At 43.4% G+C, this 121,896-nt stretch overlaps 1 protein-coding gene across 5 annotated transcripts; it reads right to left on the bottom strand.

The window, feature by feature from the left end:
- Nucleotides 1-905: 905 nt before the first annotated feature.
- On the bottom strand, nucleotides 906-42,343 carry LOC147422806 (uncharacterized). Of its 5 annotated transcripts, XR_015186736.1 has the most exons (5): nucleotides 41,931-42,337; nucleotides 7,328-7,632; nucleotides 5,814-5,995; nucleotides 5,361-5,431; nucleotides 4,656-4,958 (listed from the first exon to the last, which is right to left on the bottom strand). XR_015186736.1 is itself a non-coding variant. In XM_086502581.1 (4 exons), the coding sequence occupies exons 1-4, from the start codon at nucleotides 42,129-42,131 to the stop codon at nucleotides 921-923; spliced, it is 735 nt and encodes a 244-aa protein (XP_086358707.1). In that variant the 5' UTR covers nucleotides 42,132-42,343; the 3' UTR covers nucleotides 906-920. The 5 variants fall into 5 exon arrangements, 3 of the variants coding, with proteins under 3 accessions (XP_086358707.1, XP_086358708.1, XP_086358709.1); XM_086502581.1 differs by lacking the exons at nucleotides 4,656-4,958; nucleotides 5,814-5,995 and adding an exon at nucleotides 906-1,078 and having other exon boundaries at nucleotides 41,931-42,343; XR_015186737.1 differs by lacking the exon at nucleotides 4,656-4,958 and having other exon boundaries at nucleotides 5,172-5,431; nucleotides 5,814-5,952; nucleotides 41,931-42,339.
- Nucleotides 42,344-121,896: the final 79,553 nt, after the last annotated feature.

Genomic DNA, 121,896 nt, shown 5'->3' with positions numbered 1-121,896 from the left:
TACTAGATCTCAATTAAGAATCAACGGTACCAATGGACAACAATGGATGCACATTACAATCAATATCGACTACAATTGAGCAATTCTAATCAAAATGGCTTTGAAAAAAAGAAGTTAAATTAACGGTTCAAGTAATGCTTTTAAACCTTCATATTTTCCTTTTTAGAAGTCACAGAACAAGGTTCCACATAGTCAAAACAATAACAACAATAGCAACAAAAATAATGAAAAAGTGGATGTAAAGATTGTTCTTTGCTACGCTTGTCACAACATAGGACATACAGCTAACGAGATTCTTTAAAGCAAGTCAACACCTTACTCACACTTTAATGAATGGATTGAAGAAGAGAGTGACCATAAGTACACAACATGGAGATGAATGTCACATTACCAACTCTTTTGAAGATAACAATCAAGAACCTCAAGGTAACTCAGATTACCAAGATCACATAAGTACTACTTCTCAACTACATAGTCCTTTACGATGTAAGTTAAAATTGGTAATGATGCTTTTAAGTTATTACATGATAATGGAAGCACACATGATTTCGTTTCTATACGTGTTGCACAAAAGTTAAGATAACATATAACTCCCACGAATTATAAAGTAAAAGCAGCTTTCCAAGGAAACAAAAAAAGAATTGTGTAAATGATAAAAGATTTGCAATACCCATTGGGGGACTTCGTCAAATCACAAGATTTCTTAGTAGCACCATTGCAAAACACAAATTTAATTTTGGGTATGCCTTGGAGACATCATTTTAATCCAAAGATTCATTATGATAAGAATACACTCATTGTCACACATAATGAAAAATCTTTTACATTACAAGCTAACCACAAGGTAGAACTAGAACCTCTTCTTAGTCACACTCAAGCTAAAAAGATTAGCTCAAAAAGATAACAAACAACTTTTTGTTCTAATCAAGAAAATTGAAACACGCAAAGACTACTTTTCTCCTTCTCAACAAAATATTTTGATGAAATATAAAGAATTTTTTGTTGATGATGTGCCTTCGATTACCTCTTTTTAGAGTAGAAGACCACACAATAGAGTTGATTCTACGAAGTGCACCACCTTGTTGAGCACCATATCATCAAAATCAAATTGAAAAAAAAAAATCAATGTCAAATTGAGGAATTATTAAATCACGATTCAATTAAGCCAAGTAGTTCACCTTTTGATACACCACTTCTCTTAGTCAGAAAGGAAAATGGTACTTATCGTTTGTGCATTTATATAGAGCACTTAATAAAATCATGATAAAGAATCGTTTCTCTATGTCTCGTATTAATGACTTACTTGATAAATTAAGAGGTGCATCCATTTGTAGTACGATATCTTAAATCTAGATATCATCAAGTACGTATGATGAAAAGCGATATTCATAAAACTACATTTCAAACACAATTTGATCATTATGAATTTCTTGTAATGCCTTTTGGTTTACCAAATGAAGTTGCTATATTTTCATGCATAATGAAGCGTATCTTTTTAAAGGATCAAGATTGTGTTGTGATTTTCTTTGATGTTATTTTAGTTTTTAGTAAGAATGAAAAAGACCATTATGCACATTTTGATTTTCTTTTTAAATTGTTGCATAAAAACCAACTGTATTTGAATCCTAAGAAAAGTTTATTTTTCAAAATTAAGATTGAATATTTAGGTCACATTTTCTCCAGTGAAGGAATCCATGTGGATCCTAAGAGGACTTGATGTATCAAAGAATGACCTAGATAATCTATTTGTGAGATTTGTTCTTTTCTCAGTTTGTGGAATTATTATAGAGAAATCATTCGAAATTTTTCATACTGTACCACTCATAAATCTTTTGAAAATGACACACCTTTCACTTGGAATGACCGACATCAAAATCTTTTGAGACACTCAAATATGCACTCACACATGTCTCTATCTTACAAATTTGTAATTTCAAAAGACTCTTCTTTTGATTATGAGTGATGCTAATGAATATGGTATTGGTGATATATTAATGCAAAATAACCATCCATCGTATATGAAAGTAGAAAGTTGAAACCCAATGAGCTCAATTATAGTACTTATGATAAAGATTGTTAGTTGTTGTGCATGCTTTGAAATTGTGAAAGCATTACTTGATGGGATCCGAATTCTTGATTAAAACTGACTATCAAAGCATTCCTTGTTTGCTTTCACGACTAACTATATCTGATCGTCACATTAAGTGGGTATCATTCATTCAAAGTTTTCATCCACTCATTCAATATCGACCAAGACATGAAAATAAGCTTGCACATGCACTAAGTCGTATGCCAGTGATTAATAACATTTCTGTTTTGTCTGCTGAAACTTTTTTTGACATGGTTGATAGATATGTTCATGACTTTGATTCTATGTTTACTTTTGTAACCATACATCTTCTGTTCACACACAATACTCTTTTTATTATGGGTATTTGTTCTTTGAAAAGCAATTGTATATAACCCTTGCATTTCATCAACTTGTCATGAAAGAGTGCCATGAACCACCATATATAGGCCGTTGTGGGATTGTCACAACCATTCACATAGTGGAATCTCAAATTTATTGGTCTTCCCTTCAAAAAAATGTTGTTTTATATGTTGCACAATGTTTTGTGTGTCAAAGAATCAAGCGTCGTTATGGTAAGCAATATGATTTGTTGACAACTTTACCTATTATTGACTCTCCTTGGCAACACATTTCTATGGATTTTATTACTAGATTGTCACTCGTGTACAAAACGATATGATTTTAAGCATCATAGATAGATTTAGCAAGCAGGCTTAGTTTCTCCCTTGTAAGAAGACCCTCTCAACTAAGAAAGCTTCTCTATTGTTTCTTTTCATTTTTGTTTTGCATGGAATGCCTAAATCTATCATATATGATCGAGATAGACTTTTTTGCAATGATTTTTGGGTGACACTTTTCACAAATTTAAGCACTCAAATACACTTCACTTCTGCATTTCATCCAAAATCTAATGGACAAACAGAAGCAACCAATAGTACCATTCTAGATCTTTTATGAGCATACACTCTGAGAGGCCTGGAACTTGGGACACATACATTTACTTGCTTCAATTTTCATACAACAACACTCCTCATTCATCTATAGGAAAATCACCATTTCAACTTGTATATGGATACTCCTTGCCTACTCCTTTGTCTCACACTTCTCATAAAGTACAACATACTCATGAGATCGCACTACAACACACCCAAATCTTAGAGCAAGCAAAACAAGAAATTCTCAAAGTACAACATGTATACACGAAACAAGCAAATAAAAAGAGAACCCATGGAATTCAAAGAAGGATATTTTGTGATGCTTCGCATTGAAAAGAGATGTCTTTAGAGCATAGAGACCAATCTTATTGTTAAGCTAACACCATGGTATTATGGTCCTTACAAAATCACTAATCGTATTAATTCGAATTCTTTTCAATTGGCTCTCCCTAACTCTTGAAAAATTTACAATACATTTCACATAATTCTTTTTAATCCTTTCAAAGGTTCTCTACCACCACTTTCTATCATTGATGATCCACCTTTTTAGAAGAAGATTATGAAATACTTGTACATGAGACCATCATGACACTTTGACACGTAGTGAATTTAGAGCAATACTTGATTGAAGTTTTGCCCTTTGAACAATGTAAAAGGTGATTGTTTTTCACTGTTGTCATGCTCTTTTTTTCTTTGTTAGAGGGCCCGCTAATAAAGATCTCTTTCAGTTTCGTAGACATTTGGATATGTGGATTACACTTACCTTATTGGTTTCCTAGTGGAAAGTTTTCTCTAAGTATTTTACTTGATTAAACACATATCATGTGAAGATTCTTTTTTTTTCTATTTCTCACAACTACGAGTAGTTATTTCCCTATTGGGGAGGACTGTTATCACTCTTACTACTTTTGGACATTTTATCAATTTTGCTTATGCACTTTTTCAACATTAACTTTTTGACTCTTCACGAGGAAGACGAGTGCTCCGAAAGCATCCCCAACAGGTGACCTACTATTTTAACCCCCTTTTGAAACCAACAAAGTCATCAGAATCTCCATTAGAACAAAATTGCAAAAGGTACACTTTTACCCTCTTTTATACAAATTTTCTCTTAAACAAGACATACACTCCCACGATTGTGTATCTCTTTCTCTCTTATCTTATTTCATACATATTTATCTTATTTTAATTGATGCTCCATGACATGTATAAAGAGACAAGATAAATACTCAATCATATTGATTGAGAGGGATGGTTGGTACCAAACATTGTATCTAGTATTTTGGTTCATGTTTATGTTGTTCTCTTTGTGTGTTGTGATTATTCAATCAATTGTTTTTCTCCATTTATTATTATTTAATCAATCAAAGTTGTGTTGAAAGTGTTGGAAAGATTTCAAGAAGCCAACATTAAATCTGGTTGGAGCATATGGAAACTTTCTTTACAATTGTGGAATGGTCGAGGAGTACACTAGAATTTCACAATTTCAATACTATTTTTTTGAAATTCATGACTCCAATTCAAGTATTACAAATACCTTTTTTCTCTTGCTGAGAGAAAAATTCATGTTTGAAGCTTCAAAAAAAAACACTCTTAAACAGCAATAGTATTTGAATTCAAATTTCAATACTCTAAAGTTTTCAGAGCTATTAGATCACATATTCTTGTCCTTAAATCATAGTTATCCTTAAGTACAATAATTTTGAAGAGAGGAGTAGACATGCATTTTGGGATCCACTTTTAAGAACATCTTTTTGGAATATCAAGAGAGTCCAATAGTACTTGGGGGACACAATTTCCACTTTTAGCCCCACGCGCGCGCGAGAGAGAGAGAGAGAGAGAGAGAGAGAGAGAGAGAGAGAGAGAGAGAGCAATTAGTGCTTGGGGGACACAATTTCCATTTTTAGCCCCATGATAGATGGCTAGACTACTCCAAGCTTGAGAGGTAGACTCTACAATAAGCATGAACCATGGCACCAACTAGTGAGAACCCTCCCTACATTGAAAGCCTACACATTTGACATCATTGCTTATGCCATTAAATGACCACTCCTAACTCTATAAAAGAAGTGAACTTACGTGCTACATTTACATTTTTGAAGTGAACCCCTCGAAACTCATAGGTACTCAAGAACGCACACACTTTTCGAAGGGTATACCTTTGGTTAGTGAATCACTAGGAATATCATTTGCATGAATATTGACAAGCATTGGATTATTTAAGGATGGATAAACAGTTTACAAACACCTCTTTATAAACAAGAGTTATTTAATGTTCAGGTGGACAATTATAATCATTTTTTGAGTATTCAATATTATTTACAAATAAATATGTATAAGAGAAAAATGCTCACCTTTGCACGTGGGCAGATTATACCTAGTGCTCCATGTTGATCTTCTCTCCCCTCTGCTCTTCTCTTCTCTCCTGGGATATGCATAACACTCCAATTAGGAGATACACATGCTCTCTCTCTCTCTCTCTCTCTCTCTCTCTCTCTCTCTCCCCGTGTGCTATGGCAACTACCATGTATACATGGATGATCACAACTACAGGCTCTTGTATGCTTGCTATTTTGTGCATTTTTCCGACAACTTCAAGTTTGAACCGAAAATCGTGAGAGTTTCAAGTATGCCCTAGTGTCAACGACAAAGTGACAAGTTAATTGACGCACACACCCCCTTGGGCAAAACTACATATTTTCAATAATCTTTATGTACAAAATTCAAACACATTATAAATGCTTACTTCATGTGTTTCATTGTAAGTGTAAACAATAGAGAGTCAAGTAAAATAACATGTTTCTTACATAGAAGAAAAAGAATCTAATCTATCCTTTTCTCTTTCAGATAAATATGAATGTAGGACTCAACAATCATAACACCGGCTAGCCATGAGATGAGGATGGAGAGATCGGCAACGCTCAAAACAGGAAAACCGAGACCCTTCTGCAGAACCAACAGGACAATTCTAGAATTTAGAACTCCATACCTGCATTCACACACATCCTACAATCAATACAAAATCTTTATATGCAATTGGGTCCAACAACCCTACGAAAACAACGAGGTAAATTACCACATAGGAGCTTTAATTTTAGAAACCAACTACAAGATCCTTTCAGAGGTAATATTCAAAAGAAGAAGAAAAATGTGATATAAAGCACGTATTGAATCACAAAACAAATTCCTGGATGTTTTGTTGGTCTCATTGCGGCACCTAGATCCTCGGCCACTTTCCACAAGGAATGGATGAAAGCTCAATGGTAGGCCCACAGGGGAAAATGGAGTCCTACCAAGCACTACCTAAGAACCATTTTGTGTTCATATTGAAAACGGCTGAAATGGCCTTTAATATACTTTACATTGGTCAATGATAGAAAAGGCATATTGAATTACAACACAAATTGCCAAAAATTTTATTTTCATTTTGATCTTTCAATCAATATTTGGGTGTTCACTCTTCCATTACAACTTAAGAATGTGTACCTTAGTCATAAGAGATCAAACTCCATGAGGAGCGGATGATGACCTTTCGTCTAGTACCACGGTAAGCGACCCCCTCTTATCAATGCTGACATTGGCTACAAATTTTACTCTATATATTCTCCTCTCCATTTCTTTTTGAAAATATGTAAGACCTACTCCCAATTGTCTCCAGCTAGTCATCGTGAGGCCCATAGTTGAAAAGAGAATAAAACTCTCCTAAAATTTCTCATTATATATAAAAAATAATAAGGTTGGAGCTTTAGCCAAATAAGAGGGGTATCTCTGAAATGTTTGAAATTTCAGTGGTATTTTGGGAATTTACACATGTTTCAAGGGCATTTTGGCATTTTCCCAACAAACCAAAACAAGGCCGACACTTACGCGCGCAGACGGCGGCACTGCCTACTATGTGTGTGTGTGTGTGTGTGTGTGTGTGTGAGAGAGAGAGAGAGAGAGAGAGAGAGAGAGAGAGGGAGAGGGGGAGGGCAAGCTGGTTGGGCACGGCTTCAAAGAGCACGCAGTGCATAGGCTGAGAGGGAGCTCAAAGAGGAGTTGGTGGCCTATGCTTTGCAGAGGGAGGTTGAGCGGACGTCGAGGATTGGGAAAGTTTTCAGAACGCTGCTTTTGACTGTTTTGAGCGAGAGAGTAAGAGAGAGAGAGAGATATATGCTATTTTAACTAGTAAGCCTAAAAATAGACTAAAAAGCCTAAAAGAGTGCCTAAAAAATATGTACACAATTTTGATAGGCACCACGCCTATATCACTACCTGCAAGCATGCAAGCAGGCAGTGCCAACAAATAAGAAAATGCATCAAAGAACGTTACCAAACTCACCCCATGATGGTGGTGCGAATCATCCAGCGCCTATGAGCCTCAAATTGTTTGTTTCTAGCAGAGCCCACGGCGCGAACCAGGCAGATGAGCAGAGCCATTGCTGCAATGCCCATGAAAGTGCGCCCCAAAAGCCCAAACTCGGAGTGCATGAGCATGGTGGTCGACCCCGTCACTGCCAAAAACAGGGATACACCCACAAATGCGTACCCCATCCGTCTATGTAGCTTCAAGTGGCGACCCCTAAAAGACCCACTGAATTGATACGGCGCCACAAACAAGAACACAAGACCTGCAAGAGAATGCAGCTGCACCAACACAAAACAATATGGTTAAATCAAAAGTATATGTGTGTGTGTGTGTGTGTGTGTGTGTGTGTGTGTGTGTGAGAGAGAGAGAGAGAGAGAGAGAGAGAGATTTTATTATCGTCCTCGGTGGTCAAATATGACCTATGGGACCAAAGATACATGTCATGCGCTATGCATGGGGTTGATAAGTGATTCTCCATGCTCCAAGATTGTGGTGATGAGAGTCCCAATGGAGAGCCCACACTCTTGCTGGGAGACAAAAGTGTGTAGGTCTAAGACATGTCTGAAAATGTGAGGGAAGCAAGTTTGACTATGAGCAAAAATTGAGCACTCTAGTAGTGTGTGGTACTCAAGACTCTCCAACTTGCAGTGAGCATGATGTGCCTCGGACGATTTGACTCTTCTCCATTGCTCTAGCGGCCTGTCTTGCATCGAAGGGAGTGGGAGCTAAGCCAAATGGCTACGATAGTGCATATTGGAGATAGGCTCAAGCATTTAAGGGTAAGTATGGTTTCCTCTTTCGACGAAGAACATGGTTTTGTAGTTGGAGACAATATGGATGGTCTAATGTATGAAGCGTGACCCACCGGATTCATTCCAAGCCGTAATACATTGGCGTTGTAGAAAAGCTTCATGCACTTGAAAGTCTATTGAGGCATCATGTAGCAAGTGTAATGCACATCTCCCAAACCACTTCTTTATGTCTTGCATTCATCCCGTGCTCAAGATCTTTCTTTTATGTGGCTTTTGAGCTTTTTGCTTGCTTCACATGCAATTGTGGGAAGTTTATGTGAGAGATTGTGACGTATTGAGTCTAGAAGATCGATATCAATGTACTCTGATAATCTCTTCAAGAATAAACTGCACGCGCGCACACACACAGAGAAGAAGAAGAAGAGTATTTTAATGTCGTAGGAAATTATCCCAAGAGACCTTAAAGATCTATCCAACGAGGAGAGTTGAACTCAAGGCCTGTTATTCAAGAGGGAAATGGCATAACCAATCTACCACACCTGAGTGATAAAAAGGTTATACCATTTTGCTCTTTTTATTAGCGCACACCCCGAAAAGAATATTTTAACGAGAGAGAGAGAGAGAGAGAGAGAGAGAGAGAGAGAGAGAGAGAGAGGGGATCGATACTGTAGTGAGTCTAGAAATGTATGTGTGTGTGTGTATGTGTGTATAGGATGTGTTTTTTTTTTTTGGATGTTAGTCTTTCTTTCAGCACACAGACTTTATATAACATTCACCAGCTTGTAACTTGTTGGTCTCATAGGTCATTTTGGCCTTTTGTAGTCCATTTCATTTCTCTCTCTCTCTCTCTCTCCAATTTCTCTTTAAAGAGTACATTGATAATATTGTCCACATGCACATAGGATTGGATGTGCACATGCAGCGGAAGTGATTGATAGTGAATGCTCAAGATGAGTGCTTAGTGCGTGCTCAAAGCTCCTTTTACTTCATGAGAGAGATGTGCAATAGACTAGAGAGAGATGATGGAATGATATTAAGTGCAGGTTCTGTGAGTGATAGAGAAAAGAAGACTAACAGCGGATGGGATCCCCTACAATGACCTCTCTAGCGATAGAGAGGTTGGCCCTTGGAGGGGGGTTACTAGAACACTTCCAAGGCTGTCCTAAACCCTGGAAGTAGAAGTTACAGCTTGTCCACATGCACATAGGGTTAGATGTGCACGTGACAACTATTGTGACTCACATTTGTGACAGTGGTATCAAAGCAAGGTCTTCACTCTTTCTCTGCAAAGCACGACGATTCTGAGAAGCCACAGAATGAGCTATGGCATACCAGGGAAGAACAGTTGATGAAGAGCTTCAACAAGTTTGGAATCAGCTTGTAGGATGCGATGTTCAAGTCTTAAAGAACCCCAAGAGAAGGATGCTGCTGAGTATTAAGGATCTGCTAATCGAGATGCCACTAGGCAAAAAGGAAATAATGATTGAGATGCTTCTGATCAAAGAGAATCCCCAGAGAGGAACGCTCAAGAAGACTAAATGATATGAAAGTTCTTCCTCTCTCCTAAATGATATGAAAGTTCTTCTCCACCGTACTCTCCTAGCTACACTCCCTCTACTACTCGTAGTGCTTCTAATACTCTAAATGAATCTAAGAGGTAAACACCATAGCAAGACAAAAGTCTTCGAATCTAAAGACCAGATGTAAAACTCGACAATGACAATGGAAGATGTGACGCTCTTCAGGTTGCCTTTGCCAACGACAACTTCACTGAGAATTCGAAACTGAGGCATGTGGGTATGTACCTAAAGGTTACCGCAAGCATAGGTTGCTTGCCAAAATACTGAGAGAAACACAAGCAAAGACTTGGACACAACTCATGATCGATCAAGGACATTCAAAAAGAGTGGGATTGGCTCTCATCAAACAACCATGAGCAACTTATAGCTTATGTGATAAGTTCTCGTGGATTCTTCTAAAGGTCAAACCCTTGAAAAGATCAGACGAGGAGGAGATGAGAAAAATCTACACTTCACAAGGACTCGGAGAAAGATAGAGCAGAGCACTTATCATGCATTAAGAAAGGGGTATCCCAGCAAACTAGCGGAAATAGCAAAGAAAAGCTCTTCTCAAGAGTCGGACCAGTCTAAGAAGCAAGAGGGCAGTAGCAAGAGAGTAAAATCTCTTTCTCCAGATAGCGTATTGTTTTGACGATAAGCTTCTTTGACCACAAACATTGATGATAAGCTTCTTTACCGTAAACATTGGCTGTATCAAATATCGTGCATATGGGTTGACGGTTATAGGGTGCTCGTATCCTCAACCGCATAGATCTCAAGAGTGGATATCATTAGACATGCATGGCTCTTGACGATGTACATAAGACAGCTTTTACCACAACCTTCAGACTATATGCATTTTTGGTAATGACCTTTGGCTTCATCTATAGACCAGTCATATTTAATTGAATCATAGGTCGAATATTTATGTCAGGTGGTGCAACGGAAGGGTTGCAGGACACATGTTCAGGTAGGTCATAACCGTAGTTGCATACCCTCTCTTGCACAGTACAGTCATTTAAGCATTCAAGGCCTTTCAAGCATGTGAACAGTCCCTTGAGTCAATTTATTAATAAACTTTTTTGTCATGATCGTGGGTTGCAAAGCATGCTGCTCAACCCAGCACATAGGCAGCCCATTGGGGCGCTTGAAAAGCAAGGAGCAGAAGAAGCAATACCAGCACCAGTAGTACCTGCAGTACCAACACCAATAGTACTCACAGTATCTATACCATCAATATCAGCGTTTTCGGCCCATCAATACTAGCATTTTCAGCACCAGTACCACCAGCGTTTTCAGTGCCAGCATTCAGCGTTTTAGGCCTCAGCATCAGCATTTTTTGAGCCCTCAGCATCAGCGTTTTTCATTTGCGACATCAACACTTTCAGCCATCAGTTTTCAGCCTTAGCCTCGCCATACCAAGCATTTTCTCGCAGTACCAAGCATCTCTAACAAGTACTTATCAATATCTCGGCATCTAGGACCATTGTAACAACATTTGTGCAAGTAGATAAAGCAAGTACTTGCTCTGGCAACAGAGCAAAAGGGCCCTTAAGGGTGGTTGGGATCCGAAATGCTCTCTCTCTCTCTCTCTCTCTCTCTCTCTCTCTCTCTCTCTCTCTCTCTCTCTCTCTCTTTGTTGTGTTCAGTTCAATTTCTCTTTTCAAGTGAAGTAAAGAAACCTTGTGTTTGTGCGGTGTCACGTGCACATCTAACCCTATGTTTACGTGGACAAGCTACTTCATGACATGGGTTCAGTTCAACTAGATTAGGAAGTATTCTAGCACTTTTATGAGTCTGTTCGCAGACCATGCATGTCCAGACACTTAGAGTAGATGCATATCCTCTGGTTGCACACAGCATGATCATCGGATTTCCATCAAAACCCATTAGGAGCATTTTTACAGTGCATAGACCTATTTTCCCTATTTTAGCCAATTTTCACTTATTATTTTCAAGTGACTTTTGTTGGAAACTAGGGCAAGCAAGTATATAAGTAAACCTAGGGCTAGCACTTTTGGGCAGAAGAGGCAACAGGGACCTGACACCCAGCGGTGCACCTTCTCAAGCAAGACCCCCCCCCCCCCCCCCCCCCCCCCCCCGGGCAAGAAGACTCAGCGTTTTCAACCAAGAACAGTACCGCAACCCCCAAACCTCGCAGATCTCACCTTCCTGCACAGCAAATCCTCGCCGCACGGTCAAATCCATCAAAGTTTGCAGTTTCAGCCTGGAAAACGCAGATTTCAACATCTGCATTTTCAACACGTCGTCATCGCCATCGACATCGTCACACCGACATAGAGTCAGAATTCAGCAAATAAAGATTTGCAAATTTCAGCCATTAGCGTTTTCAGATTTCGGCCCGTCTCGTCGTCGACATCATCAGCAAGTCCATGGCATTGTAGAGATTTGTGCAATCAATAGTAGACCACTTTCGCCATAGAGAGTGGGCCCTTCGGAGGAGGGTTTGACAACATTCTGGTGTCGTATTCTTCTCTTTCTATCTCTCAGTCTCAGTACCTTCATTCACAATGTCATTCACTTTGTTTGTGATCATTCACTCTCTCACTAAAGGAACGGAAGGCTCTCCCTTCCTTAAGTAAAAGGAACCTTGAGTACAGTTCGGAGCACTCATCTTGAGCAAAGTTCAACATTCACTTCCGTTGCACCTTACATGCGGAGTACTAGATCCAAGCTAAATCCTTAAACACTTCCGCTGCACCTGACATTGGTATCAGAGCTCTGTGCGTGCTTCGGCTTCGCGAACTCAAGGGAAGAACTACCAAGAACCCAAGCAGAACCAAGAACCCAAAGAACCTGTCATAGGACAAGCACCACGTGCCAACGGAAAAGAACAAACAGAACAGACATTTAGCACTTCAATAACAACTAAACTGAAAGAGATGCACGACACACGAGACGGGGAGTGGTGGAATTACATCCCAAAAGAGCACTTGCCCCAAACCTTGGCGCCCCTTTCGGTGTTTCTTTATATTGCTTAAACTCAATACAACGCCGGTACTCCAGACTCTGTACCTCCACGCGGGAGCGTACCATAGAATGAGCCCTTGGCTCAAATTTAAAGGCCCTTGGCCTCTCAAAAGCAGTTACATGAAAAGCTTCGAAATCAAAAGCATATGGTACCAAAAATGGCATGAAAAAGCTGCCAACCCATTTCACGCAAATCTGTACAGCTGCCACGTCAGCAACGCAAAACACAAAAATTTGTATTGTCAACCACGTGGCACTGCTAGTGCCATTCTCAGAAGTTTGTACAGCCTGCCACGTCATCAATGTAAATCATGCACGTCCGTATAACTGCCACATCATCACCTTTTTCACAAGAGATTGAGTGTGTGTGTTGTGGTCCCGTATTATTTTAGGGCTTTAGTCCCTTGGGCCCCATCAAACGGGGTCCCATAAGTTGGTGGAAACTCTTCTTTAAAAATAGGCCACTCGGCCAAACTTTGCAAGTTGATGAAACTTCTTCTGTTGCTTCTAGGGTTTAGGCTTCCAGGTCGGGATCTGCACCCATCAACACCTCAGCAGTACCTAGCATCAGTAGCCTCAAGCACCCATTAGCATCTTAGCATCTCAGCACTTAGCATCATTGTCTCAGCATTGTGCAAGTAATAAAGCAAGTACTTGCTCTAGCAATAGAGCAAGGTACCCTTGAGGGTGGTTGGGACCCGACATGCCGTGTCGTCTCTCTGCATCTCTCTCTTTTATTAAGTTCAGTTCAGTTCTTTCAAATGAAGTACAACAACCTTGTGTCTGTGCGTAGTACCAGATCCGAGCTAAATCCTTAAACACTTCTGCTGCACCTAACAGTTAATGTGTGCTACTTAGCGCAAATGATGCTTCCTTTTAGAGAGAGATGTAGAGAGAGAGAGTGACATCCGATGGGGTCCCAACCAACCCTGTTCAGGTCCCCCCCACACCGTTGCCGATGTGGTATTTGCTTTTGATTGCCTAAATGGAATGTACACGCATGCAATACCCCAATGCACACTCTATTGACTCGAATGGGAATGTCGCCACGGTAACTCTTCAAGATGAAGCACCTCTGGGGCTCATTTGATGGACCTTTGAATCCATCTCGACGAGGAGTTGTTGATGGCCACCAAGGGGTAGATTTGGGACTGATTTGTGCTCCTGATGTGAGAGGAATGCATGGCTGAAAGATGGCTGCAAAAACGCAATAGATCTATCATGCAAAACAAGGTTGAAAATGCACAATGCCAAGGCTGATCTGGTGCTATCTATTCTAATGCAAATTGATGGCCTGGCTGCTCACTTTATAGGTGAGGAATAGGGCTTAAGAACTGCTTAAGGCTTAGGTAGGGAAAAACCTTTGTCAAATTCTTATAAAATAAATCATTGAAATGATTTATTAGTTCGACCAGGGCTAAGTTTCTAGGTGAAACTCTCGCACATCTACCGATCCAGGAATCCGATTGACGCGGGGAATGGCTCATTGGATTCCTCTAATCTAAAAGTACATGCACATCATGTCAAATGCCCACCATAGTGTAACAACACCTATCAAAACGGTTGTACAATCCGTTTATGCAAGAGGATTCCAAAACTAGAAACCTAATCTAATGGGCTCGTCCGGACATGCATGATGCAGGTCTTGCAAACAAGACCACAAAATTGCCAGTATTAATCCTCCTAGGATTCTAGATACTCCTATCTAGGGATAGGTGGAAAACTGGCCCTGGAGGTTGATGAAGCAAGTCCACGTGGCACACAGAGCCATATGCACGTGACATCTTGGTACTCAAGATCTAGATCTTCGTGTATGCAATGCCGATTTTCATTCAAAGACTTAACGATGAAGACGGGAGCACTCACGATGCGCGACTAAGAGTGGGAGTGGCTACTATTTGTAGGCAACAACACAAAACTTCTTTGATATAGAGAGAAAAATATTCTGATAGGGGTTCCTTGGATTCTTGGTTCTTCTCGGGTCCTTGATTCTTCCCTTGAGTTCGCAAAGCCGAAGCACGTCCAGAGCTCTGATACCAATGTCAAGTGCAACGAAAGGGTTCGAGGATTTTAGCTCAGATCTAGTACTTTGCACAAACACAAGGCTACTTTACTTTCCTTGAGAGAACTGAACTGCACACAATGAAAGAGAGAGGCAAAGATAGAGAGAGAAAGAGAGACGACACTAGATGTCGGGTCCCAACTACCCTCAAGGATCCCCTTGCTCAGTTGCAAGAGCAAGTACTTGCTTTGATTACTTGCACGAGTGTTGATACAATGGCTAATGCTGAACGCTTAGTGTTGATATTTCATGCGGATGACCTACAAAATGCTAGAGCTGATCTGATGCAAAACGCTATGCTGATCTAATGGAAAAACGTTCGGCAAATCTGATGCAAAACGTTGGGAGGAACTAATGCAAAACGTTGATGATGTTGGGATGTTGGCGATGGAAACGCTAGGTGCTAAGGTGCTTTGGACGTTGAATGCCCTTGCGGGTACTCTGTCTGATGTCCTAAAAACTAAAGGTCAAGTGACTCTTTTATAGGTTTTTTTGCCACTTGCCCTACCTACTTTTTATAAATGTCATGTGAAAAGCACTTATTAATAAATAACTTAAGTAACTATTCATATGCCTCTATGCTTAAGTGATTGTATTGTGCAAGTGAGGGTATGCAACTATGACCTGCCTAATCATGCACGTCCTTCTAGAGGCTCACAAAGTGCCAGGCTAGATCCTAAGCTATATTAACTAAGAATAATGTTGACCTGTAGAAATACCTTGTCCACATGGCTCAAGTGCAATGCACACATGACATCCCCCCTTGTTAAAGGTGAGACACAACTGTCGAACTTCTTTTTGTGGACGTTTTTTGTACTTCTAATGTTGAATGCTTATGATGCTTGTGGATGCATAAACCAAAATAAAAACTCCTCCAAAACTTGTGGATGTAGGTACTACTTCGATGTAAACACCAACCAGCAAGTTTTTCTTTTTTCCGAGAAAAAGATCCTTCTATTAGTTAATGAAAACTGCCCATAGGGCTACAACCACCTTTGCAAGAGAGGGCTACGACAATCATGATGGGGAGACTCTCCCAATGAAAAAACAGCATATGTACAATGAGGCTAAATCAAGAGATGGGGGAGGGAAGAGCCACACAGGTGGACGGTAATGCCGTCTGAGCACACCCTCGACCATAGTTAAGAAAGGCCCAAGACGCCAGAGTCGAAGGAAAGCCTCTCTGCGCTCCCGCATGCGGTCAAAGCTACCCTGGAGTCTCTCGAATTGTCCTCTAAGAGTTGGATCAGCTCTAGCCAAAGATCCCAAACAGTCTTTGTTGGTGGTACAGGGCGAGCCTCAAAGATGCGGAAGCAACGGGCCCGCCAGATGAATCAGAGTGTCAGGCCGCTGATGAGCTCCCGACACTCCTCTCTCTCACTGCACCACTCCTGTGGAGTAAGTTTTATAGCAGGTTGGAGTGTAGGTCGACCCCCCTACACCACTATCATCCTGCTGGTGGTGGATAGCTCAAACTGAAGTGTCGGGCCCGTGAGAGTAGACCAAGCAACTGCTCTCCATGTGTATTGCCGAGCTCTGGAAAGAGTTGGCATCAGTCGAAGAACACGAAGCTGTGCCAAAGGACAATCCCAAAGATAGTGACACTGACTCTCCACAAGATGTCCACAAGTTGCACATGCGGCCGAGAGACCACTATGTATAAGCCAACTCCCAACTGCTGTACTGACTCGCCTCGTCTGTCTGGAGTCCCATAACCTCTCCCAAAAAGCTGCCAAGAACTCAGCTATGAGACCCTCTTCCTGCCAATGAGGTGCTACAGCAGGACGAGCCTCTCTGCGCTGCCAGTATGTGACGTCCCAGTCGAACAGTGTACTGAAAGAAAGGGACACCTAGATGGTTTGTTGAGGAGAAAGGGTCCCTCCAAAGCCACTCTCCAGGATCCCACTGTACTCGTGCCAGTGGACAGCTCTCCCAAGCCCACAGTCTCCAGTGGCCATTCTCAAGAGCTACTGGGTCGGGATCTATGACACAAGTCCTCCCACAAATACCCACCACTCGGATCCTCTAAAAAAAGCACTCTGCCGCCTGTGGAGCCTCTACTGCAACTCTGTGTAAACGCCCCTCACCCTGTAGCTCGAAAAACACGGAGGGTATAGTCTCTGAGCAAGCCCGAACTGAGATGAGAACCTCCAGTCGTGTGAAGGCTCCCATCCATCTAGGTGTTGCTCACTCGAGGTGTGAGCCACTCAGCTGGTCCTGCCTCTGAGATGTCCTGACACATGCTCCGCACCCCTCTCATGCCATATAGCCCTGAAGCTCCTCTGACAAGCCTGAAAACTGTAACCAGTCACCTAAAGAACGTGTTGGACCCTCTGCCATGGGACCACAGGAAACATGAGGCCGACTACCAACCAAGTGGCCTCTCTGAGTGCTATCCATGGGGTTCCAAACAAGGGGCTGTCTCAGACTCCTCGTGCAAGTAGGCTGACGCTGCTCCAAGCCTCTCCGCAGTTGCTCCCAAGATCGGAGCAGACTCACAGCAAAGCGGTCCTCCAGTCTCCTGCTCAAGCCAACTCTGCGCATCTCTGTGAAAATCCATCTAGTCGAGGGTCGCCAGGGGCCTCCAGTCTAAGGCACCCTAGCACTAAGCCGCTAAAGCAAGAACTCCTTCCAGGGCTCTTCACCTGGAAGAAGTCCTCTGACGATAAACTTTCCAAGAAGGGCTCTGCTCTGCTGTGCTGGGTCTATGATCCCCAACCCTCCCTGAGAACAAGGAAGAGTGATGACCTGCCATGCCACTTTGACCCGGGCTATCCGAGTGTCACGCCCTGACCAAAGGAAGTTCTTGATCAGCCTCTCTACCTGGCTGATACAAGAACTCGAGAGATCCAACAAGAAGTGATGTACCACATAGTAGCCAACAACACCTGGTTGGCCACTACAGCTCTGCCTGCAAGAGAAAGTCGTGCGGAGCTTCAATGTAACAACTTCCTCCTGGTAGACACGAGGAGGGGAGCAATCTGCTGCTCGGGAGACAAGTCCAAACCAACCTGACAGCCCAAGTACCGAACTGCAGCCCCTGGGGGAATCCACCTGAAACCCTTCCCTAGCATCCAATCGGGCATAGAAGCACTACCAACCGAGAAAGCCACTGTCTTTCTCCAGTTGATCAGTGCCCCAAATGCACAACAGAAAGTCTCAAGAGCCTGCTCACACCTGTGAAGATTGGCCTCCTGGCCATCCAAGTACAAGGCTGAGTCGTCTGCAGCCTCAGCGTCCAGTAGCTCATCTCCCCAAATAGGGAGCGCTAAGCCACGTAAACCAACTTGCTGTAAAACCAAAAACCTGCTCATTGCCTCAACATAGAACAGAAAGAGGAAGGGGGCAAGAGGGCAGCCCTGTGTGACCGAACGTGTGAGCATGAAACGATCACCTCTACCTCCTGACAAAAGTACCTGACTGTGTGCCCGTCTGTACAAAGCTGACACTCCTGTGATCCAAGCATCTGAGAAGTGCATCCTGCGTAGAGTGCCCTCCAAAGAGTCCCAATCAACTCTGTCGTAGGCCTTCTCAAAATCGAGAAGAAGAATCACCAGATCCTCACCACGGAGCCACGCGAGGGCGGAAGCCTCCCAAAAAGAAAGATGTTGTCAAGGATACTACGCTCCTTGACAAAACCTGTCCAAGTCCCATGTATAATGCGCTCTAAAAGTGGGGTAATCCTCAAAATCAGAGCCGTGGCAAGAATTTTGTAGGTTGAGTTGAGGATGGTGATGGGGCGCCATTGTCAAATCTCATCAAAGGAGCCACCCTCCTTGGGAATGAGGTAAATCAGGCCCTCACTCATGCTGTCAGGCATCTCCTGTGTGCAAGATGTACTGAAAATCACTGCAGAGATCTGAGCCAAGCAAGTCCCAGTACTCCAAGAAAAAACTGGGAGTCAAGCCATCCTCACCTGGACAGCTACCACGGGGGAGTGCTCTCAGAGCCGTGTGTAGCTGCTCTAGCTGAAAAGGCAACTCAAGCCTCTAGCGCATCTCCTCAATCACAAGGCAAGGCATCTGTGCACACACCTGCTCTTCGCATGCATCTTGACGCTTTGACTGAGGCTCTGCAGACAGTAAATCATGGTAGAAGTCAGTGGCAACTGCATGCATGTCCTCTGGCTCTGAAGCAACTGACCCGTCCTCCTCAACTGACTAACCTTGACATGCATATGCCAAGGTCCCACTGCGTCAAAGAAACCGTCTGTCACTCTGTCACCCACCTAGGTCCACTGAGATGCCTGTCGATGGAAAGCAAACTCATGGCGCCTCTCCTCTGTGCTGACGAGCTCCTGGTGAGCCTACTATAACTGCTCCTCCAACCAAGGACTGTCTGGATGCTACTCCTGCATCCTCTCCTGTCACGTGACACATCTAACCCTATGTGTACGTGGACAAGCTACAGCATGACAAGGGTTCAGTTCAGTCAAGTCAGTCTAGAATAGGAAGTGATCTGGCACTTTTGTGAGTCTATTCGCAGACCGTGCATGACCAGTCACGTAGAGTAGATGCATATCCTCCTGTTGCACACAGCATAATCATCAGCATTCCCATCAGAATCCATCAGGGGAATTTTATAGTGCATTAAACCTATTTTTCCTATTTTTGACATTTTTCACTTATTTATTAAGTGACTTTTGTTGGGAACTAGGTAGGGCAATTTTGCTAAGATAATATATAAGCAAACCAAAGCTAGCACTTTCTGGCAGAAGAGGCAACAGGAGCACCTTGCTCAACAGGCAACTTCTCAGCAAGATCATTACAAAGGCCTAGCGTTTTTGCTTCATAGCAGAAAGCTGGCGTTTTTGGACCAGATCAGCAAGCGTTTTTGCTCTTGCAGATCCCTGGCGACAGCAGACCAAGCAAAAGCCCCAGCATTAGCAGATTCTCCACAGCAAGACCATTTTCAGCCCTAGCGTTTTTGCATCTACAAGACACTTCAGCGTTTTTGCAGATCTTCGCGACGAAATCCCCACAAGCATCAGAGTTTTCAGTTTTCAGCATTTAGAACCCGCAAAAGAACCCCCAAACCTCGTAGATTTCACGTTCCCGCAGCAGATCCTCGCCGCACGGTCAGATCCCGCAAAGTTCGCAGTTTCAACCCGGAAAACGCAGATTTCAGCATCTGCGTTTTCATCGCATCGTTGCCATCGACATCGTCACCGACATAGAGTCAGAATTCAGAAGATAAAGATTTGTAGATTTCAGCCCTTAGCAGTTTCAGATTTCAGCCCGTCTCGTCGTCGTTCTCATCGTCGTCGACATCGTCGGCAAGTCCAAGCATTGTAGAGATTGTGCAATCAATAGTAGACCTCTCTCGCCTTCGAGAGTGGGGCCCTTGGAGGAGGGGTTTACAACATTCTAGTGTCGTATTCTCTTCTCTCTCTATCTCTCAGTCTCATGCACCTTCACGCACAGTGTCTATTCACTTTGTTTGTGTCCATTGCACTCTCTCATTAAAGGAACGGAAGGCTCTCCCTTCCCTAAGTAAAAGGAACCCTTGAGCACAATTCGGAGCACTCATCTTGAGCAAAGTTCAACATTCACTTCCGCTGCACCTTACATCTGCAAGGAAGCAACACCTCATCGGAGACGTTGCTCCTCCTCTCTCGTTACAGCCAAGTGAGCCGAAGACTCTTGAAGAAAGAGTCGACTAAGCTGAGCAAGTCATGAGGCCACTCTGTCAGTAGGAGAATCCTGCATGTCTACGCTCTCTGTCCAAAGAGCCTCCACTCACTCTCTAAGCGCCGAGTCCAGCAAGACCCTCTCTGGGATGGGAAGCATCGTGCTCCCTCTCCTCTGCCTATCAGTCACTGTAAGGATCACTGGAGCATGGTCCGAAAAGAAAGTCCCTGCCAGAATGCCAACTGTCCCACCCAAGTCACAGAAGTGGTCACTAAGTGTAGAAGCGATCTATCTAAGATAGACTCACACCTCCCACTCTGCGGTTCGTCGACGAGAGAAGGCCAGGCTGTCTGGGGGCCTCACAAAACTAGAATGCTGCCACACATCTAAAACCCGCAAAGTCAAACAAAACCTCTCCCAAGTTGCCAGCTCAACTCCATGCACAGTCGTATGGCTACCACCAATCCTGTCAGAGGCTTCCTCCAACATGTTGAAGTCACCCCCTATGCACCATTGCTCTGCCTACGGCAACGACTCAACAATCTAAGACCAAAACTCTGCACGTGCACTCGCCACATTGGGCGCATAGATATTCAGGAAGCTCACGAGACAACCCTAAACCTGCATAGTGATCCATTGAGCCCTGCCTGGCACAATAATCCCTCTGTCCACAATGGCCTGCTGCAAAGAATTCGCAATAGTCATACATACCCCGCCCTGGATACCTCCAGGTTCAAATGCAACTGACCAAAAAGTCTCATATAGTCAACGCAAAAGCTGACCACAACGTCTAATGCGGCTCTCACCAAGATGATGCTCCTGTAGCATAAGAAGGTCAATCTCTCCTCCCACAAGGGATCGTTGAAGCTCCTGACGCAGTCGGCCCCTCTGACGCTGAGACTAGGGCCCACCTAGTCCCTATACATTCCATGAGACGATCCTCATGGGGAGCGAGGGAGAACTGATGCTGTCGCAGCAGCTAACCGTGCTATCTTCGAGGCACGCTTGGATGAGGAGTAATCCGCATCCGAGCGTCTTCGAGATAGGCGTGACTGCAAAGAGTGTCTAGCCCAGGCCCAAGTAGACCGAGCCGTGCGTAAAGCAACCTCCTCTGACCAGGAGTCCTCATGTATGTGAACATAGCATGGCGGGCTCTGCGTGTCAACAAAAAAGTGAACCACAATGTGTCTACATCCTGCTACGTCTGGAGGTGTCACAACAAACTTGGCCAATGGCCAAAGAGTCTGCAGCAAGTCTTTGGCCAATGGCCAAAGAGTCTGCAGCAAGTCTGTAACCCCTAGGTCTCCCATGTGGTGAGAGAACTCTAGGGCCTGAGTTTGTAGCCACTCCAATACTGAGTCTATAATCCACTCAGCCTGGTCCCTGCCACATAGGGAAAAAGAGAAGCCAACTGCTGAGTCCAAGGCCTCTATCCCCCTAGCTGCAAGGAACAGTACATGAACTCTGAAGCAAGCTACCTCAAGGTCTGGTGAGGGGTCGCCGAGAAAACGTGTAAAGTTGTAGGCAAAGAAATCCCAACGGCGACGAATGTCGAAGCTCGTCAGACCTCAAGGAACTGCTGCAAAGAGAGACGTCTGCACCAGAAGAGTGGGTCGCAAGAAAGGCTCTCCCTCTCTCGCTAAGCGACTCGTGGCAAAGGCGTTGCCAAGAGATCTCCTAGCAGCCGAGGAAGGCCTTGCCCCCGAGGACAGCTGCGGGACTGGAGCGGGAGGAGGTGAAGGAGCAAGGGGGAGAGGGGGGGCGAGGGGGATCGACAAAGGTAGGAGGGCAAGATGGAGAGGCAAAGGGAGAAGGGGGGCGCGGAAGACGGGTGGAACTCGGAGGGAGGAGGGGCTGTCAAGGGTGAGGCTGAGGTGGAGACTGGAGCAGAAACCTCGTCCTGCTGAAGAGGGTCGAATCGGTTTCCCGTGGGAACCCACTGCTGTTGGGCAGGAGCCTGAGGACCACTCTGAGTGCTAGGCTGGCGCGGAGGCCCCTGCTGATGTCGACCACAAACCTGCTGCCAACCCTCCTCTGCCTCCCCCCCCTCCTTCTCCCAAGGGTTCTTTGGATCTACTCACAATGGACATGCCGAGGCTTGATGCTCAATTCTTCTTGTGCTCTTTTTGATATTGTGTCATGCCAAGAGACATGTAATGTGAATTCCTTGAATGCAAACATTTCATTTTGTCATGAGTAATCCGCATACATCCGTGCTCATTCATGAGTGAATCGTGCTCATCGTACAATATGTCATGCCTGTGAAAAGGGATCACATAAAGACGCTGACTAAAATACAAAAACACTCGAACGATGCGTGCTGACTAATCACTCAAACACATAATACTTCCTGAGAGGGTTCTTTGGACCTAGGCTCAAGAGCCAAGATCGGTTCTTCGTGATCGATCCAATCTTCCTGTGGGGGTTTTGTGGACCTCGACTCCAAAGCCAAGATCGGTTCTTCGTGATTGATCAAATCTGCAATGAGGTTAGCTTCACTAGAAAAAGTATCAACTAAACCATCATCCTTGTGAACAATCACATCATCTTTATGCAAATCATCATGCTTGTGAGAAATCACATCTTGATCATGCAAATCATCATGCTTATCACTATCATTAAAATAATCATGCTTATCACTATCATTTAAATCATCATGCAAATCCTGTGTGTCATGCTTTGGAAAAGAAGAGACTGAGAGAGTCTCCTTTTCCCGAATTTCTTGCATCTGTGCCTGCACTTGAGAAAAGAATCGGAACAAGGCGTCTTTCCTTTCATTGTGCTCATGCTCTATGGCTGTCATTCTTTCTTCGTGTTCACGCTCTATTTCTGCTTTTCTTGCTTCGCGTTCTAACTTCCTGTCCATCATCATCTTGTTGAAAGCTGCCATAGGATCTGGTGTAATCTTTGGTGTAGATGGGGAAGGGTTGGAAAAACCTCCTGGTGGGAAAAACTCTTCTTCGCCACTCCCATGCTCACCCCCTCCATGCGAAGTATCCATTCCGCTTCGGAAGATAACCATCCACTGAAGTCATGGGTTCTTGAGTTCACGAGGAACTTAGGTTCTTGTGGGTCTTGGGTTCTTAAGGTTCTTGAGAGTCTTGAGTCTTGAGGTTCTTGCGGGTCTTGAGGTTCTTGCGGTTCTTCTTTCGCTTGCAATATGTGTTAGAGAAGGATCTTCTCTTCACCTGAGTTCTACTCTTCCCTGCGGGCGCACCCCTTGGCGGCCTTGCGCTCACACCAAGGTTGCTTTTTCCCACCTCATGTCGATTGGCCGGCCGCTAAGTGCATGGTCCGCTCTCAATGAGTGAAAAGAGGCACAAGGGGAGGCTGGACAAGTCCTTCTTTCTTGGATTTCCTGTCATTCTTCAAAAACACGGTTAGGAATCGACACGCCCAAGAGGTCTTGGGTTACGTGCGACCGCAACAAGCAAAAAAAAAAGTGATTCTTGTGGTTCTTTCCTTGAGTGATATAGAACACTACCAAAGCTCTGATACCAATGTAAGGTGCTGTGGAAATGAATGTTGAACTTTGCTCAAGATGAGTGCTCCGAACTGTGCTCACGGTTCTTTTTACTTACGGAAGGGAGAGCCTTCCGTTCCTTTAGTGAGAGAGTGCAATGGACACAAACAAAGTGGTGAACATTGTGAATGAAGGTGCATGAGACTAAGAGATTGAGAGAGAAGAATACGACACCAGAATGTTGTCAAACCCTCCTCCAAAGGCCCCACTCTCTATGGCAAGAGCGGTCTACTATTGATTGCACAAATCTCTACAATGCTTTGACTTGCCGACGATGTCGACGACAATGAGGACGACGACGAGACGGGCTGAAATCTGAAAGTGCTAAGGGCTGAAATCTGCAGATCTTTATCTGTTGAATTCTGACTCTATGTTGATGACGACGATGCAACGACGACGTGCTGAAAACGCAGATGCTGAATCTGCGTTTTCCGGGTTGAAACTGTAAACCTTGATGGATCTCACCGTGCGGCAAGGATCTGCTGCGGGAAGGCGAGATCTACAAGGTTCGAGACTTCTTCTGCGGTAACTGACTGCTGAAAACTGAAAACGTTGTTGTTCTTGATGGTCTTGTCGCGATGGAACTGCAAAACGCTAAGGGCTGAACTGCAATTCAAAAACACTAGGACTGAATGTCTTCCTGTGGTGGAAATCTGCTAACATTGGGACTGATCTGTTGTGGTTCTATCGCCAGGCTGTTGCAATGCAAAAACGTTGGTTGATCTCATGCAAAAACGCTAGGCCTTCTGGTGAGTGAAAACGCTAGAGTTGTCGCGGGGGGGAAGTCTTGCTGAGAAGTTGCCTGATGAACACCGGGTTCCTGCTGCCTCTTCTGCCAGAACTGCTAGCGCTAGGTTTCCTTATATATTTCACTACTCAATTTGCCCTACCCAGTTTCCCAACAAAAGTCACTTAATAAATTAGTGAAAAATGTCAAAAATAGGAAAAATAGGTCTAATGCACTGGAAAATGCTCTTGATGGATTCTGATGGATTCTGATGGGGTAATGCCGATGATCATGTTGTGTGCAACCAGAGGATATACATTGGAATGCAAGGCTGAAAACGCTGATCTCGCCGATGCCGATGATGGACAGCAATGGGAGCACTCGATGCGGCAAGGGATGGCTGAGGAGAGGCACAATGGGCTGCCAAAGTATTGGATCGCATCTGGATGGTTGGTCATTGCACATCTTGCACGTTTCCCGCGAAGAAGAGGGCCGAAAACTGAAAACACTGGCTAATCTCCTGCAAATTTCGAATTCGCTGGCTGATTTACTATGAAAACGCCAGGTTGATGGGTTGCTACAAAAATACTAGTTGGTTCTGCTGCAAAATGTTGAGGCTGATCTGCTGCTCCTCCAGCACTTCCTCCACTTATGCCAAAACGCTTACCTAGCTGCTCCTTTTATACGACTTTTGGCCAGGTCGAGAATTTTAGGTTAGGTCGATAAAAATATGCAAATGTGTGCACACAGGCTATAACTCACTGCTTGGTGAACCATTTGACAAACCGATTGGACTGACACGTTCCTCTAATCCAGACTTGCATGCTCATCATGCTAGATGCCCACCATAGTGTCGTAACATCTATCAAAACGCATATACAAACCATTTATGCAAGAGGGTTCCAAAACTAAAAAATTGGCTCTAGGAGTCAATGAAGCATGTCCACGTGGCACATAGACCCATGTGCACGTCACACACACACACACACACACACAAAAGACTTAACACCAGATGGGGTCCGGAAGACCCTCCTCTCTATTGCTAGAGAGGGATTTGCTTTAGATTGCACAAATGTTGATAGAATGGACCTAAATGCTGAGATGATGATGGGATCATGCGGTAGATGCTTGGATCTGAGAGGCTAAGGGGTGAAAATGGAAGACACTAGTAGTTCTAACTTAATTCTGCAACTACGACAAGGCTATGGGCTGATCTCGATGTCGAGGATACTGATGAGGATGATAATGATGGGCTGAAATCTGAAAACATTGGCTGATCTGAAGGCTGAGGCTGATCTGATGTAAAACGTTAGTGTGGATCGGCTACTGATGGCTGATGGCTGGAATTACCAACACTAGGGATGCTGAGAGGTTGTGGCTGAAAAGTTAAAACGCTGATGATGCTGATGAAAAACGCCAAGGATGCTGAGAAGATAGAAACGTTGGAGATGGTGGAGGTCTTGCTGAGGATCTGGCTGCCCATCAGGTACTAGGTGCTAAATGAATGAAGGGGAAGCCCCAAGCTCTCCTTTATACTGCCCCACGACTTTGCTCATGAATCGGGTTGTCGATGGAACACTTTCCTCTCTTGAAATCATTGCTAGAACCCACATATGTGCTATAGGGAAAGAATCAAATCCTTTGAAGGAGAAGAATTGTTAGGTGCAGCGGAATGAATGTTGTTCTTTCTCAAGATGAGTGCTCCATAATATGCTCAAGGTTCCTTTTTGTTCTTATGGAAGGGAGAGCCTTCCGTCTTTAATGAGAGAGTGCAATGATCACGAGCAAAGTGAGTGGACACTGTGCGTGCAAGTGTATGAGATGAGAGATAGAGAGAGAAGAGAGATACGACACCAGAGACGTTGAACCATCCTCCGAAGGCCCCACTCTCGTTGGCGAGAGTGGTCTACGATTGATTGCACAAATTGGTACAAAGTGTATGCATGAAACTGATGCAAGTCTAGGCTAGGTCGATGTCGACGACGGAGATGGCGAGACCAACTCTATGGCTGAAATCTGCTACTCTTTATCTGCTGTCCAAAAACGCTGCTGGCTGAATTCTGCTATGGCTGAAAACGCTATGAAAAACGCTGATTTTGGTGGTCTTTAGGGCTGAAAATCTGCAGCTACTATAGGCTGAATTGGCTGTGGGAAAAGGCTGAAATTGACCTGCTGAAATATCGCCAAGGGCTGAAAACTGTAGCGCTTCTTGCTGGGATGAAAAACGCTAGGCTTTGTTGAAGCTTCTGGTGGAAACGCTATGTCAAATGATTGTCATGCGGTGACGATTGCTGAAAACGCCACAAGTGGGAGAAGGCTAGGCGATGAGGAACCAAAAACGCTAGGCTTGGTTGAGGGAAATAGCCAATGGTGAGGGAATCTTGTTGAGAAGAGGTGGAACCTGTCTCCGAAGGCCTGTGTTCTCCTTGCTCATCTGCCAATTAGTGTCAACCTTGGTTTGCTTATATATTATCTTACCCAATTTGCCCTACCTACTTTCCAACAAAAGTCACTTTAATTAATAAGTGAAAAATGTCAAAAATAGGTAAAATAGGCTAAATGCACTGGAAAATTCCCCTGAAGGATTCTGATGGATTCTGATGGGAATGCTTATGATCATACTGTGTACAACCAGAGGATATGCATCTACACTAAGTGACTGGGCATGCACGGTCTACGAATAGACTCCCAAGTGACAAAAGTGCCAGATCACTTCTAACCTAGACTGACTGGACTGACGTAACCCTTGTATCGAAGTCGCTTGTCCACGGAGACATAGAGTTGGATATGTCACGTGACATCCCCTCCTTTTTAAAGTGAGGTACTGATATCGAGCTGCATGGCTTCCTTGTAGTCTGCCAACAACTCTGGATAATCCTTGAAAAACTCTTCGTCGATCCACACCGCTTCGTGGGTTCCTCGATCCTTGAACTTCATTGTCTCACTTGCTTCTTCGAACCATGTCGAAACCGATGCAACAACACTTGCTCCGGCTCCATGACTTCAACTTCATCGATGATCTCGGGTTCTTCTTCTTCCAAAATGTCCTTTGGAGGTGTTCCTTGAAACACTTTCAACCAAGAAACATGGAAAACGTTGTGCATTGACCATGAGTTAGGCAACTGCAATTTCATTGAAACCTCATTTATCTTTTTAATGACTGGAAATGGACCATACATACGAGAAGACAACTTTGGACACTTCTTTCCAACTTGCTTAAGACGTTGCTTCATGATTCTTAAATACACCCAATCTCCTTCCTTGATCGAAACATCCTGACGATGCTTATTAGCCTGCCGTGAATAAGATTCCTGAGCCTTGCTTAGCCGAAGCTTCACACTCTCAAAAATCTAATCCAATGACTGACTTTCAGCATCGGCATCAGACATCTGATTGACCGAGCGAGTCAAAAGTGACTAGAATGTACAGCCAAAAGCTGCCTCATACGGAGTTCGACCAATAGCAGAAGAAAAAGAGTCATTCAAAATACCCTGAACCAATGGGAGATAGAGCTCCCACTAAGACTGCTGATCATGCACATATGACTTTAAAACATTAAAAGCCAATTGATTGTAAATTTCTGTTTGACCATCTGACTGTGGATGAAAAGCCGATGAAAAGTTCAACTTAGTGTCAAAATTTTCAAAGAGTGTGCGCCAAAAATTGGACATGAACTTAACATCCCTATCTGAAACAATTGATTTTGCAAACCACAGAGGAGGTACCAATGCTTAATGAACAACCGTGCTACATCTTGTGCCATAATTGTGACTTTACAAGGAATCAACATGCAAAACTTGCTGAAACGATCAACAATTGTCAAACATTGAGTGTTTCTTGAATGCAAACTTGGTGGTAGGTTAGTCACAAAATCCATAGAAATATCTTGAAAAGGTCCATCGAGAATAAGCAACGGAAGCAAGAGGCCTTGCTGCTTACCCCAAGGAGCTTTTACTTTTTGACATATAGTGCACTGTGTGACATAACAAAATACATCTTTTCGCATTTTAAGCCAATAAAAGAATCTTTCAATTTTTTTCAGAGTGGTGTTCATTCCACTGTGCCCACCCGTCCGAGAATCATGTGCATCATGCAATAAGGTTGGCCTGAGAGAGGGCAACACACATAAATGTTGACGAAAATACAACAAACCATCACGAATGAGATAGTTGCTTGGCCCTTGGGAAGCAAGAGCCTACAACCAATGCTTACCAAACTCGGAATCCGCGTACTGATTCTTCATGCTGTCAAAAGACTCACCCTGCATAGAAAATGTGGATCTTGACTCAAGAGCCAAAATTTATCCTTTGCGACTCAACGCATCTGCAACAACGTAGCCACTTGAGGGCTTGATGATCTGTGCAAACTGTAAACTCTCTACCACAAAGAAAATGCTTCCAATGCTTAAGAGAGTGAATGGCAGACAAAAGTTCTTTATCATAAACTGAATAATTCTTTTCTGCTCTATTGAGCTTCCGGCTAAGGAAAGCTACAGGACGACCATGCTGCTAAAGCACAGCGCCTATGGCGACATTGCTCGCATCCGTCTATACCTCAAAGAAATCATCCCAAGAGGCAAGGATAAGACACGGTGCTTCTGTCACCGCAACCTTGAGAGCTGTAAAAGCCTCAATGGCTGCCTCGAGCAAGTCGACGCGCTGACGACGAGTCTTTACCCCTTTCAAAACATCAGTCATAGGTGCAGCAATGCGTACAAAATTCTCTGGGTGCGAACTATATGCTTGACATAAACCAAGAAAAGAATGCACATCATATGCAATTTTGGGCAAATCCCAATAACGAATCTACTCCACCTTCACGAGATCTAGCTTGACGCCTTCTGCAGAAATGATATAACCCAGATAAGTGACTTCAGTAAGAAAAAATTCAGACTTCTTAGCTGCAATGTACAACTGACACTCATCCAAACGGGTTAGTACCCTTTCGACATCTCTTTCATGTTGTTCCCATGATGTAGAAAAAATGAGAATATCATCCAAAAAGATGAACACACATACACCGACCATATCGCCGAAACGACCTATCATGAGACGATTAAATGTACCCACAGCACCTGTCAATCCAAAAGACATAACAATATACTCCCATTACCTTCGCTCGGTGCGAAAAGCGGTTTTGAAAATGTCGCCTTTGAATACCCGTACCTGATGGTATCCCCATTGAGCCTATCGAGGATATACTCAATGCGAGGCATCGGAAACTTGTTCTTGACGGTCATCTTGTTTAATGCCCTGTAATCAACACACAAACGAGACGATCCATCGTTCTTGCGAACAAACAAAATAGGAGAAGCAAAAGGACTTACACTAAGACGTATGAATCCTCTAGCCACCAACTCCGTGAGTTCTCCCTCTAACTCTTCCTCCTGTGTCTTGTTCAAACGACAGGGAGCCTTACTGACAGGCTGGCCCCCTCCATAAGCTCGATACAATGGTCCTCCGGCCGCTCGGATGGGAGACAAGGTGGAAGATCCTGCAAAAAAAGATGTTTAAACCTCGTAAACAAACCTAAATACTTAGCTGGGGCCTGAATGCTTTGGGAAACTGGAGCAGCATAGATGAATGCCGCTTGTGCTCCTCGTCGTAATTCACACTTTGCCTGCACATGAGAGATGATAGCCAAAGAATGCAAGCCCTCCTTAGCACGAATAATGAGGGGGGAGTGAGTTTTGGCATTTAATGTGAGTGTTAGCCTCCCAATCAATGAGAGGGTTATGCTCACGAAACCATCTTATACCCAAAATCATATCACATCCTGAGAGTGTCACGTGACACATCCCAACCCTATGTGTCCGTGGACAAGCTACACCACAGCAAGGTTCAGTCAGTCTGATCAAGTTAGATTAGCAGTGATCTCGTACTTTTGTGAGTCTATTCGTAGACCGTGCATGCCCAGTCACTTAGCATAGATGCATTTCCTCCGGTTGCACACAGCATGATCATCGGAATTCCCATCAGAATCCATTCGCATCAGTTAGGGGAATTTTTCAGTGCATTTAGCCTATTTTCCTATTATTGGTTATTTTCAATTATTATTTTTAAGTGACTTTCCAACAAAAGTAGGTAGGGCAATTTTGCTAAGTTAATATATAAGCAAACCAAAGTTCACACTTTCTGGCAAAAGAGGCAGCAGGAGCACCTTGCTCAACAGGCAACTTCTCAGCAAGACCAACCCCAGCGACTAGGCGTTTTCTCCACAGAAGACCTAGCGTTTTTGCATCAGATCAGCCTTGGCGATTTATGCACAGCAGATCAGCCCCCACGTCATCACGACACAGCAGATCAGCCTAGCGTTTTTGCATTTGCAGAACCCCGGCGACAGAAGGACCAATTTCAGCCACTGGAGTTTTTGGATTTCAACAGCAAATTAAGACCGGCATCATTCACCTAAAGTGTAGCAGATTCAGCCCGTAAAGACCATCAGTTTTCAACCCTAAGAAACCTCATTTTTCAGCCAAGAAAACGCAGCCAAAACAGTCATTTTCAGCCATCGAAACAGTCCCGAAATGCAGCGATTAGAAGATCTCAGATTTCAGCCATCGTCATCGTCGTCGTCGCCGTCATCGTCATCGTCGTCGTCGTCGTCGTCGTCGTCGTCGTCGTCGTCATCGGCATAGACCAAGTTGCATAGCCCATTGCATACGCATTGTATACCTTTGTGCAATCAAAGAATAGACCACTCTCGCCGACGAGAGTGGGGCCTTCGGAGGAGGGTTTTACAACCTCTCGGGTGTCGTATCTCTTCTCTCTCCTTCTCTCAGTTTCATTCACTTACATGCACAATATCCACTCACTTTGTTCGTGACCACAGCACTCTACAAGACGGAAAGCTCTCTCTTTCCCTAAGAACTAAAAGGAACCTTGAGCAATAAAGATCACTAATCTTGAGAAAATACAACATTCATTCCGCTGCACGTAACAGAGAGAGGAGATACAAGAAATTTCCGACGGAAAACAGCTTGTTGAACAGTAAACATCACATCAAGGCACTCTTTCGTGATGAGAGAGTCCATACCAGGAGCGAAGCCAGAAACCTCAAGAGGCAATTTCTGACTAACCTCTAGGCGGACTCTCTCAACAAGAGAGGGACTGATCACATCATGCATACTACCTGGATCAAACAATATGATAAAACGCTGACTCTTTACATGACCATAACACTTCATGAGAGACTCATCAATGTGTGTTTCAGAGACATGAGAAGATTCAGCTTGATTCTGTAAGGTGCTTGTGGTTGCTGTGGGTGCCTTTGGTTCTTTAGGTGGGGCTGTATTAGGACAAGCCTTCTTAATGTAACCCTTGACGTGACATTAATAACATCTACCTTCCTTAGCATAAATCACTTGTTATTCAGCCGTGATGTATCCTCCTATAATTCCTTGTGCAGCTTTTTCATCTGGGGTTAGCTTAGGTTTTGCAGGTGCTTTAGCTTTACCCTTAGATTCATTGTTAAAATTCTTTTCTGAGGAATTAGAGGAAGAAGGGCTAGAAGAGTTACCATTCTTACAATCTTGAGTGTTCTGAGAATTCTGAGGGGTTCCTTGAGAAGTCTTGTTTTCCTTAGGCTTTCCCTTGTTGTGTTGTATTTCCTATAATGCCTCCTTGCGCTCCGCATCCGATTTGCGTAATTGAATATCGAGCTGCAAAACACGATTAAAGAAAGACATAACCGGCATACCATTTTGCTTGAGAGCGCGCCAATCGTCCTTCAATCGTGCGAGGTACTGAGGTGGCATAAACCGCGCCTTGAGCTTGTCTTGGCAATCAGCCCAATTGAAGAAAAGGGGCGTGAATTCGTCGGCTTCCTCTAGGTTCGCGGCTAACTGTGCGTCTTGCCATGCGTGGTACCAATTGATGGCATCACCGGCAAGGTACATAGCTACCGTCAAAACCTTGCTATTCTTAGTTGTCGCAAAATAAGCATTAAATTGATGCAACTCATAATGAATCACCGTGGCATCCATCTTACCATCATACTTACTGAAAGTCAACTTTTCTGTGACTGGGTTGTTAGAATCCGCATCGTGGCTTGCGCCACTTGTGGAACTCCCACGATCTTTGGCTGGTTCGGACTTCGAGGCAAGTACTTGTCGAACCAATTCTTGAGTGGTCTCTTTGAGCCTCACGCTCGGCCTCCCAAGCCACTCGTTGTGCCTCCCGTTCCTCCTTTCTTTGAGTTTTTCTTTCGTTTCGTTCATCGCGCTCACGTTCTAAAGCAATGCGAGCCGCTTCTTGTTGTATTGCATTTCTTTTGTTTCGTTCTTTGCGCTCGCGTTCCAAAGCAATGCGAGTTGCTTCTTGTTGTGCCAGCGCAATTCGATTCGCTTCTTGTTGTGTCAGCGCAAGGCGAGTCGCTTCGCGATTCGCTTCTTGTTGTTGGGCCATCATGTCCAACATCGACTTGACCATCGCCTCCATGGAAGTTGGTACAACTCGAGGCGTAGATGGAGAAGGGGGAGGGTCGGAAAAATCTCTTGGTGGGGAGAACTCTTCGTCGCCTCTCTCATGCTCATCACCTATATGCGAAGTATCCATTCCGCTTCGGGTGATGACCATGCACTAATGATCTTTGGTTCTTAAGTTGACGAGGAACTTGGGTTCTTGAGAGTCTTGAGGTTCTTGAGGTTCATAAGAGTTTTCTTTCGCTTGCAATCTGTGTTTGAGAAGGATCTTCTCTTCACCCGAGTTCTACTCTTTTCCGCGAGCGCACCCCTTGGCGGCCTTGTGCTCACACCAAGGTTGCTTTTTCCCACCTCACATCGATTGGCCGGCTGCTAAGTGCACGGTCCGCTCTCAATGAGTAAAAAGAGGCACAAGGGGAGGCTGGACAAGCCCTTCTTTCTTGGGATTCCTATCACTCTTCAAAAACACGATTAGGAATCGACACGCCCAAGCGAACTTGGGTTCGTGAGACCGCAACAAGCAAAAAAAATCCTTGTGATTCTTGTGGTTCTTTCCTTGAGTGATATTGAACACTGTTAAAGCTCTGATACCAATGTTAGGTGCAGCAGAATGAATGTTGTTCTTTCTCAAGATGAGTGCTCAAGGTTCCTTTTTGTTCTTATGAAAGGGAGAGCCTTCCGTCTTTAATGAGAGAGTGCAATGATCACGAACAAAGTGAGTGGACAGTGTGCGTGCAAGTGTATGAGACCGAGAGATAGAGAGATAAGAGAGATACGACACCAGCGACGTAAAACCCTCCTCCGAAGGCCCCACTCTCGTTGGCGAGAGTGGTCTACGATTGATTGCACAAACTCGTACAAAGTGTATGCATGAAACTGATGCAAGTCTAGGCTAGGTCGATGTCGACGACAGAGATGGCGAGACCGACTCTATGGCTGAAATCTGCTACTCTTATCTGCTGTCCAAAAACGCTGCTGGCTGAATTCTGCTATGGCTGAAAACGCTATGAAAAACGCTGATTTTGCTGGTCTTTAGGGCTGAAAATCTGCGGCTATTGTGGGCTGAATTGGCTGTGGGAAAAGGCTGAAATTGACCTGCTGAAATATCGCCAAGGGCTGAAAACTGTAGTGCTTCTTGCTGGGATGAAAAACGCTAAGCTTTGTTGAAGCTTCTGGTGGAAACGCTATGTCAAATGATTGCCATGCGGTGACGATTGCTGAAAACGCCAAGTGGGAAAAGGCTAGGCGATGAGGAACCAAAAACACTAGGCTTGGTTGAGGGAAATCGTCAATGGTGAGGGAGTCTTGCTGAGAGAGAGGGGGAACCTGTCGCGCCGCAGGCCTATGTTCTCCTTGCTCATCTGCCAATTAGTGCTAACCTTGGTTTGCTTATGTATTATCTTACCCATTTGCCCTACCTACTTTCCAACAAAAGTAACTTAAATTAATAAGTGAAAAATGTCAAAAATAGGTAAAATAGGTAAAATAGGCCAAATGCACTGGAAAATTCCCCTGAAGGATTCTGATGGATTCTGATGGGAATGCTTATGATCATGCTGTGTGCAACCAGAGGATATGCATCTACACTAAGTGATTGGGCATGCACAGTCTACGAATAGACTCACAAAAGTGTCAGATCACATCTAATCTAGACTGACTGGACTGACGGAACCCTTGTTATCGAAGTCGCTTGTCCACGGACACATAGGGTTGGATGTGTCACGTGACAAGAATAGTCTGGGCTCTAATACCACTATAACAGGCTTGGATACTCCATGTAAAAAATCAATAGCAACACACTTGAGAAACTGGAACAACAAAACTTGAAACAACTAGAGAGAAAAGGAGTCGACCACGCAATGGCAGAGTTCCACTTCCAAATGCATTGGCCCCAAAGTTTAGCACCCCTTTCGGAACTTTTTATTTATTGCTTCACAAAGGTACAATAGCCAGGAGTCCCAAAAGCTCCTTAGGCCAAAACGGCTCCCAAAAATCTGCTCCGTAAAACACAGAAGCTCCGTATAGTACCATATCAGCAACTCCGCAAACCACAGGCATCCGTACAGCTAGTCCAGCACTATGCACGCGATTTGTTATTTTTGGACGTAGGCCCCTCAGCCGGTGAGGTTTTTGATAACCCTAACACTCCAAGAGCCCTTGCCACATCACTAACTTGTGATAAATAGAAGGAGGCATCTTTCTCTCAGTGCAACCCTATGTCCTTTGTTATGACTAAGTGTAGACCAATCTCTACTCCAACGTGTTCTTGAATGATCCTTCACATGTGGCTGACAGTATGAAGTATCAGAATATGGTCTATCTCTTATTTGGTTGTTGTACAACCATTTCGACATCAGTTTCCTGGTGCGACTTCTCAATTTTTCTATGCAGAAGCCCGCCAAGTCACGTGGGGAGCAGGCTCTTCGGATCTTGCCGTATTTGAAGCAGTCTAACTCATTGGGCATATGGAATGTTGGTGGAGGTACAAACTTCAGGATTACTTTTCGAGGATGGAATGATTCCGATTAAGTTGGAGATCCAAATGGCCAACATTCGACTACGCTTACACCTTTTCTTTTAATTCAGAAGCCGTTTCAAGAAGCAACAAGCAACCGCCTACAGATGCCTTATCTTCCTGGACAGAGACCGAGTATCAGGTAATTTGCAATGCTACATGTGATTCGGTGTGATTTTGGAGGTTGCTTTTGGAGATTGGTTTTCCATAGTAGACAGTGTCACAAAGTGATGACGTGGTGTGACCACTTGGGCAGACTTGATGACGTGGCAAAGAGCAGTACGGACAGGCTAGCTGGCAACAACACGGAATCCCCCAAAACACGTTGGCAGGCTGACGTGGCAGATTGTACGGATTTCCACGTTTCACACTGGTTGTTGACATGGCAAGGCTATACGGAATTCTGTAAATTGCGTTGGTGTTTTTTATGCTTTTGGGAACCAGTTGCTTTGGGACTCATTGCTTTTGGGGCTCTGCTTTTGGCACCCCTTGTAAGGATAAATAGGACCCAAGGGCCTCACTCCTCAGGGGCATCTGGATGCAGAGTCTGAGCCGAGGACCCACAGGAGTTGTACTTTGATCAAGCATTAAAATAAAAGAAATACTGAAAGGGGCGCCAGTCTTTGGGGCCAATCTCTTTGGGCACGGAACTACATCGGGCCGTGTCGACCAAATTGAACTGTGATTTTAAAGTTTTGAAGTATTTTTAAGTGATTCTCTTGTGTGTCATGTCCGATTCTCATCTTGGGGGTGACCAAGACTGTGACAGTGGCATCAGAGCACGGCCGATTTCTCTTCTACTGGGAAATCCGACTCTCTTACCACAACAAACATGGATTCAAATGACGAATCCCGCAACAAACCCTCCTGATATTTCTGAAACGGAAGCGGTACGGAAAATTCAAATCGATTAGCAGAACACGAATACGGGCCACCTTGGCCCATGCAAGGTCGGCTAATGGAGATACGTCAACAACAGGTTGATGAGTGTGCAAAGCAGATGCTCAAATTTGCGAAGGATCCTCGTGTCACGTGACACATCCAACCCTATGTGTCCGTGGACAAGCTACAGCATAACAAGGTTCAGTCAGTTCAGTCAAGTCTAGATTAGCAGTGATCTGACACTTTTGTGAGTCTATTCGTAGACCGTGCGTGCCGAGTCACTTAGCATAGATGCATATCCTCCGGTTGCACACAGCATGATCATCAGTATTCCTTTCAAAATCCATCAGATTCAGTCAAGGGAATTTTCCAGTGCATTTAGCCTATTTTCCTTATTTTTGGTATTTTCACTTATTATTTTTAAGTGACTTTCCAACAAAAGTAGGTAGGGCAATTTTGCTAAGTTAATATATAAGCAAACCCAAGTTAGCACTATATGGAAGAAGACGCAGCAGGAGCTCCCCGCTCAACAGGCAACTTCTCAACAAAACCCGCAGGACCCCCCCAACCTTGGCGCTACCTTCTCCAGTAGCTAGCGTTTTTGGTTCCAGCAGTGACCCTCCAAGATCTGGCGTTTTCAGCAGTGCCTTGATCGCCACAGAATCCCTCAGCCTAGCGTTTTTTATCATCATCATCTCCACCCCCTAGTCCTGGCGTTTCAGCCTTGTCTTCATCGCCAGCATACCAGAAGTCCAGCGTTTTTGCTAGAGCTATCAAAATCTGCCAACGTTTGCTATTTTCAGCCATAAACGCAGCAGAAGAGGCAGTGTTTCCAGCCATCAGAACAGCAGATCAGCGTTAGTGGTTTTCAGCCCTGGCCGCATCAGAACCACAGCGTTTTCAGCCTATGGGACAGCAGTAGAATCAGCCCCAGTTGGTTGCAAAAGAACCCCCATTTTCAGCATCGAAAACGCAGCCAAAACAGTCATTTTCAGCCACCCAAAACAGCCCAAAGATTTGCAGAAATTCAGCAAATAGAAGACCACAAATTTTTTGACGCGGCACCCGATTGAAGAGGTGCACACCCATTGGCAAAAAGGCATTGATACCCCAATCAAGTCAGCCCTCAAGCAACCTCCTATTCCACGGATATTTATTGAAGATGAACTCGAGGATGTTGAAAAATGAGTCAACCAACTATTGGGGTCAAAAGCTTGGGCCAAAAATCCTCTTTTGAGAACGCCAGAAAACAGAAGAAGCATGTACGCTTCAAAGGATTGCCCAGTTCGTCTTCTGACAGCTTGGACGTTTCATCTTCTTCTCACTCGAGTGATGAGGACAGAAAGGGTAAGAAACGATTGAAAGATCATATGTTTTATGCAAAGAGGAAGCACTTTTATAGAGCCAATCAGTATGATTTCCTCAACGACAAGGGCAAAAAGGCCAAAGAATCCAAAAAGGGAGGACAGGCAATAAAGTTTGAGTACTTTTCAAGTTTTGGAGATGCTCCCAAGGCTTTAGCATTTATCCAACAGTTTGATATAGCGTTTTCTGGTGGCCACTATACAAAGCACTCCAAGATCAGACGGGCAACATCCTTTCTCAAAGGCAATGCACAGACATGGTGGTCCACTCTTTTGTTAAGGAAACAAGCACCGATAGAGTGGTTGAAATTCAAGAAACTCTTTATTTTTTCATGGCTCACACAAGAATACGAATGAGATGTGATTACTGACTGGAACCATATTCGGATGGTCAAGACAGAGTCTTTGGATTCCTACTATGAGAGGTTTTGGGATGTCTTTCTACTTGCTCCATCCTTTAATAAGTTTTAAGGAACAGATTGAACGGTTCTGCAATGGACTTCCTAAAGAGATCCGAGAGTACTGTCTTGAAAAGAAGTCCGAGTCTATACAACAGTTGATGGGACATGCGAAGAGAGGATTTGCTATACATTCGGGTAACTTGACTTACCCATCAGATAACCTTCGACAAGTCAGAACAGAAACCAACGACAGAGAGATAGACGACCTCCACTGACAGAAGACCAAAGAGATGAATATTTCAAAGCAGGAAAGTATTTTGAATGTGGAGAACAAGGACATATCGCTACACGATGCCCCAAAAAGGCACAAGAATCAGGACAACTGACAGATTGAAAGGACAGCAGGACAAGGCGATATTCGTTTCAGAACAGATTTTGGATAGAAAATTATGGATGAATTAGCATTATTTTTGCTTTATGAACTTATGGAATAAGACTTTTTGAAACATGATTTTGAATTTTGAATGAAACTAATGTTTTATGAAAGAACTTGTGGAAGTGTAAAACTAGATCTTCACCATAATCAATTCCGTTGCACCTGACATTGGTATCAGAGCTTTGAAGATTTTACACTAATCTGCTAATCTTTGGCAAAAAATTCCTCTTGTGTTTGAGTGTGTGTTGTAGCGTTTCACCCAAGGATGCTTCTCTCACTCAGGGAACTGCAAGACCTGTCATTGCACGTAGCACCATGAGCCTTGAGCGTAGGAAATGCGAACACTGTATACCGGGGGTTACAGTTGTGGTACGCCTGCGAGAGGGTAGTTGACTTGGTGTGTGCGCTCGATCACCTAAACATAAAGAAATCTTAGCATGGATATTTGCAATCATGACTTCTTCGACATGACAGATCGCATCATTGAAGACATGCATTGAAAATATAAAGATATTGATTGCGAACATCAGGATTTGTTAGCAGCCTATGACGACAAAGGAAGGCGCCATCCAGATCAGCCTATTAGCTTTGGTGTCTTGGCATTTTTTGAAGAACCATCTCTCCCATCTGCTTGGAGAATTCCATCATTCCAAAAGAGGCATTGCATCGTCATCAATCTGTACACATCTTTGGCAGCACATCACGTCGGCACCATCTGCATCTTCTTAGCAATCGGTAGCCACCAATCCGGAGCGAAAGGGTTCCAATCCGAGCAACCACCGCAAGAGTTCGCAGGCACCGTGAGCCTACATTCGCAGCCACATCCATTGCAGAGACGAGGACTTATCTAGAACTTCCATCATACGGCAATTTAGTCGAAGCCCCAAGATGAGCCTCTCATGAGACATCATACAGAGGACTTGCCATCAAGGTGGAAAGGTACATAGTGTACAGCATGGTTAAGGTACGTATGGAACATATTTCTGTACTAAACCATCTTTCACGTACGTAATAGGTACGTACCATTTGTAAAAAAACCAATATTATATTGAAATTAAGTTCACAGAGCTTTCAAAAATTAGACTCATAAACAAATTAACATTACAATGGACACGCATGAGATGTGCAAGAGGAGAACAAATGCTTAGAGAGGACGGGTGGTCGCAAAGAGTACGTGCAACTGTGTGATTGTCTGTGAAGGTCTCTGCACATATCTACTCTTTGGAAACCGTAATAGGTGCACCCCAAAGTTTTAAGCCTTGGCACGCACTTCAATAAGCCTAAGCCACACAAAAGGGCTCGCCAAAACTGTCAGTCAAAATCAGTGTGCTGATTTTCCCAAAAATTTTCAAGTTGGCCGTACAATGCCGTACTACACGTACCGTGATACGGTTGTACCGTACTGAATGGTTCCGTACGTACATACGGATGCAATCTTGCTTGCCATGGTTTGTGGGCATTCCAAAGGAGGTATCCATCTTCATCTCCCATTCGGGATTGCTCTCGCCAATCTTTCCACATAGGGGCAACATAATATGGCCGGTAACCTTCGTGGACATCGGTGTTTGCATATCCAGTCATTCGCTCTATGAGCATTCATCCGGTTTGCAGTTTCGTTTACACCATCCAAGTTGGGGCATTAAAGGTTATTGTTGGCCAGTAACAAACAAGGGCATCGTTGATCAAGAGGCAATCCAAGGTTTGTGTGTAGGTGCATCATCACCATCCTTGTCTTTTGTCCATTAGATTAGGTTTTCCAATTTTGAAACCCTCTTGCATAAATGGTTGGTATACGCACGTTTTGACAGATGTTAATACACTACGGTGGGCATCTTGCATGATGTGCATGTACTCTAGGATAGAGAAATCCAACAAACCGTTCCCCACATCGATCGGATTCCCGGGTGGGAGTGTGAGACAGTTTCACCGAATCTGGACCCCCTGGCTCAATTTTTAATAAATCAATTTATTGATTTATTTGTTGGGTGATCTAGTGGACACTTGCCCTACCTAGCCTTAATAATTACTTAAGGCCCATCCCTCACCTATAAAGGGAGTAGGAGAGCTCCCATTTTAGAGTCAAGTTGTAGAAGTAGTTGCAGGAGAGCACCTTTCTCAACGTTTTTGCAGCAGCCAACCTGGCGTTTTCAGCTTGCAATTGCTTTCAGCCCATCGCCGGCAAGGCAGTGCGAGATCTGCTAACGCTACCTATAACAGATGCGGTCCGATACTTCGGCAACCCATCGCAAGCAAGGCAGAGCGAGATCAAAAGTAAAAGGAACCATTATCAAGCTAAAAGGAATCACTAGCAAGGAAAGAAGTTGAAGGATTTGTGGAAGTGTAAAACTAGATCTTCACCATAATCAATTCCGTTGCCCCTGACAAAAATGGTCGCATTATATTGAGTAGGTATGCTCGCTTATAATCCTAGCTAACACCAAGTTCACTTCGAGTTTACGCCGAGTCCACCTCATTAAAGTGCAGTGCGCATAGATTGCGGAGTTCGCGTGCAAGTTCACAACAAGTTCACGTCACATTTGGGATCAACGGTTGTGATCTTTTCCGACGTGCGATGCTGATTTTCAACCATAAATCCCCTCTAAAATTGCGGTGTCAATTAGTCACGAGCCTTTGGCAAGCCCATCACCCTCATCCTTTTGCCCATTCCCCTAGCTCATTGAGGCACCCACTTGCTCATCATCTACCTTATCCTTCCTCATCCATAGCCGTTCTGTAGCCCTCAAATATACTGCCTTTTCAGGTTGCTAAATGAGCATCATACCTCCATTTTTGCAAACAGTATTAGACCCTTGAATACTCTCACATTATGTGTGAAAATCAGCCCCAGATCTTCCACTTGGCAGCCATCTGCAGCCTACATCGTGCAAGGACTAAATGGCACAACAAATTAGCTCGAACGTACTTCATTTTGAAGAGTTACGGTGATTATAATCCATCTAGTGTATATACATATTTATATAATACACCCACAAGGACACACACACACTCAAATATATATTCTTTAATCAATTGTTCTTTTCTTAACCGGTGTTCGCAAATAACCAGGGTTTTGGTGTATAGTTAGCCAGCTAAAATTGCAAAATCCCAGCTGAATTCTGAGTTTGCCTTGAAGAAAATTTAGAGTAGATTATCCCAAATGCTTCAAAACTTGACCTGAGAATTGAAAAAGTGTTGAAGTGTGACCTTATTCTCTTCGGTTAAGAAAACTGCTTTGCTCTCATCTGAGACGAGAGAGAGAGAGAGAGAGAGAGAGAGAGAGAGAGAGAGAAAGAAGAACTTAAGAAGGGGTACCTGCCAAAGGGCAACATGGTCAACAATATGAAGGCCGGCAATATCAAAGCGGCCAGCCAGAGCAGCAATTGTGAGATGCTTGTAGAGGTTGAAGTCTCCGAGCAGGAAGGGTAGCGAGTATGCTGCAAATGGGATGCCAACCCCCAACAACCACCACCATCCCACTCCTTCTACCACGCTCTGCACACTCACTCCACCCATCGCCCTCTCTCTCTCTCTCTCTCTCTCTCTCTCTCTCTCTCTCTCTGCCCGTGTGATATAGTGATGAGGAGTGGACTGTGATACTCTTTCGGGCCACGGCGGGAAACTACAGGTGAATTCCCTCTTTGACGAAAACCGTTGTCTTAGCCACACTCTTAAGAGCCGATCTCCATAACTAAAGCTTAGCGTCCCCTCATCGATTTTGTGACAAACAAACAGTGATGAACACCCTTTATCATACCCTTTATCGTGTGGTTACTTTCTACTTAGGATGATGATGTATAAGGTGAGGTTTCATTTCATGAATTTCATGATGTATGCATGATGTCACCTTCTATGATTGCCAATATAAAAGGGTTGTAGTCTCTTTTTTTAATGTAAAAGTAGTGTTTACTTTCCGTTTGCATTGAATCTCCATCTCTCTCATTGATTCCACACACACACACATACCATGAATCCTACTCTCATTAATCCACCCTAGCTCCATCAAGGTAGGATCTCAACATACTTACAAATTGATCTATGTATTTTTTTTCTACTCGACGTTGAAATTTTTATTTGTAAGGGTGTGCTTGTGGTGGTGCAGCCATTTGTTGAGTGCTCTCATTTAGGGCTTTTAGACAGTTGTAGATCCTCATTTAACTCAATACAAAGAGACTATCGTTTTATTATAGACTATCATCTATCGTGCATTGCATAATCTAAAGTTTTTAGAGTTTGTTGTTGTTTTATGTATAATATAATATCTGAGAGCTAATCGAAGCTTTGTGTGTATTATTCAATTCTAATTATTTAGTATTGGATGTCTGAAGTGGTCCGTGATATCAAGCAGTCGTATATTTGCCTCAAATTTTATGGTTTATGGCACTCTTGATTTGTAGTTTTACCATTTTGATAGTGATACATATATATATATATTAGATTTTAAGCTTTTAAATAAACATACGAATTTTGCATACCTCTAATAACTAAACCATTCAGTATTGCGTGTAGTGCTCATTGAACACTATGCACCTTATTACCTTGAGCTCCATCATAGTCATCATGGTGATTAGCACCTCCTAATCACTTATCTTGATCGTAATCTATCCTCCATCAAGCGTATCAGAGTCATAATGGTGATTAGCACCTCGTAATCACTTATCCTGATCATAATCTATACTCTCTCTATGTTAGACTTTGTGTCTATACACTCACACACTTGGTTGTCATCCAATTTCACTCTCCTCTCTTAGAATAAGCCTCTAATTAGCTCTTGGCATTTTTATTGTGACCATGTCACTACAACACTACATGAAGATATCGACACGTATATATCGACGGCCATGTTTTTCCACGTGTATATCAACGTAATTAGCGTGCATCGCTATACGCATCGATATACGCGTCGTAGTGTGCGTCGATATACGCGTGGAAAGGCTTTATTTGTCACACGTATATCGACGCGTATAGCGACGCAAAAAAATTTGGGGGAATAAAGCGAAACCCGCGCGCAGGGGCCATTTTCGCCTGCTCAGATCTTGGGCGAAACCTGTTGCGTAGGTATTATGTCCATCTCCGGGCCCCCCAACCCCTCCCTCTCTCTCTCTCTCTCTCTCTACATCGTGTGTGTGTGTAGGAAAGAGAGAGAGAGAGAGAGAGAGAGAGAGAGAGCTGTGTGTGTGTGTGTGTAGGAAAGAGAGAGAGAGAGGTGTGTGTGTGTGTGTGTAGGAAATAGAGAGAGAGAGAGAGAGAGAGAGAGAGAGAGAGAGAGAGAGCGGTGTGTGTGTGTAGGAAAGAGAGACAGAGAGAGGTGTGTGTGTGTGTAGGAAAGAGAGAGAGAGAGAGAGAGAGAGAGAGAGAGAGAGAGAAATGTGTGTGTGTGTGTGTGTAGGAAAGAGAGAGAGAGAGAGAGAGAGAGAGAGAGAGAGGGAATTAATGTATGCTTAGAAAATTAAAATTAAAGAGAGAAATGAAATGAAATGTTATATTAACGTCTTCGAAAGGCCAAAGTGACCTATGAGACATGAGACAAAAAAGTTACAATGTGATGGATCTGATACAAAGTCAGAGTAAGAAGATGACAAAATAAAATATTATGGAATCCTAAACTGCTGGGTGTGGACTAAACGGCTAAACCAGCTAGATGGGATAGGTAGATCATAGGAGATCCAGCATATGTCTCGCTGGCGGATCTCATCAATCTCCTCCATGGTCAGTAGTCTGACCGGGCGTTGTGCATGTCGAGCCAAAGTGACCTAGCTAGATCCTCTGATGCAGCCTCTGTCGATGTTGTGTAGTCCTCCACAGTCGTGGGCGTCTAGATATCCCTAGCTTAGTCGCTCGTTCGATCAGTAGAGAGATAGGGAAGTAGAGAGCGAGAGAGAGAGAGAGAGAGAGAGAGAGAGAGAGAGAGAGAGAGAGAGAGAGAGTAAGTAGAGAGCGAGAGAGAGAGAGAGGGAGGAAATAGAGAGATAGAGAAAGATCGAGAGTTATATATATATATATATAGAGAGAGAGAGAGAGAGGGAGAGAGAGAGAGAGAGGAAATAGAGAGATAGAGAAAGATCGAGAGTTATATATATATATATATATGTAGAGAGAGAGAGAGAGAGAGAGAGAGAAAGAGAGAGAGAGAGAGAGAGATAGGGAAGTGGAGAGCGAGACAGAGAGAGATATAGGAAAATAGGGAAATAGAGAGAGAAAGAGAGATAGCGAGAGTGAGATCGAGAGAGAGAGAGAGAGAGAGAGAGAGAGAGAGAGAGATAGCGAGAGCGAGATCGAGAGAGAAAGAACGAGAGATAGGGTACGTAGACAGAGAAGAAACTATGGAACTAAAAGAGGCAAAGGGGTTTTGCCTGCTACATGCATTGCCATGTACACCTGGGAGTGCACGTATGTGTCTACCCATATAGGATTTGACCAATAAAGACGAGATTTTGACCCGATGGTCCTGATCTTCGTACACCTCTGGACCAAGGTGTACGGAGATTGGGCAAGACTAGAGAATGCGAGGTAGTTTACATTGTGAGGGGTATATATATATATATATATATATATATATATATATATATATATATATATATATATATATATATTAAAACAACATTCATAATCATTGTAGATGGCAACGTCATCAACTAACATGGAGGAAAAGATTGCATGCTCGTGCACGCTCTGCAAGTATCAAATCCTGCGCAAGCGTAGGATATGTAATGAGCATGTGCACAAGTACGAAGAGTTTGCTAGAGAAACCGTACAGAATCTGCGATACGACTCCTACGGAATGGGCATTGATTTCTGCGACATAGCACCTACATCTGAGAGAGAGAGAGAGAGAGAGAGAAAAAAGATTATGCGTGAAGGTCCGACCAATATAGAGCCATGGATGGAAGCAGAAAAGGGCTTACAGACAGAAGACGATGGCATGGAGGAGATGCTGGATGCCTTCTTCCAGACAAGCGAGGAGAATGCGAATGAAGCAGCACCAGAAGCCGTGCGTCTATCTCCTGAAGACATGTTGAGGAAGTTGGCACGTCAACCAATCTATGAAGGCGCCAAAATATATGTGCTTCGTACTTGTCTGGCGTTTTTGAACCTTCAGTCAGTGTACGGGTGGTCAGATGCAAGCGTCACTGCTTTGTTTAGGTACGTAATTTACAAAAGAGATTTTTCGATTGCAACAGTGATGTGCTCGGAGAGCTTTTTAATTTAATGTGGCTTAAACAGGTTATTGCGGGAGCAACTTCTCCCGGCTGGCAATGAAATGCCCCCCTCCATGCCAGACGCAAAGCAACTTCTGACCTCGGTTGGCTTGGACTACAACAAGATTCATGCATGTCCAAATGATTGCATTCTTTTTCGCAATGAATTTGCGGATTGTCTATCGTGTCCTAAGTGCGGAGCAATGCGCTACAAACAAGATGCAATTGGCGAGACAGTGGCAGCTAAAGTGTTGCGGCATTTCCCTATTATTCCTAGGATAAAAAGCATGTTTCGTTGTCCATTGTCAAAGTTGATGCGGTGGCATTCTACGAATAGATCCACTGACGCAACATTTAGGGTGCCCACTGATTCAAAGGCTTGGAGGCACATTGAAGATACTTGGCCACATTTTAAGAGTGAACCACGCAATTTGCGTTTGGGCATGGCAATGGATGGAGTCAATCCATTTGGCTTGAGAAGCTCGTCATGGAGCACTTGGCCTGTGTGCCTTATCAATTACAACCTCCCGCCGTGGCCTGCCATCAAGAAGGGTCATTTGATATTAAGCTTGATTGTACCTGGTAAGTTCAAGGCAAAAAACTCTCTATTCGCAAGTCCTATTTGGGGGGTTGCAAGCCCTTTGCCTTGGCCTGATTCATGCTTTAATATATGCAGGGCTAACAACTTCGGGATACAATGCATGTCCAATTTGCGGGCAGTCTTTGGATGTGCGCTATTCTGCCTCTCTTCGAAAGACAATTTATCAAGGCCACCACCGTTATCTTTCAGATGGCCATCACTTGCACGAAGGTCAGCTTGGTCGCGTCGAATGTCATCCTATGCATGTACAAGAGTGGCGTCGCCGATGGGAGCAACATGAGGGGCAACCTATTCCAGGAATGAAACGTTTGTCCATTCTCCATACGTTGCCGTACTGGGGTGATCTACTAATTAACCATTTGCTGGATCCAATGCATATATTCAAGAATGTGGGAGAGCTCCTCTGGAAGACAATCATGGGAATGAAAGACAATCGAGCTTCATGAGATGATTTGCAGTCACTTGGAAAGATGCCAGAGCTATGGCCTTTCACCAATGCAGCTGGCCAAACAAAACTTCCAAGAGCGCTATGGATATTGCTAAAAAACGAAGAGCGACAAGTGAAAAGGGTGATTTCAGAGTTCAGGACGCCAACAGGATATATGCAATGTCTCAAGACAGCATTCACCCGTGACGATCAACTCTCAGGATTGAAATCACACGACTGGCATAAGTTCTTGCAATTCATTCTTCCAATTGCGATCAAGGGGTGTTTAACGGAGGAAGTGCGGACTTGCATATACAAGATTTCAGAGCTAGTGCGGTGGATCTCTTCCAAGGAGATACGGGAGGAATCTATTGCAGTCGCAAGGGCTAATTCCATTGAGGCAGTTTGCATGATTGAGAAGTATCTACCCACGAGCTGCCTAACTATCCAAATGCACTTGCTCGTCCATGTAGTAGATGAGATTGCAGTGGCAGGTACAGACCACAGCCGTTGGATGTTCTTTCTAGAGCAGTTCATGAAAACACTTAAGGGTTTTGTTCGCCAAAAAGCGTGTCCAGAGGGGAGCATGGCAGAAGGATGGCTGGTGCAAGAGTCTCTTGTATTGACGACCGAATTTCTATCTGTTTCCGACCCAGAAATGCCTCGACTGTGGAGCGATGAGGAGGATGCAATACTGGTGGGAGAGGAGCCGCAAGGGCAAGGGGTGCCGAAGAAAATGAACCTGGCCATGCGAGAAAAGATCATGAAGTTCTGTATACTAAATTCAGCGCCGATGCAAAAATGGCTTGAAAGGTACGAAGAAGAGAAAGAGAGACGCAATAGGGAGCGACAGGATTTCAGGCGAAGTCGAACAACTAGAGTCTTACCCTTGCCAGACTATCTCGCTCCTTTACCTGAATTCCCTACAATGACATGGTTGGACAAGACAGTGAGAGCAGCTCGACAGATCGGAGAACCCATATCTCTAGAAGAGGAAGAGCTCGCTATTGGATGTGACTGGAAGTATCATACATACATGGCACTGTGGTCGCATGGAAATCATTTAAGAACACAACAAATTGACAGCAGAAGAGACAGGTTTGACAGTGGGGTAATGGTTAGTTTCATGCAAAAGAGCAGGGCCAGTGCTAGAGACACGAATGAAAGCACTAGCAACCTGGATTACTGTGGTCTGGTGTCAGATATCCTGAAAGTAAGCTGACAGATATACGAGGGATGACGCAGGTAATGTCATAAAATCTAATATCTAACCAACCCAAATGATTTTCTCATATTAAATTGATCACTTAATGTGGGAGAATAAATGGGAACAAGTGTTAAGATATAGATATGTGCTTATAGATCTATCTCAACACGGGGCCAATAGTAAAGGGGCCCAAATGGGAGATGGTCTATCAAGAGCAAGGCTAACCAATGGAGCATAAGACCTTAGGGTTAGCTTCATTGAAGACCTCCAATAATGTGTGTAAAAGTCCTTTGACCTTAGGTAAGCTAGGGTTGAGCTTGAGGTGGGAACCCGACCCAAGCTCGAGGTGCTTGTCGTGCTTGAGGTGCTTGTCCTGCTTGAGGTGCTTGTCATGCTTGAGGTGCTTGATTAAGATGCTTGAGGTACTTGACTGGCTCCATGCTTGAGGTGCTTGACTTGGTGCATGATTAAGGTGCTTGAGGTGCCTTGAGAAGCTTGCCTAAGATGCTTGTGGGAACACCCCCTACTTCAAGTGCTTAGTCATGCTTGATGACTAAGGGGCTTGCTCATCCAAAGTCAAAAATATCCCTACAAGGAGGGGGGCGAGCCTACAAGGGGGGGGGGATGAGAGAGAACACACACACACACACACACACACACACACACACAAGGGAAGCCCCAGCTTGAAGAGGCAGCAAGGACACTTGTCAAGTTCCTCCCCATGTTGCCCTCATGGTGTGCTTGAAGCCTATTGGTTGGCCACCCAAGGGGTCCAATGATAATTTAGGATATTTAATTAATTGATTTTGCATTTATCAAGTCCTCTCTCTCAAAGGGGAAAGGGGGACACTTGTCCCAAGGCTACCCATGTTGCTTGTAATGGCTCCTGCTTGTGATTGGCTAGGCCTGGAGGGGTCCAATGAGCTTCAAGCATGAGCTACAAGGGGGGGTCGACCCAAGCAAGCTAGGGGGGTGCTTAGGGGGTATACTCACCCACACACACTCACAAACACTCTCATTGTGTACTATGCAAAGTGCAAGAGCTCCCTCTCCTTCTCCAAGCAAGTAGAGGTTGAGAGCCTACACCAACACTCTTGGCTATGGAGTGCAAATCCATCCAAGAGCCATGCTTCAATGCTTGAGCTTGCCATCTATTTCTTCTTCATTACTATGCTATTATGTATGCTAGCACAAGAGTTATGATAAGTGAAGAACTAGCTCTTTCTCGTATGAAATGTTTCTTCTTCCTCTTCCCTACCCTCATTCCCTGCTAGCTCTCTCCACCTTCGAAGGTGTTTGAGGTCTTGGGACTGAGGCTTGGTATAGTTAAGGATTTCTTCAAGTTTAGGTTATGCTATGATGGTGATGCATGAAGCTTTCCATCTTCATTGCTTCACCTAGGTCACAAGGAACACAAAGAATGTATTGTAACAAGTCTCTCTTTATGGGAGAAATCATAATACAAATGCCTATTGGAGGGAGGACCGGCTCCACATAAATCCGGTCCTCAACGGTTGTCATGTTCTCTAAATTCTCTCTCTTGCAAAAGTATTGTCCATGCCAAGTTAACTAATTGCTATAATTATGTTGCTATCTTCAATTATGTCTACCCGCTATGCTCACAAAATCATTTCTTGAAAGTACTCTCATTAAATTCCGCTACTCTCAAATTGAATAGGCAAATTCCATTACAGCAGCTGCATTCATGGGCTTCGTTACATGGATGACGGCTGGCTTCTCAGTACTGGGTAGCCAGAGGCACGGGTACTACGCCTCCGGGCTTCACACCGGAGGGTCCGACGCCTAGGGGGGGGATGCCTACGGGGGGGAGGACGCCTATGGGTACGACGCCTACTTCTCCCATCACGGCCGCTTCGACACCTAGGGGTGGGACAGAGGCGGGTACGTCCTCATCTCCGCAGCACAGGCGCACTCGTCGATCTCAGCGATCGTCAAGTGGAGGTGGTGGTTGCTGTGGAGGAGGGTCCACAGATGCTTTGACCCCTCCTCGCTCACGACCCCCATCCTACCCAGGCACACCTCTCGACACACCTCTTGGCACACCTCGGACACCTTGGGGGAGACACGATCCTAGTGCCTCCAAGCTCTATACTGTACAGACAGATGGTTCTGTTGACATGGATAGAGTCGGGACTAAGATGCGACAGCGGATTCGCTAGCTCGCGGAGCTGCAGTTTTCGACCAACCTTCTGACGTCTTGGGGTGATCAGGATGGGGACAAAGTCAATTACATAGTGGAGACCATCTTGAGAGAGTACCAGCCTGCTCCGAGTTCTTCCATTGTTCCGAGGAGGTGGATCAAGGGTGTTGCACGGGACACACTGAAACATCGACGAGATGCAGCTCAGAAGGCTTTCAGGACCGGCTCGTCAAAGCCTCGGGCATCCCACACGAGACGTGGCTGCAGACCAGGGAGGATGAGCGGACAGCGGACACGCAGTTCAGACAGAAGCATGAGGCCGCGCAAGTACGACAGCTGACCAGGGGGACATCTCATCTTGGCAGCGGAGGCTTCGACACCTTTCGCTATGAGTTTGTGAGTTTCTAATCCAATCTTAACTATGGCGTTTTTGAAAACGCAATGAATCATATATTCTTATTACTTTGATTTTTGTATAAACGCAGAATCTTGCGATGCATCAAGCTCCGACATGCCAGGAGGAGTCAGATGGATATCGCAGAGGTATCTATTAAGTACTGAATGATCTTGAAGCTTCAGGAGAGCCTGTAGACTAGGAGGCCTTACAGTCTCGCTGATCGCTTGAGGTGAGACGTTAATATGTGTGAGTTGATTTAATTAAGTAAGTATATGTGAAGTAATATCAATACTAATTTTGTGAGTTGTCATTAGTGGACCGGATTTCATATATATGCTTTGTGAGACACAGACACGCTTCTGTGTCTCTTTTTTGTACAGACAGTTATTGTTCAGACAGTTATTGTTTCCCTTATGGTTATGATTATTGTCATTGTCATTCTATAGACATGGTTATTTCTCCTATTCTTGTATAGACATAGTTATGGTTCAGGTTTTGTTAATGGTTATGTTTAACTTTCTGGTTATGCTTATGGTTATTGTTAATTTTGTTTATGGTTATGGTTATCTGCATTATGGTTATGCTTTTAAGTTATGGTTATGGTTCGTTATGGTTATGCTTTTAAGTTATGGTTATGCTTTTCAGTTGGTATGATACTTGTCTTTCATTGGCCTTAAATCTCATGTGAGATCCTACATGGATAGCATGTAGGAGGCGTATACATGATATGGTTTTTTTTGAAAAGTTTATGTAAAAACAAAGGGAACTCTGCCGAAATTTCTGCGCGCGGGAGCATGGTTGATTTTGGTGCTGCTCGCTTTCTTGGGCAGAGGGCAGGAAGTCTGGCTGTGGCTGTGTCCATCTTTTAACTGCCGTTTTGAAAAGTTTATGTAAAAACAAAGGGAACTCTGGCGAAATTTCTGCGCGCGGGAGCATGGTTGATTTTGGTGCTGCTCGCTTTCTTGGGCAGAGGGCAGGAAGTCTGGCTGTGGCTGTGTCCATCTTTTAACTGGGCACAGGCCAGGCTACCTGCCCTCTGCCCAAGAAAAAAATTTTCTGTTATGGTTGTCGCTATCTGCGTCTATATCTGCGTTGCAAATAGCGACAGGTTCACAGGGACGCGGATATCGACACACATAGCGACCCAGTGCGTCGATATCTGTGTCGATGACACCTTTTTTTGTTGTAGTGTGTCCATGGGCCACTAGTCACATCAAAAGGTTAAGCATTATTTGGACTATAATGAGACCTTTTCACTGATTGTAAGGATGGCGACTATTTGGATAGTTTTTGCTCGTGTAGACTATTCGGATAGTTGATATGAGAGAGAGAGAGAGAGAGAGAGAGAGAGAGAGAGAGAGAGAGAGAGAGAGAGAGAGAGAGAGAGAGAGAGAGAGAGAGAGAGGGAGTTTGTAATATCTAAGAGGAGACTCGAGAACTTAAGAAGTGATACTTGCCAAAGGGCAACATGGTCAACAATATGAAGGTTGGCAATGTCAAAGCGGCCAGCCAGAGCAACAATAGTGAAATGCTTGTAGAGGTTGAAGTCTCTGAGCAAGAAGGGTAGCAAGTCGACTGTAATGGGATGCCAGCCCCCAACAACCACCACCATCCCACTCCTTCTACCACACTCTGCACACTCACTCCACCCATCACCATCTCTCTCTCTCTCTCTCTCTCTCTCTCTCTCTCTCTCACACACACACACACACACACACACACACACACACACAACTATAATCTACAAACTAGTAAAATTTTTCACGTCGATGCTCTCTCTCTCTCTCTCTCTCTCTCTCTCTCTCTCTCTCTCTCTCTCTCTCTCTCTCTCTCTCTCTCTCTCTCTCTCTCTCATTATCTATTGGGACTACAAATATCCAGCAACTTGTTGAATGAAAGAGTACGAGTGGACAGTGGTATTCTTTCGGCCATATCGCAAAACTTCATGTGAATTCCCACTTAGAGGGGTCCATTGATCGCAACCAGGGCTGAATTTTGCACTCTTCCCCGGTAATCCTAGCCCTCCAAGGTTGCCAGAGAATACTTGTCCACAAATTGTTTTGCAAAGAAAGATTGTTGGCAAAAGATGCTCTTCCTCACTAGAAGAATTCAATATTCTAAAATTTGCTAGGAAAACCTTGATTTATCAAGGTCTTCTTTAGAAAATATGAAATTTGATAAAAATAGATGTAAGTAGTAACTTACATACTTGTAAGCACGAAGGCTTATTAAGTCACAAATTTAAAAATAAAAGGGCCCTGGGCCAGCGAATGGATTTTGGACTCTGCAGCCAGGAAAAAAGGATTGTCGCATGCCTTGGAAGTTGGGTACCGAAGGGATTGCATGAGAGGGGGCCAGGATTTGAACGCTTCATTTCAAGGCCTAGCATTGAGTGCAATCCTCATCCCCACTCCCCAACTGCCCAAACTCCAAGATTTTCATATCCGCCCTCGAGTGAAACCTAGTCCTGTTTCCAAAGAGCGCTCGTTTGCAAAAAACCAATCTCTGCACAATCTACATACTCCTACACACTGCCCTACAAAGTGCTCAAGCACTTTCCAATCTCCTCTATACAACCCTAGCTTCGTCTCCTCTTGGCCTACACACGTGTGTTGAAGCTTACATCCTTCGGAGACCTCAAAAGAAAGCCCAACTCTTACCTTTTCTTGTAAGTGCAAGAACTTTACCATAATCTAAGTTGCATTATACAAAAACGGATAAACATATTCTACGTGTTTAATGGCTGTATAACACGTTTGGCCCAAAAAAACGGCCATATAATACAATGACACATCATTGAAATCGACCTCCCGTATCATTTCTCTGCAATTCGATCGAAGGATTCCTAGTATATAAAGCGCCATCGTGTGCTCTCCTACCACCATTTGACACAAACAAATATTTGGTTCATTTTTTGGCAGATGTGTTTTTTGAAATGAACGAACTTAGCAAGAAGTTTCAAAAAGATCATGTGGACGTTACTGTAGTTGCAAATGTATCGGATGTTGTTGTTGGCCTCTTTAAAAAGAGATACTCAAGTGAGCCATTTGGGTATGAACGAACTTAGCAAGAAGTTTCAAAAAGATCATGTGGACATTATTGATGTTGCAAATGCGCTGGATGTTCTTGTTGAGCTCTTTAAAAAGATATACTTAGGTGAGCCATTAGGGTATGGCTCGAAAAACTATAAAGAGTTCATGGGGAAATTGAAAGACATGCAGATTAGTTATGTGAGGGATAATGGTTGCGTAGAGGTTCATACTTTACATTTTGCTTCTTCTTGCCAAGCTCTTCTAGTGGAAGCTCTCAAGAAAATTGTATTGTGCTTGCAACTCGCCTGCAAGGGCTTTTGTGGAAGAGCTTATAAATGGCATCAATGAGAGGTTTCAAGATCTTTCTCTTTTCAACGCGGTGAAATTGTGTGCTCCTTGTAATTATGAGAAAGATGTCCGTGTCCGAGGTTAAGTGCACAAAGATTACTTGGAGCCCTAGGGGATTCACTATATATATAAAACGGGACACCACCTACGAGCGGACAACTTTGAAAATCCCCCTCTATACGACTCATACTAGAGAATATGACCCCCCTTTCTACGCTTATACGACAATCAATGCAGAAAATTATCATACCCCTATCTTACATATAAAATTTAGGTCTCACATGATCTAACTGAGTAAAACTAATCAAAGAGCGTTTAGCATAGTGACTGGCAACGTACTAAGGAACCACTTATGTTGATAACTAGATGTACCCTCAATGTGTCTTAGTTTGATTTTCAAACTATGTACCCGCTCAACTTGCACTCTAGCTACTCGTCCAATTTTGCCCCATATAAATTACTCAAAAAACATGGTCATAAAGTTGTGTTAGGTTCTTTGTGTAAATTTGCATCTATAAAAACTCTTTATAGCTTTCATCCCTCAATAGATGAACTATAATCACAAAACAAGCAATTGATACAAATCAATGTTAGTTCTTGGATGAATCTTTGTAGCTATTGACTCAAAAGTTCAAGGGCAGACTCTTTTGGGAAGCCATGATTTTGAAACACAAAAACTTCCTCTCATTTTTTCCTTTTCTCACTTCCCCCCCCCCCCCCCCCCCCCCAAACCCCCACCCAACCAATAAATATGATACCCCCTCCCTTATTTATAAGCTTGGGAGATAAATTATTGGGGGCTTGCCCCTAACTTATACACGCTTATGTAACTTGTAAAACACGCCCTTCCCTTGCACTTACATGGTGCAGTAAGTTTTTCATGGTGACTCCCCCGGGCTTGGAGCATTTATGTGCCAAGTTTGGTGTTGGAGAGAAGAAAATTGTGGTGCAACACAATGTGAATTTGAGGTTGATTGATTTTCTCTCTTGTTGTTTAAGTGAAATCAAAGCTATAGCTTTCATGATGTATGGGGGCATCGTCTTTGAGAAGTGAAGTGGGTAAAGTCTTTTCCAAATCTTATGAAGCTTTGGCAAGCCTTGCTTGTAACACCTATTAGTATTGTTTGTTGTGAGAGAGGGTTTTCAAAGCAAAATCATATTAAAGACAATGATCGCAATAGTCTTCCCTTAAAGACATTGGATATGCTAATGCTTTTGTCTTTGTCAACACCACATGAGATGGAAGATGTGGAGCGGGAAAAAAATTATTATATGTGGGCACCATGAAGTTCAGAAGGTCCCAACCCTTGCGCGACTGATCTTGCATTTGAAGTGAAGAATGCTACTTTTGATATTTGGTTTTTTCTTACATTTGGGATGTGATTTTGCTTACTTTTGGAATGTATATTTTGCTTACTTTTTGAATGTAGATTTGCTCACATTTGGGATCGATTTAGTATCCCAATCATTTAGCTTTGGAGTCTTCTTGTATAGTTCTCAGTTTTGTGAACTTTTCCTTCTTTTCATACTATGTTTTGGGGATACAATTGACCATCTTATCTTATATCTATATTAAAAAGACAATCCTATTCTCGACGTGGTTGCAAATGCATGCAGTCATCACAGGAGCTAAGGCGTTGCTTTTGCTTTCAGCCTATGCCACGTAGATGAGAGAGAGAGAGAGAGAGAGAGAGAGGGAGATAGAGAGAGATCTAGGCATGCGCAGAGCTAGCAGTCATGTGGAGGTGTGGATGGGCTCCAACTTGGCTGCTCGGGTTCCCCTTCTCCTTGCCACGCAAGAGGCCCTTCGTCTCCCATGCACGATGGAGCCGCAAACCAAGAGAAGCTAGAGTTGTCTTTGCCCATGGCTCAAGGCCGAGCCGATCCTATCATCCCACACACACACACACACACACACAGCTGCCCACAGCTCGATGGCAAGCTGCAATGAAGCCGAGAGTAGATCAGGCACAATATTAAAAATTGTCCAGCTAAGGAAGAGACTCTTGTTTTTTTGTTCATCGTGCGTCCGTTCCAGCAGCTGCCCACTCTCCTTAGCCCAGATGTACCCATCCTTTGCCTTCTCTGTTTCCCTTCGAGCCATTGGACAAAATGGCAAGATTCATGAAGTTGAGCCCAATATGATAAGTCTCCTTATGATGCTTGTGGGGCACATCACCCAAACGTCTTGCTGTTGATGCCTTGACGATGATGGTGTGGATTATTGTGTGACAAATTGATTGCCTCTGCCTTCTCTCTTTCGACTACAACTTGGCAATGTGGTCAACATGCTTTTTGCGTGGAAGCACTTGCACATGGCATCGTGGCATCTTTGGAGGATGCTATCAACTGCCACTAGAGCAACATCAACAAGTTTAAAGAATGCAAAGCAGAAGCAGGACAAGATGAACCTCAACTTGGGAAAGTTGGTGGTTGAGCTAAAGGAGATAGCGATGCACAGGGTGGGTATGCCGACCAAATCAGCTACGCATCTGTGATCTCTTTCTCTCTCTCTCTCTCTCTCTCTCTCTCTCTCTCTCTCTCTCTCTCTCTCTCTCTCTCTCTCTCTCTCTCTCTCTCTCTCTCTCTCTCTCTCAAATTAGCTCTCATTTCATTTCCTTTGGTACATTTCTTACAAAGCTTTCATGTTGCTCTAATAAACTTTGAGTATTCAAGCATGTGTGATTACGCAATTCTCGGTGAGGGGTAGGAGTTGCGAAGGTAGGTAGGGTGGATGGAATTAAGGGATGCGAGGATGAAGAAAGAGAGGTCCCATCGATTATAGTGTGAAGGGATAGAGTGGTAGTTGGGGTGGAAATGGATGGAGAAGAGGAAAAGTGATAGAAAGGGGGAGGAGTGTAGTTATTGACCTTGGCCCCAATAGGCACAATTGCAACTAGCTCGAGAATTCTCTCAACCTGCATAAACTAGCATACAAACACAACACACACACACACACACACACACACACACACACACACACACACACACACACACAAACCTTTCAGCACATTCTAGATGATTAATTTATAAACATTGGATCTTTTTACTACAGTTGGTGGGGGATCGTTCCACTTGGTGGACTATCCTCCACCAAGTGGATCTCTCCTCTGGGATGGGGGAGGGCCACACACACACACACATTTAAATGCAGCTCTCAAGTGTGGAAGCCACACATACACTCAACCGTCCACCATCACAAAATGGTGTCATCTAAGATCTTACGAGTAGCTCAAGTGGCCGATCCCTGCCTAATTTAGGAATATTGGAGCACATAATATTCTTATGTGACATTACCTATCCAAGGTATGCTCATCTACCGGGATGAAGGAACATTGTGGAAGATGCACTGCGTGGGAGAGCTCTTTTTTGCACTACACAAGCCTTGATGTGGGTACATGTCTAGCTTTAAATTATTCAACAACTCTTGTTATTAAAGGAGTCTAGTAGGTACACAACCAAACACAAGCTGGCAATTTCTTTCTAGTATATATTTTTTAGAAAAATTGTAGTTCTATTCTTTTGCTAATCTCACCTAACCCATTTGGTTATAAGATGGTTGTATTTCTCTTTCTCTGTGTATATCTACCCCTTATGGCATACATGAGCGCTGAGTATCTGTAGGGATTGCTCCTTGTTAGCCCACCATGTGAAGCAAATAAGTCCCTTTGGAAGCTTTGCTATTCATGGATTTTCATAGATCCCCCATCCGAGCACTATATGTAGGGCATTTCTCTGCTCATCATCAGCTTACGCTTCCAAATCAGCTGTTTTACACACCGTACTGAGTTCAAGGCATAGACATGCGCTACCCTTGGGGAGTTTCCCTGCTCGGTTACTCTTCTAAACCATGGATTTGCATGCCCAACTAGATGCATCGCATACTGCTGTACTCTGCGGATGCGCGCACACACGGAGTATACATTGAATGTAAACAGCTGCAACACTTGCAAGATCACCATCGATAAATTTGGGGTATCCTTGTGAAGAAGGCTACAACCACCTGATCCGGGATAGTCTTGCTACCAAAAGCAGGTAGGTGATACTGATTATGACATTAATTTATAATGCTGATGCATGGTAACTTGGTGAAGTTGAACTGCTTTGCATAACTAAAGAACACTGAATCATAAACATGCTTATTTAATTATGTGTTGATGAAACAGTTTGTTGACATAACTTGATGAATAAGAGTGATACTTTGGAGTGAATAATCTGACAATGTTACTTTCTCGTCTTTGTTATAATAAGTGGTACTGGAAACAGTTCGTCTTGACATATAACGAACGATTGATATACATGGAATACTTGTTATTTGTGTTATCGAAGCCGCAAAGCTCCTGTGGAGGGTCTCTTTGTGAGATGGCATATACTAGTTTTTTGAAAAATTGCCCGGAATACGATCATGACTCTGTCCAAATTTTGTTAGATTGCTCTATTAGCCTTGCTTTCATTGGATTGTGCGGCTAATTTTTCTATTTCTCATTAAGAATTAGCATAACAAAAATAACTGTCTGTTGAAATTGGTTGAACACGAACATTTGGATCTCATTGAATATGCATCCTCTAAAAAAGTATAGGTCTTACTCTACATTAAATAATCTTGCTTATGGACATCAAGGGTCATACCTCTTTATAGGTATGGTTACACTATCTACATAAGGTGTTTTGAAACCTACACTACTTCCCACCAAATGCCCTCTAACCTTTTATAGAGTTGCTTGACTAATTCTTTAAATCAATGGCTTTTAAATAAAAGCTGCACACACTGCTTTTACTTAGATTTAGTACATGGTGATCGGGTTATTTTTGTCAGATATCTTGCAGGATGAATGAAGTTAAATAAGTTTAAAAATATTGCAAACTTCTTATGAGGACATGACTATTTAAAGTTCTCAATTTTGTTTAAGAGCCTTAATCCTTCTGTGAGGGTCTCCAAAGAGATGGCAATTATTGCAAATTTTTGACATTTTCTCCATAATACAAACAAAATGTTGTCCGATTTTTTTTAGAGGGGATACTACTTGGCTTTATTGATACATCGATGTTATTTGACTTTGATATGATTGAAAATAATGATGGTCCGTACGGTAAGCTGTAAACTAATTTTGCAGGCGTGACATGGATAACTACTGGACCCACAGTTCTAACACCTGTAATATGCACAAGCATAGCCAGTTCTAACTGAATGCTTTTGTATGGATGCAGGTAATAGCAGGATCCTTCTTCTTGTAGGGTATCTCTAGGGACTGGATATCTTCAAAATGGTTCACATCAATAGCAATACTTGAAAAAAGAAGATCTACATCAAGCATTTTATCATTCAGCAGTATTTCAAGCTAATGTAAATTGTTAAAATATACAATTGACATGATGGTATATACATGTAACTTATCTTCTAGTATAATTTTAATGACCTTGTCCATATATCAAGCTTGATCTAATCCATTGTATGGTTCAATAGTTTGTGTAATCAAACTATTGTTAGGTTTTTCATTTCAAAAACACACACACACACATCGATCTATCTACTCTGTGTTGTTCATGCACAACGTGCAAGATCGCTTTCTCTCTTGTTGGCCTCTATCATAATGGTCACAATCTCTCTCCCCTCCAAACCCCGACAACCTATCTTTGAATGTCCATCTTCCTCTTTTTTTTTTTTTTGGGAGAATGTGGATAAGAAAGGATACACAACTCTCTCTCTCTCTCTCTCTCTCTCTCTCTCTCTCTCTCACATTCCATTTTAATATATAGATGACAGCCTGGGAGCCCAACTTAGTTGCCGCATCGCACACGTTGAGCATGGGCTCAACTTTGCTGCCAGTGGTGGTGGCAGAGACGATGGAGGGGGTGTGAATGATGTGTCCACTGATATCACCAACGGTGTGGACCCTGATGTGAAGGTTATAATCAGCACATCGCTTGGCATGCCATTATGCAGGCTAGAGTTTGGCTCCAAAGCCCACTGCTAGCTCCATATCCTATCTTTGATTTCTTTCTGCCGCCATAAGCGCCACTCCGCCGGAGGCAGAGTTAGTCTCACTCATGGTTATTTAAAATTCTCCTCTATGTCCTATTTGATGTTTGAAGATAGAATTACAATTTGAAGGAATAATTAGTCAAAAATTTGTTTACATATTTAGTGGTATTAGGCCCCCAATCTCGAAAAAATAAAAATCTTTTCAAAACATCTTAAATGCATAAGTGAAGGGTGAGTTTAGGAAATGAAAAGACACATGAAGGTAGAAAGTCAAAAAGACTTTTTGTGTCCATATAAAGAGGTGGTGCACATTGGTACATTTGTGTTTCTCTTCTCCATTACGTTTTCTTAAATGTTTTCTTCTCTTTAAAGTGTCCTTCCAGTTCGAAGGTAATGAATGGACCTCATTATGTTTGTATCAAAGTAAAAAAATAAAAAATCAAAGGTGCCTGCGGAGACTCTCTCTCTCTCTCTCTCTCTCTCTCACACACACACACACACACACACACACACACAAACTGGTGGCTTGAACCTGAGCATGAGGCAACAAGAGAGGTGGACGAGGGGTTGGGATGGGGGAGAATGGTTTGTTTACATTATAGTGACAATATGGCAGCACCAAAAGTACCTAGTTGAGGTGGTTAGCATTGAGAACTCAACACGAAAGCTTTCGGGTTCGAATATAAAGATGTGATAACTGGTTTTGCTGCTCTGTGTGCACCACTGGAAGACAAGGAATGAATTTGGAAAGATTACGTGCAATAAACTGTAGAAGTTGCTAGTAGAAGTACCAGCTGGAGAAAATTGGGAAATGTTGGGGTGGTAAAGCCCAATGTGCCGCGCCTAAGTGTTGGGCGGTCGGAGACTACCGGGAACTAACACTGACCATTCATTCTACATAAAAGAATAAGGACTCATAACCCTAGTACTATTGTGTTTGGAGTCCACCCAAACCTGTGTCTCCTCTCTTCTCCATTGCTGCACACACACACACACACACGCTCTTGCACGCGCTCTTCAACTGGTATCAGAGCTTGGGGATTGGGAGCGCCATTGGAGCTCAGCGGGGAAGCAAGCAGAGAAGCAGCAAAAACTCCAACACGTTTTTGCATATCTGTTTTGGCCTATTAAAACGTTTTCATTCAAAACAATTCTCGCGAATCCTAACCGGTTTTTTGTCCTCTTCAACTTTGCAGAAAAAAGTTTTCTCAAGATCTTCACCAATTTTGAGATACATCACTCAGACTGCCTGTAGGTCGTAAAGTAGAAGCTGAAAATTTTTACAGATATTTTGATATGTAAAAATAGCTTATTTCAAGTCTATTCTCACGATCCCCAACTGTTTTTGCGTTGGCTACAACTTTGCAGAAGAAAGTTTCTGCAAATTTTGCATAGTTTGAGAGATATTCAGTTCAGAAGTAGGGTGGTCTACCCTCGTCGGTTCTTCTGCGTACAGGTTTTCGTTGCAGACTCTTTCTGCAATGTTTGTCACATGCATATTTGATGTAAGGTCTTGAGGGTCTGTTATATCAGACAAACTGCCACAGCGGTTACAGAAAAGGGTTTCTGTGGTTGATGTAAGATCTTATGCGGTTTATGTATTGTGATGGAAATATGCAAAGCCTATTGTTGAGGGTCGTGGTAAGGTTTTTTTGAGTTGGATGATTCTCAAATGTGGAGATCCTTTCGGTGATACAGGTTTTGGAGCGAGCCCCCGATATCCCCATAGTTTCAGCATCGACATAGGATGTATGTTTATGCGGTTAGTGCAGTATTGGTGTGCATCTACTGACCCACCATAGTTGGCATTGATGTCATCTTTATGCGTATGCCTTTGACAGTGTTCAGTTGGTCAGAGACACTCTTCTAGAGTTGGAGACATTGACAATGACAGTCCTTTGAGATTTTATCTTGCAGGTTTAGCCACTTTGATCAGCATTTCAGTCATTGTACACATTTGTTTTGGGTTCATAAGTCAGTTTTGCAGGGGAGACTCTGTCGAAATTTTTCAGGTTTTCTATCATCTTCTTTAGTGCAGCGGATCTATCACTTTTGTTCCTTGTCGAGTGATGGCTTCATCATCAGAGCATTCTTTGTTCAACATTGAGAAGTTAGATGACACTAACTTCCCATTTTGGGAGGAACAAATTTACAATGTCTTAGTACAGAAGAAGCAGATCCGGGCTGATAAAGATGAAAGAGATAAAGCCCGAGGATATGGATGAGTATGATTGGCAGGAGTTGAATGAGCTTGCTAGGTCCACCATCATGCTGACTTCAATGTGAACATGGAAAAGACTAGTTATGAGGTGTGGAAGAAGTTATGTGACCTGTATGAGAAGCAAAGTGCAGCATCACAAGTTTATTGCTTGAAAAAGTTAGTTGATTTGAAGATGGATGAGGGCACACCCATGTGCAACCATATCAATGAGTTCAACACAATTTTCAGTTAGCTTTCTACGTAGGGAGTCAATTTTGACAATTCGGTCAAAGCAATGTTCTTGCTAGTTACGCTACCAGAAAGTTGGGATACTTTTCGCACAGCCATAAGTAACTCAGCACCTCCTGATGGTTTAACATGTGCTGATATTGAGGGCAATTTAGGAAAATCTTATAGAAAATCATGTGGTTGAAGAGACATTGAGTGCTATCATTGTCACAAAAAGGGTCATATGAAGAAACATTGTCGAAAGTGAAAACAAGAGAAAGGTAAAGACAAGAAGTCGGAAGAAGGCAAGACTAAGGAAAGCAGTATAAAGATTGAAGAGATCAACAATGTTTTTGTTGAAGATTCTGATGGAGATATTTATCTCACATCTGCCATGGACTCAGTATTTCTGGTTGCCACTGATGACTCTGCTTTATAGATTGGGTTATTGACTCAGGTGCATTGTTTCATGTGACTCCTCACAGAGAGTGGTTCAGTACATATGATGCAGCCCATAAAGGTTGTGTTCGTCTTGGCAATGATTTTGCTTGCGACATAGTTGGTGTCGGCGATGTGCATCTCAAATTTCAGAATGGTTCTTCATTCATGCTCAAGAATGTGAGACATGTGTTGAAGCTTACCAAAAGCTTGATTAGTACCGGACAATTGGATGACGCAGGATATTACTTCACATTTGGTGATAGTTCTGGAAGATCACCAAAGGTTCTTTAGTGGTAGCACATGGTTCAAAGTCTAGGACTTTGTACATGCTACATGTATCCAATGTTAAAAACCATGTAATTTTTGTAACCAAGCAGCACAATGTTTCTTTGTGGCATCGCCGGTTAGGACATATGTCTCAACAATGAGAAAATATTATCCCGTTTTGGTTATGTGCCTGGCTTCAATTTCTCAGACTTTTCAGTTTGTGAGCATTGTCTTTATGGTAAACAAACACAGTCACCACACAAAAGGGGAAGCACTCAAAAAAGTGAGCCATTAGAGTTAGTGCATAGTGATGTCTATGGACCTATGCCTAACGTATCCATGGGAGGTTCATTGTACTTTGTTACATTCATTGATGACTTCTCAAAAAAAGTGTGGGTATATCCTCTCAGGAAGAAGGATGAAGTTCTTTCAAAATTTCAAATTTTTGTGGCATTAGGGGAGAATCAGTCTGGCAAGAAAGTAAAGTGCTTGAGGTTAGACAATGGTGGTGAGTATGTCACTAAGCCTTTCAAAATTTTTGTGATTCCAAAGGCATCAAAAGAGAGTTGACTGCTCCATATAACCCTCCACAAAATGGTGTTGCTGAGAGGATGAACTGTACCATACAAGAGAAGTTACGTAGCATGTTGTCTAATGCAGAGTTGCCTAATGGATTTTGGGCGGAAGCGTTAGCAAACTGCTGTCCATCTTATTAATAGATCTCCTAACAAGGCTCTAGATGAGAAGGTCCGTGTACGGAGTGTGTGCAAGAGAGGGGAAGAAGAGAATTGGGGAAGGGGGAGATACACAGGCAGCCACTGTCTTGGTTAGTGGAGAAGAAAGAGAAGTGTCAACTCTTCCTCTTTCTCTCCCTATATTGAATAGGGAAAATCAAGTGTACAAGGGTGGTTTCCCACGGCCACCTGGCCTACACCCCAACAACCTCCCACTTGAAGGTCATGGTGGCCAATAGTGGCATTAGTATAGTTAGTCTATACAAAATTGATGAAGCATTGCCGAGGCTTCATCCTACACCCATAAGTTATATACAATGTGTAAATCGCTCCGAGGTTAGGCTCTTTGTGAGAGCATCTGCGGGGTTGTCATCAGTGTGAACCTTGACAAGCTCGATACGCTTGCCAGCCAATGCATCTCGTATGACATGGTATCTGACCTCTATGTGTTTCGACTTTGAGTGAAACACTGGATTCTTTGCCAAAGCAATGGCACTCTGATATCACAATGTAGTACTGGAATCTCGTGGATGCCCAAATCTCCCACTAGATGAGCCAACCATATGGCTTCCTTGCTTGCGTCAGACGCAGCAACATATTCTGTCTCAGTGGTAGATGAAGACGTGCAATCTTGGAGACACGATCTCCAAGAGATAGCTACTCCAGCAAACATGAACACATAGCCAGATGTGGATCTTGTACGATCCACGCAACCCGCATAATCCGCATCCGTGTAACCTACAATAGATGCATCACTGTTTCCGAAGCATAAACACTTGCTAGCTGTACCTTTCAAATATCTGAGGATTTTCTTCACTGCTTCCCAATGTTTCTTGCCAGGGTTTGCCATGTACCTACTAACCACTCCCACTGCATGTGCAATGTCTGGTCTTGTGGCTACCATAGCGTACATCAAACTGCCAACTGCTGAAGAATATGGAACTTTCACCATTTCCTCTTTCTCAGCCACTGTCTTGGGAGAGTCTTCCTTGCTAAGTTTGGAGTATGCTTGCATTGGAAAACTGAGTGCTTAGCATCTTTTTCAACTAATTGATTTCATCAATTGATTTGCCTGCGATAGTATGTTTGGAGTATCCTTCATGGAAAACTGAGTGCTTAGCATCTTTTTCAACTGATTGATTTCATCAATTGATTTGCCTGCGATAGTATGTTTGGAGTATCCTTCATGGAAAACTGAGTGCTTAGCATCTTTTTCAACTGATTGATTTCATCAATTGATTTGCCTGTGATAAGCATATCATCTACATACAAGATCAAGATGATTAAAGAACTATCGTTCAACCTTTTTGTGTATAAGCAGTGGTCCTCTTGACTTCTAATGTAACCCTGAGACTGCATGAATTTGTCGAATTTTTGATACCATTGCCTTGAACCTTGCTTGAGGCCATAGAGTGCCTTTTTAAGTCTACAAACCAATTCTGTCTTCGTTGGTTTTTGGGTTTCACATACGAAGCCCTCTGGTTGTTTCATGTAGACATCTTCATCTAGATCCCCGTGAAGAAATGCTGTGTTCACATCCATTTGGACAAGTTCCATGTCCTGGATAGCAACCAAGCCAAGCACGGTGCGAAGTGTAGTCATCTTGACTACTGGAGAGAAAATCTCATCAAAATCCACACCTTTTTGCTGCTTGAAACCCTTGGCAACTATACGAGCTTTGTATCTAGGCTCGGGATCTTCCGCTGTATACTTGTTCTTGTATACCCACTTGCAAGGTAAAGCATTTTTGCCTTTTGGTAATTCAACCAAATCCCATGTCTCATTAGCCACAATCGAATTGTATTATGATTGCATAGCCTGCTCCCACTTAACGCTATCCTCCATTTGTATAGCTTCTTTGTAGCAGGTTGGCTCTCCACTGTCAGTGACCAAAATGTGGTGTATACCCGGCTCAAACCGCTCGGGCGCACGTGATACTCTCTCAGAGCGTCTCAGTGCCTGACTGTTGGACTCCGCTCTCTCCGGAGCAATAGTAGTATCTTGCACTCGAGGAGTGGGTGCAACACTACTGAACTGAGTTGGTTTGGAGGCTACATCCTCAAAACGAACACATCTGTACTCAACATCTTTGATGGGCTTCTTGTGCATTTTTGATTCATTGAAAATCACATGTGAGCTACGAATGAATTTGTTTGATTCTGGGTGCCAGAGACGATATCCCATCTCTCCGTTTGCACCATAGCCAATAAAGATGCATTTGTGTGATCTGGGATCTAACTTCCGACGAAGTTCTTTGGGCACATGTGCATATGCCTCACATCCAAATACACGTAAATGCTCATAGCTTGGCCTTTTGCCAGTCCATAATTCCTCTGGAATTTTGAAATTCAAAGGAGAACTAGGTGACTTGTTGATGATGTGCATTACTGTCAGAACAGCTTCCCCCCAAAACTCTGGAGTAAGCTTCGCCATAGACATCATAGAGACAACTCACTCTTGAATCGTACGATTCATTCTTTCAGCTATCCCATTTTGTGCAGGTGTGTATGGAGCAGTAAATTGTTGCCAAATGCCTCTTCTATTGCAAAAATCCTTGAACTCTGTGGAGACGTATTCTCCACCATTGTCCGTGCGAAAAGCTTTGAGCTTTGTTCCTGATTGGTTCTCAACCATGGCAAGGAATTTTTGGAATGTCGAAAAGACTTCTTCCTTACGCTTAAGGAGATACACCCACACCTTTCTGGTAGAATCATATATGAATGTGAGAAAGTAGTTCGCCCCCCCTAGAGTTTTATGTGGCATTGGACCACACAAATCACTGTGCACCAAGTCTAGAGGCTCGCCTAGTTTCTTATTCAATGGTGAAGATGTCAATCTAGTCTTTTTGCCATATAGACAATGCTCACACAATGGAAATTCCGTGTAATCTAACACAGGTAAGTAGCCAAAACGCTGAAGTGTTTTCATTCCCTTTTGGCTAATATGCCCTAGCCGGCTATGCCACAACTCAGGAGACGACAGCTCGGCAACATAGATAGAGTGTTCGTCGACACTCGAAACAAACAAAGAGTACAGGGATCCGTTTTTATTGCCTTTCATCATGATAAGGTTGTTCTTGCGTATCATCCAAGAACGATTACCAAAAACTGTAGTGTAGCCAAGATCATCCAATTGCCCTATAGAAAGTAAGCTTTTCGTAAGCTTGGGCACATGTCTGACATTCTGCAGCACAAAAGTAGTGCCATTATGCATCTGAAGTTTCACATCACCAATGCCAATAATGTCAAGCTCATAGGAATCACCAAGCTTGACTATTCCATGCATGGATGCATAAGAGGAAAACCACTCTCTATGCGGTGTGACATGAAAACTTGCACCAGAATCAAGGATCCAATTCTGTGCATAACCCTCATCCTGTGCAACCAAAGCATCTGGAGTGAAAATGAGAACATCGTAGGCATCTGCTGTCACCTCGGCATGAATCTCCGTGGGCATAATGAGCATCATTAGAGGAGGAGCATCCTCTACTGCAGTGGTAGGCATGGGAGACTCAACAAGATTGAGCTCCTCAATCTTTACTGTACTTTTGCCTTTGCCAGAATTATCCTTTTGCATGTTTTTCTGATCTCTTAGGAAACTGCGACAATACTTTTTGTAATGACCCTTCTTGTGGCAATAGTAACACTCGACAATTTTGGCATTGCGATCTCTACTTTGGTTCCTGTGTCTGCTAGGACTACGAGGATTTCGCTCTCTACTTTTGCTTTTGTATTTGTTCCTGTCACGGCCTCTTGCCTTCGTTGAACTGCCAGCCATATATGCATCTCCATGACTAGCATTATCGAGAGATTTACGATGAATCTCTTCAGTGAGCAATGCATCTGTGACAACATTGAACTCTAACTTGCCATTCGGAGCTGAATTGCTAATGGCTATGCAAAAGATATCCCATGAACTGGGTAGAGAGCATAATAAGAAGATAGACTTGAGTTCATCGTCAAACTCCTTAAAGCCCTGAGATGTCAGCTGACTGAACAAGGAGTTGAACTCATTTAAATGACTGGTGCTACCTTCTTTCATGTGGAGCTTCATAAGCTTTTTCATGAGAAAAACTTTGTTGGATGCACTTTTGCTCTCCCATGCTGAACATAAGCTATCCCAAAGTTCCTTGGTTGTTGTCTTCTCGATGATAGTGAAGAAGACTGACTCGGCTAGATGTAGACGTATCGTAGCCATGGCTTTTGCATCCAAAAGCTCCCATTGAGCTTGTGTATAATCATCATCCTCTGCGCGCTCTTTCAACGGTTCGGAGAGGCCTTTGTTTATCAAAACATCTTTCATGCGCTCTTTCCACATGGTGAAGTTGCTACCATCGAACTTCCGAATGAAATACTCCTCCTTCTCTGAAGAAGAAGCCATCGATGATAAAAGGGTTTGAGAGGTGCCACACTATGGCGAGAAGCTATAGAAATTTGGACAGATTAACCTTTGTATCGGGAGTAAAATCTCAACCAAAATAGACTCAAAAGTGCCAACTATGGAAGGCACGACTCGCGGGAAGTAAATCCGGCAGAGTTTTCTTTGTATGAGGAGTCAAAAACTCAACTCAAAATGCATATAAATGTGCCAACTACACTAACTGGGCATCTGCTGCACAAAACCACTGGTATGTGAGTGCCAACTCGGTGTCAAAAGCATAAATAACCGTCCAGATACATATCCTATGGTGAGGGTACCGTAAAGGGGAACTCTAGCTACCTGTATCACCGAAGGTGTCTCAACAATCGAGCACACCCCAGCTCAAAGAAAACCTCACGCTATCGACCCTCCAAAAGGCTAATGCAGACACAAATGGACTAGCCACAGTCTCAGAAAGGGCTCTTCCGGTCCGAGTCTCAAAAACGGCCGGGAAAAACTACCAAAATAGCCAAAAAATGGCTCCACACGGAGTACAGTGGGCAGTGTCTGCAACTCAACGTACATGAGTAAAATCGCGCTCAAACAGGCGCCAAGAACTGCTGCATGCAGTGAAAGTGATATCTGTGGGGCTATCTGCTCTCAAAAGAGCTCAGTAGCACTATTTGTGTTCACAACAAAATGCATCTGTCAACGCATGTGTCGGCAAAGAATCTGTTGTCAAAATGACTGCTGAATCGCCTGTGAAAGCGCTGTGTCTGGTAATCTGGAGAATCTGGGAGTGAATGGGCTGAAAAACCCCCCTGTAGCCTGTAACCTGCGTGTCGGTTTCGCTATGTGCCGATTTCTACCGTCGGGCAGAAATATGCTGGTCGAATAGTTGCCAAAGGTGTCGTATCCGTAAACTGTGTAGTACAGGGCGATTGGTGCGCTCGGTGCCGATGTCGGGTGTCACTCCTCTATGATAGAGGTACCTCACCCGCGCATGTCGCAAGCACGGTCGTCGATCGCGGAAACGTGCTCGTGTGGGGAAGCGCTCGGTGTCTAGGTCGGATGTCGGAGATCCGCCGCAATGAGGAGTGTCGAGCCGGTGCGCATGAGCAGTGTCGATGTCAATGTCGCCTTCCGTCGCCGGGCGGAAGTGGCTAGCGGGGTAGCTGTAAAACGCCAATGCTCGAAGCCGATATCGAGCGGTCAATACCGAGTCGGATCGGTATCAATCGCAGATCTCGCTCGATTTGTCAAGATCGCTCTCAAGCTTGTCGGACTCGGTGTGTGGACGTCGTAGTCAGATCACGATGCCAAAGAAGTCGATGTCAAAATCAGAGAATCGTTGATGATGACGATGAGACTCTGGTATCTTCCAATCTCTCTCTCTCTCTCTCTCTCTCTCTGTCGATGTTGAAGAGAGTTGTGTGTGAGGTTGTCGACGGGTGTGGTGGGAATGGAGGTTTACACACATAGTGCAATGAGGTGATTTTTTGTTTTAAAAAAAATTTACTGTCAATTACTGTTGGGGTATAAAGCCCAATGTGGTCGCCCAGGTAAGTGGGCGGGCCGCCAGGTATGTACACATATTCTTTTGTTAAAACCTAATAAGAACTTACTATGCTCTACACATTTTACAGTAGAGCGAGTTCACCATATCGTCGTGCTCTTCTTCTCGCACTCTCTCTCGCATCGCACTTCCGCTCGTACTCCATCAACTGGTATCAGAGCTCAGGTCGAGGCTCGGGGCAACACTGCAGGAGGCTAGAGTCACCAGCTAAGATTCGAGTGAAATTCGACAGGCAAAGACACGGCCCCAAATCTTGTGGGAGATTCCGAAGGTCTCGGTGTTCTTAGAATTTCATTCTGAGGTCATCTCGGCCACCGTTCGGCTTCGACAAAGGTCTGCGCATGCCATTTTCGACTACGTGGTCTCGGCGGGTGCAGATCCGACTCTGTAAATTTGGGGTTTTCGGCCTGCGACTGCAGGTGCTGAGGATATCGACACTCCTAGAGTGTTGATTTGTGGCTGTCTACACATTGAAGGACGGCTCACAGTTCTTGGAGGCGTGTCACATACGACACGGACGCATCTACACACAGTCTGTAGGCGACATCCACTAGTTCATCAGGTAGCTTGTGCTTGCTGCTTGATATTCTAGATTTCATCCAGACATTGCAGGTACTTCCACATGGGATGTATTGTCAGAGATGATGTATGTCTGTTGAGGGTTTGTTGGTTGTGAGTCACGCAGCAAACAACCGTCGCAGCGGTTACAACATACAGTGGGAAATTTGTGGATGTATGACTTTGTGGGAAGTCTATGTACTGTCAGATTTACGTCAGCCTTTGTTGAGGGTCGAGTGAGGTTTTATTGAGCTGGGGGATTCTCGAATGTTGAGATCCTTTCGGTGATACAGGTCTTGGAGCGATCCCTCGAGCACCCTTAGATAGGCAGCTAGGATGTATTAACTGTGAGTTAGACAGTTGGGATTGCATCTTTGCTTTACTGCCGTTGAGGCATTGTCACAGTCTATGCTTACAAGACAGTGACAGGACACTGAGAGACAGTACAGGTGCAGGACAGGTTTACCCGCAACTTACAATGTCAGAGAGACAGTGTTTTTTGAGCTGTTTTTTGGTCTGTTTTTTGAGTACATTAGAGCCATTTAACAAAGGAGACTCTGCCAAAATTTATGCAGAATCTGAAGCTTTCTTGGTTCATTTGATAGGTTGATATTGGTTCAGAGGTCAGTTTACATGGGAAACTCTGCCGAATTTTTCCCAGGAAAGTAAACCACTGTGAAGCGTAGCTATGGCTGGATCACAGGACATCACTCTTTACAATATCAAGAAGCTAGATGGAACCAATTTCCCATTGTGGAAGAAGCAGATTTGCCACGTGTTGGCACAAAAGAAGTAGATAAAACCTATAAAGCTCAAGGGGATAAAACCAGAAGATATGGACGAAGATGAATGGAGCGAAATGGATGAATTGGCACTTTCTACCATTATGCTGACTTTGGCAGAAAGCGTTTACTTCAATGTAGCAGACGAGATGTCGGCTTATCAAGCATGGTTAAAGCTGAGTGATCTTTATGAGAAGCAGAGTGCAGCTTCACAGGTATATTGGCTTAAGAAGCTTGTTGACTTGAAGATGAAAGAAGGGACACCTATGTCCAATCATCTGAATGAATTCAACACAATCTACAGTCAGTTGTCAGCTCAAGGTGTCAAGTTTGATGAACCTGTTAGAGCTATGTTCCTGTTGATCAAATTGCCGAAAAGTTGGGACACTTTTCGCACAGCTTTGAGTAATTCTGCACCTCCAGATGGTTTGAACATAGCAGGTGTAGAAGGAAGTCTGCTTACTGAAGAAACCAATAGAAAGACAATGGACAAAGGCAAAGGAAAAGCCTTAGTTGTCAGGGGAAGGACCAAAGAAAAGTACAAAGGTGGAAAGAGGAATCAGTCTCGTAGCAAGTCCCGCAGTGCTAAAGGCAAGAGTGACATAGAATGCTACCATTGTGGCAAGAAGGGTCACATGAAAAGAGACTGCAGAGAATGGAAAGCAGAAAAAGGCAAAGAGAAAGCTGAAGACCATGGTGAGAAGAACAAGTCCTCAGTGAAGATTCAAGAAATAAATGTGACAAACACTGTTGCAGAGGATGACAATCTAGTATCAGGAGACATCTAATTCTTGAAGAATACAATGGACTTAGCTCTTCTTACAGCATCTGATGGAAATGCACTGAGTGATTGGATTATAGACTCAGGGGCATCACTTCATGTGTCTCCAAACATGGAGTGGTTTACCTCTTATGTGACCACTAAAGATCATGTTCGGCTAGGCAATGGGCAGACATGTGAGATCTTAGGTGTTGGAGATGTTCAATTGAAGTTTCAGAATGGCTCTTCTTTCACGCTAAAGAATGTGAGACATGTTCCCGCAATTACAAAGAGCTTGATCAGCACAGGTTTACTTGATGATGTTGGCTACGTCACCATTTTTGGACAGAACATGTGGAAGATATCCAAGGGTTCTGTGACAGTAGCACATGGAGTAAAGTCTGGAGGACTTTACATGATTTATGTATCAAATGTCTCTAAAAATGTAATCAATGTAACCGAGCAGCTGAACGTTTCTTTGTGGCATAGCCGGTTAGGACATATGTCTAAGAAGGGAATGGAAATCTTGTCTCGTTCTGGTTATTTGCCTGGCTTTTCATTTAATGATTTTGAATTCTGTGAACATTGTCTATATGGTAAGCAAACACAGCAGCCACATAAGCATAGAAGCAGTAGAAGAGATACACAGTTGGCACACTTAAAGTACCACATTGGACTTTAAGTGGGAGGTTGTTGGGGTATAAAGCCCAATGTGGTCGCCCAGGTAAGTGGGCGGGCCGCCAGGTATGTACACATATTCTTTTGTTAAAACCTAATAAGAACTCACTATGCTCTACACATTTTACAGTAGAGTGAGTTCACCATATCGTCGTGCTCTTCTTCTCGCAGTCTCTCTCGCGTCGCACTTCTGCTTGTACTCCTTCAATTACTGCCTGCAGCTTCAGAGTCGACGACTCTGTGTGTGTGTGTGTGTGTGTGTGTGTGTGTATTTCCCTACACACGGAGACACTATCTCTCTCTCTGACTTTTCTTTGTAGGTAGCACTACTGCTTAGTCTACCTGTGACACGGCCTGCTTAGTACTGCCCGACTGAGTCGATTGCTCACGACCATTGACGAAATTGGCCTACTCGGCATTCTGCTGCACCTCCACCTCTTCTGCTTGGGCCGAGGGCTGCTCGATGCCTCTATTATGCTCAGTTGCATGACCTCACTGCTTCTTGGTCGATTGTTGTAGCGCTGGTCGAATCCTTGCTTGGTGTAATACACACATAGTGTGTGTGTGCTCCTGCTGATTGCAGCGCTGCAGCCCTGCTTGATCCTTCCTTTTTGTGAGCAATTCCAATGCTCACAGCCCGATGTCTATTGCAATGCCTTGACTACAAATCGATTTCAGATTCACACACACTTAAATCGATTGTGCTTGCTTGCTTGCAATTCTGCCGACTGTGTCTTGCTACTTGCTTCGATTTCGAGCTTGCAATGCTTCCAATTTGCTTGCCATTGAGTGTGTAATCTGCTCCTCTCGTGACCTGCTGCCGACTCTCTGTCTGCCTTGGTGAGCTTCCCAAAGCTCTTCTCAAAGGCCTTGCTTCTGGTTTTCCGCAGACCTACCAAAAAGCTCCAAGATCCCCTCCAAGTCCTCCAAGACAAGAGGGGCTGCACACACCGGAGTTGAACCGCCGATGTCCGAGGTCTTTGATCTCTTCCGTTCAAGCCCTAATCTTCGTAAGATCTGCCACCATCGTTGAGCTCAAACTTGAGCTCCGAGCTCCGTTGTTTCCAAGTCAATCGGGTTGCGTGCATGGTTCGTCGCTGCCGTAGCTCTGATACCAATTGATGCGTGCGCGTGTGCATGTACGGAGTGTGTGCAAGATAGGGGAAGAAGAGAATTGGGAAAGGGGGAGATACACAGGCAGCCACTGTCTTGGTTAGTGGAGAAGTGTCAACTCTTCCTCTTTCTCTCCCTATATTGAATAGGGAAAATCAAGTGTACAAGGGTGGTTTCCCACGGCCACCTGGCCTACACCCCAACAGCTTTGAAGGTATTCACCCCAGTTATTTACCAACTTTCGATGAGCATCACATGCCTCTATATAATTAAGCCATTTTGTGGTAGATTTATTTTCATTTATTCTAGCACGCACATTTGCTCTATAACATCGCCTCTTATATCTCTTACTCTTCTTGTCTAATTTTTGATTACGACCGATCTCTAGTGAAGAGTCACTAGAAGAATCGTTACTTGTGTCTTCTGCTCCCTTGGATAGATTGTCATCTATGGTACCACTGGGCCCTGAATGGTTTGTCCCCACATTTGCACTAAGATTTAACTCACATTCTTTGTCCTCAGAGTCAATTTCAATTGATGATTCTGACTCCGAATTGTGTGGGCTATAGTCTTGTGAGATGCTCTACTGGTTTCAATGTTAGTCAAGCCTTCATCTTGTAGGTCAACAGAAGCTATATGCATTGCTTCTAGCATATTTAAGGGTACGAGTTGTGGCATTTCATCCCCCTCAGGTGTTACCCAGGTCGTCCCCCTATTTCCCCAAGTATCTATGGTTGCTGCTAGGTGGACCCAATCCACATTGTCAGACTCAGTCATCCCAGGTAGAACATCAATATAAGGAGAATCTTCCCCAACATCAGTGTCCATTTTACATGTATAACAATACTACAATGGGGCAGAGTGAACTGTGGTGTCAGATCTATGATCAATTATAAATTTGTTTCCTAGAGGATGTGCTCGATCAGTTACAAGGTTTACTAAAATCACAGAGTCTTGGAACTACAAGTAGACATGGTTTTTAGACCAGTAATGCACCATTTTTGCTTTCTTCATGAAAGGATGTCCTAAGATGATCTCATATGACATAATGTGCTTGGAGGAATCCATAACAATGAAGGTATTTCTTATTTTGTGTCCAAAAACCTTGATCTTGAGATCTTCTAGCATCCCAATAGGTTTAACAATAGACCCATTGGCCATCTTTACTACTGTGGTTGTGGTCCCAGGGTGAGGTATTCCCATAGTTTCCCAACAATTTTTAGTCACAATGCTAACCCCAATGCCACCTCAAGGATTCCCTTCACAATTAATCCCTTGGTAGTGATTGGTATGGTCCCATTGGATTCATCACCCTCAAAGTATTGTCCCAACTTGTTAACAGGTATTTCTACAACAAAGTTCTCATCTAGGTTGGATTGTGGATCTAAGTGTTCCTCCTCTATTGGCATCTCCCTAGCTCCATCCATCTGTGCAAATTGTGGTAGCCGGACTTTTAGTTCTCCATTAAGGAAAGCTCGAAGAGCTAAGAATAGCTCGGGGTCTCCATATAGTTTGGACATGAACTGGTTCTAACCTCTGAAGCCAGGAAATCCATCAATTTGGCAATATTTAAGGGCACCTTTTGGGCTTGAGTCCCGTGATGTGGGGAAGATGGGATCTCCATTTCTTCGACAGGGTCAGGAAGTCCCTTTGTAAACATTCTCTCCAACAAGAAGTGAGTATGACCCGTGTAAACGAAGACACTCTCGATATGCACGTTCTCTAGCACATGACTAGAGCGTACGTGCATGTATTCTCAATACTCTAGAGGTGTTGGTGAGTGCCCGTGAAGGCCGCTCACCTAGTTTTTTAGGTGTTTACAACGCAAATCTTGTGGTGTTTTTGGTCCCTTTTTAAAACCGAGCCACGGAATATGACGTGTGATAGCTCAAAATGAGCGTCTTGGCTAGGGGGATGTGCCGAGCTTTACAGCCTCCTATTTGATTATGCATAGTCATCGGAATCCTAAAACTAGTCCTTTTCTAGGTAGGGAGAGGGCTAGAATTAGTAAGTCCAAAGGGTGAGTGTGAAGGGGATGGTGGAGGACTTGAGGAACTTGCCCCACATGCCCTCCTTTCACTTGAGGTCCTAGTATTTATATATAAAGTGGTGTGTATAGTATATGATAAGATTGAGGACTGAGGCTTGGGCCTGTGGGCTTGGGCCTGGGCTTGGGGAAAGATCCTGATCCTTCCTTTTAGGATAAGGTTTTTTTAAATTTTGTTTTTGAATTATTTTTTGTCTCAATATTCTTGAGCGTTATATATATATATATATGTATATATATATATATATATATATATATATATATGTATATATATATATATATATATATGTATATATATATATATATCTGTATATATATGTATGTATATATATATATGTGTGTGTATGTATATGTGTATATATATATATATATATATATATATATATATATATATATATATGTCTATATATATATATATATGTGTGTATATATATATGTGTATATATATATATATATATATTTATTTATAACATTTTTTATTTATTTTTTTAGAAAGAAAACTTTTTTTGAGGATAATGTGGCCGCGTGGACGCCGAGCTCCCACGCGCACACATCAACTCCTAGGAGCTCTGTCTAAGCTCCTTGCAGCTAACTAATAGCCAATTAACAGTCTAACACAGAATTGCATACTCAAAGACAGTCAACTCTACCGCTCAGTGTCTACTCTGCTTCTCACTGTCTACACTCACTAACAGATCTACTAACACCCGCACTTATAGATCTTGCAAAAATAACAAAAACCCGTACAATGTAGCACTAATAGAGCTTACAGCCACTAACAGAAACTGACAAAAGCCTGCTAATCTGCCCTTTACAGTCACTTAGCAGTAGCTAACAAAACACTATAAAAAATAGAAGATAGATGGAAGAAAGGCTTCTAGAAGTAGCACTTAGTGCTCCTCAAGCTTAATGCAAGGCTTTCCCCAACAGTGACAGCAAAAGTGTAAGCTTTTCCGTACGTGTCAAAGCTGGGAACTTGCATGTGCACTATGTGCGAGCCTCGAAAGGCTGCAAACACACAAGTAGAAGAGCCTAGCAAGTTCAAAGGGGTAGGGGTGTGTCACTCACCGCTCAATGCTTCCGTCGTGAAGGATCCTGTGCTGTGAAGAAGAAGAAGCTTCTGTCGATGCCGCGCTCAACCGCCTTGCCGCTGTCGATGCCGCTGCAATGCTTGATCACACACACACACACACACACAAATACTCTCTCTCTCTCTCTCTCTCTCTCTCTCTCTCTCTCTCTCTCACTCACTCTCTCTCTCAAGCGTGCGCGCGCGCACACACACACACACACACCCCTGTGAGCACAAAAGAAGAAGGAGACAAAGATGGAGCAAGAGAACTTCTTAGCTTAGACCTCAGAAAATGAGGATTTTTAGGTCAAATGGGCCTTTTATAAGAGTTTGGCCCATTCACACATGGACACCCACAATGGTCGGTCGTTGCAAAACTACTGTAAAAATAAGATAAGTGGTACGTCTGTCATCGGCGATCGCATATACACCTATGGGATCGCCAAGCCCAATCCACGACTCAATCAAATAAATAATATACGTCCGTCGAAGGTGATAGGGTGTTCGTGAGGGTTAACATAATGGGCAATATCACCTACGCCAACAATGTCACAAGAGTAACTATCACCAAGTGTAACAGAGCCAATGGTTTCCTCATATGTAGTAAACCAATGCCTATGGGTGTGACATGCAATGAAGCACCCAAATCAAGAATCCATGTATGGGATACTTCACCACTAACAAGGAGTTTAACTGGCATAGAACTCTGCAAAGATAGAGTTTCTTGTGCATCATAAAAGACATCATTATTTTTAGTCAACATATTAATGTCTTGCGCATCACTGTCATCTTGAACTATGTTTAGTTCTTCAATCTTAACCGAACTCTTTGGTTTCTCCTCTTTATCATCATGATCTTTGCCTTTACCTTTACCCTTATCTTTATCACGCTTCCAAGCATAACAATCCTTCTTGATGTGACCAAACTTATCATAATAATTGCATTGAAGATTGCGGCGACCACGAGACTTTGAGAAACCCTTTGATGTATCTCTATTGCCCTCTTTCTTGGACTCACGTTGCAAAGAACGGCCCTTACGTTGCTTATCATCCCTTTGCACATAATGTCCTTCGCCATAATAAGAGCTAGTCATGGTCTTCCAATGCGTACCATTAGGAGCAGAGTTACTAACAACTGTGCAAAAGATATCCCAAGAGGGTGGCAACAAACAAAGTAAAAAGATTGCTTTCATCTCATCATCAATGGGCATGCGTTGTGCATGAATCTGAGCAAAAAGAGAATCAAAATCATTGGTATGGCTGGGAACGCTAGCTGACTTCTTCATACGAAGGTTGAAAGGTTTTTGCGTTATGAAAACCTTATTGCTAGCCGTATCCTTTTCTTAATTTTTGCCATAAAGCATGAGGAGTCTCGCATTCTAACACTGAACAGTACACCGACTTACCAAGGTGTAGTCTAATCATAGACCTGCATAGCTCATCAAGCTCCTCGCACTGAAACTAAGTCTTGTGCATATCTTAATTTATAGCTATACTTAAGCGTGCGAAGCACTATGTTCTGGAGCAAAAGGAAGGGATGTGGGGGTGGGCTATGGGGTACCAAACGCGTTTCCCTCCTTTGAGGAGCTCATGAGTGGTAGTAGTAGGGAGGGTTATGAATAGGAAAAAGGGAAAGAGGATGCTCTTTATATAGGAGAGAGAGGAGGGGGGGGGTTGTAAAAATAGGTTGGGGCCTAAATATAGGTAAAGCGGGAGGGAAAAAAAGGGGGGGGGGGAGCGTTGAGTCCAAAATGAGGGGTTTGTATCTCTCAAAAAATGTATCGATGGAGTGATATTGAGGGTTGTCTAGTTAGCAAAAGTGTAATGGAGGGGTTAAAATTTAGGGGAACTTAAATAGTAACAAAGGAGGGAAGAGAGGGTAGGGAGGGGTTTAAGAATAACACGAAGAAAAGTGTTGAATTAGATTCCAAAAGAGTTTGTGATCCAGCACCTGGTGTATAGTGTACAAGACTAGGTGTAAGGTGCACATCGGGGGGGGGGGGTTGTGATGTGAGAGTATAAAGGAGTAAGGGGGAGTAGTTTGATTCACAGAGTGGTGTTCCAAGAGTACAATTCAACGGGACAAAATTTGGAATGCAAGATAAAAAAAGTAAAGGGGTTTTCTAGGATAGGAGTCTATGTTGCCGATGAGCTTTAGGCTTTGGAGAATCAACCTGCAAAAACGAGCGGTAAGAGTTAGGGTAGGGTATAAAGAGTATCCATTTGTAAAGTTTGGTTCAAATCTTGTTTTTTGATTTGGTTAGAAGAGTGCCTAAGTTTTGGCCATTGGTCCAATATACGATGGGTTGGTCAAGATGAGCAAGGGCAAGGGAGAGGCTGCAAGCCGTATAGATAGGCTTACCAATTATTAGGATAGGGTTTAGTCTACAAGTTTATGGTGAAAAAGGGAGTTTGAGGATGTTAGGGGAATGATTTTTTGGAGATGGGGTTTTGGCTCGGAGATTGGTTCGTTCCTTGTAAGTGATCAATCCAAAGACCTTAAGAGAAAGTTTCTTGGGTAGCCTATGAGGGAGCCTTAGAAAGAAGAGGTCTCTCAAATGATAGAATCCATCGGGATTGCTTTGCCTAATAATATAGTGTCTAAGTTCTGTCTTGATAAAGGCTAATTTTTGGTGGAGAGGGTGCCAAGAGATCCAAGGTATATATTGGTAAGAGTTGAGAGGTTTTTGGTAACAATTGGAATCCAAGATACCATACAAATTGAAAGTATGTCCCTTGTGGAAGTGGACAACTAGGATGGTAGCTTCAAAAGTGGATATGATGGGTGAGATCACTATATGTGCTTGTAAAGGGAAGGCGTAAAAAGCGAGAGCTTTGGTAAGTGCATTACCACTGCCCGTCCAGACCCCGAAGGCATCATCTATGTATCTCTTGTAATATGCTAGATTCAGGCCAGAGATAAGGAGAGAGTGATTTTCTAGGTGGCAGAGAAAAAGGCAAGCATAAACCACTACGAAGTTGGATCCCATTGCGGTGCCTTTAATTTGCTTCTACACTTTATCTTTGAAGCAAAGATAATGGTGTGATAGAACAAGGGTGGCAAGTGAGATGATGAATTCTGTTTTTGGGTGTCGAAGAAATTAGTAATGGTGCTTTTGAGGGCTATGAGTCCTTCAGTCATAGGGATGTTGGGGTAGAGGGAGGTCACATCGAAGGTAAAAAGGAGACAATGGGGGGGGAAGTCTTGGAGTGGAGATCAATGATGAGAGATAGTGAGTCTTTAAGGTGTTGTTTTTGTGAAAGGAGGACATGATAAAGTTGGAAGTGTAGCCCTTTGGAAGCATTTTCAAACAAATACCCCCGGTAAGAGCAGATAGGGCGGGCTACAAGTACGGGTTTGTGTAACTTAGGGAGAAATTGGATAGGACAGGGTTTGAAGGGTTTATGGAGTGGCGTGAGGATAAAGGTAGCTTCATCTAGGGTGAGGAGCGTGTATTTGAGGGTAAGGGAGTGGAGTAAGGAGGTGAGGTAATTATGTGGTGATGAAGTGAGGGGTTGGTATGTGGAGAGATCATTGAGTTGTCTTAGGGCTTCTTGTGCATACCATTTCCATGATAGGATGGTAAGGCCTAGATTTTTATCCGCCGGTTTAATGACTATTGTGTAGTCTGTTGAAAGGGTTTTAAGGAAACGCTAAACAAATTTGGGAAATTTTGAGTGGGAATTTTTGTAGTGTGGAAGTGTATCTTTTAGATTAATGAGGTTAAGGGATGTGATCCCCTCTTGTATAGGATCTTAAGAGGGGGGTATCCAAGAGGGGTTAGGGGTTTTGTAAGGGGGAGGTTTGTTGGACGTAGAAGATTGAAAAACATTTTGAGTTGTAGTCTCCTTGCCAAGGAGTCATGGGCTTTGATAATGAGTTCCGTAGGGGGGTCAGGGGGAGGGGGGATGTATTTAAGTCCTAGGTCTAAGCATTTCTTTTCATCGATAGAGAGGGGACAGGAGGTGAGATTATGAACAAAATTAGAACAAGGGTTATTGACCAAGGTGCATGAAGAGAGCTTATAAAAAACTCTTAGTTTATAGGCGTGCGGGTTAATGAGTGGAAGCCAAAATTTATGCCTCTTTCTTCCTCTATCTGTGGGAAGTTTCCTAAGAGGGATGGGGGGAGCTCCATTGAAAAAGGATAGGATAGAAGGTGGTGAGGTAGAGATGGAAGGGAGAGAGCGTTGAGTGTTAATCCAAAGTTAAGGGAGGAGGGGGGGCTTTTTGAAAAGCAAGTGCAACCAAGAGGTTGGACAAGAAGGCCCTAATCCCTCCTCCCTTTTCCTTTTCCCGAATCTTTGTAGGTACACATGTGGTTGTTGTTGTAGCTGTCATTATCGCGATTGGTGTTGTTGCGGTGGCGATTGGTGTTGTCGTTGTAGTTGTCTTCTTCGCGATTGGTGTTGTTGTTGTGGAGATTGGTGTTGTCATTGACATCATGAGAATGATTGTTGTGGTTGAGAGGTTTGGTTAGTTTGTTATAGGGGAAAGGCGTTGGTTTTTGTTTAGGATTGGAGGAAGAAGAGCTAAATGGTGTGAAGTGGTTGTGAATGCAATTGAGGGGGTATTTTGGGTTTGCTGTAGTAGGCTTATTAGGAGGGGAGTAAAAGAAAGGTTTTTTAGAGGGTGGGGAATGGAGAGGCAAGTTTTTGTTTTTTGAGGAGGGTTGGGATTGTGTAGGCCTTGGGGTTTTTTTAAAGGTTTTGGTGGGGAATGTGGGAGGGTGTGTAAGGTGGGAGGATGAAGAGAGAGAGAGGTTCTAGGGGGTAAATGGAGCTTTGGTCAGGCCATGGTTTATTGGTGACTTGGTGAGATGGGTGTTAGTGGTGATGGGTGTGGCGATACAGGGTTTAATGAGAGGGAGAGATTGAAAATGTTTGCAAACTTCTAGTTCTATGAGCTCCTTGATGGTTTTCTCCTTAGGGAGGTGAGTGATAGTTTCTTTCATGGTGGAGATGGTACGTTGTCTAGTTTTAAAAGTTTTTTCTTCTTTGGTGGAGGCCAAATGGGAATTAACTATAATGGATTGCATTTGAGAGAGGAAGAGTTGGACGGAAGTGTCTTTCCATTTGGTTAGGTATTGGAGTCAATCTCTCGAGGCTAAAAGGGGTAAAGTAATAGAAGCAAGTTTGTTGACGAGGTTGGTGAGGCGGCTTTCTATTTCAAGGTGGTAGTTATCCACTATTGCTTGGAGGTTTTGAACAAGGAGTTTTTGTGCTTGGATGAGGGCAAAGGTGCAATCTAGTTGATATTGGATAGTGAGGGCGCTGAACTTGGCGTTAAGAAGGGCTTGAGCCTGGGTATCTTGTAGTTGCAAACGAGGGGGTTTCATGTTGAGGCTATTGGGGTTGGCATTATTCTTGTGTAGTTCCGTTAGGTGTGCGGTGTAGGAAGAGGCTTTGGTCAGCATTTTGTGTAGCTTGGTAAATTCAAGAAGAGAGAGATTGATGATATCATCGAACTCTTTGGGTTTTGAAAGAGAGTCAGGAAGGGTTTGGGCAAGGGGGGGGTTTGGAGCTCCTTGGATAAAGAAGGTTGGTAGAGAGAGGGATTCAAAGTATTAGGTAAAGAGGGTGTGGTTTTGATGGTGGAGAGGGTAATATGAAGTTTGGATTGGGTCTTCTTTGGAGGGTTTGAGTATGGTGGGAAGAGCTCCGTGCCGGGGTTTGAGTCTAGGCGAACGGGTGAATCTTCTACCCTAAGATCGGCTTGATGAGGGTTGGGGGAGAAGTCAAAAGATTCCTTCGAAAGTTGCTCAAATTTGTCATCCATAATTTTGTAGGGGTCGAGCGTGATGTGGTCTAGTGACAGGGTATTCTCCATGAGGTGTTTGTTGTTATTGGGTGGGTCGTTGACCGGTGGGGTATCTACCGGGATAGAGGGGTCTTTGAGGTTAGGTGTATTCTTATCGTGGGCGAATCCATGTTGTTGTTGAGGCCTTTTTTGTTATTGTGGTGTGCATCCAAGTAGAGGCCTTCTCTGTTATTGTGGTGTGCATCCATGTAGAGGTTTCCCAGAGTGTCAGAGGGTTGTAGCCTTAAAAAAAAGTCCAGCGGGAGCCGACTTTGATGACGAGGGTGACGAGGGCGTAATCGTGGGCCCTCTCAGTAGGTTGCTATGTTCCGGATACTCCGTTGATGACGGTGATGAAAAGTTTACGGACTGAGGTGAGGAGGGTGAACCACAATAGGCTGTGTCATATCGATGCTGAGGGAAACTGCTTATGAGAGCAAGTGCTCCAAGGTGGCCAAAGTTTACGGACTGAGGTGAGGAGGGTGAATCATAATAAGCTGCATTGTATCGATGCTGAGGGCAACTTCTTAAGAGAGCAAGCTCTCCAAGGTGGCCAAAGTTTGGCAGCTGTGGCTTCGTGAGAGGTTGCTCAGTGTCGTGCTACAGATCGTTGTACTGCAGACCTTTGGGTCATTGTAGATTAGTATGTTGTAGAGTATGTTGCAGGGTACGGACAAGAAGGGTTGTCTACCGCTGTGAAGAGTGTGCTGTATCGCAGGGGGTCGAAGGGCCGATTTCATGCAATATAGCTAATGTGTAGCGTGAGCAAGGTAAACTGATGCTAGCACCATGCAGTATTTTAACTGGCGTAGCGAGCTGGGTGAACCTTAGTTGTCTTTTAACGGGCAGAGCGCGTTGAGCAGATGAGGGTATACATGGTATACAGGGTGGTGGGCTTTGTGTATTGGGAGCGTGTGTGGGAGGGTTGCGAAGAAGGAAAGAAAATAAAGGTTGGAGGTAGCGTGCAGAAGTGGAGAGCGAGGTGATGATACTGTGTAGCGAGTGCGTAAGAGATGCAGCGTAGTGTAGAGAGTAGGGTATAGTTTGATTTGCTGGATCTAAGCAGCTGGTGTGAGGTTTGTTAAAGAGCAAAAAACTGAAGCGAGCGAGAATGTAGGGTGATGCAAAGAAAGTGGATTAGGGGAGATTTATAAAAAATAACCCGTAGGTAAACATGTGCACCGGTTCGCGGGTGCTGAGCTTGGGCAAGAGCCAGCGGTGGGGTTTGTGAAAGGGTGACAGAGCTTCGTACGAAGGAGCACGCTAAACTGTAAGGGTGGTGAATCCAAATTCCTTGAGGGAAATAAATGGCCGTTAAGTGAAGTAAAAGGTCGCTTAAGGTGTAAACCCGAGGGAGCCGCTTAAGGAGAAAAACAAAGGGAGTACGATGCCCTGTACTCAACTATTAATGCTTTTAAAGCGTGGGTCAAAAGTGGGTTTTCGGGACAGATTTACGAAAGGTTTAAGATAATAAAGCTTAGAGAAATTAAAGCTAAAACAAAGGGAAGGTAAACGGGAAGTTACATGTCGGGGGAAAATTGAAGGTAATATAAAGGGACGGCGCCTTCTAAAATTATCGGAGTGAAAGTTTCGTAAGGGTGAAGAGCAAGGGTAATCAAATTGAAAGGACTGAGAGGAAACGATGGAGAGGGTTTCGGGATGAAGAAGTGCGCAACGCTTTTATTTTCAAAAAAAACTTAATTTATAATTATACTTAAGCGTGCAAAGCACTATATTCTGGAGCAAAAGGAAGGGAGGTGGGGGTGGGCTATGGGGTACCAAACGCGTTTCGCTCCTTTGAGGAGCTCATGAGTGGTAGTAGTAGGGAGGGTTATGAATAGGAAAAAGGGAAAGAGGATGCTCTTTATAAAGGAGAGAGAGGGGGGGAGGGGGGAGGAGAAGGAAGGTGTACTTTGCAGGGGCTATGAGCTTGCCTACCTAACTAGAGGTAGAGAGTGGTGTAGAGTCTCCCCAGGATAAGTAGTAATGGATTGAATTTTACTGGGGGGCATAAAAATAGGTTGGGACCTAAATATAGGTAAAGCGGGAGGGAAAAAAAGGGGGGGGGGGGGGGGGGGGGGAAGTGTCGAGTCCAAAATAATGGGGGGAGGCGTCGAGTCCAAAATGAGGGGGTTGTATCTCTCAAAAAATGTATCGATGGAGTGATATTGAGGGTGGTCTAGTTACCAAAAAGTATAATGGAGGGGTTAAAATTTAGGGGAACTTAAATAGTAACAAAGGAGGGGAGAGAGGGTAGGGAGGGGTTTAAGAATAACACGAAGAAAAGTGTTGAATTAGATTCCAAAAGAGTTTGTGATCCAGCACCTAGTGTATAGTGTACAAGACTGGGTGTAAGGTGCACATCGGTGTTGGAATTAGGGTTGCAGAGAAACACACACAGCTTGGAGAAGACGAAGGAAGCTCAAGGTACACAATAGAGAGTGTATTCCTTAGTGTGCAATGGAAAGATAGATAGCCCTAGAGTGATGGGCGTATATACAATGCACGGGGGAAAAAACCTCCTAAAGAGGGAAAAAATGCCCCGGCGGTCCTAGTGTGTTCACACACATCACTACCACATGTATATGGTAACAAATCCCCCCTGGAGTGATGCGGTGAACGAGAGCTGGCACATGAGTAAAGGGAAGTGCCATGCCCTGAGGACAGGATCAGTCCACAAAGGGGAGTAAGCCCAAAGCTTTGCGGAAAGCTTCAAGCTTCTCACGAGACAATGCCTTTGTGAAAAGATCTGCAAGGTTGTCCTGTGTTGGCACATAAGCCAAGCTGATCTCTCCTGCTGAGAGCCTCTCCCTGACATAGTGGTAATGCACCTCAATGTGCTTTGTGCGAGCATGAAAAACTGGGTTCCTCGCAACTGCCAATGCGCTCTGACTGTCAGTGTAGATAGTGTTGGCAGTGTCCTGTCCAACACCCAAGTCAGCCATAAGGCGTCTGAGCCATACACACTCAACCGTAGCTGTGAAGACTGCCCTGTACTCAGCCTCACAACTCGAAGTGGCCACAGTAGGTTGCTTCTTGCTCAACCATGATATACATGAACTGCCAAGCATGAAACAAAAACCACTTGTGGACACTCGCGTGTCAAAACAACCAGCCCAATCTGAGTCCGAAAAAGCATGTAAGTCTGGCGGCAATGATCCCCCCTTGGGATAAAACAAGCCAAGATGTAAAGTGCCACTAAGGTAGCGGAAAATCCTCTTGACAGCCTGCCAATGCTTAGACCCTGGGCTATGCATAAATCTGCTGACCTGCGAGACTGCAAACTGAATATCTGGCCTCGTGTTGCATACATAAATGAGGCAGCCAACAGCAGTTTTGTAAAGAGTGACATCAGCAGGATCGCCAGCATCATGTAGACTCAACTTCAAACCTGTTTCCATGGGAGTGGCAATAGGTTTGCAATCCTCAAGTCCAAACTTACATAGCAATGTCTCTATGTAACTTTTCTGACACAAGGCAATACCACCATCACACTGCTTAAACTGTATACCCAAGTAATGATGCAACAGCCCCAAATCTTTCATCTTGAAAGTAGCATTCAAATCAGCCTTAAATTCAGCAATATGTCTCTCATTTGGTCCAGTGATCAGCAAATCATCAACATAAAGAACCACAATGAGAAATACATCATCCTCACGCTTTACATACAATGTGCTTTCTGTTGGACTGTTACGAAAGCCTCGTTTAACCAAATGAGTGTCAGCTTTCTCATACCAAGCACGAGGAGATTGCTTCAACCCATACAAAGCCTTCTTACATTTGCACACTTTGTCCTCTTGTCCTTTTATGACAAAACCGCGAGGCTGCGTTACATAAACTTCCTCAAATATGTCACCATTCAAGAAAGCAGTAACAATGTCTGATTGATGTACATCCCAACCAAAATGAGCTGCCAATGCACATAGAAAACGCACAGTAGTCATACGACAAGTGGGAGCAAAAGTCTCTTCATAATCTATGCCTTTTTGTTGTGCATAACCCTTTGCAACAAGTCGAGCCTTATGGCGATCGATCTCACCATCCGGCTTGCGTTTCAACTTGTAAACCCACTTGGTACCAATGGCCTTTTTGCCAGGAGGCAAATCACATAAAGTCCATGTGTCATTCTCTATAAGTGCATCATATTCTGATTTCATGGCAGCAATCCAATTTTTTGAATTCTGTGCTTCATCAAAAGACAGAGGCTCCTCAACATCATGTAAACTAGACACAGCCAAAGCATAACAATCTGATGCATAAGATGCATGGCGAGAGCCTGAACGAATACGACTAGATAAAGGTGCATCCAATTTACTGTCACGCAAAGTGTGCACCGGCCATTTTGGCATACCTCTAGCCTGCTCATTTTCAGCCCTTTCCTCATCAAGTACATCATGTACATCTGCATCAGTAATAGGCTGTTCTAAAACATTTTCAGAAACCCCCATAGGCTGTACATTTGCCTCATTGGAACTTACATTCGTATTTCCACCACTGAAAAGAGGCAACAAAGTGTCATAAATGTCCTGTGAGCTTACATTACTGTCTCTAGTACATGACAGCAAGGGTTGAACAGAATCTTCCACAAACACTACATCCCGTGAAACCAAAATACGTTTTGTTTGCGGATGATACAACCTGTAACCTTTGCTTTCAGCACTATAACCAACAAAAATACATTTGACAGCCTTATCATCCAATTTTCTGCGCTGCACTTGTGGCACCAAAGCATATGCCAAACAGCCAAAAACACGCATGTGCTCAATAGAAGGTTTTCTATCATGCCATGCTTCATATGGAGTAATAGACTGCAAAGCTTTCGTAGGACACCTGTTAAGTACATAAGTGGCACACATGATGGCCTCAAGCCAAAAAGAATGCGGCAAAGCTTGACTTTTGACCATACATCGTGCCATTTCCGTTAGTGACCTGTTTTTCCTCTCAGCAACACCATTTTGCTGAGGTGTATAAGGCACTGTACATTGGTGTTTTATCCCACGACTAGCCAGAAATGCATTAAATTCATGAGACATATACTCCCCCCCTCGATCGGAACGGAGGGTGCCCATAGTACATTTTGAGACATTTTCAGCCATAGCCAAAAATTGTTTGAAGCACATAAAAACTTCGGACTTCGCTTTAAGCGGAAATACCCACGCATGCCTAGAGTAATCATCAATGAAAGTCACGAAGTACAGGTAATTGCCCAAGGACGGAGTTTGCATGGGCCCACAAACGTCACTATGCACAAGCTGCAACCTGCATGTGGCCCTAACTGAACCATCCTTTGGAAACTTAGAACGCTGCATTTTATCCAGAATACAGCCTTCACAAACATGTTTGATAGGTGCTTCAAGAGGCGGCAAAGAAGCAACCATATCAGATTTGTGCAAACGCAGCAAACTGGCAAAATTCAGATGACCAAAACGTGCATGCCAAAGTTTTGCATCTGAAATAGCCCTTGAATCTGCAACAGCATTTGCAAAATTTTGTCCACACTTGTCATACAAAGTGAGCTTATACAGCCCACGGCACAAAAGCCCAGATGCAACAATTTCATCACCAAAACTGAGATCATGAACTGTACATCTGTCATCCACAAATTTGACTACAAGTCCAAGTCTAGCAAGTGCGGATACAGACAATAGATTCTTCTTGATCCCAGGTACATAAAGTGCATCAACAAGTGTGAAGGAACTGCCATTAGCAGCAGTGAGCACAATCTTTCCAACTCCCTGAACTGGATAAGAGGCGTTGTTGGCACAAGTGACTGAATTCCCATGAGGGACAGACTCGAGAGAGGTAAACAATTCACGATGTGAGGTAATGTGCTTTGTAGCACCACTGTCGAAATACCACACATGTGAATCTGCAGCAACTGACAAGCATGCATCATGGACAGCAGGATTGTAAGTGCACTCTGCGCTAAAAGCCCATTCTGCATCAACATCAGCATCACAATCTCCTTTCACAGAAGACTCAACAATGGCTGCATTTGTAGTGGAACCAGCATTTGCAGTGGAACCACCCTCTTTCTTCTTAGCCTCTTTGGCCTTCAACTTAGGACACGACTTGATCAAGTGATCATTGGCTTTACAATAATGGCAACGCATCTTCTTTTTGCCCTTATCACCAGAATTGCCAGACGAAGTGCTGCCAGCAGAAGCATTAGGAACAGAATTTTTGCCACTCGCAGCAGAACCATAAGAAGTGGCTGCATTACTGTTACCACCCTTTCTTTGAGAAGCAATAAAAGCCTGTTCAACTGCACGCTGCCTAGTCCTGTTTTTTCTAGAAAGTGACTCTTGCAACAGCAATGTGCATAATGCATCAAACTTGACAACTTCAGGATTTCCTTGGGTCATCAGTCTCCAAGTACTAGCAAAAGTATGGTAGGAATCTGGTAAGGCATCAAGAACAGTCTGCACAAGGGAACTGTCAGAAATGACTTCACCTGCAGAAATGAGTTGCTCATTGATATCCTTGACACTAGCAAGGAAAGTGTCCATATCATCTTCCTCATGCATAATCTTCGACTCTAGCTCTTTACGCAGCAAAGCAATTTTAGCCTCATTGCGGCTTGCATAAAGACCTGCTAGAATATCCCAAGCCTGTTTTGCAGATTTTGCTGAACGGATGTGAGGAATAATGGTGCGCTTCACAGACAACGCAATCAATGCATGAGCCTGCGCATCCTTAACATCCCAACGAGCTTGTTCTGCTGTAGGCAAAACAACTCTAACAGCTGCAATCCTTGCAGCAAGACCTGCAACATCCTCAATATCGCCTACATCTTCAGAACCAGGACGTACATCAATGCCCTGCACAATGTTCCAGACACCTTTTGACACAAGAACGTGTTGCATCATATAAGCCCACATAGGGTAGTTGTCCCCATCCAGCCTGTCCTCAGCAGCAAACATCTTGAACACATCTGTGTTGTTGTTGTCAGCCATGGTAAATGCTGCACCTGATGTGAAAACTGCCCGAAAATAGGAGAAATGGAGCGGGAACAACTTGTGCTATATAGCACAAACCGTAGAAGACTATAAGGCACCTGTTATGCAGAAAACGGCACTGACAGAAAATCTGCACAAAATGACGAAATAACCTGTGCAGTACTGCCCGTAGTGGAAACGGAGGCCGAAATGAGCCCAAATCAAAATTCTGAGCAGACCGAGCTCTTCGAGCTCACCCAAAATATTTGTCGACCTGCGAACGCTTGCCAAAGCTCACTGAAATCGGAGAAAGTGAGCAGGCGTGTGCTGGAGCAGCTGGCGACTAAGCCCGGGAGGACGTGACCTGCTCTGATACCAATTGTTGGAATTAGGGTTGCAGAGAAACACACACAGCTTGGAGAAGACGAAGGAAGCTCAAGGTACACAATAGAGAGTGTATTCCTTAGTGTGCAATGGAAAGATAGATAGCCCTAGAGTGATGGGCGTATATACAATGCACGGGGGAAAAAACCTCCTAAAGAGGGAAAAAATGCCCCGGCGGTCCTAGTGTGTTCACACACATCACTACCACATGTATATGGTAACAATCGGGGGGGGGGGGGGGGTATAATTTGGGAGCAAGGGGGAGTAGTTTGATTCACAAAGTGGTGTTCCAGGAGTACAATTCAACGGGACAAAATTTGGAATGCAAGATCAAAAAAGTAAAGGGGTTTTTTTGGATAAACGTCTATGTTGCCGATGAACTTTAGGCTTTTGAGAATCAACCTGCAAAAACGACCGGTAAGAGTTAGGGTAGGGTAATTATGTGGTGATGGAGTGGAGTAAGGAGGTGAGGTAATTATGTGGTGATGGAGTGAGGGGTTGGTATGTGGAGAGATCATTGAGTTGTCTTAGGGCTTCTTGTGCATACCATTCCCGTGATAGGATGGTAAGGCCTAGATTTTTGTCCGCCGGTTTAATGACTATTGTGTAGTCTGTTGAAAGGGTTTTAAGGAAACGCTAAACAAATTTGGGAAATTTTGAGTGGGAAGTTTTGTAGTGTACAAGTGTATCTTTTAGATTAATGAGGTTAAGGGATGTGATCCCCTCTAGTGTAGGATCTAAAGAGGGGGGTATCCAAGAGGGGTTAGGGGTTTTGTAAGGGGAGCTTTGTTGGACGTAGAAGATTGAAAAAACATTTTGAGTTGTAATCTCCTTGCCAAGGAGTCATGGGCTTTAAGAATGAGTTCTGTAGGGGGGTTAGGTGGAGGGGGGATGTATTTAAGTCCTAGGTCTAAGCATTTCTTTTCATCGATAGAGAGGGGACGGGAGGTGAGATTATGAACAAAATTAGAACAAGGGTTATTGACCAAGGTGCATGAAGAGAGCTTACAAAAAACTGTAAGTTTGTAGGCGTGCGGGTTAATGAGTGGAAGCCAAAATTTATGCCTCTTTCTTCCTCTATCTGTGGGAAGTTTCCTAAGAGGGATGGGGGGAGCTCCGTTGAAAAAGGATAGGATAGAAGGTGGTGAGGTAGAGATGGAAGGGAGAGAGTGTTGAGTATGGTCGCATTGGATTCATCGCCCTCAAAGTATTGTCCCAACTTGTTAACAGGTATTTCTACAACAAAGTTCTCATCTAGGTTGGATTGTGGATCTAAGTGTTCCTCCTCTATTGGCATCTCCCTAGCTCCATCCATCTGTGCAAATTGTGGTAGCCCGATTTTGAGTTCTGCATTGAGGAAAGCTCAAAGAGCTAAGAATAGGTCGGGGTCTCCATATAGTTTGGACATGAACTGGTTCTAACCTCTAAAGCCATGAAATTCATCAATTTGGCAATATTTAACGGCAGCTTTTGGGCTTCAGTCCCTTGACATGGGAAAGATGGGATCTCCATTTCTTCGACAGCGTCAGGAAGTCCCTCTGTAAACATTCTCTCCAACAAGAAGTGAGTATGACCCGTTAAACGAAAACACTCTCGATAAACTTATTCTCTAGCACAGGACTAGAGCGTAGGTGCATGTGACCTCAATACTCTAGAGGTGTTGGTGAGTGCCCGTGAAGGCCGCTCACCTAGTTTTTTAGGTGTTTACAACACAATTTTTTTGGTGTTTTTGGTCCCATTTTAAAACCGAGCCATGGAATTTGGCATGTGATAGCTCAAAATGAGCGTCTTGTTTAGGGGGACGTGCCGAACTTTACAGCCCCTGATTCGATTATGCATAGTCATCGGAATCCTAAAACTAGTCTTTTCCTAGGTGGGGAGAGGGCTAGAATTAGTAAGTCCAAAGGGTGAGTGTGAAGGGGATGGTGGAGGACTTGAGAAACTTGTCCCACATGCCCTCCCTTCACTTGAGGTCCTAGTATTTATATATAAAGTGGTGTGTATAGTATATGATAAGATGGAGGATTGAGGCTTGGGCCTGGGCTTGGGCTTGAGCTTGGGGAAAGATCCCGATCCTTCCTTTTAGGATAAGGTTTTTTTAAATTTTATTTTTGAGTTTCTTTTTGATCTCAATATTCTTGAGCGTTTGATATATATATATATATAATATTTTTCATTAAGAAAAAAAAAGAAAACTTTTTTTGAGGATAATGTGGCTACATGGACGTCGAGCTCCCACGCACACACATTGTTTGGCGAACGAAGCAACAAGCGGCCGTTTCCAGAGAAGGATCACATTTTTCTGAGAAACCATTGTAAAATTCTTTTGTAAGGAAGCATCTCTAAGCCGAGAATTTGTCAAAGGATGTATGATTATTCCTATGGGAGCACTTGTATATTAGAGAGCCAGTTAGATGTTTATGAGCTTATGGCCGGACAAGCCCTTTGTAAGACCTAATCTATAAAGGTCATTTTTTGTAAGTTGGAGAACAATCTTTTTTTATGGAGAACTGAGAAGACAGTGTACGTTTGAGAGCTCCTTCTTGTTCAAACTTGTAATCTTCGCCATTGTGGCTACGGTAATCCAAATTCAGATTTGTTTATTGCATTGTGTTCCTTTCATCTTGCTCTTCCATTCAAGTGTAATCATTCAAGATTCGGTGTAGGTTTTCAACTACGAGTTTGAGGCCTTAAATCGTTGTTTTGAGTGTCTATATGCGTGTTTTATGTTGTTTTGACCCTAGGAGGGCCTGTAGGGACCCTAAAACGACCCATTAGAATCACTTGTTCCGCTGTTTTTGCTGAATTTGGGATGAACGATCGTGATCGTTGTACCTCTCCAGAATGCTGTGATAGTGATATGATATGTTCTTGATAATCCCCTGTAGCTTCCCTTCCAGTTTCGTGTGATTCCGATATGATTTGCATGGTAAACGGACACGATGACTGGAGAGTTGTGTAGGAGGACGTAGGCAGATTACTAGGCGGTAATGCGTTTGATTTGCTAGTAGAGTTAGTAGTTTCATCTCTTCGAGTTCACTTCATTAGGAATGACACCCTAGTGAGTTTCCATGCCTCATCCGAGTCGCTTCCTTTGTATTGATAAATATGTTGATGCTTGAGAGCTATGCTATGGACCTCCGTCACGGCGACCCGCAAACATTAGCGCCGGTGCCGGGGAATGCACCTTAGGTGATGAGTGACCGAGTGCGCAGTTAGACTCCTTAATAGAGATCAATCCACAAATCCATTTTACACCTCAGTTAGGCTGCTAGACAAGGGTTTAGAGCTTAGTGGAGTCTAGAGCCAATACCGGCTAGATCCTCTCTTAGGAGATTTAGGGAGCTGTGAGTGAGTGTGTTAAAGCATTTCTGCTCTTCAATTTCTCTAATTCGATTGAGTACCGAAATCTCACCCGAAATCCGTCGTGTTTGTTTTGTTTGATTCATTTTCTTATGTTTTTTCATTTCTGTACTTAGGAGTAGGATAAGTAAATCACATTCTAGTCAGTTTGGGGGCAAAAGTCAGAGCCGAGAAACCAGAAAGCCAAAAAAAGCCATAAGACTCTGAAATTCTGAAAATATGACCAAACAGGATTAATATTGATTCAAATCAACAAGTGGTAGCACAGAACACTAGGAAACGCTTGTCAGAGGGAGCAGACAAAATTTCATCAGATTTGGCCCAGGTACTACGATCGCGATCGGTGTACCTCAGTGTTAGATTTGTACAAGATTTGACATGTGTCTTCCTGATAAGATTCTAAACAACTTTGTCTAAAGCAATCACACCCAAAAACATCAAAAATCAAGGAAAGCAGGCCACTCGGGTAAAACTAGCCTGACAGACCCAGAAAGTGCAAAATCTTGGCTTTTGGTGATCCAAATGCAAAAAGACTTTGGGAATAGCCTTAAAACATCAGTGTCTACAAGCATGCCAAATTTGGTCTGATTTGGGCTCAGAAGTACGATCGCGATCGGTGTACCTGAGTGCCATATTTTGACCAGATTGCATCTGTGGGATCCTTAGGTGTATACAAACATAAAAGTCTAAAGGATCTAGAGCCAGAAACCTCAAAATACCTGTCAAACCATCTGAATACAGATCCAAGTCAAAAATTGCTAAACTGGCTTAGAAATTGACTTTCAGTAGACCAAAACACATCAAAACTGGGAAGGAATCATACAGAGGGATAGCCTGTACACAGAACAATCCCAGGTATCTCTCAAATCCCAAATCAAACATCAAAATCCAGTCAAACTAAGAAATTGGGGAAAAACAGACACTTCCAACCAAGAAATGGTAAAAACTTGACTTTTTTGAGTCCAAATACAAAAGTGTCTGGCAGGTAGTCTTAAAATAGCTTAGTGAACAAGCTGGTGAAGTTTCATTTGATTTGGGCTCAGAAGTACGATCGCGATCGGTGTACCTCGGGCCCAGATCTAGCTCATTTTTGACTTGTTCATAGACCTAGATTATTTAAGATACTAGGAGATGTCAAAACTCAAATTGGACATACTGTCAATAATCTGCAAGAAAAATTGTGTTGAGATCATTTTGAAGTGTTGAATCTACTGACAATTGGAATGACACAGTGATCTCATAGCCATCCAGTGTATTCATTTGCAGAGACCGATCAAGTAACAGTCCATGCAGTCGTAGGAATTGGAAGATCTTTCCATCTCTAGGTAAGAGGTTTGGATTCAGTCAATATCCCACTTTCTTCATGTTTTTGAGATCGAGAAAACAAATCAACACCAGACACCCAAATTTAGCGGATCAAATGAGTGTTGCATCAACAGAGGAGAGTGTAAACCAAGGGATAGTACAACCGTTAGAGCCGATCCTTGAAGAAGGCACCTCCGATACATCTTCAGAGAGATCTTCCGAGTATTTCACAGAACACTTGGGACAAATAAAACTAAACGGAAGAGAAAACATGGCAGCAGGACCATCAGACCCCTCGGCCACACTAAAGCTATTGTTCATCAAGTATCAATATGACAACAAGCAAGGTGCCAAAATATACAAAGATGATATGGACCGCTACTGTATGAAAATAGAAGATAGACCAAGTGAGTTCAGGGACTTAGTGCCTGTGAGCTATAGCGGAGACAGGTACCTAGATGACGAGGGTATCATGTAATTGGTAGTCTTGAATCCTAACATTGTAGACAAGTGGGGATTGATGGGCACAAAAGCCAAAATAGACGAGGAACATGAGGAAAAGGCACCAACAATGAGCTTGCCTAATGCGAGATTAAGGCGAGAAAACGAAACGTTGAGAATCAACACGGATAATGTCTACTTGGGGTTATACAAGTACAATAATGGAGAGCGAGATCTCTATTATAGATGTGAGGAACCCTACGTCGGGGAGATGACTGAGCGGAAAAGACTTTATGTCTTCATCTACACAGAGGGAGCGGAAACGAAAATTGCAGTATACGACAAGTATGGAAGACGATATGCAACAATTGATAAAAAAGAATTGGAAGGATATACGTACTTTGGGGGACGACTTCATCAATATTATGTCACTCCAAGCCCACTAAGACCAACACCTACAACTGTCATGCCAGAACCGTTGACCACAGGTGGAGGGAGGACTCATGTAGCTGATTCTTTCAGTCGACCCCATTATTCGATGCCAAGCCCAATGGGAACATTACATTCCAGAGAATCAATGGCTACGAATCGAGGTAGTGCAGCTCCTATCTCTACACATACGGCTGTAGGTCCGACATTTGCAGCCATCCCATCATATTTGCCTCCTAGTAGTAGATTTGGGGCGGGGGAGCCAACGAGAGCAACCTACGACCTCCATGATGCACGAGAATGATTAAGTCGAGACACGGGAGCAATGAGATTGACCGCAGACCATACACGGATCAGGACATCCCAAGTAGCGAAGTGCATGCCGAAGAAGTATAGCGGATCGGGGGATCCCTATGCCCATGTATCGCTCTTCAAGCAAGTCTTAAGAGCAGAACAGATCACTGATTTCCATACTCAATACGAGGGATTCGGGCTGACCTTGGAAGGGACGGCCTTAACATGGTTTCAACCTTTAAACCCTGAAACTTGTCCGAATATTGAACATGTATTGCGCGTGTTCGCGGAAGAATTCTCAAGACGGGGTATAAAGCATAATACTGTATCGCAGATATACGCTTTTAAACAAAGGGAGAATGAAAAAGTGAAGGAAGCAACCTTGAGATTCAAGCAATACATTGAGAGGTGTCCGAGGAGGGAATTACCGCAGGACGAGAGATTGTCTGTGCTCTTCGTTGAAGGACTTAGGAATGAAACCTTGAAAAAGGACCTTCACTTGAAGGCCTATAGTACATTTCAACAGGTTACAAGGGAAGCGTTATATCTTGTCGATAACTGCAAAGCATATGGGGAAGTGTCAGAGGATACTGATTCAATAACCAGTGGCTCTTCATCGATTAAAAGCAAACCCTCTACCAAGAAAGATGCCCAGGCATACGTGATGCCGACAGTTGATCAATTGATAGAGGAGGTCACGAAGAGAATGCAGCAACATATGAGATCAAATCCGGTGGTGAGACAGAATCAGACGAGGAAGTGTGACATATGCGGGGGGGATCATCCGACGCCGTGGTGCACACAACAGTTGAAAGCACCAGTTGCGAATGGATGAGTACTGAAATGGTGCGCCATAGAACAAAAATGGACAAATCGTAGCACGGAAGAGTGTTTTTATAACAAAAATTATGTGAGGGAAAGACCGTATGGACCTCCAGCGGGACCATCCCAACCACCTCCTCCAAGATATCAAGTTGGACCAAATATGAATCTGGTAGCAGGAGCAGATAGAGCTGAAACTGTGTTGGGTCAACAACCTCCATTACCATAGGAAAATAGGGCCATGATTAGGTATGCTCAACCTTGTGAAGCATCACTAGGAACAAATAGTACACTTCAAGTTTCTTATTACGAGGAACCGAATGAGCCTTACGCAACAGAACCTGAATCACAAGTATACGCAGACGAACCCTATCAACCGTGGGGAAATGGCGAGGGTATGGCACCACCAACGTATGTAGCACAACCTTCGAGAGATCAATATTTGGTAGACGAAAGAACGTTAATGTTCATTGCTAACTAGAATTACAAACCAAGAGGATATCCTAATAGAGCAGGACAACCTATGGGACGACCTCCTCAAAATCAAACACCAATTGGACAGTGCTATAGCTGTGGAAGTACGGATCATTGAGAGCGTAACTGCCCATTCAAAGGCGAAAGAGTGAAAATTTTTGGGTTTTGTGACGGATGTGGTGTGAATCACATATTGCCAGATTGCCCCAAGAATCCGGACAACAAGGGAAAAGCGACTATGAATATTGTGGGGGTGATACTAAGTGCAAGCAGCAGATCAGAAACCGATCCCATGATCCAAATCAATGCGATAACTAGAGCCCAAGCCAAGGACTTAAGAAAAAACGAGTCCATGGAGGAAAGGGTAGAGTTGCCTATACCCACAAAAAATGAGAATTTATCCGTGAGAACCCAACGAAAATCCTGGAAGGCGAAACGAGACAGGATGAAAACAAGAAGGGTGAACAGCCAAATTGCCATGCAAAACAAATTGCATGAAACGAAAGAGCAACTCAAACAAGAGAGAGAGTAAAACTACTGAGGTTAACAACAAGCCGAGGAAAGCGTCCTCAGGAGGATCAGTCTTTGACAAGGTGCTAGAGCCGTTAGATGCTCTATTACAAGCGTACGAAGCAAGGCTAAAAACAAACCAAACTTTAGAGCAAAGATGGTTAACTTATCCTCAACCAGAAGTGGAAACGAAGCGTTTGGAAATGTGTAAACACCTCATTGAAACAGCCCAGGCGTTGATGGAACCCAAGATGGTTAGAACCCCAGAACAAGAAGTGTTGATTCACAAAGAGTGAGAAAAACTAAAAATCAATGAACCAAACAAGTAAACAAACCCAAGCCTGAAATGATATTGTCACTGGATCATCGAGTGGTGCCAAACACGACTGATGACGCTAAGTCAATGACGATAATGCCAATTCCAGAAGTTGAAGAACAATGGCCACAACACTTATGGGAAACCATTAGAAAGAGAAAGAATGGAAGCGCGACGTTATAGGCTGCTCCAATTCCTGAGATTAACATGGATAACGGATTTTACCCAACCAATATACAATCGTTGTATGGGGATGCGGGAACGGAGGTTTTGGTGGAAAGCAAAGGCCAATCCTTGAAAACCCTGCCTTCATTTATAGGTGAACATGAGGCACAATCGGAGATAAGGATAGTTCCATCCCAGATGAGAACTATTCCACATATGGTTGACTCAAAAAGTCTTCAAGAGATGCTGTCGACACCTATAACATGCACAATCACGCTGTCCGAACTCTTGAGAGTCAGACCACACTTATGGAAAGACATGGGGAAACATTTGAAGCACAAAGGAGTAAAGATTCCTCTTCCAACAAACCCTACGGGAGAAGAAAACAAACGAGAAGGTCAACCCAAAGCCTAACCAGTGCCCATAAACAAGGTCGGAGATTATTGTGAAGGTGAGGAGGGTAATACAACCTTACCTGTTGAATATCAGGATACAAAAACGATAGCTATTCTGGACAGTGGAGCGGGAGTGGCGATTGCTACAAAGCAAATCTGGGAGAACTGGGGCCGTCTAGATCTCAGGAAAACGAGAATGAAACTGCAACTCGCAGATGGGTATGTAGAGAGACCATTGGGAATCCTCGACCAAATAGTTGTAACTGGATTAACTATGAGCACACCTTTGCTGTGGTGGATTTCGGAAAAACGAACAACTTTGACATTATTTTGGGACGACCATTTATGCATCAACTCAAAATGATCTACCTAAGGCACGAAGAGCTAATAACGAAAATCAACATCAAGGATCACAGCTATAGAGACATTGCAAAAACACCAGTGCAAGAACTCAATTCAACCACTGTAAATGAAAAAGAAATACCTACATGGATGCAAACGAAAGCGCATGTCTGGATGTGTGGAGCATCTGATTGTAACGACATAATCAAAGAGGAATGTGTTTGGGAAAGATCCGTGGAAGACGAGGCGTATTTCCCAGAACCCTTCCCGGAACATTTATTTGAGCCATTTGGGTGGACTCAGATATTGTCAACCTTGGACGTATGTGTTAACGAGTGCACACCTACAAAATTTTGTGACGAAGAAGGATACGACCTAGTAACGTTACAAATGGCTAGCGTCATCCTTGAGTCAAGATCGGAGAGCGAGGAACAAAAAGAACCATCACGTGAGACCGAGTGTAAAAGAATAATTGATGAGATATCTGTAGTGAACGATAGAAATCGAACGGAGGAGGAATTCACGGATTCACTAAGCTGTGACCTTCCATCACTGGACGATGAAATCCAACTGATAGAGGCTGATGATGAAAGATCAAGTGCATCATAGACGAATAGGAAATACAGGTCGAGGCAGGATAGGTTTTACGAGTTTCCTAACCAAAAACCTAGTCGACACGAGCGGTATAAATCCAAGAGAACGAGAAAATCGAGGGCGAATAAGCATAATCCGATGCCTCTTTTCAATGTCAGAACGGGATATCGAAAGCTTGTCAAAGCTGATGATTGTGTCAAAGACGAGGTCACTGGCCGGTTTATCAAAACTAAACCGCGAAAGAACAACAAGAAGAACAGACACGAAAAGCAAACAACTAAGTCGCAGGAAAGGGGGACAACAGGGTCTGGAATGACCAAAACAGAGAGGAAAATGGAATACAATAAGCTCAAGCGAACCCTCAAAGACATATGGACGACTGACTTTGAAACAAATGAGGACACGAATTCTAACAAGATGGATGCACCGTCCCATTATAAGAAGTGGACCATACAAGATAGGAAAATCATAGTGCAACAACCAATGAGGGAATTGAAGGAACCGGATACATCGTACGACGATCCTGAGAAAGCCAAACGAATAGATCTAGCGGAGCTAGGAGAAGATTCAAAACCTGCATATATTGCCACGGATCTTACTGAAGAAGAGGAAAAGCTTTTGGTAGCTACTCTTAAACAGTATAGAGATGTGTTTGCATGGTCATACAAAGATCTTAAAGGTGTGGATCCAAGTATCTGTCAACACACAATACCCCTTAAGAATGACGCCAAACCCAACAGACAACGTCCCTATACTTACAATGAAACGTTTGCGAAAAAGATCAAGGAGGAGATAGATAAACTTAAGGAAGTAGAGTTTATTTACGAAATTGAGCACAGCGATTGGGTTTCACCGATTGTGGTGGTCCCGAAGAAATATGGAAAGTTAAGAGTGTGCGTCAATCTCAAGAAAGTAAACGCTGCTACGATTCGGGACAACTATCCCCTACCCATTACTGATCATGTAATAGAAAGGGTGGCACGCAAAGAGGCTTATAGCTTCTTAGATGGCTTTTCGGGTTACAACCAACTCACGATAAAGCTAGAGGATCATCATAAAACGGCTTTCGCAAAATGGGATATTTTTGCATTCTGGGTAATGGATTTTGGCTTAACGAATGCACCAGCCACATTTCGGGGGCTGATGGGTCATGCTTTTAAAGAATATCTAAGACAGTTCTTAGAAATTTACATGGATGACCTGTGCATTCACTCTCTTGTAAGATTGGAGCACATAGAGCACTTGACCAAGGTGTTCGAAAAATGCAGATTGTATCGGATTTGCCTGAATCCAGAAAAATGTGTCTTCATGGTAAGACAGGGCAAAATATTGGGACATATAGTGTCCAAAAACGGTATTTCGACAGACATGGAGAAAATCAACGTCATTATTGATCTACCACGACCAGTAAAGGTGAAAGAGGTACATGCATTTATGGGCCATTGTGGATATTATCGCAGATTTATCTACTTATACGTTATCATTGCAAAACCGCTTTACGTGCTGATAACTAAATTTGAGTGGACGGATGAGTGCGAAAGAGCTTTTCAAACTTTGAAGCAGAGATTAATTTCCGCTCCAATTTTGAAGGCTCCGGATTGGGAGAAGATATTTCACATCCACGTAGATGCATCAGCGTATGCAATAGGATGCGTACTTGCACAACCTGGAGAGAACAACATGGATTTTCCAATAAGTTACTCCAGTAGACAATTGAACAATGCAGAGAAGAATTACACAACAACTGAAAGGGAGGGATTGGGTATGGTCCATGCGGTGAAAAAGTTTAGACACTACTTACTTTCCAATAAATTTGTATTCTTCGTTGATCACCAAGCACTGCTGTACTTAGTGAACAAACCTTGAAGTACGGGGAGAATTCTTCGATGGTTCATCATACTGCTTGAGTTTGACTTCACGGTAGTAGTCAAAAAAGGAACTACACACCAAAGAGAGGATCATTTATCTAGAATGATGCATGGAGAAAACCCTGTAGGAGTTGATGATGATTTGCCAGATGCATATCTTTTCAACATAGAAATGGTTCCAAGATGGAGCAAGGATGTACTTCCTTTGCTGACTATCGGGTCATTGAATGTGACAAGACAACCATCTACCATTGCAGCATCCAGATCATTGGTAATGCTGGCGGGCAGGCTATACAAACAGGGATCGGATCAAATCCTTAGGCTTTGTGTTGAATTGAGTGAACGGAAATTGTACCTAAACCAAGCTCATGTACAAACAACGGGGATTCACAATGGACATGCACAGATGTATCAGAGATTGATGAGAATGGGTGTGTATTGGCCAAAAATGCGACATAGTGTTCATACGCATGTCAAATCTTGCGTTAAATGCACGCTTCAAAAGCCATTAGAGCACGCGACTCTATTCAGATTGTCTGTCGCACCTCGATGGCGTAACTACATTGTTGAATACCTCACCACCAGGATACTGCCTGAGGGGATGAGTAGATCACGAATCAAAACGATTATGAAAGAGGCAGAAAACTATGTACTGATTGAGGACACTCTTTACAAGAGGGAAAAAGACAATCAATTGAGAATGTGCGCGACTGAAGAGGAATACATTCCTATCTTAGAGCAAGCACACGGTGGACAAGCTGGTGGACATTTCTCGGCTGACAAAACGGCCAAAGCAATTCTTATTGCAGGCATATGGTGGCCTACACTATTCATGGACGTTGAAGAGTTTGTGAAACGATGTGATGATTGCCAGAAAACAAAAATTCCTAGAGCACGAGATGATATGCCCTTAAGGCCAATGATGGGGGCAAGAGTGTTTGCGAAATGGGGAATATATTTTGTAGGACCGATAGCGCCTCCGGGATATAAAACGCACGCTCAATACATTATTGTGGCAACAGATTATCTAACAAAATGGGTGGAAGCTAAAGCAACAACCAAAAATGATGCAAAAACGACAATATAATTTTTGTATGAGAATATTTTCACCAGATATGGCTTACCAATTGAGCTAGTGAGCGATAGAGGAACTCACTTCATCAATGAGGTGATCGAATTCCAATTGGATGAATTCATGATAATTCACAGGAAATCCGCTCCTTATCACCCACAAGTGAACGGCCAAGCCGAAAGTACGAATAAGATTTTGGTGACAATTCTCACCAAAATTGTTGGAGAATCGAGAGCTGGCTGGGATCAAAAGCTGCATTCAGCCTTATGGGCGTATAGAGTAGCTTACAAAACGTCAATCGGAACGACTCTGTTCAACATGGTTTATGGAATTCAAGCAATTTTGCCACTTGAATTCCTTATCCCCATGCTCCGAGTCGCTAAACAATTAGAATGGATGGGCCATGAATTATCCAATCAGGTGGATGTCCTGGAAAAAGTGGATGAAACTAGATTGAGAGCCGTTGCATCAATCTATGCGCAAAAACGAAACATGAAATCATTCTTTGATCAACATGTTATCAGCAAGGAATTTTCTACTGGGGATTACGTCTTAATGTATACCCTGAAACAACATTCCCGGAAACTCAAAAAGCGAGGAAATGGACCCTATGTGATTCGTGACATATCATCTAGCGGTGCCATTGAACTTGCGACATTAGAGGGAGAGAAAATGCCCGACTAGATTAGTGGTTGCAGACTAAAGAAATACAACATACCACTCACCACAGAGATGCTTGCCAAAATACACGCTGCGAAGGAGCGCAAGAACAAAGCAAAGGAAACAAAAGCTCAAGCGCAGGAGGAGGCCAAAGTCAGGATTTTAAAGCGAAAACAAACCTTACAACAACAAACACTTCCTCAACTAGCAGGTACGGCTTAAATTCCCTTGTCTATAATTCAAATTGATGAGCAATGGGAAACAGGAATCGATGTTCGCATCAATGTTAGACTCCCGCATGGCAGATATCAACGAGCATTGATTGACACAGGAGCAAGAGTCAATGCGGTCAACTTCTCCACTTACATGATGCTTACAGATGAACCCCTCGTGCAATCCACACGTGATCTACAAGCAGCAAACAGTGCAACAATACCAACATTGGGGATAGTAAACTTACCACAATCAATCTTGATGGAAATAGTTGTCCTCATCAATTTTTCGTAATGAAAGACGGAGAAATCAGAGAATCAATATGCTTGAGAGTTCCATGGATGAGAACGTACAATGCAGTCACTGAATGGTCAGAACATGCGTTAAGGTACACACACGACTCTAACGTGTACATGACTCCATTTGCCAAAACAGATCACTTGTGGCCGAGCATCCTTATCGACAAAAAGCAACCGGCTAATCAGCCAAATACACCACAAAAAGTTATTCGGAAAGTATGGATAAAGAAAAGATTGCTGACCAACAAACCGAGCAAGATATGGCTACCTAAGGACAAACTCCAGACGGCAGCAACATCATCTCAAAGACCTTCAGAAGTTACTACAAAGTGGAAATGGCAACCAAAACTGGAGAAAACTATAGATTCGGCGACAGAGCTCGAAAGCAAACCCAAAACTCAAAACAAGAAGCCTGAACTTCCAAAATGGCACTGGACACGTGTGAAAACTAAAGCAGAATCTGTAAAGATGCAACAACCGCATACAGATGGGTTCCAAAAATAGTTACCATCACAACCCCCACAATCAAGGAAAGAGCAATTCGACTGCAAGCTCTTCTGTTCCATAAACAACTATCCTTGCCATCAAAAGCCACTGAAAACTACATTCAGTTCCCGCATCTTGCACAGCACATTGTTACCCAATGCATTGTCTCAAACATCAGAATAGGGCCACATTACACGGCCATGCATAGACACAGATTCCAAAACCCATGCACATGCACCCAACCTTCGTCCAGGACGACTCAGACAAGGAAGGGGGGAGTAATTGATGAATCTAACAACAGTCAGGGCCATTAAGGGATCCAACGTGTATATATGTACATAATGTGTGTGTTTTTTCATTATTTAGAGTTCAATTTCGAACATATTCGATAAAAACCTGGCAATTTTAGTGTTTTTGTATCATCCGACCAGCATAATAATGAGCTGTAATGATAAAATCCGGAGCATTGGGATGCTTCTAGAGAAAATATATGCTTAGGGGTGAGTATAATAATTTTGGCTAATTTTTTTCAGTTAATAAGTATTTTCAATTTATTATGTTTGATTTTCGTTAATAAAACATCAAAAATTAAAAAATCTCGCTCACAAGTGTCGGAATCAAGTTCTGGAAGCAAACGCCGAAGTATCATGATAAGGTTATCAAGCATGGAAGATATGAAGCTAATCGGAAGATGTCGAATTTTAGCCTTAATAATCATGACTACATTTCGCCAAAATCGCATCAAATGGTCATACGACGCCGGAACGACAAGCGGTTTGACCCACAGATGGTATGCTGATTATTTTGGGGTCAAAGGTGAGGAAAATCAGCCCTGTGTCACGAAAATCTCGGGAAGATATAGGCCAGGTAGGCCAAACTCTAGCTCATTGTTCATTTTCACCTTTTGAGAGAGAAGGAGAGAGCTTTTTGACCTAGAGCGAGCTGCCATGTTTCTACCCCGTACGGACGGTCGGAGCCATCATTTCACACCAGATTTCACAGGTATGTTCCTTATCAAGTAGAGACAAAGTCTATTACGCATGCAAGCGTGAATCTTTGCACAAACGGGCGAAGGGATCAAATCAAAGTCGGATCAGGTCAAAGAGGTCAAGGGCCCTTAGAGGCATCCAAACAAAACTTTTTTTAGGCACAAAACACATCAATGTGCTCCCCACAAGGTCAGGAACAAAGCCATATGGTCAAATCACAATTTGGTGGTGGTACACCGATCGCGATCGGTGTACCTCACTGACAAAAACTGGGACAGAACATGCAAAACACCTCCCCTCAGCCTCGCCTACAATCTACTGGTGTCAAAATCAATTTTGGCCTCCATGGTAAGATCGCGATCGGTGCCCCCAAATGCAGGTTTTGCAACTTTTGATCCGGCCCAGGCTTGGAACTCCATTAAAAGTACACTCTCTTGAATTTTCAAGGAAAACGCACAAATTTTTCTCATGGAAAGGGCCTAATTTGTCAAACACAACAGAAAAGGGAAAATTTGACCTACAACTACCAAAATCCGGTTGAAAATAATGATGGATGGTCTGAAAGGTACACTTGTCCGACTAAGGGTCATAACAGTTATAGAAAACCTCGAATGGATCTCAGAATCTCCTACAAGTACATATATAGTCATTTCAGTCCCGAATGATCACACCAAGATGGAATTGGAGGCGAGCCAATGCCAAAAACCAAAAGGTCACTTAGGGATATTCAAGCATCACATGGATATCCAAGAAATGCCTGAAAAATACACAAATCTGGAAAACCTCCTAAGACAAGGTACAAAGTGCCTGATAAGGTCAAAATCAGACAATGGAGTAGGCTGATGGTAGCAGAACCTCATGGAAGCAGTGGGAGCTCTAAAACTAACTTCAACTAACTCCAGGATCCAACCAAATTTCATCAGGAAAACCCAATATGGTTAGACTTAGTAAAATATGGTCAAACAGTGAAGACTTGCTCTAATTTGTTCATTTTAAGTCCAAACTTGGATATAAATCATCAGTGGGCTAGGCAGGCATAGGGGTTCATGACCATCTAGTTTTCACCCAAAAAAGGCCCAGAACACCGATCGCGATCGGTGTACCTCAGCACCAGATTTGGACAAAAACCTATCAGATCCCTTGTATACATCTTGTTCAAGCCACCAACCAAGTTTCAAGCCATTTGGACATCAAAAACTCATAAAAAGTCAGAGTCTAGTCCAAAACTCCCTTGTAACCCAGAATTGGGACCTGTAAACTCAAAAGTGGTTCAAATGAAACAGAGTGGACCAAAATGACCCTCCAACTATCAGCAACCCACTCATGTGATCAAATCTAATTTTGGCCTCTGTACTACGATCGCGATCGGTGTATCTCAGCTCCAAAATTGGCTCAGATTTTTATCAGTCATAGCTCTAGTCTTACTAGTCCCACTGGTGAAATATGGACAAGAATGGATGAAATTTGTTCAAGTTATGATCAGTTTTAACTTTTAAACTTTTTTTTGCTAAAAGTCTAAATGCGATTGATTTGGAAGGGAAAATCCTGACAGCTTGTGATTCTCTTGACACAGAATGCCTCGCCAAAAGAAAGAAAGTCAGTGGACAGCAGCACCATATGAAGTGGAGGAGCTCGCTACAAATGAAAAGGCTCACATCTCGGATGAAATACTTGCTCAAATCCCTGCCCACATATTCATCTCGAAGTTTAAGGATGCGGATGGTGACTTGGTAAAGACAACTATCATGCCACGAGAGATATGGAATCTCCTACGAAGGCCGGAGGTAATAGAGGCAGTGCGAGCAGTACACTTGGAGCCATGGGGAACAAATTACATGAGGGCCCACGAGCTCATGAGCTCGATACAATATGATGGGCAGGCATTGCTCACGGACAAGGATGGATCGAAGGTGAAAGTAAAGATCACGAAGGAAATCATCAACGAAGCTTCGCATTTCCTCCCAGGGCAACACGATTTGCTGGCGAAGACAAAGTCACTGGACAATGAGAAGGCATTCGTCAAAGCAAAGGGAAACAAATACAAATGCAGTGACATGATATACGGAGAGCTGGAATTGCTGATGAGATTGATCTCTCAGCATTTTAGAGTACAAAAGCCTCCTCGCTACATGGAGCCAATCCTACACATTGCCGTGGTCATGGCTCTAGCGACGGCCAAAAATAGAACCATTCAGTGCGACTACAGTTCTTACATTCTGGAAAACCTGATTGAAGCAAATTTGAAAAGCTCGGCAAAAAATAAAAGCTACATGAATGCAAGGCCAATGCTAACCAGAATAGCATACCAGCTTTGGGAATGATGGAATATTTGCCAGCTGCGAGCTCTCAAACGGCCTTGATCCAGAAATCCAAACTAGTTGCTCATTCTGTAAGAACGACCCCTGGCGCGACATCATCGCGCTCAGCAAAGGCCACCAACAAAAGCTCGAGTGATGAAGAAAAAACAGAGACAGATGATGAAGGAAAATCTCAAGAGTCGAAAGACAAAGGGTCGTCAGAGTTTGAAGAAAGCAAGGAGGAAGACTCCACAAAGCCGCTCAAGAGGAAAAGAGGGGAGAGAAGTGCAGTACCTCAATCGGACCTGCAAAAAGCATATGCGGAAGCTCAAAAAGAGTCGAGGAAAGAAGAACAAAGTTAAGGGCTGACAGAGAGGCTAGAGCGGCTGCAACACAACAGGCATAAAAAAGAAGATTCGAAAGGGAGAGGCAAGAAAGAATAGATAATGCAACTCGCATACGCGCGGAGAAGCAAAGGTTAGAAGCAGAGAAAAAGGCTGCGGAAGTGGACATCTCTTCGCAGTCCACTGAAGGAACGAAAGAGAAAGATGCTGCTGATGAAACAAACCAGACAGAGCAGCTAAAGAAGATCCAAAGAGAAAGGAATCTAGAAGTGCGACGGGCGGCGGATCTCACCCGCCAAAGAATCATCAGAATTTTAAAGAAAAGAAAAGCGGAAGAATTTGCTTTGCAACAAGGGGAAGAGACTTCAAAAAAGAGGCATGTACAACAAGAATCAAGCCCACCTCCTCCCTCGCCCAAATCACGTCCTCCCTCGCCAAAATCTCCTCCTCCCCCCCTTCTCCATCGAACAAAAACCTCCTTCAACATCTCAAAAGGAGTTTATACCTCCTACAGAAGCATTCGGATACCACGAAGTCTGCCAGGCAGTGGCTGGTTTTGATTACAAAAGAACTCTAAGGGAATTGGAACGGCAATTCCAGTGTCATCACGTGGTGCTAAGTGAAAAGGAAAGGCAGGTACAGGAGGCCCAACAAAAGCAAGCATCTAGGCAAGAGGAGTTAGAAAGCCTAAGGGCGCAATTGAAACACATAACGGAGGAGAGAGACCTTGAGCGACAACAGGCTCAGTCTCTGATCAAGGACTTGGTGGACGTCAGGATAGACTTGACCGCCAAAGAAAAGGAGTGCCAAGAAGTGACGACAAGAGTATAGAAAGCAATGGAGTAGCTTGCCTACGAGAGCGCAAGATTTCAGAGGCTTAGCAGTTCCTACAATACTGTCAAAGGCACTCTGACAACTTTGATGGCGAATCACGAACCTGCGGGGGCATTGGTCTTCACATCTGATGATGCCACCACAGTGAACACTATAGCGGAACTGAAAGTAGAGCTAGAGCAAGAAAAGCTTCAAAGACAGCTGCTCGTATCAGGGATGGTGGCCCAGACGGTGGCAAATAAGCTAAAGCTAAAGGAAATGGAGCAGCAACTAGCTCAAGCCAGCGCCGAACTACAGATTCAGGAGCAGATTAGTGACACTCTGCTAAAAGAAAAAGAAGATCTTCTTTTTCAACAACAAATCAAAGCAGAAAAAGCCCAGACTCAACCACAACTGCTCCCCGGACAACAAGTGCCAGATTTTCTTGGAACATCACACCAAGGGCAACAGGAGCATGAATTTGAAGGGCCCGATATAGATATAAGAGATGAGCTCAATGAGAGCATTCAAGACATGCCAGAGGGGCCAACAAAGGAGTACATGCTCTATGAAAAGAAGATACTGGAGTCAGTAGCCCTGGCATACTTACAACCAGAAGAGCAGGTGGAAGGATTTGGCCATGAGTACCTCCCGTTTCCTCTGCTATGCCATGAAGCAATTTTGTGGAAAGAAAAGATGCGGCCAGCCTTGCCATGAAACAAAGATGGGGGTTACGAAGGCATTGCACTAACAACGGAAGAATCTCAAATGCTTGTCGATGACCACCCCAAGTGGAGGCAGAAGTGGTTGGACAAAAGGCCACAGGATCTAACGAATTACCACAACGCTCCTCAACATATACAAATAGATCCTTCATTCTGCCCAGTCCCTCGAAGACGCAGCTGGAAAGACTTCACCACATGGAAGGGGTCAAGACCGCAAAAGCTAAATTACCCGGTTTTGACAGCGCAACAACCCCCTACGATGGCCTACATGGTCAGCACACTGAATTCGACAGTCACATTGCTGCGGGATGTCCCCGACTTGGCGTGCCAAATGCTAGTAAAGATAGCCCGGATAATCGTCACGTGCATCCAGGTGTTTAAAGACACTGAAGGCGATGATCATCCGTGGAATTTGTTCTTGGAAGGACACAGAGGCATCAACTAGAATCTACAGGATTCCCCGCCACAACACATCTTGATGGCCATGTACTCCAGGCTAATGTACTTGCCATCACACTACTTGCAGACATTTGAAGAGGCCTTCGTCACCGGATTCTTCGAAATTGACTCAAGGATTTTCCATCCTATGGCAAAGGACCTCAAGGCAAGGTACGTAGCATACCAACACACGTTATCTGAAAATCCATTTAGACAACATCAAGAAGCCCTAGAAGCCGTCCTGCGAACGAGAAGTTTTTCAACGACACTTGCTTCATTGGAGCCACATCAACGGCCAAAGCACTGAACATGCACGAGGGCATGCAAGGATAAGGAAGGGGGGAGTGTTTGGCGAACGAAGCAACAAGCAGCCGTTTCCAGAGAAGGATCACATTTTTCTGAGAAACCATTGTAAAATTCTTTTGTAAGGAAGCATCTCTAAGCCGAGAATTTATCAAAGGATGTATGATTATTCCTATGGAGAATTCAAAGGAGAATTTATCAAAGGATGTATGATTATTCCTATGGGATCACTTGTATATTAGAGAGCTAGTTAGATGTTTATGAGCTTATGGTCGGACAAGCCCTTTGTAAAGACCTAATCTATAAAGGTCATTTTTTGTAAGTTGGAGAACAATCTTTTTTGATGGAGAACTGAGAAGACAATGTACGTTTGAGAGCTCCTTCTTGTTCAAACTTGTAATCTTCGCCATTGTGGTTACGGTAATCCAAATTCAGATTTGTTTATTGCATTGTGTTCCTCTCATCTTGCTCTTCCATTCAAGTGTAATCATTCAAGATTCGGTGTAGGTTTTCAACTATGAGTTTGAGGCCTTAAATCATTGTTTTGAGTGTCTATATGTTTATGTTGTTTTGACCCTAGGAGGGACTTTAGGGACCCTAAAACGACCCATTACTAGGATCACCTGTTCGCTGTTTTTGCTGACTTTGGGACGAATGATTGCGATCGTTGTACCTCTCCAGAATGCTGTGGCAGTGATAGGATATGTTCCTGATAATCCCCTGTAGCTTCCCTTCAAATTTCGTTCGATTCCGATATGATTTGCATGGTAAACGGGCGTGATGACTGGAGAGTTGTGTAGGAGGACGTAGGCAGATTACTTGGCGGTAATACGTTTGATTTTCTAGTAGAGTTAGTAGTTGCATCTCTTCGAGTTCACTTCATTAGGAATGACACCCTAGTGAGTTTCCATGCCTCATCCGAGTCGCTTCCCTTGTATTGATAAATATGTTGATGCTTGAGTGCTATGCTATGGATGTCCGTCGCGGCGACCCGCAAACACACATCAGCTCTTAGGAGCTATGTCTAAGCTCCTTGTAGCTAATTAATATAGCTATGTAACAGTTTAACACAGAATTGCACACTCACAGACAGTCAACTCTACTGCTTAATGTCTACTCTACTTCTCACTGTCTACACTCACTAACAGATCTAAAACACTTGCACTTACAGACCTTGCAAAAATAACAAAAACCCATACAATGTAGCACTAATAGAGCTTACAGCCACTAACAGAAACTGACAAAAGCCTGCTAATCCGCCCTTTACAGTCACTTAGCAATAGCTAAAAAAACACTGTAAAAAATAGAAAATAGATGGAAGAAAGGCTTCTAGAGGTAGCACTAAGTGCTCCTCAAGCTTTATGCAAGGCTCTCCCCGGTAGAAGCGCCAAAAGTGTAAGCTTTGCTGTACGTGTCAAAGCTAGGAACTTGCCTGTGCACTATGTGCGAGCCTCGAAAGGCTGCAAACACACAACTAGAAGAGCCTAGCAAGTTCAAAGGGGAAGGGGTGTGTCACTCACTACTCAATGCTTCCGTTGTGAAAGATCCTGTGCTGTGAATAAGAAGGAGCTTCCATCGATGCAGCGCTCAACCGCCTTGCCGTCGTTGATGCCGCCGCAATGCTCGATCAGACACACACACACACACACACACACACACACACACACACACACACACACACACACACACACACACACACACCTGTGACCACACAAAGGAGAAGGAGACAGAGATGCAGCAAAGCACTTCGTAGCTTACACCTCAGAGAATGAGGATTTTTAGGTCATATTGGCCTTTTATAAGAGTTTCGCCCATTCACACATGGGCGGCCACAGTGGTCGGTCGTTGCAAAACTACTGTAAAAATAAGATAAGTGGTACGTCTCTCATCGATGATCACCTATAAACCTATTGGATCGACAAGCCCGATCCATGACTCAATCAAATAAATAATATGCATCCATCGAAGGTGATAGGGTGTCCGTGAGGATTAACATAATGGGCAATATCACCTACTCCAACAATGTCACAAGAGTAACTATCACCAAGTGTAACAGAGCCAATGGTTTCTCATATGTAGTAAACCAATGCCTATGCGGTGTGACATGCAACGAAGCACCCAAATCAAGAATCCATGTATGGGATACTTCAACACTAACAAGGAGTTTAGCTGGTATAGAACTCTGTAAAGATAGAGTTTCTTGTGCATCATAAAAGACATCATTATTTTTAGTCAACATATTAATGTCTTGCACATCACTATCATCTTGAACTATGTTTAGTTCTTCAATATTAACCGAACTCTTTGGTTTCTCCTCTTTATCATCATGATCTTTGCCTTTACCTTTACCCTTCTCTTTATCACACTTCCAAGCATAACAATCCTTCTTTATGTGACCAAACTTATCACAATAATGGCATTGAAGATTGCGGCGACCAAGAGGCTTTGATAAACCCTTTGATGCATCTCTGTTGCCCTTTTTCTTGGACTCATGTTGCGAAGAACGGCCCTTACATTGCTTATCATCCCTTTGCACATAGTGAGCTTCGCCATAATGCGAGCTAGTCATGGTCTTCCAATGCATCTCCTTTGACAAAAGTGCACTAGTAACATTATTGTATTTTAGCGTACCATTAGGAGCAAAGTTACTAGCAACTATGCAAAAGATATCCCAAGAGGGTGGCAACAAACAAAGCGAAAAGATTGCTTTCATCTCATCATCAATGGTCATGTGTTGTTGATGAATCTAAGCAAAAAGAGAATCAAAATCATTGATATGGCTGGGAAGGCTAGTTGACTTCTTTATACAAAGGTTGAAAAGTTTTTGCATTATGAAAATCTTATTGCTAGCCGTATCCTTTTCGTAAGTGTCGCATAATTTTTGCCATAAAGCATGAGGAGTCTCGCATTCTAACATTGAAAAGTACACCAAATTACCAAGGTGTAGTCTAATCGTAGACCTACATATCTCATCAAGATCCTCCCACTGAATCTAAGTCATGTGCATATCTTCAATTCTAGCCGCATAGGCAATAGGCATCTTGTTCTTCTTTTGGACAAGTTCATCATGCATTTGGTTCTTGCAAAGCTGAAAATTAGTGCCATCAAACTTCTTTATGTCATAAATGTCATGTTCTTTGCTAGTAGACATGGTGACAAAACTACCAAAAGATTTTGGAATTTTTTTGCCAGAGTCTCCTTTATATTTAGGACCATGTCACCCAAAATACGAGACAAAATGACCAAGTATGTCACTCACAAAGCATAAAAGAGGGAAATGTTTCTCAAAAGCACACTATATAGAGTCCAAATGAGGCTCAGAAACTGTCAAATTGACCATAGACCGCCAACTCGGCGTCAAAAGCACCTATACCACTCTATACATGTCCTATGGCGAGGCATCATAAGGGATGCTCCAGCTACCTGTATCATCAAAGGTATCTCCACATTTGAGAACATCCCAACTCAATGAAAACCTCACGCTATCGACCGTCAACAATGTAGGTTATGCAGAAAAATGTATAGCCAAGTCTCAAAAATGGCTATCATCCGGACCAAGTCTCAAAAATGGCCAGGACTGCCATACTAGCCAAAAGATGACTCCACAAAAGTGTACAATGGCAGTATCCACAAAGACGTACAAGTCTGTCATGATGCTCAAACAAGCGCCAAAAGCATGTGCATGCAAAGAAATATCCCTACGGGGAGTCAAACTGCTCTCAAAAGAGCTCAAACACTGTCAAAAGTGCCAACATATGGAGGTACGCATAAAAAATTGCTCCCACTGGAACCAAAATATCGCAAGCACTGAAACATTGTAGCCTGTGATTCGATGCCGATGCCGTAGTCGAAGTCAAAATCGAGGCCGAGAAGCACAAAGGAAGCTAATCAAGCTGCTATATGTACTTGTACCTATACCTGTATCTATACCTATAGTTGAAGAAGACAATGCCATCAAACTCTCACTCTATGTGTGTGTATGAGGCCACTCCAAAAGAGGCTACACACTCCTTAATGATCCGTGGGCTCTTGTAGATGAACGAGATTGCAATAATGGTACCTGTAATGGCTATGGAAGCTCTGCAACACAAACTATGAAAAGAGAGTTGAAAAATGCAGCTCCTAAACCATAGCTCGAATGAGGTTTTTGATGGCACGAATGGCTCCAAAAGGGGGGTAAAACTGAGAACACCTGCTGGAAACGCTCTCAGAATGCTGAATCTGTCGATGCCAAAGTCGGAACCCTTTTTGCACTCTTGAAAGTGCGCGCACGTGCGGAAGAAATTTCGGGAATGAAACAACTCTGATACCAGATGAAGGAGAGGAGCCGAGAGCACAACAAAAGAGGAAGATGAATACGCACACACACTCACACACACACACCACCATAGCCACACACATAGGTTGGAGGGGGAGAGCCGATACACACTGTGTGCCCCCTTTCTTTCTTTTCTATCATATGCACTTAGGCACAATACACACTCTACTTTGTGTCAGTGGCTCACACAAGTGTTTAGCTTTACACTTAGGGTTAGTAACAGTTAGTGATGGGCGGTCTGCCACATGGCCATTATACCTAACAAGAGTTTTCTTGAGCTCTTTGTATTTCTTCTTTTCCCAATTTTAGTCCATTTAGTTTCTTCGATCTCGTCTAGTCCTGGTTCTTTTGTTTTCTCTGTTTTTGTTTCAGTTCTAGACTTTCAAGTTTGTTCTCTCAGTTTTTTTTTTGTTTTCTTGTGTTCTTGGTTCTCTAGCTCTAGAGAATCTTCCTGAAACTTGGTCCTTGACACAATCTTCAGCTTTTGTAAACATCAAAAATTGTGTTTTGCCCCTTATTCTAGACATTGGACTCTCTCTAACCCTCTGTTCAGCTTTCTTGCTCTTATAGCATTGTTGACGTCTAGGTTTTTGATTTGGAAAGTCATAGAACCTAACATCTGCTATCGTTTCCTCTGGTTCACTTGGGTGTTGCAGCATTCATTATCTGAATTCTCATCTTGCTCAAGATGTTCTGGTGAGTTGTAGAAGAACGCCCTTTTGTCTACTTCTACTAGTTTGTCTTTTCTGGGATGTTCGGAGACTGTTTCCACCTCTTTTCCATTTACCATGCTCACCATATAGTATGGAACCACGTCATAGCCATCTTTGTCACAGAACTTTGTCGTGGGACCATCCAAAATAGCACACACACCTAAGGTAGCTAGAATATGCATCCATTCTAAAGGTTCTAGAATTTCTTCAGGGAAGGGTTCATGAATGTCTTCTTTATCTTCAATATCCCTTTCCAGAATACACTCTTCTCATTTTAAGATTTCTCATTAAGATGCTCCACACATCCATAACTTCTATCAATCCTTTAGAGTCCATCACCTTTCCCAAAGAGAGACTTTGTGATGGCACCGCCTTCAAATTAAACTTTGCTTCATATTCTCCCATGCAAGAGAGTAAGGTTCTTAGAGACTGAGGTTGGCTCTCTAAAGACCTTATAGATACTCTATCCCCCCAATATGAGAAAATTTCTAGGTCTGCTTGAGATCCTGCCTCGAATTCCTCAATAGGTGGAAGAAAGACATCCCTCCCCTTACTAGTTTCGTTAACTCTCTGGCTCAACTCATTTGCCTCATTTTCTTCTCATATTTTTCTCCAAAGCTTGTCTAAGCCGTTGTCTTCTCTGTAGGCCTCAGGTATGATAGGATGGAAACCCTCAAATGCATGAACTGTGGTATTCATCACTACCCTTGGATTTTTGATTAACTTCGGGGGTTCTACGTGGAAGAATGACATCCCTCCCCTTACTAGTTTGGTTAACTCTCTGGCTCAACTCATTTACCTCTTTTTTTTCTCATATTTGTCTCCAAAGCTCATCTAAGCCCTTGTCTTCTCTGTAGGCCTTAGGTATGATAGGATGGAAACCATCAAATGCTTGATCTGTGGTATTCATCACTATCCTTGGCTTTTCGATTAACTTCGAAGGTTCTAGCTCAATCATGGGAATCTCAGCTATCCTTTCAGGCTTGTGTCTTGGTGGGAACACTGGTGTTGGAGTTGGACTCTCTTTCCAACCCTCTGATTTTCTTGCTGGTGGCTCTAGCAAAGCTTGGACTTATTTGGATCATCTTCTGACACATCTTCAGTCTTTACTATTCCAACTCAATGTATATTCTGGTCAGAATGGAATTCTATTTTCACCCAAGGTGCTCCTTGATGTGTACAACATTCACATGTGCTCACATTTAAGTTTGGAAGTCAAACTTGCACAAATTCACCACTTTTTTGACTAAGAATATCCTTGAAAGAGTAAATACTCTCAGTACTCAATCTGTATGTCCAAATGAAATGAAACTTGGTGTATGTGCTCTACACAACTTGCAAAAGATGTTTGTAAAGTCAAAAGTTCACTTTGGCTGCCAGATTCACTTCTCAGACATCATACGTGTATGATGTTCGCATATGGATTTTGGTTCAAAATTTATCCACAAGCATCCCCAAGTCTCCCGCACTGGTTTTCAAGCACTTCCACCAATTTTCATGTAAAAATATGCTCAGAAACACAAATTCCTTTTTTTTTTTTCCGTTTTCGACACTCCGACTTTTGTGTTTTGGGTACTCGGTGTTGGTGAAAACTTTAGTCTTAGGGTGACCTTAGGGTAAAACACCCCTTTTGAACACTCTTGTGCTTTCTGTTTTGTCAAATTTGGTCTTCTGCTAGCCCTTAAGACATCATACATGTATGATCTTTGAAGTTATTGAATTGTAAATTTTCTCAATAGATCTCTTGCATATGCTTTCTTATGCACTCATCATCATTCAGTCATGCACATTTATCTACTGAAACTTGTTTATTGAAATTTTATCCTAAAAATTGACTTTTTAGAGATTGCAAATGCAAACAAGCATACAAGCAAATTATTTTGTGATGGATAGCTCTAGATCATAATCAACATATCCTATCTACAACTACTCCTACACATCATATGGGGTGTTGCACTGATAATTAGAAAAATGCTTCACTGCCTCACACGGACTAGCTATCATTTTTATCACCTCACAAATCACTCACCCACCATGTACATTAAAAGACTAAAACTCCCTAGCACCTCTCCTAAATCTCAAGAGTCCAACCGGCGGATCCTACCTAAAATCAAATAACAAGACTCTGGCAAACCAAATGGACTTTCACCTCATAGGAGTAGTCTAAAGGTCACCTACCTAGGGCTCTCGTCCCCGGTAGTGGTGCTAATGTTGGAAAATATGCCACAAGAAGATGCTAGCATAGCGAGAACAAGGCCAACAAACTAAATGTCAGCCAAGGATGAAGCTCGACCTGTAGGCGCATAGAAACAAGTGGATGGTTGTCAATCACCTACTCAACCTTCTAAGGCAATCACTACTTGAGGTTATCAAACCTGGACATATATGCGCTCATGAATGCAACTCAACCTACAACGCTCACACTCTCCAAATCAAGACCAAATGTGCTCGAATCTCTGCAAAACTCATAGTGCACACTCTACTTACCAAGAGGTCACTACCCTATGGACTCTAACCCGATATTGTGCCTATAATCACTCCGTGCAGCAAATACGTATGAAGATAGACAATGTATTATAGGTCGTTGTTCTCATCATGTATGGTCCTAACATATAGCTCTACTCATTGTGAACTATCGCTATAAAGAACCCATGAAGAAATAGACACACGGTTTGTAAGATAACTCACTCAGAAGCTTGTGGGAGCTTGCCTCGCGACGGAGCCAAAACTTTGCAAGCTTGGCGTTGGTGCGTGGCCCTCATTGTTGCTAATTTGTTGGTGGTGTCAGCTTTGCAATAGCTGTCCATAGTGCACGTAGCAAAGAGTTAAGACCTCACTCTCTCTGTCTGTCTGTCTCTCTCTCTCAGTTACACAGACATGACACAATGAACACAATAGTTTGATTAATTCAAAAGTTGTTTTAGGGTTACAAAAATTGGCTCACATACAATCCTCATTAGAGGTTCATTTCCACCAAAAATGATCTCTTAACTCTTACAAATATCGTGCTTCTCATCAAAATTAAATAATACAAAAGTGGTTGTCAGGACCCTGACAAAGCCGGACTAGACAAGGGCAAGGCCGGGCTAGGCAGTGTGGAAAGGGAGTCCAACTAGGGCAAAGGGCCAGGGGCCATGCTATATAGTGTGTGGTTGGGCGGTGGACTCCTAGGTTCTAGTTTCCCTTGTCTTACACTGGTATCAGAGCCAGGGGAGAGGAAGGCCATGGAGGAGGGAAGGAGAAGGGGCTTGCTTTTTGCATGGCTTATTGAATGTCTTTTCTCTCTCTCTCTCTCTCTCTCTCTCTCTCTCTCTCTCTCTCTCTCTCTCTCTCTCTCTCTCTCTCTCTCTTCCCTGCTCTCTCTCTCCGTATCCATGAGGGCATGAATGGAAGGGCCAGCCAAGGACAGAGCCGCAAGAATCATCCCTTATAAAGGGAGGTTCATGGCGAGCTCAAGAGACCGACAGAGGCGTGGGATCGGTGCCTTGTTTAAGGAAGCGGTCTAAGGCCAAGGTCGGAGAGACGCATGCAGAGCCGCTTAGGGTCAGGAGGGAGGAGGCATTGACCTCCACGGTTTACAACGCGTGATAGTTTAATGGGGTCGCATGGCCCTGCTATGCAATCCTCAATGCAGTGGCAAAGGACGGGGAGCACGACATCGTCATCTACAGTTCGTTTTCCCTGCAGGTAGCCTGCCATAGCTTCACTTGGAGCTTTTCTTTTCATACATGGGTGCCTATTCTTGGCCATCTCATAAAATCCTAATCAAGCACGCGTGCCCACCCGGGCACACAATCCTCGAGAGCTTCGAATCTTGATTAGCTCGAGTACACGAAGCAAATGCACGCAGTAGAGGTTGCAGATTTTGTTTTTGTTACCACAAGAATTAATTATGTCAAGAACACACCACCACTATTGTTCTTCAAATCCGTTACCATATGGGCTCCACGATGGCGAATTCTACCAATTGTGTTCAACACGGTTTTGAGCAAGGCTGTGAAGCAATAATGATATCGATGCTCGGTTCAAGGTTCATGAACATTTGAGCCAAGCAATCCAGAGGGCACGTTTATACACGTACAGTGTGAGGTACGGAATCACTTTTGATTGTGTTTGCCAATTTTTTCACTTACATGCTCTCGTCATACAAGCAAGGCTTGTGATTGTTACTCGCATCAATGGGCCAAAAGATTGGTACAAGCAAGCTTCAAGACCCTGAATTATGGCGGAAAGGGAGTATGTTTCAAGGGGTGTTTGTCAAGGACGAATGTCACAGTGTTTGTCAAGGACAAGTGGCATGTAAGGCAAACATTGTTAGGCAAGTCGATGCCTGACACCGGCAAGGCTCATGAGCATTCCCACAAGCATACTATCTTTGTTTTTCTGTGCACACGATGAGCAACAACAACTCACACTCAAGCACGGCTTGAGTGAGCAATGTTCTCATTTAAAAGCAATGCTTCTTCTCATGCATGGCAAAGGTCAAGGCATGGTCGTGCTTGAGAATCTCATGGAGATCGGCACGGCATGTTGCTAATCTTGATGAAGGAGGCAGCATGTGCTCGACAGGATCAACCATTCACGACCATTTCAAGAAGCTGTCTCGACATCACTGGAGCAAGGCTTCATCTCCGTAATCAAGCCAAGCAGGTACGAGGTACATATTTTGCAAAAAAAATAATTCTGTTTGTTTTTCAATACTTTGTACAATTCGACAAGGTCGATTGTTTGTGACTGCTCAACAAGGTCGACTTTCTTTTACTAGGACATTTGTATATGAGCAAGAGTATCTGTATCTCTGAGGCATGGTAGCATGCAAAGTGGGTCTACTGACAAGTATCATGCAAAGACTAGACTTCCCTGTTTGGCCTCTGCTATGAGCATACAAACTTGGGATGGACTTGACAATATGCCAGCAGGTTCTTTCATGAGAAACAGACGGGCGTATATGATACAAGGGACGTGTTTGTACATACGGCAGACCCCACTCGTGGAGCAGGTATGGCTATGCGCCATTTTTTAACAAGTTTTCTTCCATGGAATATCGGGCCAACTGGTTACAGCAACAACCAGGTAAGCTAAGTTTAAGTTTTTCTTGTTTTTCCCTGCTTACACCTTACTTGGCAATTACTATCATTGTGCAAAGCAAAGTGCTTTGGCAGTTTTGTAGGAAGCAAGGCTTCAGGTCACTGGAAAAATAGGGAATATCAGCTCACAGAATCACTACCAGTCTAAACTGTGCAAGGCACTTATGGTTTTGGTTCTCACGGTTGAGGCCATCACTCTCCGCAAGGGCTTACAATTCTTCATGCAAGGCATGCTAGTGAGGTGGATTCAGTTCTACCGCTTCATGCATTATGCTTTCGCTATCACACTCGCAACTCTGTCAAGGATAGACTAAGTGAGGTGGATTCAGTTCTACCGCTTCATGCATTATGCTTTCGCTATCACACTCGCAACTCTGTCAAGGATAGACTAAGTGATTGATTGTTTAATATGATTGTGGGTTGCTATCAACACACAACAACACTAAAAGGAACCTAAATCTAGGACTTATTGCAGGTGAAGTGCCAATGCTAAGTCGTCCTCATACAAGCACGACCCCTGCATGGTAGGTGGGTCGGAATAATTTTTTTGTTTGTCTGTTGCCTCGCTCGATGAGCGAGTCATACCGACAACTGCAGAATGCTTTTACGGTAAGCTGCAATTTAGGCATAAGATGGGTAAGAGCACACAGCTAGGGTACACACTTTAAAAACTTGAGGAAAGTTCCTCAACCCAGCATGCTCTTGTTCTCTCTCTCTCTCTCTCTCTCTCTCTCTCTCTCTCTCTCTCTCTCTCTCTTTAAGGGAATAATGAAAATCTTCTAAAAAGCTTTTTGATACATGTTTTTCTCGTAAGTCAGACTGAGCCAAGGTGCTCTACCTCTCAGCTAACACGTCACTAAAATGCTACTCAAATTAGTATTCATCGGTTCGTCCATTGAACACTATTTTGCATCATGGCTATGAGCCACATTGGCTAAGAGCCAGGGTAAGACCTAACTACTGGAATTCTTTGGGTGATTGTTTTCAAGATCGAATAGCTCTATCCACGGAAGTACACATCGATGTTACTGGACAAGCAAGAGTCTTGTTAGTATGGATGTCTAGGGTGTCATTTTTGCACTACATGTTTTCAGTACGGCACACAAGTTGAGCCACAACAGCTGATCTCTACAAGGAAGTATCGATGTAGCAATCAATTGAGCCAGCATGGCTGTCCATAAAAGCTAGGCATTTCACTTTTGTTGTTTTCCTGCTCCTTCTATAGCACTACGGAGTGTCTATGGACACACTATTTTGGGATACGACCCCGCGGGTGTTTACTAAATCACCCCATAGTCATGGAGGATCACAGTTGATCTATTCTTGTTATAGATCTATTCTTGTTATACTTTCAAGGAAAGAAGTCCGCAACATACCACGTGGTAGCAGAAGAATTCACCTTCTCAGGTTGATTCCAATCATTCTGTACACGGTTGACTATGTTGGTTATCGTTACTTGCTAGTCGAGCAGTTTCTACAAAGGGGTCTTACCAAAGGGTTTGACTAAGTAGACTCTAATCAAAGGGTTTGGATTGCAAAGGAAACACCCAGGGTTTCCAGTGCAATGTTGCTTGTTTTTTTTCACAGATGGACGACGTGTTCCTCTGTATTTGAATACGGGTAAGTGAACATTCAGTTCAATCTCCAGGTACGCATCTATTTATTTGGGGTTATTCCAGTTTTTAGTACGCATTGCTTGGTTATTTCGAGTCATTTAAATACGCTTGAATATTTCAAGGCCATGCCACGGCATGTCGAAACAAGTATTTTGGGCTGTAGTGTCCACTACACATTATGCTATTATGAACCCACATTTCGGGTTCGATTTGGCACATGTTGTCACATAGGATACACCATGGTCTAGGGACTCAAGGAGTTCGGTTTAGCCAGTGTGGAGCAAGGATAATGAGGGTCCC

Source organism: Adiantum capillus-veneris, chromosome 27 (assembly GCF_014529385.1).
Source record: "Adiantum capillus-veneris isolate H3 chromosome 27, ASM1452938v2, whole genome shotgun sequence".
Lineage (NCBI taxonomy): Eukaryota > Viridiplantae > Streptophyta > Polypodiopsida > Polypodiales > Pteridaceae > Adiantum > Adiantum capillus-veneris.
This window is presented reverse-complemented; position numbering and strand designations above follow the sequence as displayed.

Excerpts from the sequence above, each read along its gene's own strand:
- LOC147422806 (XM_086502581.1), bottom strand. The coding sequence starts at position 42,131 with ATGGGTGGAGTGAGTGTGCAGAGCGTGGTAGAAGGAGTGGGATGGTGG. Across the intron at positions 5,432-7,327 it reads ATTCGCACCACCATCATGGG|GAGAGAAGAGAAGAGCAGAG; the intron begins GTGAGTTTGGTA and ends TGCATATCCCAG. Across the intron at positions 1,079-5,360 it reads TAATCTGCCCACGTGCAAAG|GTGGTGCACTTCGTAGAATC; the intron begins GTGAGCATTTTT and ends GTGCTCAACAAG.